This window comes from Asterias rubens, chromosome 2 (assembly GCF_902459465.1).
Source record: "Asterias rubens chromosome 2, eAstRub1.3, whole genome shotgun sequence".
NCBI classification, from domain to species: domain Eukaryota; kingdom Metazoa; phylum Echinodermata; class Asteroidea; order Forcipulatida; family Asteriidae; genus Asterias; species Asterias rubens.
In genome coordinates, this window is record NC_047063.1 from 19,137,612 (window position 1) to 19,268,300 (window position 130,689).

A 130,689-nucleotide genomic window follows, 5' to 3' on the forward strand; every position below is an offset into this window, starting at 1 on the left:
GTCACACAAAGTTGTGTGCATTTAGATGGTTGATTTTGAGTTGAAATCAAATTCATGGAAAACTACTTTTTTTTTCTCAAAAACTACATTACTTCAGAGGGAGCCGTTTCGCACAATGTTTTACACTATCAACCTCTCCCCATTACTCGTCACCCAGTAAGGTTTTATGCTAATAATTATTTTGAGTAATTACCAATAGTGTCCACTGCCTTTAACTTTAGGCTTTGCTTACAAAAGCGCCAGATTTGTTGCCAATATGAGGAGAGTGCAAATTCAAGAGAAACCACAAAGCAAGTAACTGACACTACAAGTGTTGATGTACAAGACTTAAATTGATAATCCCAAGAATTCATTTTCAGTGCATGGAGTACGTTTGTCGTCTCTAGCTAATTTAAAAAAGGCGTGATCCAGTATTTACTCAAGCAGCCTAAATTACAATTCATACTGCTTTTTGGGGGGGAGTTCTTTTGGGGTGTAGTAAACCATTAAAGACACTGGACACTATTAGTAATTGTCAAAGACCAGTCTTCTCGCTTGGTGTATCTCAACATATGCATAAAATAACAAACTCGAGCACAATTGGTCGTCGAAGTTGCGAGATAATAATGAAAGAAAGAAAAAACACCCTTGTCACACGAAGTTGTGTGCGCTTAGATGGTTGATTTCGAGACCTCTAATTCTAAAACTGAGGTCTCGAAATCAAATTCATGGAAAAAATACTTTCTTACTCGAAAACTACGTCACTTCAGAGGAAGCCGTTTCTCACAATGTGTTATACTATCAACCTCTCCCCCATAACTTGTCACCAAGTAAGGTTTTATGCTAATAATTATTTTGAGTAATTACCAATAGTGTTCACTGCCTTTAAGGGAATACTCCGAAAATTGTTCAGCAAGTATGTCTCAATTATTAATTCAGCTCTTGATTTTGTAATCAGATATTTTTCTTGGGGTTATGAGTGAATAATTAATCAACAATAAAAGCATTCTTAATGAATTATGGATTGTTCGGCGGACAAGAATTAATTCATTTGGACAGTAGGTGTTCAAAAATAAATCTCCAAGAACAACCAAAATCATGGTTTAAAATGCTAAAAACGAAAACGGACTACAGCTTTGGTCAAATAAATATTTAAGCTCTTTAACAATAAAAGACTTGAAGAAAAACATCAAGTTAAAGCACCTGCTTCAATGATGTCAGTCAGATCAAACCCACCCAAAAAATAAAGTAAAAATTATATTGGTAATTAATAATAGTTAATAAATTAACAAATAATAGTTAGCATAAAACCTTACTTGGTATCAAGCAATGAAGAGCTGTTGATAGTATAATTTTAACATTGTGAGAAATGGCTCCCTCTGAAGTAACATATTTTTTGAGAAAGAAGTAATTTTCCACAAATTTAATTTCGAGACCTCAGAATTCTATTTTGAGGTCCCGAAATCAAGCATCTGAAAGCACACAACTTTGTGTGACAAGGGTGTTGTTTCTTCCATTATTATCTCGCAACTTTGACGACCAATTGAGTTCATATTTTCCCAGGTTTGTTATTTTGTGCATATGTTGAGATACACCAAGTAAGAGCAGTGGTTTTTGACAATAACCAAAGGTGTCCAGTGTCTTTAAAAATAAAATGTGCAGTATAAAAAAGGACATATGCAAATATTTGATTAACAAATTGAAAAATTGCTATCAGAGCAAGGTTGCTTTGTTTGCGTGTACAAAACCAATGGGAATGTTTTCTATTCTTTAAAAAGTGTTGGGTAGCCGTGTTAGTCAGTTAATTGCAAAGAATAGATGGAAATATAATGTTGCACTTTAATGACTAACTACATGTAGTACATAAGTCTGCATAAGCATGCAGACGCTTTTGTTTAGCAACAACTAAATCAATAGATGTAATGAAGAAAAACAACAACAACAAATGGTTTCAGTCCAGCAGTCTAAACAAAGGATGGTATGGGTCAGTGCTGTAGAGTGTCAAAAAGCCACGATCCCTACTGAATTTTTTAGTACATGCATAAGAAATAATAAGGGAACACGTTGCCTTGGAACGGTCGAGTTGGTAACCGTTTGTTATAAAATGCATATGATTAGAAAGATATCTTAAAAGTAGAATAATGATCCACCGTGGTTTTCCTTTTACCTCGTCGACAAACACGGTCGGCCATTTATGGGAGTCAAATTGTTTACTCCCATAAATGGCCCACCGTGTTAGTTCGCAAAGTAAAAGAAAAACCACGCTATATATAGGCAAATGTGTGTGGATCGTTGTACATGTATTCTACTTTTAAAACATCTTTCTAACCATGCATTTTATAACAAATGGTTACAAACCCATCAAAGACCAACTCGACCAACCCAAGGCAACGTGTTCCTTTAACATCTATGTCAACAATCTGGTTTTCTTCAACAACCCTACCGCCCTCAGTTTTCCCTGCCACTTTGTGATAAGAAATCAGACCAAAAGTCTGGGAACGGAACTTGAGTGACTCTGCTTGATCAAAACCAAACCCACATAAAAATTAAAATGATGGAAATGTAATACAATCACACTTGACATCATCCTGGTTGATGTGTTGAAAAATAAAAATGTGACAATGTTGCTCGATGGACTGCCCTGGTGTCCAATGAAAACCTAATCCAACGACCTACATGAAGTCGCCAGCCATCCACAACAACACCGGACTTTGATTTGATTTATAAATACATTTATTGCTTAAAGTGCGTTTCAGAGAAAAACAATACCTAGGTAAATTCACATAAGAGTATATTTAATGTGTTTGTTTTTGTGCTTTCGTCTTCTTCTTCTTTACAAATGTCGAGCTGAAGGTAGTTTGAGCACATGATAACTTTTTTTTTTTTTTTTTTTTTTACAGCAAATACAAACACAACAGCCAGATTACAGTTATAATAATCTTCTTCACATTATGTGCAAAATGGAAACATCTCATTACACAAAGGGCCACAAAGTCCCTGCAGCCAAATATGTCTGTTTCGAGAAAACCGCATTTTAAGTTTAGCTAATTTTGAAACTACTAGTTGGTAGACTATTCAAAATTTAATCTTGGAATTTTGTACATGTCAGTGAAGAAGAGATCCTAAATCATACAAATCTGTTTCAATTTTGTCCCTAACGTATTTAATTAATGAGTAATTATTTAATTAACAAAATGTTCTCTTCGTGAAAACGTTACAAAACATGGTCTGCGTGCAGCGCGTCGTGAATAAACTTTTTGGCTGTTCATGAAAATGCAAAAGCCGAAGCACCCACTATTGGCGCCGTGTCAAGGGATAATTCCGGGGTAGAGCAATACACTTTTCTGCACTTCGTGAAAACGCAATTCTGGGTGGTGCCTATTTTTTGTCTTTTCAAGTTTTTGGCTCTTCGTGAAAACGCAAAAGCAGGCGCGCTCATGATTGGCACTGTGCCAGCTGTACAATAGACGTGGTAAGGTATACAACAAATTTACAAAATTGTTTTTGGCTCTTCGTGAAAACATAATTCCAGGTTCTTGAGGTTTTTGTCATTCATCAAATTAGTGTAATTAAGAAACTAGACAATTTTGAGACCTAAAACTTCGTAAATAGTTAGATCCCGATCACCTTAGTCAAATCCACCAAAAAAATCAAAATCAGTTATTTATCGATTTTTAAGCTTTTTGGCCCTTCGTGAAATTGGTGACCACTTCTCAGATACAGAAAATAGGAAGAAACAAAACTGTCGGAATCAACATTCGGCTCTCTGATTTCAATATGAAAAGATGTTTTTAGATTGGCTTATTTATTATTCACCATTAAAATTTTCAAACGTTACATAAAAATACAACATAGATTATAAGTGGTAATTGAAGCTTTGCATGGTGTGAAAAGTAACTATAACTTAGTAAAATTGAGGGTACAATTACGTGTAAATCTCTTTTTGGAGGAGTGTTGGCTCTGAAAATTGAGCCCGTGTGGTCTTATTGTTTCAAACTCGGCTCTTTCTTCTGAAGACGAGCAGATCGAAACTTCAAGACCACACTGGCTCTTTTAAGAGCCAACAACACTACTTCCAAAAGAGATTTTACACATAGTTGTTCCCATAAGTTTACTGTGTTTAATTACTTCTTCTAACATAGACTATCATTAAAAATATCAAAACATTTAAAATATCTTTACTAGTTTTTACTAAGGTGATCCCACTGCTGCCGCTTCCCAGGTTGTATCGTAATTTGGGTGTGATCCCTGGCTACACGGCAGTTAATGGTTGTATGGCTTCTGACTGGCACCCCCGAACAAAGATATTGACAAAATAGGGACACCGCCAATATAGGGCTAGATAGCTCAGTTGGTAGAGCGCCGGCACGTTAATCCGGAGGTCTTTGGTTCGAATCCCACTCTAGTCAATTCTTTGTTCATAAGGCCACTGCGTAAAACTTATGCAGATGTTAAGTTGTTTGTAGGCTAAAGCAGTGACAGTATGCAGCGTTCTTCCTTAGCATTGGCCGGATTGCCAAATGGCAGTTCAAACACATCACGACCAGTCAGAACTCTCTACAGGTTGTCCTGCTTGAGTGCAGAGTTGAAAAGCATCCCTGATTCATTTGAAAGATTGACAAAGCCAACGAACCAGACCAATGACAAGCTAACCAGTCACTAAAAAAGGCAAGGGCAAACCCTGGCATGTTTATGTACATATATTATATTATAGTACAGAAGTCCTCCTTATGTTCAGTGCAGAACATTGCAAAATAGACATGTGCAAGGTCGCTCTTTCAAAATTACACATTTCAAAGTCATACTGTACACTGTACATGTAGAATACAGTCTTGTTTAAGAGACCAACATGCTTACATGACACACAAGGTCACCTTGGGGACGACCTGTCAGTAGCAGGTCATAGGTCATCTTCAGGGCATGACCTCAGTTAGACCAGGTCACCGCGATTCAATGATTACAAAAACAGCGTACAAACCTGAACCTTTTTCCGAGCCCAGAATCTCTCATTTTTAGAGATGAGTATCCTCGACCTCGCAGTTCATCAGATCCACTTCGGTGAAGCTGTTGATCGGCACGATGTCCCCGTCGTCGTCTGTTCTCATGCTTAGCAACTGGGCGCCCTTCCCGTTCAAGTTGCCTTTGTCCGAATGGGTCATCGCTGGATTGTCAAACGCCATCTCTAGATCTGAGTTGATGGAGGTGGCGTTGGTGATGTACTCTCCACGGCGCGAGCGCTTCCGATCGCAGACGAGGTAGATAAAGCCGGTTATGATGACGACGATACTGAGGCAGCCAATGACAATGAGAACGATGAACAAAGCCTGGCTTCCAAAGAGACTAACTCCTGAAGAACGATCAGGTTTGGAAGGCAGTAAATCGTCAACACCAGCAACAATAATAAACTGTTTGTAAAGAGAGACATAAAAAAAAAAATTTTTAGTTTGTAAAAGCTACACTGGGTTCAAATTCCTACCGAATTACCTGTGGATTTGAGAGATGAGTTGTCAGTATTACCATAAAGTAATTTTTATTGTGACATCACACTTTACTGAGCACTACCATTCCTTTTAATTGGGACCTATAGCTTAAAGGCAGTGGACACTATTGGTAATTACTCAAAATAATTATTGGCATAAAACCTTTCTTGGTGACGAGTAATGGGGAGAGGTTGCTGGTATAAAACATTGTGAGAAACGGCTCCCTCTGAAGTGCCATAATTTTTGAGAAAGAAGTAATTTTCCACAAATTTGATTTCGAGACCTCAGATTTAGAACTTGAGGTCTCGAAATCAACCATCTAAACGCACACAACTTCATGTGACAAGGGTGTTTTTTCTTTCATTATTATCTCGCAACTTCGATGACCGATTGAGCTCAAATTTTCACAGGTTTGTTATTTTATGCATATGTTGAGATACATCAACTGTGAAGGCTAGTCTTTGACAATTCCCAATAGTGTCCACTGTCTTTAAAGTCCCATCCAAGGGACAAGGCAATTGTGGTGCCATTCTGACCAGGAGTCAAACCAACACTCTGCTGATTAGAAAGAGTCTTGTGCTTTTGACCCCTCCACCATGCCAAAAAATAGTTATGAACAAGAGTCAAATGACTTCAGCACTGAATCAATAAACAGATTTTTGTATTAAATGTACACAATAATTTTGGTCTCGTACAAAAAAAAAAACGCTGTGTAAACATTTTGTAAATTAAAAAAATCATAATGACAATATTAAGGTATGTACTCGCATTTTCATTGCAAAAAATATCACAATTGCCCCCACTAGATATCACAAATGCCCCCACCTACATGTTAAGTGCCCTCATATTATCACAAGCGCCCTCATATCACTAAAACAAAAACTAATGAGAAAACCTCATTCCACATGGAAGCCTTCTCAGCTAGTCTACCTATCTTTGCTATGATCTGCCACTGTAGTTAAATTTAGAAAACAAAACGTATGGTTATGAGTCAAAAAGCCACCACTGCCAAAACAATGCCACTGTGTTATACAAAATAAACATTTCAAGACTGTTTAAAAGTTGTATTGGGAAAGAAGTGGCAGTTGCTTGGGTCATGACACATCTTTTTCTCAAAATATTTTCAAATCTAGATGATAAGTTTTACAAACTGGGCCAAGCTTACAGGGGAAGAAAGCAGGGCAGGTTGCTATTAAAGATAATGGCAATAAAAACACATTGGTTAGAAGCCAGCAGCTTTTTGAAACTGATTGAATGTTTTAATCCTATTGTAGTTGTATAAAATAAAATTAGCCTGTGTGTGAAAATTTAATTTCAAATGGTGGTCGTGTTTTTTATTTTTATTTTTCGCCGAAAATCCGGAGCGAATATGTCAACGCAGGAAGAACAAGCTCTATTATAGGTACACATTCTCAGATTCAAATTTGGGGGCATAAAAACTTAAATCTTTTTACGTAAACCACATCACTTTTAAGTGAAATGTTTCTCAGAATTTGCTTGAAACTGTAGACTTCTTTGCTACTTTATTTCATGCTGTAGACTTCTGACCAAAAGTTTTTATTGCCATTAATTTTATAAGAGTAATTACCAAACATTTGAATTATTTTTATGTTTCAAAACTATGCACTATCCCTTAAAATATACTTTGACTGGACAAAAACGTGTTCAGAAACCTAAAGTTTTAGTTTAGATCATACATTTCTAGCTGTTTAAATAAAGATTGCATTTACATACTAGAATTCTAGATCAGACATTTTGGGATCAGATTCTCTCTCCAGACATTCCAGTGGCTTAGGGGGTCAGGTAGGGTTATCATCAAGACATCTCACCCCTAGCTGTTTGTCTTTTTGTCTGAGGTGATGCCTTCTTATCTCACCAACATTCAGAAAAGGTCCCACACATACACAAAGGGATTGAAACCACATTCAATTCCCATTCATCTTACTTTTCTGTCTGGGATAGGGGGTGGTGGCTGACAGCTGACCTCACCAGGGCCCGATTTAATAGAGCTGCTAAGCACAAAAATGTCCTTGATAAAAACAGGATTACAAACCAAATTTCCACGTGATTTTCAGGATAAGCAAACAACAGCTGAATACCAGTAACAAGAAATATGCAACAAATGGAAATTTTGTTGGTAATCCTGTTTTTATCAAGGAAGAAATTTCATGCTGAGCAAATTTTTGTGCTTAGCAGCTCTATACATGTAAGCAGCTGTTAAGTGTTTACGGAGTGTTTCTCTAAGCAGAATTTCTATTTCATACATCTGTTTACCATAAGCAAAGGTTAATGCTGGCTAACCAGCGGAACCACACGAGTGACATAACAACGCAAATGCATGCACGCCTAAAAACTTCCTGCTTACTTTAGAAATCATGGTGAATACGTTTATGCTTAAACACATTTTTCTGCTTCAGTAAGCACACAAATTTACTTACGGGTACACAGCTTTATGAAATTGGGCTTACTGCCGAATTCTGTGCTTTGATCATCACTCTTCAGTTATACAGGGCAAGCACCGAATTTCTGCGCTTTCCGTGTAATTAAGAACGCCTAGTAATATGGAGTCCGCACGCGCAAAAGCAATGCCCTGCTTACCTAGTGTGAAATCTATGCTTACTTCCCTGCTTATGTAAGTGCCAATTAAAAGATTTGTGCCATTCATTAAACTCAATCATTAAAGGTTTATTAAAAATCAAATTGCAACCAAAGACGAAATTGATTGATTAAAGGTGAACGTGCAAAATTCAAGGGGAAAACAAATCAAAATTAAAACCAAACAATTGTTATTAATCCTTATAAACAAACACTACAATATTTAAATCAACCATCCCATAGGTCAGCATATGGGCTTTACTGCAAATGACATCAAGTTGAAATGATAAAATGATGGTCTTCCATTGTTCAAATTCACTCAAAAATCATTTAACACTCAACAGAATTGAAATATAGCCTAGTTGCCAGACTCAAAGTCAACATTTCAACATTTTTAATTAAATTAAACAATGAGGTTTTATTTTCAGTTGAAAACCGCCAAACTTGTTTACTTGCCTGATGCTAAAATCACCAGCCTTGAGCCTGTGGTCAAGTGTTTATTTCAAGCCCTGTGGTGATAATGTTTCTAGTCCAAACAACTTTAAATAAAATATGTGACCCACTCTGTGAAAATGAGTCAGATGGCGCCCAATGCACAGTAATGGACAGTTTAATGTGGAAAATATCATTTTGTTAATTTTTGTATACATATTTGTTTAATAATTGTTAAGATTTATATTTGCATGGTAAACTTCCAAAACACTTATTTTTTAGGCAATAAATCATATCAAATTTCAAATTAAACCTCAAAGTTAACTTCTTGACTTTTGAAATAGAATCTCCAAGAGAAACCCTTCGTTTAAATGTTTGAAGTAGCTTTATATATTTAACAGAATTGAAACTTAGAGTTTGGGTGAAGAAAGAAATTGTATGGGCTAGTCTCCCCAACAAGACGACCACCATGCAAGAGCATGTCATGGCCCAACAGTTTACAGACATGCAATTTAGTTATTGCAAAAAAAAATTAAAAAATGGCTGATCACACTTAACATATGGCCCTTGTTTCAGATGAAAAAAGATGAAATCAGCTTATCAGCTAAAAAGTTGCATGCCTGAGTGAATTTAGTGCACTAAATTTGAGTTCTGCAGCCGATTTCATGAAACTTTACGCAACTACCTAAGTCCACTTGCGCAACGTTTATGGCGCAACTTACACCATAAACGTTGCGCAAGTGAACTTACGCAGTTGCGTACAATTTTGTGAAATTGGCTGCTGGTGATCAAGTGCATGTTCACAAGAGTAGCGTCACTGCTAAAGCGGGGTGGGGAGGAGTTCGGTTGAGAAAAACGACCAGTAGCCAGCACAGAGTGTTTTGGCTTCCGGTAGTTTTCTTTGCAAACTGTAGTAGTTTTGTTAATAAAGAATTCTAAGCATTGGCTCAAAAAATAAGTTCCTTGTTTTTGTCATCAGGGTGTGGGTTTAAGCATGGTTGGATTCACTATCCTTAAGCGGGAGGCTATACTAAATTAAATTGCTTTACTAAATTGGTTTGTATGGGTATTAGAGGCTCATGTTTGAAAAAGCCTTCAGACTGAGACAGAAGCCTGGGGCATTATACTCCCAAGGGAGCTTGAGAAAGATTACAGGAATGTTAAATATTGGCCCAATGACAAGGGCACTAATGTAAAAGCTCATTCATAATCATTGTAAATAAACTCAAAATGAACTAATATTACTAATTATTATTAATATTTGTGGATTAATAACTCGGGTGGTATAGTGCCATGCAGGCACATGAATCCGGGGGTCGCAAATTCATATCAACTTCTAGTAAATTTTCTTTGTTTATCCAAAACTGTAAACACTCCACACAGCACAATGCGCATGTACCAATTTCACCATTTCCCAAAATGGCTGACAAGAAAGGAACGTGTAAATAAGGGGGCAATAATAAAAAATGAACCCTATCCCCAGAGCTAAAAAAGTAAATCAAAGATCTTCATTTGCTTATGGCCAAAGAAAACAAAGGTTTAAGAGACGTTAAATTTGCATCGGGGATAAAGAATATTACTTTTGGTTTTTACCCATACACCGATGTGTGTTAGCACTGTATACTCAGTACTTTCCCCGAGTCCTGTGAAAAAATACCACAGGCATGTTACCTGGGTGGGATTCGAACCCACGACCATTGCGATTGGTAAGACACTGCTCTAGAATTGCAAGGGTCATGGGTTCTAATCCCACCCGAGTAACACGCCAGTTGTATGTAACACGCCGAGTTGTTGCCATTTCTTTTTCATTTACTGTGGGGGTTTTTCATGGGAAAAGTAACAAATAAATTAAAACAGACAGCAAGTTTTGCTTATAAGGATGGTTAAACATCAAGTATCATTTAGCAGACATTTAGCCCACCCACACTGTGAAGAAATAAATGAGTCTACAATCCATCATGTTTAGATTAGAGAAATTTACAAGGTATATGACAAGTACATGGATCTATATGATTGAGCTAGACAAAGAAAAATGTGTCAAGGTTGTCTTGAGGCCAGTATGATAAACACTGGCTGCCTCTTAGACAGGGCCCCAGAGGGTGTAGAAACCTAACCACCTGTTATCTCCTAGATTGTAAAGCATGTCTGAAAGAATGTCTGAAATTAAAATGAGTTTTGGGGCTAGAGCCCTGGTTGAACCGTGGAGGAAGAAAATTTGACAAGATTTGGCTCCGATTTGCCAGCGCTCTAAATCACTGGGCTGTTGGTAATTATAATAGATGTTAAATTTGCTTTGGGGATAAAGAATATTAAGTTTGGTTTTTACCCATACACTGATGTGTGTAATAGTTTTTTTTCTTTCATTATTCTCTTGCAACTTTACTCACCAATTGAGCCAGGATTTTCATAGACTTGTCATAATGATTTGTCAAATGAAACAAAGTTATTTTATACCTTGATGTTCCAATAATACATTCTCTCAGAGCCCATACACATGCCAACACTTCCATTCCTTTCTTCATAGAAAAGATTTTCAAAGTTACTATTTTGCATCAGTCTAATTTTCATGACATTCCAGAAAACTCAGTGTGCATGGTTTTACATAGCAAAAATATAATTATTTTGTCAGCTTTAGAAATTACATGGTCATTTGAAAAAGTATTACAATATATATGTAAACAAAGACAAACATATTTCCAGCTTAAAGGGAAAGTTGTTGTATTTTTAATTTAACAAAAAATTATGCCAGTAGCATTCCTAACAATAAAGGGAAGGTACACCTGTCAAAAACCAGTCTTCTCACTTGGTGTATCCCATCATAAGCATAAAATAACAAGCCTGTGAAAATTTGGGCTCAATTGGTCATCGAATTTGCGAGAAAATGATGAGAGAAAAAAAAACACCCTTGTTGGACGAAGTCTTTTATCATTTTAGTGAGAAATTACCTCTTTCTCAAAATCTATGCTACTTCAGAGGGAGCCGTTTCTCACAATGTTTTATACTATCAACAGCTCTCCAATGCTCCTTACCAAGTCAGTTTTGTTTTGAGTAATTACCAATCGTGTACCTTCCCTTTTAAAGACTTTAAGCAGTAAACTGAGATACTACTGTGTGTAGGCCTAATGATAATAATAATACTAATAAGACTGGAAGTACATGTAGGCATGTATCCACCCTGCTGGGTGTTCAAGGCCCATGGGAAATAACAATGAAAAAAAGGTCACATACATTGAACAGATGCATGACAAAATTCTGTCCAAGTTTGTAAATAATTGTTGTTTTTTACAAAATAGCAAGGGAAGATGGCTTTCTTAATTTTGGCTGTACACTTTCCCCAGGGGTCTGTAGAATTGGTTCATTGGCCAATGTCTAACTTCTACATTAAAATTTTTATGTCACTACATTTTTCTTAAAAGTAATTCTACTCAATCATAACTTTGTTTTAACCACAATCCTTATGTGCCTTTGAATTTACACAAACAAAAATACATGAAAACACATTTCATTTTGTTATACTATGGCCATGTTCCCAAAACAGACAGTTGCGCCAATTAGCGTAGAATTGCCCAATTAGGCCCCACCCACCCACAGGATAACTCGCATGTGAAGAATCCTTTATAAGAGCCGTTCCCTTTAATGGTAGCAATAGGTTCCAATTTCAACACTCCTGCGTCATCTGATTTCCCACAGGTATAAATAATGGAAACTTTCATTATTACTCCACTCTGTGAACTGATTCCGTGAGTACAATTTATGAGTGTCTGTTAAAAGTGACTCATATCTGAGGAGCGATCAACTAAAATGTCTACTTTTTACAGTGAATGTAACATGATGGCTGGGGTTAAAATGATCTGATTTGAGGAGATCCGCTCTGAACGTTCCTCAATATTCTTCACACATCAAAGTACATCAATGTGTTCAATTAAAATTAGTATCTTAAATAAATTATTGGTTTTTCTACTATGGCAGCCAGGCAGATGACTTCAATCCATTCAACAATGTATGTTTTAAGAATATTAATTTTGGTTTTTACCCATACACCGATGTGTGTTAGTACTTTCCCGAGTCCTGTGAAAAAATATCAGAGGCACGTTACTCCGGTGGGATTCGAACCCACGACCCTTGCAATTCTAGAGCAGTGTCTTACCAATTGCAATTACATCTATTAAAATTAAAATTAGTATGTTTTAAGAGATGTCAAATTTGCATCGGGGATGAAGAATATTAATTCTGGTTTTTACCCATACACCAACGTGGGTTAGCACTGTATACTCAATAATTAATAATGTATGTTTTGTTCAATATTAGAAGGTAAAATGTTCTGACACAATTTTTGTCAAGTGCTAAGTGAGAATTCCTTGTTTGGAATATGGTTGCATAATTGGAGAGACAGATTGGAGTCTGTGGGGAAAATAAATAATTTTAAACTGTTGATTTCATTTTGTAAACTGTGGGTGGGCAGTTCAAAGTAACTAACTGAAAACAAATGAAGTTTTCAATTAAGAAGTGGAGGGGGGGGTACGAAAGGGGAATAGGAGGGGGGTCATTTACAATATATTAAACCACAGTGTCAATCTTTCAGATCATTTGTGCTGTTCCATTGTCAGCGGTCAACAGTCCAAGTTTGACATAACTTAGAATGCTTGGCAATGTCCAGTTTATTTGTCAACTGATGACACAGTTGTCATTCTGCTCAGCACCACTACAGTACTAACGCACGAGATAAAAAAGCTGGTAAGCCCCCTCCCCCCAACATCTCTCTAGAATTGCATTCCAAACAAAATGAGGGGAATTGTTCTTAAACTTTGTTTATATTAAAAAGCAACAACCTTCCAGGACAAAAAAAAACCCATAACTGTAAGACTTGAAGTGACATTGAAACATCTGAGCTAGGAGAGCAGTGGTCTAAAATAGCTGCTTCAATTGAGGGAAACATTGACCAGTACGTGTAGGAGTTGTTAAACAGTCACGTCATTGTTCAAGAGTCAAAAGTAAGGTGGGTTGAAAACAATTTACAAAAAAAGGTAACAGCTCTTTTTTTTTTTTTTTTTACATTGGTGGTTATTTTGAAGTTATTACTTCTTTATAAACAAAAACTTGGCAGTGACTAATTCTGTGAAATCAACAAAATTGCCTCCAGAAAATGATTACAGATGAGTTTGAATCATGGTTGCGAATAAGCCATGCAGGTAGAAATCAGTCAGGCTAAATTCCATGGGTTGAACCACAAGTTAAAGCCATTGGACACTTTCGGTAATTAGTATTGTCCAAGGCCCACACTTAGTGTATCACAACTTATATATAAAATAACAAACCTGTGAAAATGTAGGCTCAATCGTCATCGGAGTCGGGAGAAAATAACTGGAAAACCCACTTTTGTTTCCGCACATTTCGCCGTGTCATGACGTGTGTTTAAAATAAATCCGTAATTCTTGCTAACGAGAATTGATATTGTTTTTTTAAATGTTTTCTCAAAAAGTAAAGCATTTCATGGAATAATGGTTCAAGAGAAGTTATTCACCATCACCTTCTGTAAACCCCGTAAATTATTTGTAAATCTGTGAACTTTTTTTTTGTTTCTGTACTGAACGTGTATAATGGCTTTAAACAATGTAGGAATGTTCAACCATTTATGCCAACTTCAATACATTTGTGTCTGTGTTCTGGAAAGTCCAGATTACTACACTTCCCATGAGTTTAGAGTGTTACATATCATCCGCACACCACATGAGGTCTACCAGCATCTGCTGTATCTTCCCTCTACCCTAGGGCACTCTAGACATGTCTACTCTGCATGTGGGGGATCCTATAGATAGCTAACACCACATTGGAACAAGTAGCTGACCAAAAAACAAACATACTTTATGCTAATACTCTCACAAATCATGATTCATATAGGTCTGAATAGTTTCAGGTTGTCAAAATTCCCAACTTTGAACCCAATTCCAATTTTTCTTCAAGATGTATTTTCTTCTTTTAATTCTATCTCTTTTTAAAGTAGATATCTGACCACAGAACTGGCATGATATTTGGGACTCGGGGAAAAAATATGAATGTTTTATTGAGTTCAAGGGCTGAATTACATCTAGGCTTTAATAGACATTTCAGGCTAATTGTATATAGGATTTGAGGCATTGCATGGTGAGGTATCAATGTGTATTTGGTTTGCGGTAACACCATGTGTGTATCTACTTGCCAGGTAGAGTTGTTCTTAGGGAACTGTCTTGCTTTATTCTACTGCCGTGGAGTAGATAATCAGAGGTTCGGGAGACTTCTCAGTTCTGAAAAGAACTGTCCTGCTTTTTAACTATTACCAGGGCGGATGGTATAGAAATTAGACTGGACTACTACTTTAGCTTATAGGATCGTAATTAAAGGCTAATTGTAGATACAATTTTTCAATAATTTTCCAGGTGCAAACAAAAATCAGATATTATTAGACAAAAGTAGGAAGATTATCATGCCCAACCGAAGGAGTTGTAATCTCCCGGGCAGCAACCATAACACCAATAGGCTGCAAGAACCCACTGTGTACAATGTCCCTAAAACTGAAAAGTGTTTATAAAGATTGAGAAAATGACAAATCAAGAAATCTAGAACATTTTTCATCCAGACCATTTATCATCATGAACATTTTTCATGAATTTATATTTGCGATACTTATTTTTTTGAAAGTAGGCCAAGGGACACCTCGTCCTAAGCAGTAAGTATTAGCACTTATTTTAACTTTGAAAAAAAAAAATGTTTTTATTTATTCATTTAGTTTGTGTATATTATGTTCATATACTTATTTCTTATTGATTTATTTATCATTATATTCATTTTATTTAGTGCTTATCTCTCTTGTTTTCTCTCTCTTTTTTTTTTTGAAGGGTTTTTACAACTTAAAAAAAGGACAGTGCATGACACAATCAGGTAGTTATCACCCTTTTTTCTTACAACATAATTCTTGGAAAGCATGTGCCGTTAAAGTCAACAAGTGACTCACAGTCTACATGTTCCAAGATAAGATTGCCTCATGAACATGATATACTTGTGGTGGGCGTTCACGTCGAACAAACCATGAAATCCTAAGATCCTGTTTGACTACAAAAGCGTGACATCCCAAACTTGAGGTTATATTTCAGTTTCCGGATATATATTATTATTGTTACCGGACACATAATATACTCATCACATTATTGTGTGTTACACTTCCCATAATGGTCGCGATAAACATATCAAGTTTAGGAAATCAGACTCTGAGAATTGTTAATTACAATTTCTCTCTGGGGAACACTTGGGGAAAAAAATCAGTGAAATAATTTAGTGTATTTTAAAATGCATTTGATATGGTTGTTATTAAATATACATTTCCCAAACTGTTCAAGATTACACTATTTTGTGAGAATGAATCGAGAGTATCCTTTTGAACAAAATAATATTTTGAGGGAACAAAATAATATTTTGAGGGAACAAAATGGTGACTGCTCTATATTCTGGCACCCCTATGTTCAGAACACAACCCCCACCCCCAACCCCCTGGATGATTTACACGCTACTTGCTAGGGATTTATGGTAGGGTTAGGGTAGAGTTAGGGCTAGGGTTTTCGAAACATATGGATGTCAGAAAATTAGGGTGTAACCATCAGAAAATGGTTTCTAGGGAATATTAACAAAATATTTCAAGGGAACAAAATAACATATAAATAAACACATTGCTCCTTCACTCTGTCTGTAATTTTTCATGTTTTAACTATACATTTTGTAAATTCAACGTAATTTTGCTTGTGGCAACCAAATTAAATATTTTAATAAACAATGAACACAATGTCTGCTTTGTACAGTGATTATTGAAAACTAGAAGATGAATCTCCTTTCCCTTTAAAGACAATGGACACTATTGGTAATTGTCAAAGACAAGTCTTCTCACTTGGTGTATCTCAGCATATGCATAAAATAACAAACATGTGAAAATTTGAGCCTAATTGGTCGTCGAAGTTGCAAGATAACAATGAAAGAAAAATAACCCTGGTTACACGAAGTTGTGTGCTTTCAGATGCTTGATTTCGAGACCTCAAATTCTTAATCTGAGGTCTCGAAATCTAATTCGCGGAAAAGTTCATCTTTCTCAAAAACTATGGCACTTCAGAAGGAGCCATTTTTCACAATGTTTTATAGCATCAACATCTCCCCATTACAAGTCACCAAGAAAGGTTTTATGATAATAATTATTTTGAGCAATTACCAATAGTGTCCACTGCCTTTAAAGACACTGTACACAGTGGTAATTGTCAAAGACCAGCGATCTCACTTAGTGTATCCCAACATGTATGCACAAAATAACAAACCTGTGAAAATTTTATCTCATAAGGTCACCGTTGTTGCGGGAGAAATAACGGGAAGAAAAAAAACACCCTTAGTTGCAAAAGTTGTGTGCTTTTAGATGCTCAAACTAAAAATCAAATATTTTGGTGAGCAATTACTTCTTACTCGAACACAAGGCTTCACAATGTTTTATGCTATCAACAACTCTCCATAGCTCTCGTTACCAAGAAGGTTTTTATGCTAACAATTATTTTGAGGAACTACCAATAGTGTCCACTGCCTTTAACCTAAATTGGTTGGTTGTGAACACCTACCCTAGACAATGCATTCTGATGTTCAGTCCCGTTTAACCTCACATTTAACAAAAAAATTAAAAATCAACATCTTTAAGGAACAAAACAAACTTGGGTTTTATCATCCCACACTGAACCGGCCTTGGGTAAAATATTTCTTCTACAGGTATGTGAAATAATACTAAATAGTCACAGGTATTTTTGGAATGTGAAATTTATCAGTAACCTATTGTGTAAATATTCTAACAAAAAGGTTGAAGCCCCTGGGCAAAATGTCAATGCACATATTTCAAATAAGACTCTTTTTGTTCTGCACAAAGTGTGGGATCACTTGGTATTTTGTCCTGAGGTGAAGATAGAAAGGGACAGGTTCTTCAATTAATATTTTTATATGACTGAAATCAATTGTATAAGTCACACTAGTTTCAATTTCAATGGTATATTGTAATGAAATCATGTGTAGTTAAACAAAATGGGGAAAATTTGTTATACAAGATGACTTTAAAAATGTTTTATTGTTTTCTTGAATTGTGTCTGGGGTGGTTAAACAAATTTACTGAACAATATAAATTCAGTTCCCAATTAAAACAATTCCTGTAAAAAATACCCCGCAGTCATGTTAATTTTTTTTGTTCAACCTCATTTGTGGGCAGATATGAAACATGCCACAGGTTAGTTTTATTTTTATATATTTTTTTCCTATTTTTAAGGCAGAATTGAACATTACTCACTGACGTACTACAGCTTTTACCCATAACCAATCGAACCACTTTTGTATTGAGAAGCGTGATGTACATGAGCACATTATGTGATGGGCTCTATAAATTAGTCACAAGAGGGACAATTGACGTTTTGGTTTCTTTTAGGGCCTACGTACAACAAGCTTCATTGTGAAATATCTTATGTGATGTTTGGTTCAAAAGCTATGACCTTTTAAAAAAAAGATTGAAAATAATAATAATAATAATAATAATAATAATAATAATAATAATAATAATAATAATAATAATAATGTATTTATATTAGTCTAGGCGATGGGTGCAAAATACTGTAAGAATTGCTCAGAAAGTGATAAAAGCATGAAACTTGGCACTAAGGAAAACTTAGTCGCTAAGGGTAATATGTTGCCTAGGAACCATGTTAAGCCTATTGTATTTGCCAATTTCTCCAGATTGATGTTAACATGATGGGTAAAGATAAACATGAATAAAAAATTTAAATTTGTATTTTCAAATTGCCTGTGGGCATGTTTAGTGTTAGTTGCTATGGGAAATATGTAACATAGCAACCGTTGCTATGCTGGATACAAGTTTCGGTGGCTCCACCCCTGAAAAGGTTGAGAATGTTGTTATGATCATTTGTGCCAAGTTTCATACTTTTATCACATTCTGAGCAATTTTTTCACCAATCGCCTAGACTATAGATATACCATATACATGTTCAGACTATGTCATAATCTTTAAAAAAAAAAAATTAAAATACTGGGGAAACAGCCCCTTTAATAAAAACATCAACTATTGATGTCTAAGGGATGTCCAAAAAGAAATGTTTTATTCACCTTTTCTGATCAAAAACAAAGTTTCTATTAAAGAAAATGTGACAAAATTGACCATATTAGAAGCAGAAAACCACAGAAAAAACAAAAAAGCGACTCATTTTTGTAGAGCATATGTATATCATCCTTTCTCCAGATGGAGAGTCTTCAGTTTCGATTAATTTATCTGACAAAAGGGTGGGCTGACTTTGATTTTTGAACAGTTGTCTCCTTCCTAGAAAAAAAGAGAGACTTGACTAATTGCTAGCATAGCTCGCTGATTAAAACACTCGCAGAAAAAGTGGAATTTATGAGTTTCGAGTCTGGTCAAGGCAGGGGTGTGACGTCGTCAATATGACGTCAATAGCTTGCGTAAAGCCTGGTGGTGTTGGCACTCAGGGGACCTGTTTGGTCCTGTGAAAACTACTCGGTAACAAGCAACAGAAACAAAATAATGCACTTTGCGGGGTCTGCAATGATGGAATGAGTGAGACCATTTAGAGCAAGGAATATCTATCTTTATGGTGAGACTTGCCAAGTCTTCAGGAGAGAATCCACACGATTGCAGGGTTTGTAGCTCAAAAAGTTTACTGGACTGAAAATGCTTTTAAAATACCCCTTTTTAACTTAAATTATTTTAAAAGAACTTCTATAAAGTTTAATAAATAAGCTGTTTTTATTTGCACAAGCAATATCATTTGTCTAATAGGTAACTATACTTCTATGTACTGAACAGAATGACAAATATTTAATCAGACATTAGCTCAAACTTTCTAAGAACACAAGACCATCGACCTTGTCTGGTCAAGAGTTAACTGGACTGTCACTAATATCACTTGCTCCGGTGTTAATTTTGAGCCCTAGTCTCCTTAAAGGCAGTGGACACTATTGGCAATTACTCAAAATAATTTTTAGCATAAAACCTTACTTGGTAACGAGTAATGGGGAGAGGTTGGTAAAAAACACTATGAGAAACAGGATTCTCTGAAGTAACGTAGTTTTCGAGAAAGAAGTAATTTTCCACGAATTTGATTTCGAGACCTCAAGTTTAGAATTTGAGGTCTCGAAATCAAGCATAAGACAGCACACAACTTCATGTGACAAGGGTGTTTTTTTCTTTCATAGTTATCTCGCAACTCCGACGACCAATCGAGTTCAAACTTTCACAGGTTTGTTATTTTATGCATATATCGAGATACACCAAGTGAGAAGACTGATCTTTGACAATTACCAATAGTGTACACTGTCTTTAAAGTTTTGTTCCTAATCATCCAGAGGAGGTTTTTTTTGGTTTTCTTTTGGCAACCTATTTTCATCAATTCCAATTTAAACATGGACAGATTTGATTTTCTTCTGCAAATAATGTCGAAAAGAGATTTCTTGCTGTTTTCAACAAGTAGACACTGTGTTCATCTGAAACATTCATATATGACTTTGATTATATATTTCTTTATAATGTTGCCTATAACAATCATTGCCATCTATGACCCTATACCTTATAAAACTACATGTTGGGTCTGTGTAGAGATCATAAGGGAGTTGAATACATTTACTTTGTCTGGGTGTTCACACAGGTACCAGTAGATATGGAATGAAGGTTCATAATGAAATTCTTGGGATACACAAGTGATTGATAAATAGCGAAAACTCCATGGGGCCAATTGTAAAAGGCTAAAAGTCACATTATATATTAATAAAACCCTTGGTTCAGCACACAAACAAGCTACATGAGTCGCCTGACCACATTGGCAATTCTTCATAAAGCTGGGGTTTTGTTCATGTTCACTCACCACTCCCAAGCTCTTTCTAATAAAACAGTGGTCATAAAAAATTGGTTTGCTACTGTGTGTACATGCTGATGCAATTTTAAATGTAGTTTTTAAATGAAGACAATTTTTTTCAAGCTGCTGTTTTGGAGACTGCAGACTTTTAAATGTTAAACCAAAATAAAACCGGCCATTTAAAGAAATAACATAACTTTTGATAAAATTGAAAAATTTTCGCAACTTATCTTTTAAAAGCTATTATTACCTATTCTTACTTGTCAATTCATTAAATTGAGATAAAAAAAGACCTGCGGGAACAGTGATGCGCTCAAAACAAACATTTAGGACTCGACAGTAAAGTCATGCTTGTTTGGCACAATGTGCTGTTTATTGTAATGGATTGTTAAGGCTAGTCAGAATTCTTCTCCTTCTGAAACAACAAAATCGGAAATCTAATGATTTCTCAGCTCATAGTGGAATTTTGAAACTATTTGATGAAAGGTCCAGTCATTTTGAGAGAATGTTTGAAAGTTTCATGATGTTGTGTCAGATTGGTCCTCTAGTTAAAACATTGACAGTATGCTTGTGTACAAAAAAGTAGGCGCCATTACTATTATTTTGTTTTCATTTATTTCTTATTCTGGTTGTGAAGCCAAGAATTCTACATAAAAAAAAGCGAACTTAATCGCTATATTAACATAGAACCCCATGGAGAGAAAGGAAGTTTCAGTTTTAGATGTGGGAGGAAAACCACAGAAATGATTCCAGGGAAAACCACGCTATCAGGAGGGACTTGAAACCCAATCCACATAACACCCCCTGGTGGGATTCGAAGCAGGCTCCTTGAGGTAGAGGGCTTGGAGTGAATACCATCAGCTAAAGCAAGGATAGGCTCCTTACCCCAGTATTGTCTGATAATAAAGGTGTTTTTTTTTTTAAGGCAGTGGACACTATTGGTAAGTACTCAAAATAATTATCATCATAAAACCTCATTTGGTAACGAGTAATGGGGAGAGGTTGATAGTATAAAACATTGAGAGAAACGGCTCCCTCTGAAGTGATGTAGTTTCCAAGAAAGAAGTAATTTTCCACGAATTTGATTTCGAGACCTCAAGTTTAGAATTTGAGGTCTTGCGAAATCCAGCATCTGAAAGCACACAATTTCGTGGGAAAAGGGTGTTTTTTTCTGCCATAGTTATCTCGCAATTCCGACGAAGCTTAAATTTTCACAGGTTTATTTTACACATATGTTGAGATACACCAAGTGAGAAGACTGGTCTTTGACAATTATCAATAGTGTCCATTGTCTTTAACCTATTTTTTCTAAAATTATCGCTTACATAATTTGTAAGAGTGGCCTCAGGAAACATGCAAGATGTTTGTTAAGTGTTTGGAGTGGTCAAACAAGCCAGTCAACCAGCAGGGTTTGCATGTTTCAAAATAATTTAGTAAAACAGACGCTCAAGTAAAATAATCGACCTACCTTATCTTTTATTACTTCCATCATGTCTTCAGACTCTATCGCTGACCTAACTCTCTTCTTGCTAATGATGATCCCATCTATAAAAAACACAATCACAATCCTGTCAGAATTGAAACCTCTATTTCTTTCTTCCTCTTTGTCGACTTTCATCATTTATTATATTCACATGATAAAAACAAAGATGAAGAAATATGCAATAAATAAAAAAACAAGAAACTGTACTAACTAAAGGGATGGTGCAAGTTCGGTAATTGTCAAAGACCAGTCTTCTGACTTGGTGTATCCTAACAATAGGCATAAAACAACAAGCCTTTGAAATTTGAGCTAAACTGGTCTTTGAAGTTGCGATAAAATGATGAGAGAAAAACACCCTTGTTGGACGAATTTGTGAACATTCAGATAGGAATAAAAGACTTCTGGCTAGAAGTCTTTCATTATTTTAGTGAAAAATTACCTCTTTCTCAAAATCTATGCTACTTCAGAGAGGGAGCCATTTCTCACAATGTTTTATACTATCAACAGCTCTCCAATGCTCGTTACCAAGTCATTTTTTAAGGTAATATTTGTTTTGAGTTATTACCAAACGTGTACCTCCCCTTTAAAGGCAATTCTATATAATGTAAAGGCAAGCAATATTATTTTGGTTGTGACGTCAGAAACAGTTTTTGGTCGGGGTCGCAAAACGCACTCCATATTTTCAGCCTGGCTACTTAATTTTCCAGTTTGAGCTAGTGGAAAAATAATGCAAAAATCAACATCACAATTACTAATGAACTATGCTGGAGGCATATTGTAAAATTAAATACTTTCGGTGACCAATTTGTGCAATGGTTCAAGATGAATGTGTTTTTCAGACGACCAAAATCTCATCAGGGCTACTAAAAAATCTGGGTTACTAGACCTACCGGCTACCATGAAAATACATTAATTTTCGACCCCTGATGATACATGTGGTATTTGGCTGGTAACCTTAATTTACTTTGCCATTTATGATGACTACAACACCCACCTGTACCAGTATGAGGGCCGCTGCTTCTAACGAAGACAGCAACAAGAAGTTCTCCGTCCTTCTTTATGGGTGAAGGAGCAACATAGACAACGTCTTCAGCAGTAAAACCCTCCTCATCATTTCGCTTCTTCCGCCTATTGCTTTTGTTTAGAACCATTGCAAGCTTTCTACGAAACGGGATGTCGAATCTGTCATTCCACTCCTTCACCTGAAAAAAACCCACAATTTCATATACAATTAAGAATAGAACCAATACTTTCTCACATTTTTTTGTTAAAGGCACCGGACACTATTGGTGGTTACTCAAAATGATAATAACTTCTTGGTAACAAGCAACAGAGAGCTACTAATAGTACAAAACATTGTGAGAGTCGGCTCCCTCTGTATTCATTAACAAAGTTTTTGGGCAATTTTTACTCAAATACTAAAAGACTTCCTCTTTAGGTACAACAATTTGTGCAACAAGGATGATTTTTCTAACGTATTCTCTTGCAACTTTAGTTACCGCGAATTGAGTCAACATTTCCACAGATTTTGTATCTTATACTTATTTAGGATACACCAAGTGAAAATACTGTGGTCTTTGACAATAACCAAGTAGTTTTAACCACGATTAGATAATTTCTCTCCCAGACTAAACTCTGCCATTACACAAGTTTTAAATAAATTACTTACTGATATTGATTCAAACTTCATTGTGACTGCTCCCTTTGTCTCATTCTCTGACAAAGATAAAACATCTTTTGCAGATGGCTGGGATGGCGGTGCTGTCATGATCTTCAGAACTGTTGTTTCTAGAGGTGCTAGCGTCGTTCTAATCATTGTTGTCCATTCATCAGCAGTAGTTGCTGCTTCATCAGTTACAGCTGCTACGGTTGTTTCCATTGACGTTGCTGCAATTGTGATTGCTGTAGTAGTGACATCATCAGTTACAGGTGCTGCTGTTGTGATTGCTGCAGTAGGGACACCATCAGTTACAGGTGCTGCTGTTGTGATTGCTGCAGTAGTGACATCATCGGTTACAGGTGCAGCTGTTGTGATTGCTGCAGTAGTGAAATCATCAGTTACAGGTGCTGCTGTTGTGATTAATGCAGAAGTGGCATTATCAGTTACAGCTGCAGTTGTTTCTGTTGAAGACGGTGCTGCTGTTGTGATTGCTGCAGTAGTGGCATCATCAGTTCCAGCTGCAGTTGTTTCCATTGAAGCTGCTGTTGTTGTGTTTGCTGCAGAAGTGGCATCATCAGTTACAGCTGCAGTTGTTTCCATTGAAGTTGCTGTTGTTGTGTTTGCTGCAGAAGTGGCATCATCGGTTACAGCTGCAGTTGTTTCCATTGAAGTTGCCGTTGCTGTGTTTGCAGCAGAAGTGGCATCATCGGTTACAGCTGCAGTTGTTTCCATTGAAGTTGCCGTTGCTGTGTTTGCAGCAGAAGTGGCATCATCAGTTACAGCTGCAGTTGTTTCCATTGAAGTTGCTGTTGTTGTGTTTGCTGCAGAAGTGTCATCATCGGTTACACCTGCAGTTGTTTCCATTGAAGTTGCTGTTGTTGTGTTTGCAGCAGAAGTGGCATCATCAGTTACAGCTGCAGTTGTTTCCATTGAAGTTGCTGTTGTTGTGTTTACTGTAGAAGTGGCATCATCAGTTACAGCTGTAGTTTCTTCCATTAAAGTTGCTGTTGTTGTGTTTGCTGCAGAAGTGGCATCATGGGTTACAGCTGCAGTTGTTTCCATTGAAGAAGCTGTTGTTGTGTTTGCTGCAGAAGTGGCATTATCAGTAACAGCTGCAGTTGTTTCTGTTGAAGAAGGTGCTGCTGTTGTGTTTGCTGCAGAAGTGGCATCATCAGTTACAGCTGCAGTTGTTTCCATTGAAGTTGCTGTTGTTGTGTTTGCTGCAGAAGTGGCATCATCAGTTACAGCTGCAGTTGTTTCCATTGAAGTTGCTGTTGTTTTGTTTGCTGCAGAAGTGTCATCATCGGTTACATCTGCAGTTGTTTCCATTGAAGTTGCTGTTGTTGTGTTTGCAGCAGAAGTGGCATCATCAGTTACAGCTGCAGTTGTTTCCATTGAAGTTGCTGTTGTTGTGTTTGCTGTGGAAGTGGCATCATCAGTTACAGCTGTAGTTTCTTCCATTAAAGTTGCTGTTGTTGTGTTTGCTGCAGAAGTGGCATTATCAGTAACAGCTGCAGTTGTTTCTGTTGAAGAAGGTGCTGCTGTTGTGTTTGCTGCAGAAGTGGCATCATCAGTTACAGCTGCAGTTGTTTCCATTGAAGCTGCTGTTGTTGTGTTTGCTGCAGAAGTGGCATCATCAGTTACAGCTGCAGTTGTTTCCATTAAAGGTGCTGCTGTTGTGTTTGCTGCAGAAGTGGCATTATCCAGTACAGCTTCAGTTGTTTCCATTGAAGTTGCTGTTGTTGTGTTTGCTGCAGAAGTGGCATCATCAGCTACAGCTGCAGTTGTTTCTATTGGAGTTGATGTGGTTGTGTTTGCTGCAGAAGTGGCATCATCGGTTTCAGCTGCAGTTGTTTCCATTGAAGCTGCTGTTGTTGTGTTTGCTGCAGAAGTGGCATCATCAGTTACAGCTGCAGTTGTTTCCATTGAAGCTGCTGTTGTTGTGTTTGCTGCAGAAGTGGCATCATCAGTTACAGCTGCAGTTGTTTCTGTTGAAGAAGGTGCTGCTGTTGTGTTTGCTGCAGAAGTGGCATCATCGGTTTCAGCTGCAGTTGTTTCCATTGAAGCTGCTGTTGTTGTGTTTGCTGCAGAAGTGGCATCATCAGTTACAGCTGCAGTTGTTTCCATTGAAGCTGCTGTTGTTGTGTTTGCTGCAGAAGTGGCATCATCAGTTACAGCTGCAGTTGTTTCTGTTGAAGAAGGTGCTGCTGTTGTGTTTGCTGCAGAAGTGGCATCATCAGTTACAGCTGCAGTTGTTTCCATTGAAGCTGCTGTTGTTGTGTTTGCTGCAGAAGTGGCATCATCAGTTACAGCTGCAGTTGTTTCCATTGAAGTTGCTGCTGTTGTGTTTGCTGCAGAAGTGGCATTATCAGTTACAGCTGCAGTTGTTTCCATTGAAGAAGGTAATGTTGTTGTGTTTGCTGCAGAAGTGGCATTATCCGTTCCAGCTTCAATTGTTTCCATTGAAGCTGATGTTGTTGTGTTTGCTGCAGAAGTGGCATCATCAGTTACAGCTGCAGTTGTTTCCATTGGAGGTGCTAGCGTCGTTCTAATCATTGTTGTCCAACCATCAGCAGTAGTTGCTGCTTCATCAGTTACAGCTGCTACGGTTGTTTCCATTGACGTTGCTGCAATTGTGATTGCTGTAGTAGTGACATCATCAGGTACAGGTGCTGCTGTTGTGATTGCTGCAGTAGTGACATCATCAGTTACAGGTGCTGCTGTTGTGATTGCTGCAGTAGTGACATCATCAGTTACAGGTGCTGCTATTGTGATTGCTGCAGTAGTTACATCATCAGTTACAGGTGCTGCTGGTGTGATTAATGCAGAAGTGGCATTATCAGTTACAGGTGCTGCTGTTGTGATTGCTGCAGTAGTGACATCATCAGTTACAGGTGCTGCTGTTGTGATTGCTGCAGTAGTGACATCATCAGTTACAGGTGCTGCTATTGTGATTGCTGTAGTAGTGACATCATCAGGTACAGGTGCTGCTGTTGTGATTGCTGCAGTAGTGACATCATCAGTTACAGGTGCTGCTGTTGTGATTGCTGCAGTAGTGACATCATCAGTTACAGGTGCTGCTATTGTGATTGCTGCAGTAGTGACATCATCAGTTACAGTTACTTCAGAAGTGGCATTATCCGTTCCAGCTGCAGTTGTTTCCATTGAAGAAGGTGCCGTTGTTGTGTTTGCTGCAGAAGTGGCATTATCCGTTCCAGCTGCAGTTGTTTCCATTGAAGAAGGTGCCGTTGTTGTGTTTGCTGCAGAAGTGGCATTATCCGTTACAGCTTCAGTTGTTTCCATTGAAGAAGTTGCTGCTGTTGTGTTTGCTGCAGAAGTGGCATTATCCGTTCCAGCTGCAGTTGTTTCCATTGAAGAAGTTGCTGCTGTTGTGTTTGCTGCAGAAGTGGCATTATCCGTTCCAGCTGCAGTTGTTTCCATTGAAGAAGTTGCTGCTGTTGTGTTTGCTGCAGAAGTGTCATCATCAGGTACAGCTGCAGTTATCCCATTTGAACATTCAGCCAGGTTTAGAATCATCAAGAGGCACAATGTGGTGGCTGAAATAAAAAATAAAAAAGATTTTCTGTTTGATAATTTGCAAAATGTTTCTCTCAAGATCTAGATGGAATATCAGATGATCGAGGCTAAGTTTCATGGCTCTGCTTATTGTGAAACTCTGTCATTACGGTGGCTGTTAAACACACAATTTTATAGGCATGTAGTGCAGAATTCCACGGTAAGCAGAACCATGAGTTTGGGTCCAGTTTGGTGATGACAAATAGGGGCTCTTTGAAACGATGCAATGAGTAGAGAACACCTATAAGTGAAAAGAAAAAATAGTGACGACAGATGTACTATATCAAAATGTCAAATGTTATAAAGATTTCTGTGAAACTTTAAATCCTAGCTCTATGTTTAAACCTACTCAAATTTTCTCACGCGACAAAATTAAATCCCAGTGAAGTTTGAAAAACCTTTGTCAATCAGGGTTTCATTGAGGCAAGCTTTCATTGTGATATTTCCAACGGAAAATCATCACTCCAGAGTATCAAAAAAGTTTTACAAATTATATCCCGGATGGGCAGGAATATGTTTTTAGTTTTCTTTCTGAAAGCCAACCCGAAATGGTTCAAGTCTTTGAAATTGCAAAACAAGGATTGGTACAGTGCTGGGAAATTTACAGTAGACCACTCAGTTTACTGTGCAATAAGCAGTGTTTCTAAATTTAATCCTAACCCTAAAAGATAAAAACTTGCGTTAAATAATCTGTCCTTGATTGGTGATGGTCTTTGGATACCCTGTTCTAATAGAACTCATTGCATTTTACGAAACCTTTTACATTTCACTGTAGAACTTACGCTACAAAACTACATTCCTCTTTTTTTTCTCCATCAAACGGGTAAGTTTTGTTATAATTTTTTTTAAATAGTATTCTCTACGTTGTCACAACAGAACTCTGTCAGTGTCCTAGATAAATGTATACATTGTTCTTTAGAATTCTGTCGTTTATAAATCTATACATTGTCTAATAGAAAGCTCAAGTTTTTAGAACTCTATTCATTGTCATAGAAATCTGTACAATTGTGCTATGCATATTGTTCTTTGAGAACTCTCTACATTGTCCTACAGAAATATTGTCCTAATAGAACTCTATACAATGTTCCTGTAGAAATTCTTTAAAAAAAGTGGCCCAATTTTCTAAAGAATTGCATAAAAGTTGTATAGAAGTTATACATAAACTGTATAGATTCTGTATAGAAATTGTATAGAAGGTGTATAGAAACCAATAGAAATTTTATATAGATGTTCTATATTTTTGTATAGAATTCTACAGAACTCTATACAAGGTTCTTATAGAAATTCTTCAGAAAAGTGGCCCAATTTTCAAAAGAATCATATAGAAATTATATAGAAATTCTACAGAAACTGTATAGATTCTGTATAGAACTTGTACATAATTTATATAGAAACTGTATAGAAACTATATATATTTTATATAGATTTTCTATATATTTTTCTATAAAACTTTTTGTAGAAACTCTACAGATTTCTTTTTTAAAGAATTCCATAGAACTTTCTTGTAAGGGTAGTCATAATCCTTTCCCTTACCCTAGCCCTAAACCTTACAGACTGGTCACAACCAACTTACATGTACATGTACCACCGGTCTAGGGCTGACAAAATGTTATGCCCACCCATTGTCTGAACATAAGGGTGATTGGAACCTATGTTGGAACATACATTGTAGAAGTGTCAGAACATTATGCCAGAGCATAGGGGTATCAGGGTTCAGCCAATGCACAAGCTAGCATGTCGGGCTGATACGTTAACAAAAACATTCTAAAATCTTTTAACAGTGTAACGTCAAACATCCACACATTTGGGACCAGAATGCCCCACAAAATCATGGGACGAACCCTGGGCGTTAGAACACCCTTTCAATATATCGTTCATGTAAAAATGCTTCCTACATTGTTTGTACTCAGCCCAACAAGTCTGTTGAGCTGTCATCTCTACCACTGAATACTTATTGATATATAATTGTTTATCCCAGAGCAATGATCCGAAACTAAATGGCTTGTTAAAAGCCAACCAGTTGTCAATTGGCTTTATCGTGGCTAATTACCCACTCAATAAACTGGTTCAGTTGACAACTGGCCATGTCCCAAGCCAATCAAACAGTTTAAACAATGTAAAATAATAAACATTATAGGTTAATCAGAATGCACTGTCATAACATTTTGTACCAATGCAAACAATTATGTTTTGGATAAATAAAGTCATATTCATAAATACCTCAGACAGTTTCGCTATTCCTATTGGTGGAGAGCGCGTCACGTGGGTGTGTATGACCAGTAAAAAGTGTTGAAACATGGGCGTGACACGCGAGTTTGCACATGTGCTTATAAGACAGTTTCTTCATTCCTATTGGTCGAGAGCAATGGCCGAGACAGTTGTGCCACATCACGCGATACGCGCAAAGTGCACAGCATTCCCTTATAAGGAATTGTTACCCGAGGGCCTTGACTGGGCATTACCATTTCATAGCTGAAGGGGTGTTGTGTTGAAAGAAATCATTGAAAAAATTATTTGTTTGCATTTATTTTACTTTTTGACCATAAGTGTTGATGGTTTTTGACCGAAAAGCTATTTATGAATGGAAAACAAATTGTGTTGAATCTGTTTTCAACTAGTGGTTTAAAACCGCTTCATCTCGGTAAAATAATCAAGAAACAAGGCCTCGTTGGGATTAAACCACTAGTTGAAAACTTCTTCACCACACATTGATTCCCTTATTTATTTCAGGATTTTTCTGTGAAAACATAAGAACTCAATTAAAATCCCCAAATGTTTCCTAGGAGCTGAGCACCTTTTAGCTAGAGAGATTTTAGCTTTTGGAGAATTTGCACTGCCAAATTCGCTTCATATTTGAATTCACATGGGAGTACGAGACAGGCTTAACTACTGTATCAAGCCAGAATCACGCTTACATACCTAACGAGATCCCAATCGTAAATATTCATGTTACAAAAAGGGGGACTGATGATGAATAATTTGAATGAAGGGAGGGGGAATAAAAAAGGAAAAGTTTACCTTTGCTTTTTGGACACATCGTTTGTTTTAATCGAATTTACAATGAAACTAACCTGTGAAAAGTTCAGTATGAAAGGCAGTAATGCTTTTGAGATATCACCAAATAACCAAGTGGTCAGGGTTGTAGCTAGACCAATTTTAGTGGTGGGCAATATGTCCAATTTTGTTGGAAGTCTACCAAGGGCAAGGGGATCAACAAAATTATTCATGTTTAATTATGGGGCCAATATTGCTGAAGTGGGGCCATGTTCTCAAACTGTTCGCGTTATGGGGCCACGCAATAAGTTGAATAGCCTTTTGAATGTGTTCTTTCTCTGTGACATTTGATTCTCCTCATCATTAGCTGTGTCTCAGATCAATGCAAAGTGGACAATATTTGAAATCTGTGCTGGGCAGCGTAATGTATTTTTGTCAGAGTGCTGGGCAAAAATTGTGAGTCCTGGGCAGGCCCGCCCAGCACTGCCCACCGTAGCTACAACACTGCAAGTGGTTACATGTATGTCCACGCTGGTAGAATAATCCGTAGTTGGAATACACAAGCACCTAAACGTTTCTCATTCTGAAATTTTTTTTTTGAATCCTTCTAGCTCTCTAAAACCATATTCCTTTGAAGAGAATCAGTTCTCAAAAATTTTGCTCAATATCAACAGCTCTGCAGTGCTGTTTACAAGGTAAGTTGTATGGTCATTACATTTTGGAATAATTATCAAAGTGTCCCTCCCTTTTCAAAAGACAACCACAGAGTTATGACACTTTAAAGGCAGTGGACACTATTGGTAATTGTCAAAGACTAGCCTTCACAGTTGGTGTATCTCAACATATGCATAAAATAACTAACCTGTGAAAATTTGAGCTCAATCGGTCATCAAAGTTGCGAGATAATAATGAAAGAAGAAAACACCCTAGTCACACGAAGTTGTAAGCATTTAGATGGTTGATTTCGAGACCTCAAGTTCTAAACTTGAGGTCTCGAAATCAAATTCGTGGAAAATTACTTCTATCTCGAAAACTACTCCACTTCAGAGGGAGCCGTTTCTCACAATGTTTTATACTGCCAACCTCTCCCCATTACTCTTTACCAAGTGAGGTTTAATGCTAATAATAATTTTGAGTAATTACCAATAGTGTCCACTGCCTTTTAGGTCTGTAGTACCGTAGAGCAGGAAACTTATTTTCAAGCTCAAAGGGTTGAAGGTCAGTCAAGGTTCATTTTGGGAGCACAAGGTTCATTTTTGGGAGCACTACACAATGCAAGAGAACCATAAATAAAATGGTAAACCCATGTGTTCCTGTAAATCAACGATTCAAAACCTTCAAAACTGAGGGTCAAAGCTTTTAAGGAGTGTTGATGAAATGGTCAAACTATTCCCTGAGGAGGTTGTTGACTTTCAACTTGGGGCATTTGAGGCATACTAAACTATGCCCCGAAAGATTTTCCACATTTTGCTAACATAGTTTGGGACCTTTCCCCCAAGATGGAGTCTAACTAAATAGCCTTTTAACTCATTCACATGTCTTTTCTTTTTGGGGGACATTTCTCCCACATTCAACAGCTTTACACGTACCTCAAAAAACTGAAAAAGAAGAGGAGTTTAGATGTCAGCAGATAATTTTGATTTGATTTCAAGAGGCTGAGAGACTGTTTAAACTATTTTTACCAAGTATGTACAGCTTTAATTTAAGCACTGGCTGATATGGGGACATTTAACCCTTTTCACACGTTCTGCCTTTGATCTGTGTTTGAGACCCGCAAAAAGTATTCTTTGTGGATTAAATCTGACCCAGAGATTCCATGTTCCACACTACATTTATCTAACCCAGAGAAAATCTAACCCAGTTCAATACTAACACCAAGATTGCTGGGTCAACCCTAGTCCTAGGCAGGGTTCAATTTTACCCGTATTAAAAGCCAGTTTAAAGTTTGTTAATTCAGAGAAACTTTAGCCCTTAAATGTTTAATGTCAACGCTCCACTCAATCTGGAGAATTTCTGTTACTGTGTTCATTATTCCCCCCAGAAACTCTCCTGATTAAAGTGTAGTGTTAAAAAGGGCCTTAACTTAGTGGGGTGCACCTAGACCACCAGGTTGACCTGATCCCTGTCTGCCAATCATGCTCCCTCATCTTGGTAAGAAGAAACAATACAGCGAGACATAAACAACTCTCAACAGAGTTGTTGAGGTCTTAGAACAAACACCAGCACTCTTCCTGTGTAGTATGCAAATAATACTCATTAAAATTCCTCATTGTTTTGAGATCACTAACTTGGTTACTTAGGTTACTCATGGATGACTGCTTATTAGATAATGTCACAGTTTGAGTACATTATAGTTTTCCTTGGCCTGATAAGCCAAACGAACCATTACTGCTTTTCTCTTTTTCTGTTTACTAGTCTGCCAGCTTTTTTATTGACAGTCCTATTATATTATAATCATTAGGATTATTTAGCTCAGCTCAACTGCTTGGAGAGGTTTCTTTTATTTTTATAAATCAGGCGTTTCAAAGGCAAAGTATACCTTCTTTTTTTGGAACTGTTTGATTGTTAATTAATCCTATATCAGCCTTTAACCTTAAATTACTTTTAACTTTGATGGGGGCACCCAGCTGAGTTAGTTAGGGGTAGACCAAATCCTGACTGAAACAAAATGTGGTTATAGCTGGTTGGGTCTATTACAGGAAACCAGCTCCTGCTCAAGGGATCTGGTCATGAATGAACCGAGGTCAATGACCTGAAGAAGAATTGAGTTAGTTTTTTGGTGTGCATTGTATGTGTGCGTTGTGATTTTTTTGTTCAAGGGTTGTTTTAGTTTTTTTTAAACAATGTACATCAGTTACAGACACCCCACATTGCCTTCAAATATCAGAGCTCTCAAAATATTGCGATTTGGAAATTTCTTTAAGTTGAAGCACACAAACGCCTACATGTAGTACAATGTGTCGTAACAAGTGAGTGGTGAAAGAAAATCTAGCTGCGTCTCGAAACAAAACCAGCTTTTTACCAGCAAACATAAAAGGTCTGCCATTTTGTGGAGTCAAACATTTCGCTCTACAAAATAGCAAACTGTGTTCTGTCAATTACACACACATAACTTTTTTTCATAGGAAATTAAAACCAACATTTTCCAACCTGATAAATTTCAGAATAAAACGGGCGAAGGGGCATCTGAGAGGCACAGACATCATAAATTGAGGGAGGGCGTAAGCCCCGCCTCCACTTATGCCAATCCCCTTTTAACCATATTTGGGTACAGCAAAGTAGATAACCACTCTTTTCAAATTCAAACACAACACAACTACATGCATGTTACATGCAACATGTACATGGCTGTTCACAGACCTCAAGGCACACACCTAAATCCCATCATCACAGGTACCACCAACCTTGACCCCTTATCAAATCCAATGCTGGGCAAACTATGCACTGTTCACCTCTCCCCTAGGACACACCTTAATCGTAGTACCCAAAATTTAATGGGCTTCATAAGAAAATTACTGCAGCAGACCTCACTCTTCGTATTTTATTTTCCCGCAGTTTCTACTTCTAGAAACTACCCTAAGGCTCCCCCCTTAGTTTCTAGAAGTAACCAGTCTCCAAATTTTGACACACCCCTTTGATTTTTTTGTGTGAGTTTGCCGAACTTGGCAAAAAAATGCCCATCCCATATTATTGCTTTACATTACAGTGCTAGCTAGGTCCGTTTGATGGCTGATATGAGCTGAAAAACAATAATTTTTATACTTTTTTATCGATTCAAGAGTTCAAATCCTGTACATCGTATGTTGCATGTGGAAGTTTTTGCCTATTTTTCATTTTGAAACACAGCATCATCTGTCCAACTTTATTGAACTTCAAAGAAAAAAAAAATCATTTCTTTCGACGAAACACAGACTTAAATGTGATGAAACTTTAAAGGAGTAGTTTTAAATTAACCTCAAGTCAAAAGTAAAGTGGGGTTGTACTGTACTCTACTACTGTACTACTACTAGAGAGTTGGAAATCCCTAGAAAACACATTTGGGGTTTTGGGTTTTATTTTTTTACACATGTTTTCTGATTCTCATTTTTGACACTCACATTTTATTGAATGATTTAGACTAATAGTAATACTATAGTTAAGAACTACCACAATTGCATTGCTATACAAAATACAGTCGGTTTCCTTTTAAAACAACCCAGAGATCTGCTAAAATGTGTTCTGTATCCTACATCGCATGCTTGTTTGCTCAGAATAGGAAGCCATTTATTGGTCCAAAGTTGTCTACAATTTCCGCCTGCACACAATCACACACATGAATGAAAACACTGAATGAACTGAGCCTCCCTGCACTGAAAAATCACTGAAGTGAATCGTGAAAGACCCAATACAACTCAAGCACGGACGGGCGGACGGTGCAACCAGCACTCTCCCCAGAGAGCAATCTACACTCGATAAATATAAAACCGTGTTATAAATATAACTCACAAGCGGGGACACAGCCAAAAATAAACATAACATTAACTACCATGTCTTTTCCATGATGATGATTAAAGCTGTCAAAAAAAAAAATGTTATGGAAGTGTCTGACTCTCTGAGATTATTAGAAGTTCTTGATTTGCCTAAATACGGAATACGAGAAAGGTCGATGCAAAAAGAACACCATGCTTATTGATGCAAGGACGCGGACAACTTTGCGATTTTGGACCAGTTTGACGACACTTCCACACAGTTATGAGAAACGAACTGATAACTCAAAAAGCAAAAATGAGAATGGGTGAAACATAATATAATTCCTTACCCAATAGTTCTCTTCCTCGATGACTGGAGAAACCTGTTAATCGGTGTTGATTACGTGACACAACTGCCATTTTGGGAGTGGGCCTGGCTGGTTCTAAGAAAAGTTCTCGACTATCGTCGCGACGTACGAAATCACGTTGTGATTGGCTCTTCCTTGGAGGCCTTGAAACTTTCAAATGGTAGCTTCACTATATCCTAAGCTTGTCCGTCCTTTGTGAGATTCTGTCCTCACCAACAAAAACTCACTGGCTGCTCAGATCTTCCCCCAAGATTCCCTTTCACAACATCATAATTCCTTCCTAGATTTCAGGAATATTCAGATTGTTGTGAAACTGTTTTGTTTCCAGCAGAGACACGTCTTTGATCCACACACAGCTACACACACAGGGCGATGATGATGATGATAAAGCGCGCGCACAGTATGACCGTGTGGGGCACACACACACCGGATGGGAAAAAAAACTTTCTGCACCGCACACCACAGTTACACGCATAGAGATTCAGAGCTTGTGGTGAAATGATGCAAGCGTATATTTTTTTCTCGTATCTCTGAGGCAATATCACATAGGTCGATTTGACACCAATGACATGTTTACGTAGGAAACCACTGCTGCGAATGGGCCATGCGAAAATTCCATCGCGACCGCCAAAAAGGCGAAGCCCGTCTCAAGTTTCACTAGCGCCCACTTGTCAATGACGAAATCATACCCAGCAGTCAAGACAAGAGCAAGGTGCTACCATGGTGCAATCATCATGGGTGCAACCCATGGAGCAAGGAGGTGCCAATTTTATAATCGATTGGGTCACTAGCAAGTTGGATACATCCCGGTACCTGAACCCGTGTTTTGGGTCATATAACTGCTGATTTAGAATAAAGTTATTAGTCTGCAATGTTGTCTTAATCACCCCCCCCCCCCCCTCCCAATAAAAGGGGGGAGGGCCTACACGGGGAGAAGGGGGAGCAGGTTTTTTTATGGGGTTTTTTTTCGCCCGCATAATGTATTTGGATGTTTGTTCTTTTTTTTGGGGGGGGGGGGCTTGTTTTCTTCCTGGGCGTTCAAATCAAAGGGCAAGCATGCATCACACAGTTATAGTGCCCAATACAAAAATTACAACCGATGATGGTGCAAGTGCTCAATTTGACTGGCATCCAACAGTACTTATTTCTCGTAATAATTTGTTTTTACATAATCGGCAGACCGCCTGCGGGGGAGAGCCTGAACATCTCTGGCTGGCAGGGGAGAGCGCTGGTTGTGTGTGTGTGACATACGGGAACGGTCCACGGTAGCCGGTCTGGATGGAGTTTCTGTCCCCCATACATTAATATCAAAAAGAGGGCGCTGTCTAAAGAAATGTGTTCCTAGTTTTCGCCGTGGCACCTGCTGGACAGAGAATCTCCTCCACACCGGCAGATTCAAGTCCCGCTCCCGTCAATTCTTCTATATTCAACCCTAAACTTTTTAAACAAAAATATCTTATCAGTTTTCCTTGTGGCTTATTACTTGAAGCGGTATGTTTTCGAGAGCCAAATAAAAATGGGGTACAGTAAAAGTTGTGTGAATGTGATCCAGGGTTGTTGACTTCCAACTAATTCTGGATGACCTATGTGCTGAAAAATGGTCCTATTTGCCATGAGGTGTTAAGAATGTTTTTTGAAATTCACGCAACCTGGGTGTTTTTATGTGGAGAGAAAATAATTCGACAGGCCTTAAGGGACAACCATTGTCAAATTGAGCAGCTATACAAGTTTAAAGGAGCAAGTAGACTTTTAGAAATATTTGAAGTATTTTTGTTGAACATTTAGTATTTTGCAATGTTTACTGTAGGAATTTATTTAGTTGGGTGTACCCTTTTACATATCATTTACATGCTCGTCCTCTAATCTACCTCCAACTGGTTATTACACATTACACCGAATCTGTGTCTTCACATGCCATTCCAAGGGCAGTGCAATTATTGCAGTTTCATGACTTTCAACATTAAGCAGCTTATGGGCGTTTAAAGGCAGTGGACACTATTGGTAATTACTCAAAATAATTATTAGCAGAAACCCTGACTTTGTAACGAGTAATGGGGAGAGGTTGGTCGTACAAAACATTGTGAGAAACAGCTCCCTCTGAAGTGGAGCAGTTTTCGAGAGAAGTAATTTTCTACGAATTTGATTTCGAGACCTCAAGTTTAGAATTTGAGGTCTTGAAATCAAGCATCAGAAAGCACACAACTTCGTGTGACAAGGGTGATTTTTTCTTTCTTTCATTTTTCTTTCCGACGACCAATCAAGCTCAAATTTTCACGGGTTTGTTATTTTATGCATATGTTGAGATACAGCAAGTAAGAAGACTGGACAAATTTATAGGCAAACAATTTTCATATAATTTATTTTATCATTAAACCAATGATGCACAATATTAAAAACCATAACAATATGTGGATCAAGGATGACTTTCTGGAACCAACACTGGAACTGTTCACCAATTATATTTCGACTGCTTGTATTTTTTGTCTTCAAAGAGGCAACTGCAGGTCGATTGCCTCCATGCCCCCTGGTCAATGCCTCAGTGCCCTTGAAATAGGGTGCCCCTTTCAAGATGAAAATGCCTTGGTGCCCTTGCCATTTCAAAAACGAAGCATACAGGCCTGGGAAGGTATTATTTCGGTTAAAAAAATTAAAATTAATAGCAATAAAACCATGGGCCTACAGCAGCTTTTGATAGTATAAAGCATTTTGAGAAACATTTCACTTCAAAGTGATGTGGTTATTAGTAAAAAGTAATAATAATAATCAGTTTTGATGCCCGAAAATCATAATGTGAAATAATTTTCCTGTATATGGCCATATGCACTCCGGATTTCCGGCAAAATCTCAACAACAAGCCCACCTTTTGTAATGAAATTTTCACAGGTTAGTTTTATTGTATACATCTACATTTATTAAGGATTTAAAACAATCGACCGGTTCCAAAAACCAAAGGTTTAATTTGCCTTCAAGACTTTAATTTTTACTTTGTAGTTTATTCCTTCGATAGGAATGTTTAAGTTCTATTAGACATCATGGTAGCTTTCAGAACTTTGTGAGCTTAAAGTTTCGGGAATTTTGTTGAGAAATTTTAGGGGAGTTCTTGTGCAAGAGGAATAGTTTAAAATAGCGTGTTAAAGTTTGGGAACATTAAGAAGGTGGTACCCTTTGCCCCCATATTTGGGCATACTTCCTCAAGTGCCTTGATTGGGACCCGAACCAACACTCTACAAAAACCAACATTTCAATATAATAGAGATCAGCCTGAAAGTACAGCACCCCCTTTTTTTTGAATTTTTTGGAGTTCCCCATGAAAAAAACAAGTATAATATCCCATTGGGATAGCCAAGTGCTAATTTCAACAGACCATCCCACGGGAAAAAAAAACAAGAAAAGAAAAAAGAAATAATGGTTATTGGACTATGCCTCACTCACTAGAAAGTGACGAGAGACATAAAGAGAGACAATAATTATTGAAGAGGTTTGGGTTGGACACAGTAACAAGACTTAAACCACATGGCCACAATCTTTTCCTAGTAACCAAGACTACAATAACCACCATTACCCAAACCAAAAGGGGTCCGACTATACTGCCAGCCTCATTTGGGTTACCGATATACACTAATTTGAATGATTGAAAAAAGAAAAGAAAAGAAAAGAAAAGAAAGATGGCTGCTCCATATTGACAGTCTACTCCACTTGGATCTCAACGGCCTCTTTGTTTGATATTCCGGCGTACTTTGATGGCTCCAGAGCCGATGATGACTGAGGAGAACTCACGAGAGACGTAAGGAACATCTGCTATACGTTGTCCCTATAAGAGAGAAAACAAATTGAGGGAAAAAATGAACCGCACATCCAAGAAAGGTAAACTTTTCACTTTCTTCTACTGAATCCTTGCATGCACATCATAGAGGGTGACTGTGCACAGCTCACCATTTCGTGAGTCAACAGGTAAGCGTGTGAACACGCAGGAACATCTAAAATGTGCACTACACTGTAAAAACACATAGGGACATTGACTCAAAAATGGCACAACAAAGATTATTGTGATGACTGTCAGCTGAATCTGGTAAACTGTAACGTTTTTACGTGTAACAGCTCTTAGTTTAACAGTAGCATCAAGTTTCTTTTGCGGGGAAATATTTGTTTTAATCCCCTGGTTTTTCATACCACAAACCCATGAGGAACTGCTTTAAATAAGGGAATCAATGTGTGGTGAAGAGGTTTTCAACTAGTGGTTGAAACCCAACGAGGCCTGGTTCTTAACAAGGCCTCGCTCGTTGGGTTTAAACCACTAGTTGAAAACCGATTCAACACACTTTGATTCCCATTCATAAATACCTTTTCGGTCAAAAAACATCAACACTTTTTGGTCAAAAAGTAAAATAAATGCAAAAATTGTAATATTTCAATAATTTCTTACAACACAACACCCCTCGCGCTATGAAATGGTAAGGCCCTCGGGTAAACAACTCCTTATAAGGGAATGCTGTGCGCGTCGCGCGTATCGCGTGATGTGGCACAACTGTTTCAGCTGTTGCTCTCGACCAATAGGAATGAAGAAACTGTTTTACAATCACAGGTGCAAGCTCGCGTGTCACGCCCATGTTTCAACACTTTTTACTGGTCATAAACAAAGGTTTATACACGCCCACGTGACGCGCTCTCCACCAACAGGAATAGCAAAACTGTCTGAGGTATGTTTAAACTAATTTCATGAAGGTGTGCTGCAAAGAACATTGCTTTAATATGCAAGAGGTCTACATCAAAATTCTTTTTGCAACAACAACTAGTGGGAACCACTCCAAGCTATGTTTATCACATAAAACTTTGGCTGGTAACTCATTTCTGTTTGGCAGCTGTAGCCGCTACTTTATACATGGCCAAACTTTCTGAATTTTCTTGACTCCTGGCAGCCCTTACCTGCGTCAGAAGCGGTTGAGGCAAAGACAGGGCTCCCCTGAAAAGGGCATTGACCTCTGGCAATGCATCCTTGGAAATTGCCGCTAGAATGTAGAAGACTTTCTGCACGGGGTCGATTCCTCGGATTATTCCTAACATTGACATGGTGGAAGAAAACAATTAAATAAGTGGGTTAAAATGAAAATAATACTAAAAGTAATGATTCATCATTTGTTTTAGAAGTTTGTTCAAGAGTCCCCTCCTGGTAATAACAACAGTAACTAATTATTACACTTCTAGTGTGCCCTCATTTTTCGAGGCGTAAATTACAACAAAAATTCCATCCAAATTAAAAAACAAAATACTTATCAAAATTACATACAAAAAAACATACAGTACAGCTTTAAAAGACAAAACTAAATCTAAAAGACAACTCTTAACAATAGCAGTATGAAATTACAAAAATAAAATTTTAAAAAGCAAACACCCTCAGTCAATCCTATACAAGGGGGAACAAAACACTGTAACAGTGTAAAGAATAAAAAGAGAGAAAAAAAAGTGGTTATGCACACAAAATAAATATAGACAAATGAAATTACAGACTACGCTCCTCCCTAGACAAGTTGTTTAGCTTGCCTCCCCCACCACACCATCTGGCCAACGGGAGGAAATCCACACGAACATGAAGCCCGGTTCATACTTCATGCAAAGCAAATATGAAGTGAAATTTGACTTCACAACTCTCCTTTGGCAGCGATATTCGCAAGTGAGTTGAGCAGAGCTGTATGATGCGAATTTGTGACTACAACATTCGCTTCGCATTCACATTCGCAGGAAGTCTGAACCGCGCTTAAGGCTTGTTGCTTAGAATTTTTACAGGACCAGATCCTCTTTTCCAATACCAGAAAATGAGAAAATACCACAAAACAAAGTTAGTTGGACGAGCACTAAAAGAGAAGACTTATCTATTTATGGTAAGTAAGTAAACTTTGATATTCAGCAGACTTGTAAGATATTAATCTCACTCAAACTCAACATTTGAATATCATTTATGTACAACAAAGATAATCAAATTGAAAAAAAAATAAGATCGCCACACATTGCAGTATTGATGGGTTCTTTATAATCTCCTAATCTTCATAGTGCAGAAATATAATAAAGTCAGACACACAGATGGGGGACAGTGATAGATGAGTTCTTACCCAGTCCATGACACTGGCACACTGGAGTGGACTTGAACACTTTTGGGTGATCTTTCAACACAACACACATCTGCAAAAGATGATTAACAAAGAATCAAAATACAAAAACAAATATGACTTGATTTGTCAGGAAGGCACTTATCACACATTTGTTAAGGGTAAAATAAATACTCTTTACTAAGTGCCTTCTACGGAAGTGAATATAGGACAAACTGAAACAAAAATCGGGCCCCACTATTCCTCACGGGCCGAGTAGTAATCCGCCCAGGCGAATTACTATTTTGCCGGGGCGGATAACCATTCCGCCCAGGCGGATCATACCAAAACTAGTATAAACACATACCAACAGACATCCTCATTTCACTGTGAATCCATGGGAGACAAACTTGTGACACCTGCAGGAGTACACAGGGCTCATGACAGGATTTTAAAGAAGATTTCTGAGACCATTTTGTTTTTACCTCTGAAGGATCTGCTTGGCATAAGCCAACAACGCTCCCATTCAAAGCATACATGATCTGCTTCAGTGGAACATGGCCATTGGTGACGTGAACAGCGACACATCTCCACGGCAACACCAACGGGATCAAGGCAGACAGCACGACAGGGGTTTGTGGCAGCGGCGAGGGCTGCAGTTTACTAAGACCAGCTAAGAGGGCCATGGTGCGATGGTCAGAGGCCTTGAACTTGGCACTGTTTGTGAAAGAAAAAAAAGGGAAAAAATGCAATCTTAAAAGAAAAATTAAAAGCTACATATACACCATGCAGTTTGGGTATTTATTATAAACATTATTAATAGAATGCAAAAAATCTGCCTAAAAAGACGCTCAAGGCGCTTTTCAGATATAAAGATATAAAACAAGAAGCCAATTAAACATGCCTTTTAATATAAACAGCTGTAAACAGTTACAGGAACTTCATGAACCGGCTTAAAGACAGTGGACACTATTGGTAATTGCTAAAGACTAGTCTGCACAGTTGGTGTATCTCAACATATGCATAAAATAACAAACCTGTGAAAATTTGAGCTCAATTGGTCATCGAATTTGCGAGATAATAATGAAAGAAAAAAACCCTTGTGTTACGAAGTTGTGTGCTTTCTGATGCTTGATTTCGAGACCTCAAACTCTAAACTTGAGGTCTCGAAATCAAATTCGTGCAAAATTACTTCTTTCTCGAAAACTACGCCACTTCAGAGGGAGCTGTTTCTCACAATGTTTTATACCATCAACCTCTCCCCATTACTCATAATCAAGAAAGGTTTTATGATGATAATTATTTTGAGTAATTACCAATAGTGTCCACTGCCTTTAAAACACTAGGTTAAACTACAAAAAACTCAAAAGAGTTCTAAGAAGGAGTCATAAACGAAGAATTAATAACAAAACAGTAAAAAAAAACTTCATGGATGCAAACAACGCAAATAAATTGAGTATCAAAAAATTCATGAAGATAGCGGATGAATCAAATAAAAGGAATAGGAAAAGTTAAATACAATAAGGACCTGGCTGTTCCAAACTACTCTTACAAATCAATACACAGAAAAACAATGAAATTATTGAAAATGTCAACAATTACAAAAGGAATTATGAAAGGTATTGTATAAATTTATCAGAATGTTTATCAGAAAGGTTTTGTGATTAACCAAGTTATATTTGAGAAAAAAAGAAAACAAATCCCTGCCAATAGCTTGCAAATAAAATGCATAGACTGGTAGTGGACTCAGATTTTGAATCTACTAGTCTTTCCCAGGGGGGCTAATTTAAGTGGATTCGTTCATGCTAAAATAATGTTTCAGTCTGAAAGGCTGCCACCTTCCAGAAAATGTTTCTGAATCTGATTTCTCAAGTCAAGAAAAAGAAAAGCTTATCCTTTGCAGGTTGTTTTTAAAACCTGTTTGCCAAGCAAAATTTAGCAGGCTTCCAGTCATGTGCCATTACAGTGTATTTTTGAATGGTAACTCATTTTTGCCATGCAAAACATTTCTGTGCTTAGCCAATTTTGTGTGTGCTTAGCAGCTTTACAATATTGTCTCCAGAATATAAACCTACCATCCTTTGTCAGCAATGCTTGGAACGTCAATCTCCAGTACTTCAGGAAACTGCGTCATCATAGTGCCATTCCCTTCTTCTGATTGGTGCAGCCAGCCTGACGTATGTTCAAGAAATGTCTGCGTGATACGTTGGATGACACGGGGTTGAGCAGGAGACCACAGCTGGACAATATGAGTAGGTTGAGTCATGTGAATGATATCTACTAACAGCTGAAGACCGAGTCCTAGAAAAAAGGTGTGAGGTTAAAGGTCACAAGGTCATTAATTTGTTTCATTTTCAATGGCAGCATTCGATATAAGCTCTGATTCACAAACGTAGAACTCAATATGGTTAGGACCAACTTGGTTTAGGAAGATGTGTGCAACACTTACACTGTCTGTAATATTTTTTGCTTTCAGATTGAAACTTATCATTTTCTTTTAAAATGTCAAGTAATAAACCAAAAGGGAAACTGACTTGGTAAGTTTTATATACAGTTTTGAGTTTGAACAAAGAACAATTTAGTGGAGCGAGACTTGAACCAACGACCTCTGGATTAAAGGGAAGGTACACGTTTGGTAATTACTAAAAACAAATATTAACTTAAAAACTGACTTGGTAACGGGCATTGGAGAGCCGTTGATAGTATAAAACATTGTGAGAATGGCTCCCTCTGAAATAGCACAGATTTTGAGAAAGAGGTAATTTCTCACTAAAATAATAAAAGACTTCTAGCTCGAAGTCTTTTATTCCTATCTGACAGCACACAAATTCTTCCAACAAGGGTGTTTTTTCTCTCATAATTTTCTCGCAACTTTGATAACCAATTTAGCTCAAATTTTCACAGGCTTGTTATTTTATGCTTATGTTGGGATACACCAAGTGAGAAGACTGGTCTTTGACAATTACCAAACATGAACCTTCCCTTTAACGAACTGGCGCTCTACCAACTGAGATATCCGGCCCTATGTTGGTGGTCTCCCCACAGTCAATATATTTGTTCAGGGGGCGCCAATCAGAAGCCATACAACCCTTAGCTACCTAGTCTTGGTGCAAGACGTTTCTCGTTTCCTTTTCACGCACACCGCGGCCAATTCACCGACAGCGCGCGCACCGACTCATCCACTCACCGCCCCGGAGAAACGTCTTGGTCCGTTTACTGATCGCTCGGATAATTCCGAGCACATTCCAACCATGCCATGCTGCGCTAGGCCTGCATAACTCTGACGTAGCAGTATCAGCATAATTTCCCACAGTCTGGTATCTGTACGTCTTCGGTGCAACGCAACCAGAAACAGCCAGGCTTCCTCGTATGTTAGTTGGTGTGTAGGGCTTGTATAATTACGTTCATCTATATTTAATTTTTGTAAACATGATTGTTGCTGAACGTCGGAGAATTTTAGTTTGCCCTAAAAATACTTTTTGGGGGAAGATTTTGAGAATTTTTGTAAGTGCAATTAATTGAGGGGAATGTTATGAACGAGGATGTTTAGCAACAGAGCTAACAAAAATAGATCGATGTACACGAACATGGGATTTTCTAGCATCTTTAGTCTTAGTCCAAAGGGTAACTTTGTAGGTAAAAATAATTGTAGGGTCAAAGTGCCTGAAAGTACTTATTATGCAGAAAAAAATAACACAATGTACATATGAAACTTCCGTATCATACTACAGCTTGGTCAAAATCAACCGGTGGTCGACCACCATTAACTATCTAAGCCTATGAGTAATTTGACACTTCTTCGCGAAGATAAGAAGCCCAGCCACAACACCACGTTGTCATTCGGTTGTGTACTGTGTGCATGTGTACAAGAAGGTACATGTACATGTCAGACATCCTTTGCCCACGCACTTGGCCACAAGTAGACATGACATTTAATGGAGGACAATTTTGGCGAACGATTGTGATCTCTTCGCCCAAAACTGTGCTTTATAGTTAAGTCCCGATAGCCATGCAGGATATCTTTCTTTGTTTTTGAAATAATGTGCAAATATACCCAGGCAAGTTACAAGTTTTCTCATCTGCAAATAAAACACTTGACTCCTCGAGTCTTGCTGATGCGGTCAGCAATATTGTTATAGTATTTTTTCATTGACTGACAATTTCTTCCCTCTAACAATAGATCGCAACCGCTGATCTCTAATTAATAATAACATAAAGATCAGTGATCACCTTTGCATGCGCAACAAAACGCACATGGTGTGTATTTCCCCGGGTTCCCGCCGTAGCATGATGCAGCGAGGCTTTTACTCGACATGGGTGCATGCAAGTTACCAGGCTGGCCCGCTTGTCTGTTTCCAGTTGTGCGCGTGCGTAGTATTTTGTTGACCCACACGTTGAATATGTATGTGAGGTCACATAACTCAAACATGCAAATGGACCAAGACGTTTTTCCGGGGCGGTGAGTGGACTATAAGTCAGGTGAGTCGTTGCGCGCGCTGTCGGTGAATTGGCCGCGGTGTGCGTGAAAAGGAAACGAGAAACGTCTTGCACCAAGACTATTAGCTACCATGTAGCAAGAATCTTGCCCAAATTTAAGAAACAAACTTGGCATCAGCAGCCAGGGGATGCGATTTTAAGACACTTTTTCGTTAGTTTTGGGACTCTTATGCAATAAGAATACTTATCAATGCTGAACCACCCTTGATTTTTTTTTTTTGTATTAGACAATGGTCTTGTACCTTGCATCCATCCCATTGTATTGATGATGAGAGGCTGGTGTCTGTGATTAGTCTGGTACTCCTGCATCAGATACTTGCATATCTTGAGATAGGAGTCCGGATTCGCATGAACATGAACATCGCCGTAGAAACACATCCTTCAAACAGGGAAAAAAACAAAAACAAGTTTCTAAGACTATAACAGAGATTACAAACAAAATCTTTGTATGTTCAAATTGGGCTGTTATCTTAGTGGTTTCATTCCTTGCTATACGTGTCTGTGGGAACTGATTGGAATTCTGTCTCTTGATAGTGTAGAGTTGCCCTCAGGTCCATCTTGCAATGACACAACAATCATCGGTGACTGACTTTTAAGGATGGTGTTGTGCCTGATCTAAGACCCTCGAGAACATATCGTTCGCTGATTGTTTACGACCTTAAAACAATTGGCATCAGTTGCCGTCAGAAAAAAAATCTACAGTCAAAAGAGTAGAAAATGCCCACTTCTGCGACATGTTCCCGACAGGCACGAATCAATCTGTAGATGTTACGGTGAGTATTGTATGCATCTATTGTGTTGTGCATTTTTAGCACCCGCATTCCGTGCCAACACGCCTACCCATACCGCAATTGACACACGAGAGTGAAAAGGAAAGACTCTCAGTAGCGTCTTTTCATCATATCCAGGATTAAGCAGTCTGGCCAAGTTTAAAACCAAAACATCCTAATACTAATAAATCCTAAAGCTCTTCACAGCAGACCTGGAAGAAGTTTTCAAGAACATCGACTTGTTGTGATGAGTGATATAGGGGTCGTGAAGAGGGCAACAAAAACAGCAGATGGAGGGTTAACTAAGTACATACATGGGCATTGCTTGGCAACAGACAGCGCAGGATAGAGTGAGATGGAGAATTGGCGAAGGGGCTTTCCTCCTGCAGAGGAGTGAAACAGGCTAGAAGACGACCTATACCTTTACAATTAATGTTAAGTATTACTTGTTGCAAAGTCAACTCACCTCTCAGCTGCCCTTGAGTGAGTGAAAGGTGGCCCTGTTTGGAGAAGAAAAAACACCAACAATGTATTTTAGAGCCATGATGATATTTTCTTAAATTTGTTTTTTTGAAATATCACGACACATACAAATCTGTGACCTGTAGCTCCATAATATTTGATTTTTTTTGTAAAAAGTATTTCAGTACTTTCAGTATTTCACAAAGAGTTAAGACTAGTCAGATCTCGAGACAGGACAAGTTACTCGTCCTAAATTCGCACTAGCCTTACGTTTTTAATATAGTCCTAAGTTAGGACTAGTCCTAACTCTTTGTGAAACCGATCTGTGGTCCAGTGGAGATTTGGTGAACTTCAAGCACCATCACTTGCCCGATGTTAATCAGAAAAAAAGATGGTGCCCCAGATGGTGACAAGGGTGTTTATTTCTTCCATTATCATCTCGCAACTTCGACGACCGATTGAGTTCAAATTTTAACAGGTTTGATATTTTGTGCATATGTTGAGGCGCACCAAGTGAGAAGACTGGTCTTTGACAATCACCAAAGGTGTCCGGTGCTCTTTAACCCTGACTCCAAACCTACCTAAGACAGGCTCAGTAATACGCTGCAAAGACAACATCCCGGGAGGTGTAAATTCTGTCTGGCCCACGTCAAATTCCAGGTAACAAACACTTTCCAACCTGCAATGATCAAAAGAAATAATTATAACAAAAACATATTTTTTTTAAACAAGATGTTCACATTGATTTTGATTTTAAAAAGGATCAAATTTCCAGTTTAAACCCAAAAAACACCATGTCAATCATTTTCCCATGATACAATGCAAAAATGGCCACTCCTAGGAAATCTGTACAGAGCGCTCTGCAATGCATATTGCCCGTGTTGAAACAAGGTTCACCAGGTCGAGACAAAAGCCTTGCTTTTTGTTCGAGTCTACAGTGCAAAAAATGGTCTCTCCTAGGAAATCCGTGAATGGCACTCTGCAATGCAAAATGCCTGTATTGAAACAAGATTCACCAGGTAGAGACAAAAAGGCTTGTTTGCTTTCTGTTCTGAGTTAACAGGGGATCAGGTTGACTTAGTGGTTTCTTTCCCTGCCATTCACCTCTGTGGACCCCTCGTTTTGAATCCCACCTCACACCCCAGTTCGAATCCCAAATGAAATCAGACCAGAGCCTTGCATGTGGATTGGGTTTTCCGTCTCTACCCGACTGAAAGGGTTTCCCCTTTTGAGGTTTTCCTGCCACTTCTAAAACCAAGTGTTTCTTGATTCTTGTTTCATCATAATTGTGCTGTTGGATGTGTAATAAAATAAATGAATAAACAAGATTCAACAACATCAGTGGGAGTACCTGGCTATTAGAGAGTTGGAGAGGTAACGGCAGAGAGTCGACTTTCCTGAATTCTTCCAGCCGCAGATTAAAACGACCGGTGGGACATCTGGTGCATGACTCTGCCATCGTTGGATTGCCTGGATGACAGTCTGGTAGCCAGGAAGGGGGCTGAAAGTAGAGTGAGGAGTCCCTGGGGTTAGAGGCTGAAAACCAACAGCTCTGGCTGCTTCAAGGCTTGATGCTTGGTCGACATCTTCTTGAAAACACTGCGGAGAAACAGGAAAGGAAAGAGAGACTGTTAAAAGGTACTGTACTTAAACTAATTATTGGCATAAAACCTTACTTGGTAACAAGTAATGAAGAAAGGTTGATAGTATAGAACTACATGTAGCTCCCTCTAAAGTGATGCAGTTTTCCATGAATTTGATTTTGAGACCTCAGAATTAAATTTTGAGGTCTCAAAGCTGGTCTTTGACAATTACCAATAGTGTCCAGTGTCTTTAATTCGTAAACTTTCAATAAAATTTTGCAGTAAGATGACTAACTCCTAAACTAGCAAGGAACGGTGAAACAGTATTAACATCTTTGTGATTGGTTTCAAGCCAGTCACTACCTGAAGCAAACAATTTCCTATGCTCGTATTTTTTAATATACCCATAGCAACCAATGTCCTGTACTGTACCAACACATGTCCTATACCCATCTTTTTCTGTTCGACTTTTGGGTATACACCAGAATTTTAGGCCAATCTGCAGCAATGGCTATGGCTAGAACAACAAAAAGTCCCATTCTTCAACATTGTTGTTGGAGCCAACAGAAATATCCGTAGCCGAAGTTGCTCAATTTGAAATGGGGTTTGACAATCAAAGTAAAAACCACACCTCTCTATTTTCAGGTGAACTGAAAATATTCTTGAAACCTGGAAAGCGCTCAACGTAATCGACAGAAGTGTCCTCTGGCATCGTCTTGAGAATTAGAGCAACAACAAAACCTTCCTGTCCCTGGAGCGTCTGTTCTATTGCAGGCTCATCCTCTTCCCTAAGAAATGCTTCCACGTCCTGGAGGAGCGTAGTGGGGCTACCGAGCTGGTAGGTCCTGCCTCCTGATGCAGTCTCTAGGCACAGTGCACAGGAGCTGCTTGGAGAGTAAAGAGGGTAGTACTCCCGACTTGCTGATATGGGAAATCCCAACACGGTGACTGAACCGTGAATGGAACGAACGAGCACCCTACCATGGAACGCAAGCTGACTTGAACAAGAGAGCAAGGCGAGGCACTGGTCGCTGTTTCTAAGCTTAATGATTCTGAAAAATAAGTTGATTAAAGAATTAGTCAAGAATTTATAAACATACATTTTCTTCGTCTTCTTCTAGTAGGCCTAACTCCCCGAGTATCGAAATTAATTAATAAATAATCTCAGTGCAAACCTCAACAGACCTCAAGTGATGTATTTTGAGAGAAGAGTTTGAAATCAAGAGGGTTTTCAAGCTAGAGTTTGGTCATTTAATTGGTGAACCATTTAACCGTAAAAAGTTTAAATCTATTTCAAAATTTCCCGAAAACGCACAACCCTATTCCAAATACATGTTATCGTTCAAACTCAATAGATTGACACCGGTGACAGTTAAGCGATTGACAGAGTCTCTTAAAAAGATGTAATAATCACCTGTAGGAACTATTGTCTCTTTCGACACTTGGACTGACATCCTGAAGTTCTTCCCCATCCAAGGGAGTCTCAGATGAGACGATATTGTCTGAAGATTCTCCGCTATTTTCCATAGTCAGATCTAAATCCGTTTCAGATGGCGTTTCGTCATCATCTTGCAAAGGACTGTCTGTTTCTTCAGGAGCTCCTTCATCCACCTCAATCGGGTCGAGTACCTCTTCCTCCAGATGGATTTCTTTGCCGAGGCTACCTTCTTTAGTAGTTTCTTCCTGGGGTGTTTTGTCCAATGTTTCATCTTTGACAGAACTTGCTTCATGTGACTTTTTTCTCCTTTTGGTCTTCCTTTTCCCTGCTTCATCACTTGGGGCAGCAGACTCAAGATCTTCAATGTTGATTTCATCTTCATTTCTCTGAAGGCCAGACCCTTCAGGTTTGCTACAGTTCTCTTTCGGCTCATCTGGGAGTCCACGAGATGACTTTTTGGACTTTTTGTCACTTGTTGTTACTCCTGCAATATATTGATTAGCTTTCTCTTTAACTGCATCTTCACTTCTTGGAGAGTCTACGCTACCACAATCTTCTCCCTTTCCCCTTTTCCCAGCGGAAGATTTTCTTTTTTTACGTTTTCTTGACTTCTCTGTGGGAATCACAACTTCTGACTCTCCTCCATCAGGCGAAGTTTCCTCTCTTTGGAATTCATTCTGAATCTGCCTCAAAGATGAAAACTCTCCTTTACCGTGACACAACTCTTTGATAGATTTCATTTGGACATTTGTTACAACTGACTGTGCAACTTTGGTGGTACTAGTACGATCAGAAGTACCGAGTTCTACAACAAACACACTGTCCATTGGCCTAAGCTGTGAATGGAATTTCCCATCTGACATTCCATTTTCAAATTTGTTGTCATCGTCACTTCCATCGTTGAGATTACTTTGTCTTTTACCAGCTGGGTTCTTAAGAACTGCTATGTCAGTACTACTCTTACCAGAAGCTTTCTGTTTTTTACCCTTAGCGACATGGCCCACTGTCAAGGGTAGACTAACCGCTTGGTGAGTGCCAAATCTAAAGCCTGGGGCGAGATCAACGATGGTAATGCAAGGCGAATCATGAACCGATGCACCACCAAATTTTGATACAGCCTCCGAGGTAGGGTTCCTTCTCCCGCATTTTGTGGCAGTCTTAACACCATTGTCACTTGAGGAGGATGGGTCTACTTCCCAAATACACTCCTTGGATGGATCTGTAGTGTTTGAAGATGTCACTATCTCAGGCTGAGAGGAGAGAAGTCTCGACTTTTTCTTCTTCTTCTTACTGGAACCCTTTCGTAACAAGCCGTCTTTAACTTTTCCAGAAGACTTTGTTTCTGTCTTTGAAGAAGCCAGCCTGCGACGTTCCCATTTCACCATGATTCCTTGCAATTCTCGTTTGGATTTCCTCCCTTCAGTTGGATCCGCAACAGGGAAGGATTTCCCCCCAACCTTTTTAGACCTTTCTGGCTTAAGGCAAGCTTTAAGCTTTTTGGGAACTTGATCTTCCAGATGTCCCACTCGAGTTGCTTTCCTGGTTGTCTTCCCCATTGCTGGTCAATTGATGTGTCAGGGTCAGACCTGCACTGAATACAATCAAATAAAAAATAGCATAAATTAATATAATACTTGTAGGCTAACTGCATTTGCACCCAGAAAGATAGATTGAGACTGTTATTTTTATCATTCATTGACATTCAATCATTCATTCATTCATTCACTATTGGTTTATTCTTTAAAAACAAAATTCCCATGGTGACCAGATGTCAAATTACAGGAAAATCTACAGAGAATACAAATTTGAAAAAATTACTACGGATCAAAATCTGATGTCGCATAACATCAGTACTTGAAAGGAGAGCATTGTCCCAGCATTCTACCTCCATGGTCCCATCAGTAACCAGTTACTGACTCTACATTTTAACCTTATTCATTTAATCATAAAAACTTTAAAGACCCCTCCCAAAAAGGAGGAAATGGTATATCGTTTGTTTAGATGATATTCCAATCAAGGGAACTCAGCAAACACCCAAAAGGAAAATAAGCGCCAAACTGGCAGCAGCTAATCTCTCACATACAAGTAATTATCGTCGATAGATGATTATGAATTGCACAAATCAAGAAATTGTGATTTGAACTTTCAACCTTGTGATTGCAAGTGATACAGTCTAATTCTAACTATTTGAATCAAATAGTTAGAATTAGAATGTATCACTTTTGATCACAGTGATGATTCGGATTACTTGTGGTGCAAGGGGGGTCTTTAGTCTCCCAGGTCAAGTTCCAGTTGAACCCTTGTTGGGGTGTTATAAAACAAATTTTGACTGCTTAACTCGTGCTACATGTTTTATGTATTATATGGTTAAAAGTAAACTACAACTCCCCCACCCGCGGTGATCCCTGGACCATTCCATTTTCCCTCGGCTGCGCCTTGGGAAAATAGAAGGATAACTTTCCGTATGGCGCCACCACTTTTTCACTCATTTTTACAAAAAGGGATACATCAATCAGGTAAATTAGATACTATATTATTTTATTTCGAATGAAAAAGTGGTGGCGCCATACGGAAACTTTTCCAAATAGAACGCTCCGGGGATCACCTCGAGAGTGGTAGTTTGAACCATAGCACTCAAGTCAAAGCAGTCAATATTTGTATAAAATGACACATGGCCATGGGTACTTCCTTCCTCCATGGACCTACCAATAAAAATACCCCCATATTAATTATTTAGAGTTGGGCCATGGTTGGGCAATAACCTTTATATTAATTATGAATACAGAATAGGCAGAATAGTCATAGTGCAGGTTGAATCAGACAGATATATTTTTTCAATGACGAAAAATAGAGTGCCAAAATAGATAGTAGTTCTAACAATTAATTAATAACACTTGTGTAACAGGAACAACCACTTGTCGTATCGTAAAGCAGGACGAGACGAGGCAACTTACCCTTCCTTTTTACGCAATACCACCCAGCCCACGTGCAGAAACGTCAAGCATTTCTCGGAAGTATATCTATGTGGAGAGCTAGTTAGATCCTGTTTGCATCATCAAAACGAGTTTGCGCTGCGCATTCACGTAATGGGATACTTTGAAAAACTCGGCATTCCCGTATTGCGCTTTGTAGTATGATTTGCGCAGTGTGTCTGCGCGTTCGTTTTCAGTTGGTGGTAGAGGGGGTGAGTAATTCTGAATATTTAGCTTCCTATTGTATTGTATTTACCTTTTTGCAATACTGCGCTCATTTCATGACAATGACAATATGCCGTTGCTATATTCATATTCAGTGAACAAATTAATGGCTCCAGTTAACTAATCTTTTGGTTTATGGACACTTCAGTTCAGTGGCAGGCAACTGATGATGGTGTAAACTCAAACTGTGTAAGTATTTTTTTTTGTTAGTTACCAGGGGTGGATTTCACAAAGGTAGTCCTAACTTCAGGACTAGTCCTACTCTATAGGACTGGTCCTAAGTTAGGACCAGTAACTCATCCTAACTTAGGACTGGTCCTATCTCTTACTTAGCATTGCATAGGACTTTGTCGTAAGTTAGGACTACCTTTGTGAAATCCACCCCAGGTTACCCCCGTGTCTTTATTATTTAAATGCTTGGTTATAATATTATAAAAAATATAGTTAGTTGATTGGGAGTGTGGAGACTTCCTCTCTAGAGTCTAGGGCCCTTAGCTAGGCTCTTGCCTTGAGGTATCATTAGGCCTAAAAATAATTAATAATGGTATAATACTAATAGTAAAGTAGCCCACTGCAATAGTTTTAGTTTTTACTGCTTACAGACAGTTAATTTCGCTATTCCTATTTGGATTTTGGTGGAGAGCGCGTCACGTGTGGGTGTGCATAAATCTTTGTTTATGACTGGTAAAAAGTGTTAATTCATGCACCTTGCACCTGTTCTTATAATACAGTTTCTTCATTCCTATTGGTCGAGAGCAACAGCTGAAACAGTGGTGCCACATCACGCGATATGCGCGACGCGCATAGCATTCCCTTATTAGGAGTTGTTTACCCGATCGAGGGCGGCGGAGGGTTTTACACTTTCATAGCTGGGGGGGGGGGGGTGTTTTGTTGAAAGAAATCATTTAACAGTTGTAATTTTTGCATTTATTTTACTTTTTGACCAAAAAGTTATGATGTTTTTGACCGAAAAGGTGTTTATGAATGGGAATCAAAGTGTGTTGAATCGGTTTTCAACTAGTGGTTTAAACCAGAGGCCTGGTTCTTGATAATTGACCACGACTTCGTCTCGGTAAAATTATCAAGAACCAGGCCTCGTTGGGATTAAACCAAGTCCCTAGTCGAAAACCTCTTCACCACACATTGATTCCCTTATTTAATTTATGATAGTAATTTGCAACCATATTGGCATTGCATTGGATTGGGTTAGGATTTTTATGAGTGTCTGTTACTTATCGCTTAAACTTGACCCATTGGACTGGGGCGCTGTAGTGGAAATTTTGACAAAAAGGAATGTTGACTTAATGTCAAAACTTCAAAAAAAGGGAATACAGTGCTCCAGCTAAGCCACTGGGTCTAGACCCAGCGGCGCTGTACTCCTTTTTATTTATAATTTGTCATTATTGATCGTACTTGTCATTATCAGTCAAACTAATCTGTACCTAGCTAGTACAGGAGTACAAACGATAATGATTATAATGACAAATTTCGGTACCATCGCCCCAGTTACTGGGGTCTAGTTTTGAACCTACTTTTTGTGATGGTGGTGGCCAAGCTCTCTACTCTGGGCCCAATCAACTTTCATTCATTGGCCTTAATAAAATGGATCAGCTAAGGGAAAATGTGAAAAACTAATAAATACTGTTAATAATTCCAGAGAGGCAAGTGATCTGTCTCCAACTCTTATTGTGAATTTCAAAGTTTGTTTGGGAAAACCCTCAAATGGGGTTAATCCATGCAATCAGGGACTGAAAACTAGAAAGCCTAATCTACATGCAAGGCTCGACCCGGTATTCGAACCAGGGTTCAGTGAGAGGCAGGGAAGAGCTTTAACCAAACAGTTTCACCATTTAAAGCTTATTTTTTCAATTTCTGTTTTTCAGGACTTTGTGAGAATATTAGAAAATGGCATCTGCCTCCAATCAGATACGGAGTACCAAGACGTACCTGTGGTACATTTGTGATGTACTTGGCACTGGGGCAACGAGTACAGTGTACAAGGGCCGTCACAAGGTAAGGAATTCCGCTTTGTATCACGCTGTCACCATCTTGGTCATGTTACCTATCATTCGTTGCGCAAACATGGCACCAGCAGACTATTATCTCGTCCAGCCTCAGTTAGGTTACAATGAGTTGGAATGGAGTCAAATCAAGATGGCCACACCGTGATAAAGATCTTTAAGCTTTAAGAAGCTGGCCCCTGCATGAATGGATCTTTGATTATGCCTTGCTTCTCTTCAAGAGTGTAGACGTGATCAAGTGATGAGACGTTCAGCTGAGGGCATGATTAAAAGCGAGAGCAAAGACTCTGGGCTCATTTTTATATGCTAACCATTTATAAGCAAAGACTTGGTTCTCACGGAAACAGAGATTTTCACACTTTAGTCTTGAAAGCAAATTTCATTGAGCATTCCTGCTGATTTAAAAAATCAACCTTACCATCATGGCCCACTTGCCCAATGGTGACCTCAATCCTCCACACTTTTGTTGCTTTACACCAACTTGGTTTGACTTTAAGAAAGATTGAAATGCATAGCCCGATGATATAATATTTATAACAACCTTTGGCTACCAGACAACATCTTGTAGAGGATTTGGGACTTCACAGGAGTGGGTGAAATGCAAGATTTATAGGGCTACTATGGCTGATGAGCTCCCGATTTCCTCGGTTTCAAGGTTTTTTGGGGGGAGGGGGTGAATGTATGTCATGTAGAAAACTGAACAAACACTGAAAAACATTTAGTGGGCCTGGCCATTTTCATTATTTTTTTGCAATGATAAATGGCCAATGGTGTTTGAAGCTTTTGCATGGTGTGGAAAATTCGATAAGATGTTACATGTAACTGGTAACTTGCAGGGAGGCCTACGGTACTCAACTGTGTGTTAAAAAAGTCCCTTGTGTCTTTTACAAACACAGTTGTGGTAACTTGGCATTGTCTCTCTTTTATTCCCTTTTTTAAAGAACACCCCATGGGGGAGCAAAGTTGTATAAAAGCTTCCTTGTTGGGACCATTGGTACGTTGTGTAAAAGTCCCAGGGGTTCAGCTGGGCCAACAACTATTTCACAGGATCCAAGCACACACACAAGATATTGACTATTTTAAACGCAAGATTTGTGTGTATTAGTGAAATTCTCTGAAAAAAGGACTCCGATACTTGAAGTATTATCTAGTATCCACTGTAGTGCCGGGTTCAGTTTACCCATTTATTCCCACATTATACAAGTTTGTGTTCTTGACACTTTGTAGTGTTGTTTTTTACATTGTGATGTGTGTTGTTTGAACAACCTGCATGGTCCTACAAATGTTGTACAGTCTATTAAAGACAGAGAAATTCCTCCAGAAATATATTTTGAACATGAGTACGCGGTTTTGGTTTCAGGTTATGTTTTCTATTAAGGAATACACACGTTATGTTTGGAAACCCAATCTTTCTGTTTCGTAGTCCATTTTTCCTCTTCAGTTGTTAATGCAAAAATCAAACTGCCTGAAGAGTTGATTTGCATAATACAGAACGTTCACACAATAGGCCCTATGATGCCTTGTGTAGGAGTCGTTTTTCAAACTGTAGGCCTACAATGTTTAACACAATAGACCATGTAACAACCCAAGGTGACATCACCATGTTTACGAAAGAGCCAGCCTGCAAGCATGATGCGTACCCAACCCAATGGACGAAAACATTCCAATCTAAACTTTTTAATCCCATGTAACAGCAGTGTTTAATGAAGATTTGTCAAAAGCACATGCGCACATGCAGATCATACAGTCAGTCAGAAGGGTCATTAAAATTACACAATTGTGTCATATTTTCATGTATGACTGCTCTTCATTTATTAATCATATTTATTGCATCGGGAAACAAGATGTACAGAGCCTACTTCCTGCAGGCATGATATGTTCGCAGCAGGGAAAAACAAAAAACATTTATAATCCAAAAATTTTATGGATTACACATTTTGATGAATAAAGGGGTTGTACAATCTAAAAACTTGTGCAGAGTTTTTATAACTCTTTCAACTTTATGTCAAACTTAAGACACAGCTTGGAAAAATGTCCATATAGTTGAATTTGTATGTGGCAAAAAGGATCTGTAGTAGTGCACAAGGTCACTCTTTTAACAAATAGTTGAAGTGAACCCTTGTACTGTGTATTGCAGAATCCTGTTCTATAAATAGGGGATTCCCCTTTTGTTTACTTCTCGCCCTGCATGAGCAAGCCTAGACGAGAGACGTCTTTTTATTTACAGTTATTTTACTCCCTTTTTTTATGTGAAGTTAGAGACTTGGTATCTTGTTCCCCAACTTTTTTTGCTGGTGACGATACTTTTTAGTTTATTTACAGTTATTTTACTCTGTTGTTTTATGTGAAGTTAGAGTTTTGGTATTTTGTTCCCCAACTTATTTGAGTATTCTAGGCTATCTATTGGATTGAGTACATAGCACAAAATGAATTAGACCTTGGACACCCTGTTTAAAGGCAGTGGACACTATTGGTAATTGTCAAAGACTAGTCTTCTTGAGGTCTTGAAATCAAATTCGTGGAAAATTACTTCTTTCTCGAAAACTATGGCACTTCAGAGGGAGCCGTTTCTCACAATGTTTTATACCATCAACCTCTCCCCATTACTCGTCACCAAGAAAGGTTTTATGCTAATAATTATTTTGAGTAATTACCAATAGTGTCCACTGCCTTTAACAGGTCACAGTACCTGCATGTAATTGTGACTGGCCCCATGTGCACTGTGTTTCAGTTCCATATCACTGTGTTCCAGTGCCATATCAATAATCAGTGAGACCATTTCAGTGTTTTTCATAACAGGTTTTGTATTGCGCAATAGTATGTGGTTTCTCAGGATTTATAACAAAGCTAGTATGTGTGTGTACGTGTAAAGCCTGAGGCTATATGTAGGCAGAGCTTTAATGATAGCTCCATGATGTACATAATGTAGGATCTGCTATTAATGTACCGTACATTGAGCAATTATGGACATTTCCATAATCAGTCACCGGGGCCAGATTGCATAAAGCCTGTAGCACAAAAACATGCATTCAACACAAATTCAGCAGAATCAGGTTACTGGATACCAGCCCAAATGACAATAAGTTTGCATTGTGTGTGGCTGGTGCTCAACTTGTTTTTTTGTTGCCTAGCAAAGAAATTTGTCTTGAAAGCAATTTTTTCTGCTTTTCAAACTTTATAAAATGGGGCCCTGTTCATCTGCTTTCAAGCCGAGTGAAATTTTCCATGAGACAAACAGTGAAGATAATACAAATAGAACTATAATGTAAAACACATCACGCACACAGTTTCAGATTTGAGCTGGTTTTAGAACAAGTCCTACTTTTAAAAAGAACATTTCTCATTTGGGTTCAATACTCAACAGATTTAAAGACACTGGACACTAATGGTAATTGTCAAAGACCAGTCTTCCCACTTGGTGTATCTCAACATATGCATAAAATAACAAACCTGTGAAAATTTGAGCTCAAGTGGTCGTCGAAGTTGCGAGATATGAATGAAAAAAAAAAAAACCTTGTCACACGAAGTTATGTGCTTTTAGATGCTTGATTTCGAGACCGCAAAATCTTATTCTAAGGTCTTGAAATCAAATTCGTGGAAAATAATTCTTTCTCAATAACTAGGGAGCCGTTTCTCAAAATGTTCCGACTATCGACAGCTCTCTATTACTCATTACCAAGTAAGTTTTTATGCTAAAAACTATTTTTAGTAATTACCAATAGTGTCCATCCAAGTGCAACACTTCATGAGATGTTAATAATCAAAAAGGCTGCTAGACTTAGATGGTCGTAAGTTTCTGGCTTGATGTGAAACTCAGTGGCCTTTGGCCTGTGATCCAGTGTAAATTTCAAGCTCAGAGTATGTTGATTGTCACAGACTTTAATCACAAGGTGAAATCTGGACTACAAGCTTCATCAAATGATATAATCCTTGCTCTATGTATAAACATACTTTGCAACAATAAACAAACAAAATACATTCAATAGGCCTATTTGATTAATTTTAAAATGTGTAATTCACAAATCCTTCATTTTTAATTTTCCTCACAAACACAAAATACATCCAGAATAAAGTATTGTTATTATTGTTCTCGGTTTTTCTCATTCTCTTTTAGAAAACTGGAGAATTGGTGGCGGCCAAGGCGTTCAACAGCCTGAGCTTCATGCGACCACAGAGTGTTCAACAGAGAGAATTTGACGTCTTGCTCAAACTCAACCATCCCAACATTGTCAAGCTTTATGATATCGAACAAGATGTACGTAAAATTTCATTCCTCTATGGTTTAAAGAGCTGTTAAAAAGCAAGTAAAACTAGTTATTCAAAAAGCATGAAATAAATACATTATAAGAAAAAGACTCTGCTAAGGGTCAAAATGTTGGGCCATTCACTTCTTTTTGTATTGACAATAAGAGGGATTCTATAGCTTTTCGTAACAAGAAATTTGGCTGGTTATTTTATAAACCTCTCGCACAATGTGAAGTGCACTTTTTATACACATGCCTATCCTGTCATATGCATTCATGATATTCTTGAACAACTTTAGTCAGTTTTTGATTTGTTCATAATTCCTCTTGATAAAAGCTCAGATACACTGTGATTGATTAGCCTGAAGAGTCTAGTAAAGCCTGTATTGTGTGTACATGGAATTCAGCCCTTGGACTTGGTAAAATGTTACTCTTTGCAAAATATCTCGCCTGTGACAAAATGTACACAAAGATATTGACCTCTCAAATGGTGAAAATGATTGTAGTTGCTCACGTTTCAGAGGTGCCTTCTCTGTCTGCAAGGCGTCAATATTAACCCTACTTTTGTTTTTCTTTTGTGCAAATGATGACAAGTGCCATGTGGCTTTTAAAGTAAACGTTCTGATAAGAAAAATGAATTGATAAGAAAAATGCTGAACTTAGGTAGATGGGTGGTACAAAGAATTCCTATGAACTCCATCTTTACCAAGACTATCCGTTGTATAGGATAGTACATTGGTTGCTACGGGTATAGTAAACTGTTTGCTGTGTGTATAGCACCCCTCGTTCATCGTTCACATGGCTTTCTAGTCAAAATAAGACCTATCATGTGATGCACTTTGAAAAAAATCAAAAAGCAGAACTAAGTATAAAGTTGTATTATAATTGATAATAATAATTATTATTATGACTTTTTGCAGCAAATCAGCAAGAATCCAGTGATAATAATGGAGCTGTGTTCCGGAGGAAGTCTGTACAACATTCTTGACGATCCGAGAAACTCCCACGGCATCGAGGAAGAGGAACTGAAGCGAGTCTTGGGAGATGTCTGTAAGATGACTTCTAGGTTTTATGAAAAAACAAAGAAGAAACCAAACTGCGTACCAATAAAAATTACCTCTTGTTTCCCGAAAATATTAATAACCACCTCTTGTTACTGTGCCTCTGCGCGGTATTTTTTTTCTCAGACTTTTTGGAACTTAAAATATAGTAATAATGCAAACATGCCTGTGACTTGCAAAAATGACTTGTGGTTGTATTTTCACACAGAAAATTTTACACAAAACTGCACAAATATAGCCCTTTAAAATATAAAAGTGTAAATCAGACATTAAATAAACAAACTTTTATCTGCCAAAAGGCTAATATAGATGTCAACTTGGCAATATTTGGCAAGGCTCGGCAAATTATTTGTATAATAGAAAGAATTATGTTTTCTCTGTGTGTTTTTTAAGGTGCCGGTATGAAACATCTGAGGGACTTGGACATTGTCCATCGAGATATCAAACCGGGGAACATCATGAAAGTGACGTCCGATGACGGTACTGCCATCTACAAACTCGCAGATTTCGGAGCGGCCCGGGAACTGCAGGACGATGAGAATTTTGTGTCTCTGTACGGGACTGAGGAGTACTTGGTAAGGAAGAATCAGAAAAGGAATACATGGGAAGAGTACGGAGGGAAACTGACTTGATATTTTCTTTTGCTTGTAATATCACACTTTGTGGTTAATACTGGGTGGGGGAGAGTCTCCACATGATTTTTTCAAAAGAGTGGGAAAAAATTGGTGAAATGTTTGTCATTTTTTGCCAACTTAAATTTGTGCTGTGCAATCTTGAGTATTTTAAATGGTCTCAATTTATTGCTACATTTATCTTTAGTATCTTAATTTATAACTCATCAAAAATGTTGCTTGTTGTTTTTGTTTGTTTGTTTTTGTTTTGGGACGGATAAGGTCGGGGTGTTGTAGGTTTATGTCTAGCTGTCGAGCAAAGTGACCAAAGCATTGCTTTTTTTACAGCACCCTGATTTGTATGAGCGTGCCGTATTAAGACAACCATCACACAAAGCTTTCTCTGCAAGAATTGATCTCTGGAGTCTTGGTGTTACATTCTACCACGTTGCTACAGGAGCACTGCCTTTCAGACCGTTTGGAGGAAGGAAGAACAGAGAGACAATGTAAAGACATTTTCAATATTTTTTTTCAATTCAGTATTTATCAAGTAAAAAATGACAATGGTAAACTTGGGTGATCCCCCTTCTGCCGCTTCACAGGTTGTATCCTAAATTCTGGCGTGGTTCCTAGCTACATGCCAGTTACAGGTTCAATGGCTTTTGACTGGCACCCCCAAACAAAGATCTTGAAAAAATAGGGGGACCGCCACCATAGGGCGAGATAGCTCACTTGGTAGAGGTTCAAATCCTGCTCTAGTAAATTTTGTCTTTGTTCAATCCCAAATTGTTTCAGTATTTAAGTAAACTATTAATAGTGAGATTGATAATGAGTTGCTGTATGCTTTGGATTAGGGAAGGTCCAGAGCAGTAAGGATCCTACATTCACATTTTGGGGCTGTTTTTTTTTTTTGGGGGGGGGGTGCTTGCTCCCAAAACTCAGCATGCTATGACAATTAATACACAATGTCTCAAACATATTGAGAATTGTGTGCGTTAGTTTATGAAAACTTGTGTAAGCTCACTCTCCTTGGATTTCTTACAATCTCATCCTTAAATTTTGAAAATTTCGGAATGAACATCTTTAAAAGCCAATGATTTTTTTGAACCCTTGGTTTTCTTTCTTTGGTTTGATTATGTATAGGTTTCAGATTACTACGAAGAAGGCTTCTGGTGTGATATCAGCAGTGCAGAGAGAATCTGTTAGTGGCCCCATAGAGTATAGTCGTGACCTACCCCAAACCTGCAGACTCTCAAGGTATTGGAAAGAGAGAGAGGGAGTCTCTGAAAGATTGATGCACACTGTATCTCATTTCAGCAATTTTTGACGGCAAATTGTAATGCCGCAGGAGCACTCATCACAAATTGAAGTCCTAGGATTAAGGGAAATCACTTGGTGTTAGGACAAGGAGAAATCACATGGAGTTGAGATTAAGGGAAATAACATCGAGCTGAATTTGCTAGAGATCACTTTCCACTTGAAGCTGAGATTAGGCGAAATCTCTTGGAGCTGAGATTAAGGGAAATTAGTTGGAATAAAGATTAAGGGAATTAGGGCAATGAGGCTGATAACATTGGTTTGTTTTCGAAACTACTTGGAATATATTTTAAGTTATTTTAGTCACTCAATAATTTTATAAATTTGTTTAGCTTTGCATTGCTTTAAAAAAATTCGGAATGACATATTGATGCAGTTAAAAAATGCCATTGTCATATTTCGTTCCAACAGTGGGTTGAAAAAGCCGTTGGTCAAAATCCTGCGGGGCCTCCTGGAGTCCAAGCCAGACAGAATGTGGACCTTCAATCGGTTCTTCGACGAGGTACAGTCGCTCCTGACGATGAAAGTCATTGACGTTTTCCACGTCTCCAAGTCGCATATCCTCAAGGTTTACGTGGAACCGAAGGGAACCCTGGCGGAGTTCCAGGAGCACATTGCTGAGCAGACGGGGGTGCAGGCGATGACGCAGGTCCTCCTGTGGGAGAGAGACAGCTTTTATCCGGACGCGTCGCAAAATTGCAAATCGTACCCGGTGACGTCGGTGGAGAATCCTATCATCTTAATGGAGAAGGGGAAGCAAGACTTCCCAATGGCTGTGCCTCCAGTTCAGCGTAAGTACTTCTTTTGTAGATGTTGAATTTGCATCGGGGATAAGGAATATTCATTTTTGTTTTTACCCTAAACACTGATGTGTGTTAGCACTGTATACTCGGTACTGAACCTAGTTCTGTGAAAAAAAAAGTCACAGGCATATTACTCGGGTAGGATTCGAACCCACGACCTTTGCAATTCTAGAGCAGTGCCATATCAATTACATTAGACCACCGAGATTGCCCAGTGGCTAGAGGCAGTTTGAATCCTATGTTCTTTTGTGTCGAGTGGTGTCCTCGGTCAGTGATGTCAACGTCCCCAGATGTCCCTCAGCTTCATGCTCGTAGATATTTCATCTGTTGTCTCAAGGCCATTGTCCCTGTGGGTACGTCCGCATAGGTCAGGTGAGCTCTACCTGTAGGGTGTCATGGCCGAGTGGTTTAGAGCATCAAATTCAAGTTCTGGTGGTTTAGTCATCAGAGTGTGGGTTCGAATCCCGGTCATGACACCTGTGTTCTTGAGCAAGATGCTTTGCTATAATTGCTTCTCGTCTCTCAAGGGTATAGATGAGTACCTGGAAGGGTAGAGGTTTTTACATTGTGTATAAAAAGCTCCACAGGGAGCTGAGAAAGATCAAAGAAACATTAACGTCCCCGTGTGACCAGGATACTAATGTAAAGCACATTGATAGGCTTATTGTAAAAGGCGCTATATAAGAACTAGTTGTTATTATTATTGTTATTATTCTGTGTCGAGTGGTGTCCTAGGCATACTCTGCACAAGAGAAGTGTCCCCAGATCTCCATGTCCTTCATACATGTATATATTTCATGTGTAGCAAGAAAGCCAGTTTCCCTGCATGGATGGTCCATATAGATCAGTTGACCTCTTTCTCTTTGGGCTTTACCTTGCTTGGGCTCCCAAAGCACAAGCTCGCTCTCTGTGCGCAGTCTTGCTTAGGCTCCCAACACCAAAAGCACAAGCTTGCTAACTGGAAGCTCGGGGTGACGCTAGCAGCGCCCTTCAAACTCAACTCTTCTTGCGCTATTTGTGCACTGAGTTTAGGGAACTCGAGACAGTTTTGAAGATGAGAGGTAATTTTTAAGGTTCTATTTATTTACTTGCAGCCAAGTTGCCAAAAATGAGTGCATCGTATGACATAGACAAGGACGCTTCAATGGCCAAGGTAATACTAAGACTTCACCAGTGAGAAAAGTACTTTTCCACAAAAATACTTTCTTTCTCTTGTGAAAATATTGGTGTATGGGTTTGTGTGTAAAGGCTGATTCATACTTGCTGCTACTGTGTGTACATACCCAATGATTGGAATTTGGATTCAACATTCATACTTCATTAGAATAAAAAGTAGATACGCATTTAAGTTGCGTTAACTTGCGGAAACGCAACTTGTAATCATACATTCATGTAGTGCAAGGATCTGTTCATAAATTGATTGACTTATCCTTGCATTCCTTCCAATCTTTACCACAGACAATCGTCGCATGAATATTCGTATGTAATGCAGCTTTAATTTGTATGTTTCTCCCTTTTTTTAGATTGTCGTTGCTGTTTTGTACTACACATTGTCGTGGTTACAGAATATTGTATACATGGAGAAACTCATGACAACCGTTGCCAAGGCAGTCGTGTAAGTATTTTATCAAAAAGAAAATGAAAGAAATGACTTTCAGAACAGAACTAAACAGGAATCCAGGAAATAGCTGAACAAACAAACAAGGTGTGTCAATTACATGCTTGGATGCATTGATTCACCATTAGGATACAAGAAGTACATCCTGATGTTTGAATATTGTTTTTCATGGAAAGTATAAACCATTGCGCACAGCTCTCAGTAAACATCAGAGGCCTTATGTGCATATTGATCATAGAGTTACATTTAAGAACTAGAGGGCGCACTGGTGATGAAACGCAATGGGACCTCAAGGAGTTGCGCGCCATTTTGTAAGATGAACTGTGTACGCGCGTTGAATGTGAAATCAATGCTGTTTTGTCAACTTACAAAATGGCTTCATGCGCGCATGCCTGGCCGCGCATATAGGCCAGTGCGCCCTCTAGTTCTTATATATAACTATGATATTGATCAAGTGCCCATGTTGCAGGGCACACTGGTAGAAGAAAAATGGTGTCGTGTAAATAAGCCAAGTTTTCAAACTGGTAGTAGCCAGAATTTTACCAAGCTTATCATAACTCGAAATGGATCTAGCCAGATAAACTATGACTGGTTCTCATAAACATCCAAGGCCTTATTTGCATATCGATCAAGTGCCCATGTTGCACGGCACACAGGTAAAAACAAAATGGTATCGTGTAAAATGAGCTAAGTTTTCAAACTGGTAGTAGCCAGAAAAGAAGCTTATCATAACTTGACACTGATAGCCAGACGGACTATGACAGTTCAGATGTTTTTAGAGTCACTTGGCCAGCAGACCACTGTTAAGTGAGAACACTGACATTATACACATTTACCTGTAGAAGGGGGCCTAGTGAGTAGACGGCCACCCAAGTCTTACAAGTGGCTAGGTACATGTAGAGGTTGATATTGTATTTGAAAGAGCCTTTTAGAGCTCCATGGCAGCACGAGGCTGCATACTCCCCAGGGAGTTGAGAAAGATTACCGGAATATTATTGGCCAAATGACCAGCCGTTGATTTCACCAGACTCTTCCTAACTTAGGATTAATCTTAGGACTTATTAGGACAGGGTCATTTCCGTATCCATAGACGTTAGGACGCATCGGACCCATCCTAAGTTAGGACGGGATAGGATTAATCCTAGCGTTTCGTGAAATTGGCTGCAGGGCACTTATATAAAGCGCATGCACATGTACAGTACTGTATATAAGAACTTGTTTTTGTTATTGTTATTATTATTCTTAAACCTTGTAGTCAACTCTTGTTCCTGCAGTTCCGTTTTGAAAGCTGAGATCGGACAGCTAGATTACCACTGTGTCAAACTGAAGGCTAGCGTAGTAGAGGTGTCGACGAGACTCTACAGCATCCAGCAGTCTCTACCGTCTCCTCTAGTGTGTTCAGGCATCTTGCAACGCAAACCGGAAAAGGTTAACAATTATTCACGGATACTTGGAGCGAAGGATGAGGTTGAAAGAACGTTGCTGAAAGCTACACAGGTATGTTCTTAACATAATATCAAAGTCTTATATAGCGCATGTATCTACCAAACAAGGTACTCAAGGCGCTGAGTATATACAAACTTTGAGAAAGATAGGTTATTGCATTGATGAATTCTGAGACCCAATTATTTAGCACCTTATAATGGTTTACAAGGTGATATGGCACATACAGCAGCCACTTCCAGGAACACCGGGGCGAACCCCTTCTCTTTTCGATAAGTGCACTGGGTTCTTTTACATAAAATACACAACAAACAAATACACAACACAGCTTTACGTCCCATCCGAAGGACGAAGCAATGGTTAAGTGTCTTGCTTGAGGACACAAGTGTCAAGGCTGGGGATTCGAACCTACACTCTGCTGATCAGAAACACCAGAGTTTGAATCGGTGCTCTTAACCGCTCGGCCATGACACTTCCACATGACACCCCAGCAACAATTAGCTTGCGATGGGTTTGTGAGTTCTTTGCAGCGGTTTTCTCTGCCTTGATTATGATTCAAGGCCCAAAATTAACACTGGACTACAGGACTGAGGTCGGAGATATTGGTCCCGGGCCAGTAAACTTACATCTGGACAAACCAATTGGTCTTTTGGTCATAATTACAGCACCAATATCTGCAAATTGTTATGGTTGTGTGTGAGTTTATATTCCCCCCCTTTATTTGCTGTGATAGCAGTTTGTGTGTGAGAGTGGTTTGTTTGTGATAGCGGATTTCATTGTCACTATATACCTTATTGAGACCAAAACATTTAAGAAGTGTATCAAACATTATCTATACCCAACCTAATGCGTTGCGTTATTGACGTAGTGGCGCTTTACCAATGCCTTGTACGTGTATGTAAGAACAACACAGGAAAGGGTAAAATAAGGGTCTTCATAGGGGAATCCTAAAGACTGGGTTGCTCCACAACGATTTTTTGTGTACAAAGTCTATGGGAGGTTCTTACTACAGAGACAAAGGAAAGAACATAAGATGTCTCTACAGGGATGCAAAAAATAGTGAATGTGTGTTTGTGTGTGAGTGTGTGATACGCCCTCTGTTGGCAATGCATTGTAACTAACGCAGGAATGTGGTGAGCGACTGAAACGAAGTTTGATAGGCTTTGCTGACATCATTTTCTTGTTTTTCACACTTTTTACAGATGGCCGCTTTTTACAATGAAGTTGAAAACTTATTGATGAATTGTAAAAAGGAGGTGGTAGAAGAAGATCGCCTGAGTAAAGAATGGGCCGCTACAGAGGAGAAGAAAAAAACCTGCACAAAATGGTACGAGTTCTAGAGCATTCTTGGAACATCAAACGTAATTTTGTTTCTCTCCCAGGGGACTTTTTTTGTCCGTAAAAAAGTGAGACACTTCATAAAAAAACATATTCCTTGACATGTTTAAAGAAACTGTGTGGCAGAAATATATATACTGCTTAACAGTTTTTTTGGCTTAGCAATAATTCAGTAGGCTACTAGTCACAACAGAGTAAACTTGTTGTAATTTTGTCTGGTAACCTTTAAAGCAATTCTTTTCTGTAATTAGCAAATTATTTGAGATTTTGTGTCATCTTATTAGAGTATGCACCTACAGGGGTTTTTGACAGAAAACTTGTTGATAGGAGGAAGTGTTGAACTTTGACATTGTTTTTTTCTTCTCCATGCAGTATGCAGAAGTTCGCCGTCTTCACGGAAGAAGCAGAAAAAATTTATGGTCAGTTTAAAAAGCACAAACAGTTGAAGCAGCTTTCTTACAATGAGGAGCAGATTCATAAGATGGACAAGTGAGTAATTTCTATTGCAATGGAAGGGTTGGGTTGATGGGTGGTAGTGGTCGGGGGGCGGGGGCGGGTGGGGGTGTTCGAAGATTACAAAAAATCCATCCATTAATGCCTGAGAAGAGCGAGAGCTTTGGGGAAACCCTCTATAGACAGTATTGAATAACCTCTTTTTTGCTAGGAAAGTCACCATCTTGTAGGTCAAACCGTATGCGCGTCCAAAAGCGTACGCCAATGAAGCACGCAGCATGCAGCATTCCCGGTTTGATTTCTACCGCACATGCACGCACACACTCCACTCATGCGCATAGACGCCATCTTGTAGGACAGATATTGTAACGGTGACGTCATATTCAATACGGTCTATACTGAAGTGTTTCATAATTATGAATCTACACATTCCTTGGACATCATCATCACAATAATCTTGGTTGCACCATTTTTGGAGTCAATGTCCACGAGTGTTATACAGTGTAGTGCGAAATTTTGGTCTTGTGGCATTTACACGCTAATCTAGTGACTCGCAAAATGGTGAGCGCAGCCACAGTGACTGCTTGTATGATATGCATCAAAGAAGTCAAATTTTGAAAATTGTTGATTATTTCCTTTTTCTATTACCTGATTCGATTGCCCTCAAAATTCAATCACATACAAATTATTGAATGGCTGATTTCCACTGTTGCTTCTGTGAATGAAACAACCTATTGCGGAATCATGTTACCGTTTACAGCTACTGTGGTCTCTGATAGGGTTTATTATAATTTCCATGGGTTCATTATTTTTGTCAATTCCCAGAGAGAAACTAAATATTAAGAGCACTCAAGCGATGTCGATTTGTCACAGTCACTGTGAGAAGAACTGGACAGAGAGCCATGGGGAACTCAGTACGTGGCATGGGTGAGTATTCTTACTAAATTCACTTTTAGCTTAAAGACACTGGACACCTTTGGTAATTGTCAAAGACCAGTCTTCTCACTTGGTGTATCTCAACATATATGCACAAAATAACAAACCTGTGAAAATTTGAACTCATTGGTGGTCGAAGTAGTGAGATAATAATGGACGAAAAAACAGTCTCCATTATGAGGTAGCAAATACTAGAACATAGATTTAGGGCCTAAACCACTAACTTTGATTCAGTTTGAAGTTTCAAACTAAATAATTGTCATCTCTGTTTTTATATTTTACTGTTTCTTTTGTTTTCATTTTTTTTCATCCAGGAATGTTTACCGCTATCGCTTAAAGATCAATCTAGTGGACCGGAAACTAACGCAACTCATTAAGGAATACCAAACCTTCTTACAAGAAGTTCATATGGTAAGTCACCGATTAGGTCATTCTAAGACGTGTGGCGGCCAAATTCACAAAGAGCTAGTATATCAATCTTTATTTGCTTATCCAAAGCGTAATGTTAATTTGGAGTTGACAAAGAAAAATTGACCAGAGCAAGATTTGAACCAACGACCTTCGGATTAACGTGCCTGCCCTCTACCAACTGAGCTGACTATATTAGCCCTATATTGGTGGTCTTCCTGTTTGGTCAATATCTTTGTTTTGGGTGCCAGTCAGAAGCCATTCAACCTATAAATGCCATATAACATCCGTATCTCAAAGAGCGAAAGGCTATAGCAAAATTGCCAACTCGTTTACTGAAATTTGCAAAGTCAAGCCAAGCAGTTGATTTTCACCCAACTCATCATGGCGTAACACACCTACCTAACTCCTTCACAACGTCATGCAGTATGACTCTTCCTTGATCGTTTTCATTCTCCTGAAGATGATCAGGGCATACTGATCAAAACGTTGAGACGTTAACCCCTGGTTCGTTTTAGAACCAACACTCATAAGTGTTACCACAAAACCTCTCTAAGTTATACTTCCACCATGCAGAGTTTCAAATCCTCCTTTTCCTATGAATCACATTCTCTTTTCCCCTTTTAGTTGGATCAAGATATACAACCTCATCTTGATGACTTCTCGGAGACGCTGGTGAGCAGTTTGACGATGGATCCCGCTGGCCGGAGACCAACACAAGAGAAAAGAGACTCTGCCACTAACACAGATTCAGTAAGTATCCAAATCACTGTCAGCTGAAATATTCTCCCTGACTAGACTGATGAAAAAAGGTAAACCAATACAGGATTGCTTATTAGCCAGTTGGCTTTTTTCCAGTACCCATGAAGGATTGTTTTAAGTCAAACCAAAACATTTTCCCCAGTCATTAAAGATTTGTTTTTTTCAATGAAAGATAAATAAAAGCAGATTAAAATGTGTGTTCTCTTAACATCTATCAGATTTAAATTGCCCTTAATTTTCTGTTATGATTGTGTTTCTTAAAGGCAGTGGACACTATTGGTAGTTACTCAAAATAATTATTAGCATAGGTTGATGGTACTGCCTGTAGCTTCCGGGCTACCTCGGTGGTCTAGTGGTTAGACTTCTGCTCTAGAAATGCAAAGCTAATGGGATTAAACCCCACCCAAGTGATTTGCCTCGGGAAAGTACTGAGTACACAGTGCTTAATGCACATCGGTGTATGGGTACAACCAAATTATGTGATGTAGTTTCTCAGGGGACTAGTCTTAAAAGGACTGGTCCTGACTCTTTGCGAGATCGACCCCTGATATGATTTAATTGTAAATGTCTTTTCTGATGGACATCTTTTTGAAGTATTGTAAGTTTAACTAATGTTTTTATAGTAGTGCTTTTCCATAAAATTTGCGGTTTGTGGTTTCAATTATTGGCTGGTCCTTTTTTGTGGTTTATATTTTTAGAAAGCTTTTATGCTCTTTGGTTATTTTTGCCTCTTGTCTGTAGCTATTTTTAATGTGTCCAGCTCCTTGGGGTCCAGTCATGGATGTAAGGCGCTTTATAAGTGTTGTTTATTATTATTATTATTACTAGAGATTCACAATGTTGTGACTGGTTCCACCCTCTCCACAGATTCTTACTCAATCCCCCGTGTCTACCGCTAAAGTCCTGAAGGAGGAAGGAGAGGACCTGGCAGGGGACTCGTCACTGAATGAACTTCTGAAACATATGTCTGTGGATGAGAATGGATGTGTCCTCATACCAAGGTCCATCAAAGCTGTGTAAGAAAATGCTTCCGTTTATTTCTCATGTAGTTCCCCTTAGAAACTGTGGTCCAGTGGTTTGAGTGCAGGACTTGCAATCACAATGTTGTAGGTTTAAATCCTATCAAGTTAACTGCTGTTTCACAATGATTAGGAAAAGTATTGTTGCTTGTTACTGAATCACAATTTCTTGATTGTACGACAAAGATTAGCTGTTGTTACAAGCCTGATGTTTATATCCCCTTGTGGGAGTTTGCCAAGATCGTGCATGATCTTATTTTGTGTTCTGACTGGCACCTCTAAAATCTGCCAACATAGAGCTAGATAGCTCAGTTGGTAGAGCGCTGGCACAGTATTCCAGCAGGTCGCAGGTCGCTCATAATTTGTTTTCTTCATTCAGCCCAAGTTATCTATAAATTTACCCATTCAGTTTCTCTGATTGTATTGCGTGTCGTGGCTGAGCGGTTAAGAGCATTGGATGTTTCAGATCAGCAGAGTTTTGGTTTGAGTCCTGGTCATTGCAATTGTGACCTTGAGCAAGATACTTTACCAGATGGAACATTATAGCTGTAGGTCCCTTTCTGGTTGGTAGTGCATGTCAAAGAATAGACCGATTATTTGGGCTTTGCCCATGGCACACGTGTGAGCAAAAACACGTGAGCCTCTCCAATGCCATTCTGCACAACTCTGCCGCGCACTGCAAGCATATGCGCATGCATGTCGGACTTTTGGTTGCGCAATGGGTTGTGATTGGTTGATACGCAATGGGGCGGAGCTTAATGGATCGTTCTATTCATAAACACTTATTGTGGAAAAGTAGCGGTTAACCCCTGGTGTTTCTGGTTCTAAGAGCAACACCCTTGTTAAAGCCAGTGGACACTATTGGTAATTGTCAAAGACCAGCCTTCTTACTTGCTGTATCTCAACATAGGCATAAAATAACAAACCTGTGAAAATTTGAGCTCGATTGGTCGTCGAATTTGCGAGATAATAATGAAAGAAAAAAACACCCTTGGCACACGAAGTGGTGTGCTTTCAGATGCTTGATTTCGAGACCTCAAATTTTAAACTTGAGGTCTTGAAATCAAATTCGTAGAAAAATACTTCTTTCTTGAAAACTACTCCACTTCAGAGGGAGCTGTTTCTCACAATGTTTTGTACCACCAACCTCTCCCCATTACTCGTTACAAAGTAAGGTTTTCTGCTAATAATTATTTTGAGTAATTCCTCAGGCTTGCGAGCTACAGTGACTAAGTTCAACTCATGAAGGCATTGTAGGTTTCATTACCAGAAGTTTAATAATAATAATTGTTAATTTCACTTGCATAGATTTGAAACGTGGGAGACAGAAATCGACAGCGCGACACGACAGATGGAGCAAGGACAGGAACAGCTCTACAAGATGCAGCAAATGTCACTCTCGATGCTGTCTGATAACAGCCTTCAGTCTGGCACCCAATTCCATCAAGGACTTTATGGGCAAAGCCAAATGCCTCATGGGGCATATGGGTATAATAGTCAGGTCCCTGGGGCGTATGGGTATAATAGTCAGGTCCGTGGGGCGTATGGGCACCAGTGAAGGCGGTTTCAGTCAACACCAGTCATTCTTCTATCGAACCAAACTGTACTTTGCAGACCGAGCAGCAGACCTTAAACTTCGCCATTGAAGGGACACAGCACTTCTATGAGGAAAATTTGCATTGGAAATTTCCAAAGGGCACCACAGCAAAAGCACAGTGCACCACAGCATTGCTGTAGGTGTAGTTGGTTAATTCGAGGCACGAAGCAGTGGGCGATTAAACTGATAAATTTTACGGACTGTTTATTGATATGGCTTTTTAAAGCAGACCTATTCAAAATACCAACCACCCACATGACCTTTCAAATGACCTTTGTGAAAGTTCAAAATTCGTTAAATTTGTGAACGCTTGTGAACGCTCGGCTTCAGTTTTTATTGGCAATTTCAACGGAGTCCTGGATAGCATGAGATTTCGCATGTTGTAGTTTTTGTACATGTATCTGAAATACATGTACATGTAGATATGTTAATTTGCACTATTGAAATGTTTTATACTTTCAGACATTTCTATATAATTTAGGGGTTGAGATTTTCATCAAATTTACCCAGTTGGTTTATTAGTACTTTGTATTTATAAAAATGTTGTGTAAATATATATAGAAATATATTAATTTGTATGAAATTGTTTATTTTGTAATATACTGGAGCTGCGTTAAATTTTTTGTTGATGCACATGATGTCTTATTAAATTAGAAATGTAAAATATACAAGCTCAGACAGGCCAAAAATGCTGTTCTCAAAACACCCTTGCGCGTACCTCATAAATGGCAACTGTACCAAGCTCACTATTTTGGAAAGCGTGTAAATGCTGCTTCGCCTAAACATTTGCAATAAACCATGTAAACACACACAGGAACACAAGCTGGCTCCCAAAATGGTGCAAATGAGATTATTCAGAGGTGTGATTTATCAGGATATTTCTTGATTTCAGGATTGTTCACTGATCTCTCTGCACTTTCAGATTTTCTTGAAAAGGCAAAGATTGCCATTGAAGAGATGAAAGACTTGGCTCTTGTTGTAACCAGGGCCCAATATCTGCTTACTGTAAGCAAGGAATCGTCGCTTCTGAAAGCAGGAATTCTGTGCTTACGACAAGTCTATTTAACGGGTTAGCGGGGAATTTGTCTTGTGCGCGTGCACTAGGCATTCTACGCTTACACAGCTAGCGCAGAAATTCGGCACTTGCACGTAAGCGGAGAATGGTTATCGAATGCGCAGAATTTGGCGGTAATCAGAGCCATGAAATTGGGCCCAGACCCTGATATCTAATTGAAATGATGTAGTTAGTCTTTAAACTCTACAATTTCACACTTTACAACTCTATTGGCTTTATATCCACACAAAGAGTAGTCTTGGTTCCAAGTCTGTGATCATGGCTTTTAGTCTACCTGATAGCCATTACATTATTGTCCTAAATTGCGCCCTCTTGTTTATTAACTTCAGTCATTTACATCAATCACTATACGAGTTACGATGTGTGATAGCTAATCTGTGGATGTATCTCAGACTTGAAATCAAGTCTACACTGAGGAGGCTTGACCCCATACTGGTTCAGGTTTTTTAATGGTCATACGATCTCACCTCTGATTAATCAGTATGATGCTGACTTTGGGTGAATTGGGTTAAAGCCATTGGACACTTTCTGTAAACAGTATTGTCCAAGGCCCACACTTCGTGTATCACAACTTATATATAAAATAACAAACCTGTGAAAATTTAGGCTCAATCGGTCATCGGAGTCGGGAGAAAATTACAGGAAAACCCTTGTTTCCGCACGTTTCGCCGTGTCATGACATGTGTTTACTATAAATCCGTAATTCTCGTTGTCAAGAATTGTTAATTGTTTCAATGTTTTCTCATAAAGTAAAGTATTTCATGGAATAATATTTCAAGAGAAGTCTTTTATCTTTACCTTCTGTAAATCCTGTTAGTTATTTGTAAATTTGTGATTTTTTTCTTTTCTTTTTCTGTTCTGAAAGTGTATAATGGCTTTAATGGACCAGTCTAATGCTGGGTGCCAAAGGTGACTAAGCTGAACATTGAACATTAAAAAACACAACACAAAGTCTTGCTGTGAATTTTCCTCTTTTTCAACAAGTTGCAATTGCATGCCAGGGCCCAATTGCATAGAGCTGCTTAAGCAAAAAATTCTGCTTAAGCAAAATAATCCATGCTTAGTCAAATCAGAATATCGGCAAAGACTCCACTCAATTGTTATGCTAAGTAAACAATAGCTCAATACCAGTCACAAGCAATGTATATGGCACGACATTTTGGCCAGTAACCTGTGTAAAATTAGCAAGCCATTTTCGTGCTTAACCAAATTGTTTGCTTAAGCAGCTCTATGAAATTGGCCCCTGGTCTAACCAGGTGTATGGTGTATAGATCAGATGTTCAACACTGTATATTTTACTTTGTCATCTGGTCCATTAAAATTATAACATTTTCCCTTGTGGTTTCTTGAAATTTGTCCAACTGGTTTTAATTAATTCAATTACTCTTTGATATATCCCAGAAAAGGTATAACATGTCAGTCAAAATGTTATTTAATAATCCTTTTTTATGTGACCATATTTTAGTCAAGAAATTGTTATTTTCATAATTCTCTCTAGAAGTTGTACACGAACCTCTTTCTTTTTGTTAAAAAAAAAAAGGGTTTGAAAAACTTAACAAATTCAGGGTTTGTTCTTGTTTTTCTTAAAAATTCCTGGAAGAAAACACGTCTGAAAAAGATGTCTTAGATTGAGGAGTTTGTGAGTCGTAGGTAGGTTTCTGACCTATCATCTCAGAGAGCCTTTTACCGGTCTCACAGATGTGCGCATACTCGGAACTACATACATTAATGTATGAAAAATAACCTGATTTGTCTGTCACCCAGCTGGCTAGGTGTTTGAAATCACCCCCCCCCCCCCCCTCTGTAAAGATTGAACATCTTCATGGTGGATTTCACAAAGAGTTAAGACTATTCTTTTCTCAAGTTAGGACTGGCCTTAGGTTTTTAAGAACTCTTAAAGGAACCTTAGGACTATCTGTGTGAAAATCGACCCTAAGATTGTCTACATGTATGGCTGCTGCCAGCTGGTATGGGTTTGTTAAAGTTTAAATTGTGAGTAGATGGGATCTACTATATCTTGGCATAGTTGTGCATAATTGGATATAAATGGTAATGGTAGGCGCCGTACTTGAACATGTTGATAATAGTGTTAATCAAATATCACAATGCAGATTATATGTGTATTAAATACATCATAACACAGATTGAATTGAAACATATACATATTATAAAAACATATATACATTCATGTACACACAAAAACAGGAATAGCTTGTATAAGTTTTGTGGCTTGCTTCAATGGGCGGACCTCATTACAGCCCGAAGTCAGCCAAATTATTTTACCACTGTACATGCTGTAAGGATATATTTAGAACCATCTTTCATAAAGCTGGTAATCACATAAAATTGCTTAGCAATTTGATGGGTTTAGGACGTGTAGTTCATGTACAGGCTTTGTATTTGTAAAGCCAAAGAATAACCCTGTTCAAAACAAAATATGTTGTAAAATTATAAAGAATAAAAAATCCAACAAATTTGATGAGCTTGTGATATTACATTTCAAATTACATTTTTAAGCCCAATATAGTTCTGCTTGTCATAGCCCAATCAAGACATGAATTCAGTTTCATCAAACTGTTTACCAGAAAGGAATTGTGTACTTGCAGAAAAATGTGTGTCAGTAAAGTTCAAAGTTCACCCCCAAACAAAGATATTGACAAAATAGGGACACTGCCAATATAGGGCTAGATAGCTCAGTTGGTAGAGCGCCGGCACGTTAATCCGGAGGTCGTTGGTTCGAATCCCACTCTAGTCAATTCTTTGTTCAACCCCAAAAATCATTTACAAATTTACCCAGTCAGTTTCCCTTGTGGTTTATATTGATATCTGAAACAAAAAGTCGCATCCCCTTAAGGTGATCCCCTGGCTGCCACTTCCCAGGTTGTATCGTAATTTGGGTGTGATCCTTGGCTACACGGCAGTTAACGGTTGTATGGCTTCTGACTGGCACCCCCGAACAAAGATATTGACAAAATAGGGACACCGCCAATATAGGGCTAGATAGCTCAGTTGGTAGAGCGCCAGCACTTTAATCCGGAGGTCGTTGGTTCGAATCCCACTCTAGTCAATTCTTTGTTCAACCCCAAAAATCATTTACAAATTTACCCAGTCAGTTTCCCTTGTAGTTTATATGGATAAAGTTCATTTCATAAACATTTGAGAAGTTGAGGCTGTGATTGTGCATGTTCTTTTTGTTGTTGGATCACATACAGGCTTCCCAGGACCACCAGCAAGTTAGTGTGCCTTTTGCTTTGTAACCCTTAAGTGCAGTAGTCGGGAAATACATAAATGCAGGAAGATTCCTGATGATAACTAGAGCAAGCTAGTCCAAATGTTGAGACCAATTCAAGAACTGATTTTGTGGTAGTGCAATTAATTACGACCCTATAAGCTAAAGTAGCAGTCCAAGCCAATTTTTCTATACCTTCCGCCCGGGTAGTAGTTAAAAAGAAGCAGTACAGTTCTTTTCAGAACTGAGAAGTCTCCCGAAGGTTCGATAAATCTACTCCGCGGTAGTATAATAAAGAAAGACAGTTCTCTAAGAACAAACTCTACCTGGCAAGTATAGATACCACATGGTGTTACCGCAAACCAAATATATAAGATTCCATTAGTTGGCTTTCCAATAAGTCAAAAAGTTTGATTGGCAGGGGGGGGGTGTTGTTGGAAACCACAGAACCCAGCACAGGTTGACACTAAAGGCCGGTTTATAGACGGTCGCGCGATGGTCGCACGATGGAAATCTTGACGCGCAATCTTTAAAAGACACAGTTTTTAGTCCTCAGTCTTAGAATCGCACGCAATATTTCCATCGCACGACCATCGCGCCACCGACTATAAACCGGCCTTAAGACACCTGGAAATCTGCTACAGATGGGTCCACTTTCTCCAGAGTGTTAGATTTGGGTAGGTCTGTATACAATGTTGTGCCCCTAATATGAATAAACATATTTTGTCAGTCCCTCAAAACAAAACCTACACAGCTCGTGGGTGCGTAGGGGAAAATTAAGCCAACATACTATATTGCACAACTACAAAGAACAGCTGTGGAGTTGGGCTGGGGGGAAATTTGACACTAACTGAGACGGTATAAATGTGTAAGGGTTCAAAACCACAGTAGGTTTGGCACACACAAAACGCAACAACAAAATACACAAATTGTACACAGTTTAATGATATAATCAACTGTAATTAATTTTTGAATCAACTATAATCAAATCATGGTAAAATTCATTGGTGTAATTAAATAATCAATTAATTAATTAATTAACAAGTGCACAACTGCCTCAATAATAAAACCCCGTAATAAATCCCATATATGTGTACTCTCTATTTTATTTAAGGAATAACTGTTAAAATTATATATTTCTTCTTCTTCTTCAACCAGTAAATACAACTGCTTTCCTGTCGGACAAGCTTTCGCAAATCAACTCAAGTCAATTCATTCGTAGTCTTTCCCTTTACGGGGTGATAGACAAAACATGTTTCAGGAAAGCCTAAAAGATTAGTCATTATTAATCAAATCTATTTAACAATTATTAATATTCAGACACCTCTGCCAAAGTTGCAAACTAATCTCTTATAAGCCCTGGAAAATTTTGCTTAGCAGCAACATGCAACCAGCATTTTATTAAGTATCACAAGCCACTGGTGCTCTGTAAATCCAAGAAAAGTCTAACCACATGAAAATGGTAATTCATGCAGCAAAAAAACTGGACATGTTCGATTCCGTTTCACCTCTAAAACTGCAAACGTTACGTTGTACTTTCCGAGATCAAAATCAAACCTTGCTCAAGCGTTTTTTTTGTTTTTGTTTTTTAGTACCAAAGGTTCCAATCTTCTCAACTTTATATATCTTCCGCAAACGTAGTGGCATCATAAATCCTTGGGATTATTTCAGAGGCTTACCACAAATCTTTAGTTTAAAGATTTAATTTCAAAAGATTTTCTCGCCAACCAAAATATTTTTCTTCTCAAAAGATCTATTGTGTGATTTGTACCATCCACATCTACACAACTATGGACATGGTAACATTTGCTCTCTCTTCAATCAGTTAGATATGTCAGAAAAATTCTTCATGGGCTATTTGTAAGTCAGAGTTGGATAATCTCCGATACATACAATGACTTGTTTAACCCTAAATAACCGCTTAAATTTGACCTCCTCAGACTTTAGAAACAATGGAAGACTTTTAGGACGCTTGGTGGCAGACTTACCAGGTAAAATCCATTGTTCTCGGCCATGTGCACACGCTCAGAACTACGTAAACAATGGGAATTTACATGGTATAAGTCTGCTGCCACCTAGCGTTCAAAAGTCTCCCATTGCTGTCACATTGTTCATATGAAGCTTAAGTATAGACATTTCTTTTGCTGATAACCAAAAGTGTTTGCAAAACACTCAATAATACAAACAGATGTTTTAACCAAATTCACGATTTCTGCAAACTTTCAATAAAATAAAATAACTTAGTTGTTTTGTTTTCAACAAAATCAACACAATGTTAGAATATTTGTGACGCATTGTTCGAACAGTAGCAATCTGATTTTGCTTTGCATTCATAGCCTTCCATAGTTTTCCAACCAGGGTTGGCAAAAACTTGGGCTGTGAGTTTGCAAAAGCAAGGTCTATATGATAAAAGAGATGGCAAACACCCATACACCATAAGGCTGTTTGGCAGAATGGTACCAGGGTTTGCTCATCTGGAGGTTGCTTTACAAAAACTTACTTTGAGCAATTTGTCATTCCCAACTGTCTCTTTGGTCTGAGGAATGGAAATTTAAGCGGTCACTTGTGATTAAGTAAGTCATTGAACCATACATCAAAATATAACTCACAATTGGCTTATCCTATTAAGCGGAAACCCTTCAATATCAAATGCAGAAATTTGCCTATTAGCTTTCTGAAAGGTTATTGCACAGTCAAACTTAAAGATTTAGTAACAGTCCGCATATTTGTTGGGATAATGAAGAAGATCCATACAGAGTGATAAATGAACCCCCACCCACCATATCAACTGTCTGACAAGAGGTAGAAAGTACATCAGGTTTGTCTTGCTTTGCACATCAGGGGTGCGTTTTGCCAGTCGTATAACTGTTTTGTTGAATTGGCCATTGGTTTATCACTAATGGCCAATGATCGAAACAGTCATTGGTTACGACTACCAAAATGCACTCCTGCACTACCCACAAAAGACAGGACGCTGCAAACTAAACTAGTATTTTATTGGGAAACAAGTGTGACGACGCAGTCTGCACAGTGTTGTAAAGACTTGGTTGGTGTTACACATTGGTCAGCCGAATGCCTACAGCTTTGCCCAGGAACAGTGGCCACCAACTAACTAAGTTTGTTACCACACACTGAAGCCCTCACACTGTTATTCCCATTCCCATTAATAATACCTCGCTGTTATTCCCGTTAGTAAATACCCTTAATGCATGTTAGTCAACATAACTCAGAGCCAGGCTTTAAACCATATAGGGAGTGTTTTGGCTATTGTGATCAACCAACGGCAAGTTTGACTGAAATAGTTGATGTTTCTGACCTCGAAAACGCACCCATGGTAAGACATTCCCAAGGTGACCAGTCTTTGACAAATCAGAGCGCATACAGACTCCGAGGTATTTTTAAAGCATTTTGTAATGTTTAAATTTTTTCATGAAGTAATGGGTTTTTTTACATTTCAGACTTTGGTGGATTGGTCAGATACATTATTGGCCTTTTGTGCCCGAGTATCGCGGGGAAAATTCCCTCACAATGTAATGGTATTTCCCAAGTCAACCTTTATATCGAAATGATCATAAAATTAAGCTTTCAGACTCAAAACATATTTCCAATCAACAATCAAAGATAGGCCTAACCAAATAGAATTCAGAACTTCCATAAAGCATTTAGTCCATGGCTTGAGAACTGAAATTTCCTTTGAAGAAACCCGACCATGAAAAGGTGCAGCACGCTTCTCCCTAAAGCAAAGCTTAAATGTCATGCCCCTTTTTTCTCATTTCTTTTTCACATCAACATTCTGCTTGACTCTTGTTTCCTACTTACAAATAATCAAAGGTGATCAACCGCGAGTGCTGATGATTAATCTACTAAGAGAAAATCACCGAAATGGGGTCGGAGAATTTTGATAGGCCAACTCAACTTCCTATAGATCCTAACAACACATAGCTCAACACATGGCTTCTTGTCTCATTATTATAGTAGACATGACATTTTTGTTTACAGTTAGCAAAATCTATGTCTTTTTCACAATACTTTTTAGTCACCATTTACATCACTGAGAAGACTCTAATTGAGAACTTTTCCACATTTGTTATCAATTATCAATATTGATAAACCAGTATCGGTTATTAATGAGGACGCCATTACGGATGATCAATATTAATCAATAGAAACACCAATTGTATTGATCACTCTTGATTACCAACATCTCTATATGCACTCTAAATACTGACAATCATTATCATTACAGAGAAAGTTGGTACATGTATGCGTGTAAAGATTTCATGTACACGTATGCATACAAAAAGCTTTAAGGACGGTTTTAAAGGGGTGAGGTATCCAATCAGCAGACAGGACAGGTATCCAATCAGCAGACAGGACAAGTATCCAATCAGCAGACAGGACAGGTATCCCAACAACAGCAGACAGGACAGGTATCCAATCAGCAGACAGTGGAGGTATCCAATCAGCAGACAGGACAGGTATCCAATCAGCAGACAGGACAGGTGTCCAATCAGCAGACAGCGGAGGTATCCAATCAGCAGACAGCGGAGGCATCCAATCAGCAGACAGGACAGGTATCCAATCAGCAGAAAGGACATTTATCCAATCAGCAGACAGCGGAGGTATCCAATCAGCAGACAGGACAGGTATCCAATCAGCAGACAGGACAGGTATCCGAACAACAGCAGACAGGGTTGGGTTTCCAGACAGAATGGGTACCATCCAATTAGTGAATGAACCAGGTATCAAATCAGCCGATAAATTCTACTACAACCTCATCACCATTTTACCATACACCATTATATTTGTACTTTCTAAGTAGACGTATATATTAAACCCCGTTCTGCAGCACTTAATATTAACTGGTACTTTATAAATCTCCAAACCAACTGCATGCTACGTAGAGGTGACTCCATTTAACGCATAACTCGTGATTTAGCATCTAGTCTGGTGCACGACTGAAAACAAAAGTGTTCCATCTAGCATATAACAGCAGGCACCACAGAGCAAAGAGAGAGATTGTGTACATGCATGCCAGGGTAATAAGTATATAAAATGTGTTCACTAAGAAATACACATTAGGTCTACTCCGGTTAACATCAAACAACCGTGCATTAACGCAATTCATCGAATCAGTAACCCATTTCATCTTCAGAAAACCCCCCACTCATTGTACCTAACAGAATCATACGCAACTACAAATCCTATAGGGTAAATGTTTCATCTGAGCACTTACACGAGATTTGCTGTATACATTTGATATAAGTTAATCTCGTCTTGCACCCAACCTTCAACGGTGCCAACAGAACTAACATTACCTGGTCACCGTCTATAAACAAACTGCTTTTTTTTATGAAGTCCATTTCCGCACAGATCTGGTTTCTTCCTTTGTTCATCTCACTACAAACTGCAGCTTGATTTTGGCTTCTTTTTTTTATAGATATACGCAATCTTTGCTTGGGCGACCGTGTGCACCACCTGGGTTCAGCAATCTTGCATGATCTGTGGACAGTCAAATTAAAAAGAGGATAAAAAAAGTTAAAGAATGCATCTTGAAATGAATGTTTTGAAAATCCTCATGCCCACCCATAGCAATGCCATGCTGCCCTGTGGTTTTGTTGTGGTGCCCGTTGCAAATTTTTAAATTCAAATTTGCAGTTTCTTCATAGAATAATATAAAAAAAAGGTAGACCGACAACATAGGGCTACATGTAGATAGCTCACTTGGTAGAGTGCCGGCAACAGCAACAGCAACAACAACAACAGCAACAACAGCAGCAGCAGCAGCAGCAGCAGCAGCAGCAGCAGCAGCAGCAGCAGCAGCAGCAGCAGCAGCAGCAGCAGCAGCAGCAGCAACAGCAGCAGCAGCAGCAACAGCAACAGCAACAGCAACAGCAACAGCAACAGCAACAGCAACAGCAACAGCAACAGCAACAGCAACAGCAACAACAACAACAACAACAACAACAACAACAACAACAACAACAACAACAACAACAACAATAACAATAATAATAATAATAATAATAATAATAATAATAATAATAATAATAATAATAATAATAATAATAATAGAAACTTATAAAGCGCACTTTCTCATAAAATTTTACTCGAATTTTACTCTTTTACTAAAGAAAAGAAACTAGGAAGTATCAAGCTTCCTGGGAAAAAAATTATACCAAAACAGGAAGTGTTAATTGTTTGCAGTGAACAGAAGTTTCTTAATATGAGTTTGAGATGGGTTGAGAGAGTGACTTTGTCCTATGTCGCTGAGTAGCTTGTTGCATAAAGGCTGGTGCAATATGAAAAGAAGCTCGATCGCCATAGCGGTTGACACCAGATTCAGTTACGAGGCAAGTTGAGGCAGTAAAACGGGGAGAGCACAATGAAAAGTGCCTTATTTGAAGAAGATCTCAGAAGTGCCCCCTTACCAGAGAAAATTTGCAGTACCCCTCCGAGAGCGAAGTTCAGGGCCTGATATCACCTAGAAATAAACAATACTTTATGTTTCGACGGCTGCAATTTATTGTAGGAAGAATTCATTATTCATATCAGTAGGTCACAAGCTTTCTTTTTTTTTCTTCAAGGGAATGTCAGCATAATTCTTGGTCGACTGACGTGACCGACCCAACCCAAAGAGGAAGTTCTGAAACTGTTCCAAAACATAAAAACCTCTTATCAGGCATGATATTTGGTCGTAGGACTGACCAACATGAACACACAGTAGTCTTTGATAGACCTAAAAAGTTTTTAAAATTTTTGTGAGGATAAACAAATAGGAAAATAGATTTAAGAAGGAAAACTATCATGTCTGCGTTTTTTTTAACGTATTTCAAATCCATGGGTAACAAGACGCCATCAGGCATCAAGTGGTTAAGCAATGCTATGCACAAGGGAATTTCAGGCAAGGATGAAAGAGCACATTGGTGCAAAATCATTGGAATCACTGGAATCATCTTTATCAGCCCTACTGACACAATATTTGTGTTTCAGCTAACATGCTGGAAAGAAAAACAAGGATTGGTAGGTAGGAAAAACAGAATTAATTTAGGACTTTTTTTTACATGATGTGCACACCAGGGAGAAACTGATCTACCATCAATTGTTTTGCAACAGGCTGCTATTAAAAGGAAAATAATAATATTTGATCCCAGACTTGTATTGCACATCTGAGAACAAATGGCGACTAAAGATTTGATAACAAATTTCAGTCTTAATCTCTGGTGGTAAAGTAGTGAAACACACAAAAATATTCTATCCTTACAACTCTAGTGATAGAAATTTTTACAATATGGAGGTTTTGAATTTTTTGGGGGTTACAGGAAACATCCCTTACAAAAAAAGTCTTATCTATAGGTGAAATACCAATAGAATCCTATAGGATACCTATAGAATTCCTATAGATTTTTCATCACTTCTTTGATTCCTATAAGAATTCTATAAGATTCTTATAATTTTTTTATGTAAGGGATTTTTTTTTTTCCTTCAAATTCTCATCTATACCTGATTCATTGTCATCTTCCTCTGTATCTGTCGATGCCGTAGAGCGCACAGCCGCTGTCGCTCCCTGCGTCACTCCAGTTGCTCTACTAATGCTCGGCGGGGGCGCAGTGCGACCACTCTCCCCGACAACAACATCTTCCTCGTCGCTGTAGTCCGAACTCTCGCTCGACCCAAAGAACTCAAAATAGTCACTCCACAGTCCATGATCCTCGATATCGCTAAAGTCAAAATCTTCTGACCAATCATAGTACAGGAACCAATCGTCGTCGTCGTCGCTGTCCCAGTCCATGAACCGATTCTCACGCTCCTCAAAAAAGTCCCACAACGACAGGGCTCTGTAGGCTTTGATCTTGCCGTCCCCGTTGCCATAGTGACGTGCTTTGGAGCGATCCTCCTTGCTACCGTCCGGGTAGGCGTGGAGATAGAAGCACTCGGCACCAAACGGACAACTTCCCGAACCCTGTCTGAAATACTTACATTCTTTTTTACTGTGAGTGGAGAAAGTGGTTGAAAACTTGATCAGTGATATAATATTTTAATTACTCCCTCCATGGCGAGGCATGAAACTTAATTTGAATAACTGTTAGACAAACTCAATATACAGAAACAATGCATGACGGAAAAAACTGGCATGCACCAATATTTGAAAGTCACATGCTAAGCAGATAGGTAAGCAAATAATATACTAATAATAAAATAATAATAGCAAAGACAGTTTATATAGTACTTAATAAGCCTAAATGATGCTCAAATTACTTTTATACAAAAGCAAGATTGAAATTATGATACTTTATTTACTTTTTTGCTTGTAAACTTGTTTATCTACTTTGCTTATATGTTTTTACGGGTGTACTTTTTAAACTGTTCACTTATTGTATGTCATTTTCTTAATCTTTTGCAATTTTTACTGTCATGCGCCCTCGAACAGGATGGTCCTGGAGAGAGCACAATATAAGATCAATAAATTATTATTATTATTATTATTATTATTACTATGTACAAAGTTAAATTAGCATATTTATATGGATATTTAAGACAATTAAATCAGCAAAGAAATACACTGGAAAATTAAAGCAAATTCAGATACAAAACATAATAAAATTCACAGAGTGATGATTGCAAAAATAACGCAGATGGTGTTGTCATTCTATTTACACAACATCACAGCCGAAGATGCAAGGTACACATAAAATAATGCAAATCAATCAATCAACTATTACGCACTATTATGGGCTTCTCCTGCCAATTCTAGCAAAAAATACAAATTGAGTTTTATTAACAGGCATTTAAATTCAATTATGTTTCCCTAAATCATCCAAACTAGGGCTCCCATTTAGCTACCATTGCGCTCTGTTTACCATGCACAAATGATTTCATTCTTCTATTCCAATTATAGACATTTAATGACCAATGGATTTCAACTTTTCACAGGTTTGTAATTTTTACTCATATGTTGGAATACACCAAGTGAGGATACTGGACCTTAACAATTACCATACACATGTAAACCCTGCCTTTAAGACACCTCGAAACTGCCCAGGTCAAAATTCCAGTTGAACCTAGTTAACTGGGGTCAACTGGTTCAACTGGAAAGTGACCAAACTCATCCATTTTCCATATTAACCAACTGGTTTGGACTAGGTTTAACTGTGTTCAACTAGGTTGAAATTATAAACTAGTTGGTTTCTGTCCATTTTCCATATTAAACCAACTGGTTTTAACTGTGTTTAACTAGTTTATCAACTGGTTTTAACTAGTTCCAGTTAAACCCAGTTCAACTAGGTTCAACTGGAATTTTGACCTGGCTGAATGAGAACAAACGAAATTCTTTATAGAAAGGTTTGCGGTAACACCATGTTATAACTATCACTTATGAGTTGGGGTGGTTCTGAAAGGAACTGTTGGTTCAGAGTTGAAACCAACGGTTCTTTTCAGAACCCCCCCCCCCCAACTCATTAGAGATAGTCATTACATGGTGTTACCTCAAACCTTTATATATCGTATTTCCACCATGCAAACTTTCAAATCCTACTTAATAAATTCTTCCCAGTTCCCCCCGAAAAAGAAAAGAAAAACCAAATCCTCTTACCTTAAGGCGTGTTTGTACCTCTCCAATACCTTCTTCTTTTCCTCCGGTTCATCAACCCAGAAATCACTGGGAGTGACAAACGGCGAAGGGACTCGGCAAGTTGGGCATGCTCTGTTGGTGAGAAGAAAAATCACACTGTAAGTCAAACAAGCACAGTAGTTCCTTGGCACAGTCTTCACTATGGGTAACGACTGGGTCGGTGGCAGGCCACTGTTAACTTAAAAAACAAAGCCAAAATCAAAATCAAACCACTGTTATTGCCTAAATGAAAATAATGATTTGCAAAGTAGTCTATGGTGACTTACCTGACAACTTTCTTCTCGTACTGTTTGGCGCTGCGCCATTTGCGTATACAGGACAAACAGTATGCATGGTTACAGTTGGAAAGGAGGCCAAACTTTCTGTCTTTGGCTGGCATCTTCTCCAGGATGAGCTCGAAACATATACAGCACTTGACCTCTTTACTGTTTTGGAAGGCAAAGGCTTCTTTCATGCTCTTTTCGTGCTCCGCTAGGCAAAACTAAAACAGGAGACATAACAAAACTCATTAGCCTACCTGTATGAAGCAGGCCATGTACTTTGCTTTCTGTAAAAGGGGCATCAAGGCAATAACCAGGGCCATGAAGGTGATTACCTCAATGAACTATCCGGCCTGACCTAGCCACCTTCTTTGGAGTACCAGAACTTGAACTGACACTGGACCGCCAGACCGATCCAGTAGGCTCCGCCCACGACGCACGTGTGAGCAAGAACACGTGAGCAGAACTCTGACGTGCGCGCCAGGCAGAAGTGCACCCATGTCGGACCTTAGTGTCGGACCTACGTTGCATTGTGATTGGTCAATACGCAATGGGGTGGAGCTTAATGGATCAGTCTATTGAATAATAGTCACCATATAATATCTTGAGCACAAAGAAATTGTATTAAAATGTTGAACTTGAGTCTGGTATTTATACAATTAATTCCGTTGAGTATCAAAACATACTAACCCATAAGACAAATGAGACAAATCTTCTCTTACTGCTTGTACAAATGTTAAACTGTACAGAAAGCTCTCTCTCATGAAGATTCTAGTCTTGTGAAATACATTCTGCTCCGGTCAACTTTTTATAACAACAAGCCCTACGCGACAAGCCTTGTGGAATTTTACCCTAAATTCAAGCCCTGAAGACGGACATGAAGTGCTTAATCAAACATAACTTTAAACGGATCTAACGTGGTCTTTCTATAGCTAGGAGGCAGCTGCCCCTGTTGGCCCTCTTGAGTCTCTTCCTACATACCTCACGATGATGTTTATTTTGAACAGGATCATCCATGATAAGGCAAGCAGATCCACACATGTCACACACGTCCCCGTGCATGTACTTGCAGTTCTCACCGAAGCGGCACGTCCCTTTTAAGGCAAACGGGCACAGCAGCTCCTTGGTGCCGCCGTTGCAAGGCGTGGCGGACTCGTCGCTGTTTGGACTGTTTTGGCAAGGCGTGCAGCAGGTGTCGTCTACATCGGTTGGCTCCAGACCAGAGGTTGCAGCGGCTGAGTACGTCGGTGGAACTGTTGGTAGAGAGTTAATTATAATAATAACATCAACAGTACAGGGCACAGATATGGTGCTCTACAAAGAACACAGCGCCTCACAATCAACAACAGAATTAAATACTATAAATTAAAGAAATTGGCGAGAAAAACATCACATGATTTCTTTTCTTTAAAAATTGCTTAGTCGCGAAAGTATACATTTTTGGTACGTACAACTTACATGAAATTCAAAAATAATATTGAAATGTTAAGGGGGCTGTCTTGTCATGATCAAAACAGGTCTGTGGCTGTTCATGGAGTTTTGAACTCTCAACTGGTTACTCCACAAGTGTGCCCTCTCTCCGTATCAAATCTATGGAGAGCGCGTGCATAAAGTAGCTATTCTCAGCCAATTTTACAAAGCTTATAAGCAAAAAAGTTGACAACAACAAAATCATTTTCTAGAAAACGGTGAGGCCTACGAGTGAAAATTACCAAAGTTTCCGTTTGTTGCAACTGGTGCTCACAATTTTTTTTTTTTTTTGCTAAGCACAATAACATGAGCAGGGCTTTCTGCACAACAGCCTTGGGAAATAGGGCCCAAATGAAGAGGTTCACCTACCAGAGCCTATATAGAGTTGACCGGGTACAAATTCCGCTGCTCCAATGACATCTTCCATCCGAACTTTCCCAGGTGGACTTAGTGACCCTGACGACCTCTGGGTTAACCCGTTGACCTTTCCCTTCTTCAGGGTCACCATCTTGCTGGAGACACTGGGCTCTAGCGAAGGCGTGGCTTTTGTTTTGCTTGAGGTGGTTTTGTTTTGTTGAGTTGATTGCTTTTGCTTCGGCTTCACGTGGTCAAATCTGCGTAGAGTGAAGACACGAAAATAGTTTGGATTTTTCCTGCCTAAATGTCCTAAATGTACTTTAGACTGAAACTTACTAAAACATTTACCCTTTGTCGTTTATTTCAGAGTTGTTGTGGACATTCGACCCTGAAATGTTAAAGGGATTGTCAAAGTTCATCGGAAGCAAGTGCAAATTCATTGTTTTGCTCATTTGAAACCTAAATTCTTAGAAATGATTGGATTGTGCATTTTGATGATACACGCAAGGAATTTTGCACAAAGTCAAGAGAAAAAGTTATCAAAGTTATGAGAAACGTACTTGGCTGCAGCAGAGCCATCTCAGATTTTTAAGCAATAGCAGCCAGTTTGAAAGTTTTGATATTTTTGCTTGTTATTTTACCTACATCTTTTTGAAAAAAATCTGTGATGGCAAAAGCAAAGTATCTTCCTCATTTCATACTCTGTCTGTGTGCCAAATTCCATGTGTGTATCATCAAAGCCACAATTCCCCAAAACATTTCCCCCATTCGTCCCACTATAATAAGCATCATTATTCGTGGGTAGGACCGTCAATGTTCTTACTTCTTAAAAATGTTTTAGTAAAAATAACCATAACATTTTACTATAAAGGAACATTAAATATTGTACCTGCATGTTGTTCCAAAGCGGCAGTTGCCACCCAGATAAAATTTGCAAATGTTGGACGGTTTTCCTGATTGGTCGTGAGCATATCGGCAATTGTCTCCTGCCCGACAGACCCCGTGGATATAATACCTGAGATACAACATAATTGCAGTTCAAAAGGTATGGTACACAACTTGATTTTGTTTAAAGACAAGTAATCTAAATTACAAGGGTCTGTGGCGTAAACTGAATCTAGTTAACTATGCCAGAAACAAAAAGGGCGAAACCCTTCTTACGGCTATGTGTACTGAGTTATTGTAGTCTGCATCAGAGATCAATTTTTAACCCAGGACTGCAGGCCTGAGGCCAGTAAAACCACGACCAGAAGGGTCTGAGTTATTGTGTTTTTTTCAATATTGACAAATAACAGTAAAACCTCATTGGGTAATATCTTCTTTGAGAAAAAAGGTTGATAATAAACATGAATCTGAATTTTTTTTTCTGTCCAGCATTGAATTAGGATGACAAATAAGATTAGATCTTCTCTTTTAAGTGTTTGTTCAACTCATTTTGAATCTGGTCATGTAAAATAAATTTTGGTGCAGTCAAATGTTGAGCTACATACTGTACAAGGATGGACTCTTCTCCCGAGTTTGAGCCCTCTCCCAAATTCGAGCCCTGTGCATTTTATAACACACAAGACATATGGCTTTATGTCTTATATATCCGAGTCCCATCTCCAAAGCAGTAACGGTTAAAAATATCTTGCTGTAAAGAACACATCATTGATGCCTTGACTGGGAGTCGAACCCACACTCTGCTGATCAGAAACACCAGAGTTTGAGTCTGGAGCGCTTGATTGCTCGCCAAAGAGTTGAGTAGTCACACCATTGTTCAAGGAACGGAGTGGTTAGGTTGTATAAGGGCAAACTATACTTTCTTTTTACAGGAAGTTTGTAAACTTGAAGAGTATTTTTTTCTGTTTAATACCAACGGATGCTTAAAGGCCTAATTTTTTTTTTTTTTCAAAGTTGAATCTTAATTACTAGCCTCTTGATTTTTCAGGTCAATAAATGTTAACTTTTTCCTGTTTTTCCTGTCAGTATTTGACTGTTGTCCTGTAGAAACAATATTTTACCTACCTACCAGCTTACTTTTTTTAAAACCTTAGTATTTCAGTCACAAATATTTCAACAAGGGAACATGACCATCTTTATACCAACATGGAAGTTAGGAGTAAATATGTGAATACATTATTTTTTTCAATCTTAATGGATGTTTGCGGATGCACAAAATCTCTAAAACATGACTTACTCAACTTCTAGTTTGATGACAATTAAAAATAACACTTAACATACATTAAACGTTTGTTCCCCCATGTTTCATACTAGGCCTACTATTTGACCTATTAGTCAGTCTAGTGTCTGTATTGTAACTAACTGTAAGTGAATTCTGCCTTCTTTTTTTTCATGGAAAGCACAGAACTGGTGTTAATCCAAACTTCTTTCTATTCATGAATGATAAATCACACATTAATTAAAATAAAATAACAGCTGTTGCAAGTACCGCAAAACGTCATCAACAGTCAGAGGATGATCAAGGTAACTTTCCGTATGGCGCCACCACCTTTCACTCATTTGTACAAAAAGGGATATCTCATTGAGGTAAATTAGATACTATATTATTCCATATGGAATGAAAAAGTGGTGGCGCCATACGGAAGCTTTTCCTGGGTTTATTCAACATGGTTTGTTTCAATAACTAACTAAAAAGTTAGCAAGTATTTAACATGTTTAAACCTCAGTAAGTAGCACTGATTTTTACCAATAGTTCTTAGTTAGTTGGTTATTTAGGAACGCCCATACATGTACATATTGTACCATGGAGGTAGGCATGTAAATCAGCTAGCAACAGGGAAAACGACTGGATCCAAAATTGCTCTTTGCTTTTACTTAACAACCAGCATGGCACTGGCCCCACCAAGTTTCGGCGTAAACTCATCATGTACTCATAAAATCGACTCATCCGTATACTAGGGTAGGAATAGGAGTTCCTCCTTCCAACCCTAACCTCATTGAGATGTGTTCCTAGTAAGGAGCCGATCAATCATTATATCAAGATCAAGATCAAGTTGCGTACAACATTTTTACTGCAATATTGCACAGTGTGGATAACTTTCCGTATGGCGCCACCACTTTTTCACTCATTTTTACAAAAAGGGATATATCAATCGGGTAAATTAGATACTATATTAATTCATATCGGATGAAAAAGTGGTGGCGCCATACGGAAACTTTTCCCACAATGTATCAATGTTTATCAAACCGTGGAGGTAGAAATGATCAAACAAACAACAGTACTGTGTACAGTGTTGTGGGTGGTTGGAAATATTTACTTACTGATCAACTTGATTCTATTTGTTAGTCAACCAGCATCAAACTTTGCAACAATCCATTGCACAATTAAAATACAATACACGAAAGATCATTGATAATTCTATCAAAAAGCGGTAAAAATAATGCAATCGCAAGAGAAACAAACCTGCAAGTGATGTTTTTATGCCAGTCGGTGTTCGGACCTGGCGATTCAGCGGTGGCCATCTTAACCTCTCTCGATGGTGTGTGTGTGTGTTACGTGTGTGGTGGGTAGTACATCAACAAAAAGCTCAGTGTAATCTTTTCATTGACCGGATGAAAGCGCGCCATCTACCAACAGAGACGTAGCACATTTTAGCAGACGATCGCGATGCAGTGCGTTATCCAGTGGTTTTTAAAAGGAAAAGTTATTGACTCTTGCACTTTAAAAAGGGCACGGCCTTTGCACTTTTGAAAGGGCAAGGCCTGTGTTGCACGTGAAAAATGGGCTAAGCTACTCACTTGATCGTTTGGACTATACTATTCAACAACATCGTAGCCCTAAATGTTTGTTATGCGAGTAGGAAACTAAAATACGGTATTGTAATAATCTGTTTAAACTGGGGCATACGATACGCAACCCCAACATAATTATTATTCGAAATAAAACACACTGTTTAAGGTAATCGTATTGAGAAGACCTTAATTCTCATGAAGAATGTATTTAAAAGGCAGGTTTATTAAATTTAATCCGCATAACATAAATCATCAAAGGCAAGTAATCCATAATCTGTGTGGGGCCGCGCCGCTCGCTGGCCTATTTCTCTTGTTGGGCGTGGCAAACTTTAAGAGCACAATTCAAGGGCGCACCCCGGCGCCCAGCCAGCGAACAACTAAGAAAGAATGCCTAGATCCCCCTTCCTAACTTGCCTTTGTCCCTAACGACGGCTTCCTTCGGCTTTGGTGTAGGGGTTACATAAGAAAGCATATGCCCGCCCTTTTTGTAGTTGAGATTCATGTTTAGACCTGACCATTCTAGGCTACATCCCTATTTTCTCTTTCTGCTGAAATAGTCTGCGGGGGAAAACAATTGTTTTGTTTTGACCTTTATCTACCTACTTGACTTTCAAATGAAATTGATAAAACAATTTTTTTTTAGCTCAGTCTTTTCAGAAAAGTTATGCAAAATATCATCAACTATGGTACACTACATTGGGAGTGGATGAGTTGTTCAGGGAATATACTCGTAAAACTTTGAGAGAAGTCTGATTGATCTAAATCTAAAAAGGTAGATCTGTGACTGACACCCTGCTCCTTTTTTATAACAAAAAAATAATCAAGTAATAAAAACTAACATAATATCCCTTGCTACTTCAGCAGCTCTTAATTCGGTCAAGATGTAAGGCCTAAGCTCCCATCATTATCAACAGCTTTTTTTTTTTGGGGGGGGGGTGATGTTAAGTGACAAATCACCTTCGGATTGGGCACTTTCCGCTATAAAAAAAAGTGTTTAGAAAGATAATTTAAAAGTAAAATATTATAAATCATACAAATATCCCTTGAATTTCTTTTTTGGGTTTTCCTTTTACCCAAATATTTGACTCAAAACAAAATTAAAGACCTTCAGGTTCAAGTAAATGTTAAAGGAAAAACCACATGATTTTGAGGAATATTTGTTGAAATCACTGTATATTGAACTTTAAAAGCATCTTTCCAAACAAATGTATATTCATTTCCTAACAAACGATTTTATAGCCTAAAGCGCCCGATCCGAGGGTGTTGGGCATCTTTAAGAGAATCTGATCAATAGAAATCAACGAACAAAAATTCCTGAAATCAGGAGATGCAAAAACATGAAAATCGAAGAAGAAAAACCCCGAATCCCAACGAGTCACTTAGTAGACATTAACCTTGTGTGCAGACTTGAAATTACGACCCTCTCTAAGGGCCAGTCTGGCCCTCAAAGAACAACTGATGGATAACCACTGAACAGTGACAGACACAACTAAATAAAAATGAAGCCATTCACACAATAGGTCAGAGTAGATGGACACAACAATATGCATTTCCTTTTACTCGTTCCAAAACACCATGGCAACTATTATTACACTGGTACACTGAATGTTTTTGTAGGGGGATATGAAAACAATCAATAAGTTTATACTACTTTTTAAAGGGAAAGAAGACAAAAGGAGGAATTTATATAAAACTAACAGGCAGTTTCAGAGAATATTTCTCCTGATAAGGTTACATATTAATCAGAGTCAATGTCTTATACATCATTAAACAATGGCTAGTTGAACATGATCAGTTGCTTAAAGATGCTATGTCAGATTTTTGTCCACAACATTAAAAAATAGATTTTTTTGAGTGAACGGTATTTCAAAGAGTATCACCCGCTCTAACGAAAAAAAGTTTAACTTTTACTTTTAATGGTCAGGAACCATGACAAAAATTTAAAACGTTTCTTATAAAACACATAAGAATTGATCACGTGATATATTATTGTCGGGATCCCGACAAAAACTAATTTTGAGCACTTTAATTCACTGCTACTAATAATTGGCGGACTTTTTTGAGCAATGGCTCAAATGAAAGCTTGTAACTTTCTCGACCCCCATCAAAATACCTATTGAATTTTAAATCAAAATTTTTGGGTCAAATCGGCCAAAAATCTGACATAGCATCTTTAATTAATTTGGACACTACATGGATAACAATTGTTCGTTTTTTTTTTTAAACAACAAGTAGCAAATCTATACAGGCATGATATTTGGTCATTGGAAAACATTTGTTATCAAGTTCAATGGCTGACCTACATACACATAGTGCAGGCTTAAACAGAGTTTTCAGGCTATTGAATCAATTAATTTTTCACCAAGGGCCCAAAAATTGGAAACCAGACTAAGTAGGGAAAATATCATGCATGTCAACCATTACTTGATGAAACAGGTTCAGATTTTTAAAATGCCAAAATTATCACAGAACAAGGTTTTAATATTATTGCCCGATTTGAAGCAAGTGTTCAACCACAACTACATAAGGTGTATCATGTACTTCATCGTTTTGCAGCGAGTCCACAAGAAGACAGAAACGAAAAAAAGAAGAGAGACACACAGCACAAAGACGGCACAACCAAACCAAATCACATCAACTCAAAGCAACAAAATCATTATTAAAATAAAATAAAAAACTTATTTACAGAGATTGCCTCGAGGGCAGATGGACAAACGGCAATACCAAACAAATACACATTTTCATATTGTCCTTGTTCAAAGGTTTAAAAAAAACATTGCATTGATCCCTGCAAACGACAAACAAAACAGTTTACTTTCAATTCACATTTCCATGATCAAATAGGATTTTCCAAACAAATTAAAGACCCATCCACAATAAGAAATGAGGCCAAACAACCCCCCCACCCCCAAAAAAGACCCCGCCAAACTCAAGTTTACAAACCCATCTATACAAACAAATCAACACCCCAACAAGACAAACAAATACCGAAAACAAACAATGAAATCATACAAGATTAATGTTTCATAAAAGAGTGTGAATTCCATTGGTTGAAAAACAATCAAATGAACCAACATTTAAGCAATTCCAAAAAGAAAAAAAAAGAAACAAATGTTTTCAGTTATAATTAACAAGTCAAAATAAACTTGTTGACCCTTTATAAAACGCTGTGAATGGTTCCTGTATCTAAGCACTGTTTTACAAGAAGTTTTGGTTACTGCAATATCCATATTGGTTACTGCAATATCCATATTGGTTACTGCAATATCCGTATTGGTTACTGCAATGTCCATATCAACCTGAACCACTGAGCTTCATTATGTAAATATTAATCAATCAAAAACACATTTGCAAGAACAGCTAATCATTTGCATTATACGAATCTTTGACAAAATATTGAAATGTCGTAAATCAATGATGAAGTACAATTTCTAGAATTAAACACCAGCACTTTGCACTAATGATAAAAATAGTTCATAGTACCTGGATCTTAGACGCGTGTCAAAATTAACTTAAGCTGCGCGCGAGTCAAAGCTTCATGTCTACTTTCACATGTACCGACTGTACTACTGCTGTTTGGCACATTGACGCTGTGATTGAGCAAGAGCTAGTGGTGGAATGTTTGTCTGACATACCGGTATTCTGAGCAAAAGTGACATCATTCATGCGGAGTGCTATTTTGCACTGAAATAACCATAATGCCTATTTGCCCAAAATATGAGAGAATTATTTTCCATTGACCCACTGCATGACACAGTAAGCATCTCCTTACAATGCGCACATAACAGCCATTTTGGGTGTCAATTTATTTGTGTAAGTTTTTTTTAAGTCTAAAAACAGCGGACAAGCTATGTGCGTATGTGCGTGTTGTGAAATGGGTCAGTAATGACATATAAATGATCAGTGGAAAATTATTCATATCAATGCTAATTCATATAATATTTATGAATATTGAAAATTATTGTCAATGCAGTCATTTTGAAATACATGCCAAGCTGGTTCACAGGATTGAATGACATAGCACAAGTTAGATGGTGACTGCACAAATCATACTGCCACAAAACACGTCAGAAGATCAGATTTTACAATGGTGTAAATTAATAGCGACGCAATTGGATAAACGATAATCAGAAAGTTGACATCTCATCCAATTTAAGAGAAGGGATATCAAAAGGAATTGACAACAAAAAGTACGCAAAAAGACGGACAGTTTCTGCAGAATTTGCACAATTTCTTGACGATAACATCATTACCTGATAACAGCCATAATAAAATCAGACAAAAACAATGATCTTTCTCCAATCACTGTCTCAACTAAATATTATCTTAAAGCATCTAACTCATCATTAAATTACAATGGAAACTTAAAGAGCCTTAACTTGCTTTGACAACATTTTTAGGGAGAAAACTTGACAGTGGACACTGGACAGCCAGACATGTCCGCCATAACTTAACACTTCAAAGTCGGCACTATATCCTAACAAGTACACCTTTCTGTTATTTTTTTCATGCTAGATTTGTTTAATGTCCTCAAGAGTACATGAGAAGAAAAAAGTTAAGCTCAGTGGGTTTGAAATCCTCCTGTCCCTTTTGCATTATTCTCTTGCTTGACTTGGATGCATTGTTACATCAGTGATTAAGCACGCTAGCAAACTTATTGTCAATATTCCCTACCCAAGAATTTCAGCGTTTACATTTTAAAGTTTTGCAATTAAGAAAATATCCGGATACAGGTTCAGTCCATCAATCTTCCTTCCCAATTAAGACAACAAAAATTCTCTTTTTAAACTATAAGTGAGGAAAGAGAGAAAAAGCGAGAAAATAGCAAATCATATAGATCCTCATTTTGTTTTAAAGAACTATATACATCCATTAAGTGCTCACTTACGTGAAATAACAACCGTCTGCATATAAGTATTATGAACTAAAAGTACGCTCACTTAAATCTCTAAAATGTATCTATCTTATGTAGTGGACAAAATCCATAACTTCGCTACAACAGGTTGTCCTCATGGAGTGTCTAAAAAATTTCAATGGTAGGAATTAATATTCCAGTGTATGCTCATGGATTGCCCTCGGACCGCTGGAAAGTGCTACTGGAACCATACTAATGTGCGTTTTCACTCGTGTAGAATTGCTCTGGTGAACCAATGGATTGCGGTCATGTGCCCACAGGAGCGTTCTTTTGCATCTACAACATGCTCAGCTTTTGAGCGTGGACGCTCCCTTTATTTGTGCGAGTCCTCACACTACAGACAAAGTGTCACAATGTGATGATTACAGATCAGTTTTGAGTGAGTATTTACAACATCAATTTTGCTGCTGCGCATCAATGCTAGATTCAAAGTTTTGCAGTTCATTTCCAAACTATAAGTCTGCTTAAGACTTAAGTTCAAGACTGCTGTGCTGAAGGCCTCCAAATCCATGCGTCTGTTAAGTGTACATAGTGACCAATTAGAAAACTAGAACTGTGCCTGAATTGCATTAATGACCTTCCAGTTTAAATGTTTTTCAAACATGGCCCTTGATTCGTATGGGGGAAAAAGGCCAAATTTCATAGAGCTGCCTCAGCGTAAGCAGTAGCACAGCAAACCGTTTTGTTAACACTACTTAATTATGCATAGTCCTTGATTCTGATGGAGAAAAGGGCAATACTTCATAGAGCTGCTTTAGCACAAAAAGTAGCACAGCAAACAATTATGCAAACACTACTATTAGAATGAGGTTACCAGCCAACATACCAAGTTGCATGTACCGTCTGTGACCGGTAGCCAACTCATTTATTTTAAGTAGGAAGTTGTTAAGCAACATTTTCTGGTGGAGCAGGTCCATGAAATCGGGCCCAGATATTACATACACTTGAGCAATAGTACACCTTTTGTAAAGCATGTTGACCATCAAATAATTCTTTCTCTTAAGGGGTCCACCCAAAATTTGCTCTTGTTAGTTAGTTACTCCGTAGTTACAAGACACCAACGCATAATGGACTTTCATAACTTAACTACTGAATATGAACAGCGCCCTCTGAGGAATATGCACAGTATGCATGGATCTAATACTAACAAAATAAGGTACACATTGTGTTTAAAACTTTACATAATAATACAATTAGGTCACTTACTCAAGTCACAGGAAAGAAAAACAAAAATCACTGGTCGACATAAACTCACAAAATATAAATTAACAATATTCTTGATGCATATTCATGAGAGAAAGCTGCTAATTGATATGTATATATTCATATTAATCTAATTAAACTAATGTGCATAATTATAGTTCAATAATCCTCAACTAGTTAAAATATGACAATGATGAAAACTCAAACGAAACTATTAAACACAAAACAGGTGTGAAGGAATCTCTCATTTAAAACTGAAATATTTGCCGGTCCCCACTTCAGATCTCCGGCATAAACACTTTTATAGAATCCTCCCACACAACAAGACAAGGATTTTATGGAATCTCTAAATTGTTACAAACATATATCATCTTTACAGTCGGAAGAACCTGGCTGCCAATAAAAATAACACTAAAGATCTCTATTCTACTGTCACTACAAGTCACCAATCTACACACAAGAGGTACAAAATACTTGGTTAGACTAAACACTGTACACTGCAACTTACTTTACCCCTAGGAAAAAAAATCAAACCCTCCGACTTGTTTTCACCCCTCGATGGAAAGCTACCACTAGAAATAACCGCAGATGTTCCCCCCATTGGTCAATATTGACCTTTGACACTGAACCAGGACATCACCATTTGGGAAATTAATAACACAAAGACATCAGTAGGAAAAAATAAAATAATTCTCTTTTCTTTCTTTCTTTTTTTAATAAACTTTAGAACAACTGTAACCTGAAGCACTCATACCTTAGTAAATTTCCACATAAGACATAACAAGCAAGACTCAAGAAGTGTTAGTGATAAAAAAAAAAAAGGTAGACAATTTTTCTTCCAGATTACCACAATCTTGAATACACCATTTTTCTTAACAACCGAAAAAAAAGAACGACAATCGAGTAATAAATTATTACAAATAAAATAAAATATTCTTTGGATCAAACCAACAATAACATCAGCTGAAACTTTTTCTTATCTTCCAATAACAAATATTTCCTGATGACCAGCAAAATAAACCTAGTTTCCTAATTTTAATTTCAAACAATTTATCCAATCCATTCTAGAAAAAAAGTGGTAAAGTTTAACACTTGTACAAGATCATCATCTACCCCCAAAAATGTTCAGGAAAATCAGACCATTAGCTTGCAGTGAATTATTACTCTTTTATGCCACAAACCAAGCTCATGAGTTTTTTTCCCCCAAATCTCACTGTTACTTGTAAACTAGATATCCATTAGTGGATCTTTGGTGTGGATATTTGCAAAGCAACTCATTTCAATATCGAATGAAAAGAGAGAAAGTCATCGCAAAAAGAGGACAAAATCTTGAGAGTCTTTGGTAAATCCTGCACCCTTCCCCCTACTAATTTGGAACATGAATAGCCTACTCTAACCACCTTGCATCCAAAAACATTACAGGTACATGTTTATAAATAGTTAAGGCAAGGAAGAGTATCTTCTAAAAGTCAACTTTTTAAGTTGCTTTGAAGGGAATTGTAGATTTGTGTGTGTCCCTCTGCTCCGAAAAAAAATAATAATACATTTTTTCTCAAGTTTGATCGTCTTGTGTAAAGTTGAATCTATCTGATCAGGTAAAAAGATTAGTGCAGACAGATCGAACTTGAGCTTTCAAAGTACACATTACAAAAACATAAAAACACATCGTTATCACTCTGCCCCCTTATTTGTTTAAAACAAAACTCCACACAAGAAAGTTTGGTATTTAAACGCAAAACACATTCATGACATGATGTCCCAATGAGCCATGAAAAACTCCTTGGGGGGAAAAAACACCTTAAAAAATCTCTTCCAATACAACCATTGGTTGTTTTGCTAAACTAATAAGATGGAAACATCATTTTAAAAAACAAAATCAATACAAGTTATTATGACAACAGAAGATCGCATTGTCTATCACATAACGCATGGAGGGCTGGCCTGTTATTTGTAACCCTCAGATGTTGTGGACAGACGCCTTGCAGCTCTCCGCGATTGGGGAGGCTCTTCTATGCTGATCACAGAATCGGCGCATCGACAGCGTCCAGACATCTCTTGATCAGAAGTGCGCACGCTTTCATGCATGTATCAAGAACAGGACAGAAAACAGAATCAGGAACTCCCATGAAACATGAATATCAAGGTTTGGTGGTTACTCTTTCGTTTATTTGACATAAACGTTGCCTAAACTGATATAACATTCAAGGGATAAAATAACACAGTATTTCTTGTATCTTTGCAAAAATACCTTGGTCGCCTTTTACTGATATGATTTCATGTTTCATAGCAGTCGCTGAGTCTCCGAGTATAAAATTATTTTAAAAGGGTCGCTGTCTAAAAGCTAGAATAGATAATATGACACGGTACGTGAATCCACACAGATATAAAAAGGAGACAGATTCCATTTGTAATCATTAGTCTAACAAGAGAATGACCAGCTAACACAAGTGTGGGGGGTTTGACAATATTAAGGATAGACTCCCAGCATTTGTAGACATGGGCGCCTTCAGTCCTGCTCTATGGTACATGGGTGTGCATCAAACAATCTGAAATGAGAACACAAAAACCATCAAAGGTAAAAAAAAAATCACAAAGTTAATTGGTGTTTGAAAAGGGACTCCAAGGTCAAATTCACATTTGAATGACGCACTCATTTTCAAACAGGTAGAGTCTTGATGAAACTGGGGAAAAATTCACAAGAGCACAGATCTTGGATCTCAAATCAATAATGGACCACAAATATTATTAAAGAAGTAATCCCAGCCGATTTTTTACCTTACACCCAGATAGTAGCTAAAAAGCAGGACAGTTCTTTTCAGAACTGAGAAATCTCCCGAAAAATCTTAATACTCTACTCTGCGGTGGTAGAATACATAGTAAGATAGAAAGACAGTTCACTAAAGTACACACTCTACATGGCAAGTAGATATACACATGGTGTTACCGCAAACCAATCATAAATATTGAGAAAAAACTTCCAATCACAGGTTAACACACACATGACTGTATTTATTTGAACAAGCTTGACGACATGTAAGAGAAGATTTATCTCATTGTCTTTATGGGTATTAAGTATCTGTCATTACTCAATAGAGTTGAAAAAGTGAGACTTAAAGGCAATGGACACTATTGGTAATTGTCAAAGACTAGCCTTCACAGTTAGTGTATCTCAACATATGCATAAAACAACAAACCTGTGAAAATTTGAGCTCAATTGGTCGTCGAACTTGCGAGATAATAATGAAAGAAAAAACACCCTTGTCACACGAAGTTGTGTGCGTTTAGATGGTTGATTTCGAGACCTCAAGTTCTAAACTTGAGGTCTTGAAATCAAATGCGTGGAAAATTACTTCTTTCTCGAAAAACTATGGCACTTCAGAGAGAGCCGTTTCTCACAATGTTTTATACCATCAACCTCTCCCCATTACTCGTTACCAAGGAAGGTTTTGTGCTAATAATTATTTTGAGTAATTACCAATAGTGTCCACTGCCTTTAAGGCACGGGACACCTTTGGCAATAGACCGATCCATTAAGCTCCGCCCCATTGCGTATTGACCAATCACAACGCAACGAAGGTCCGACATGCAAGCGCGTATCTTGGCGCACGCGGCAGAGTTGTGCAGAAAGGCATTGGAGAGCCCCACGTGTTCTTGCTTACACGGGCGGAGCCTACTGGATCGGTCTATTGGCAAAGACCTGTATTATAACTTGGTGTATCCCAATAAAAAAAACTGTGAAAATGTGGACTCAATTTGTCATCAAAGTTGCAACAGAATAATGAAACAACATTTTTGCACAAATGTGTTAGCTTTCAGATAGCTAAAAAAAACCTTCGCTGATGTCTTTTAATATTTGATATTTGATATTTTCCTTAAAAACTATGTTACTTCAGAGAGAGTTGTTTCGCACAATGATTTGTACTATCAACAGCTCTCCATTGCTCGTCACAAAGCAAGTTTTTTAACAATTGTTTTGAGTAATTACCAATAGTGTACAGTGCCTTTAAATAATAATAAATTATTCTAAAATAGAAACTCACCTGTTGTAAGAAACCATTCCTACATCCCCAAGAGGGCAGGGTCAGTAACCTCTCCTCTCCTCGGTGACTTGTGACCCGTCAGGCATCATGGTCATATCTGACCTCTGTGCAATCTGCATCATGTGTGGCTGGGCGTAGTACGGGGACGTCATGACCTGGGGGTACATCGGGTGCATCTGCGCCTGGCCCCAGGAGATGTTCTGGGCCATGGGGATCATGGGAGGAGGTGCAATACTCATGGGCTGGGGAGGGGCACCCGGAACATCATGGTCAAACCTGAAGGAGAAATAAAGTTTAATCAGACACACCTAGACATGCCAAAATGTGTTCCGACACCCATATGTGCTGACAATGGCACCCCTAATGTGCCAACATCCCTATCTTTCAACACCCACACCCTATGTTCCAACACGTTCCACTACCCCTTTGTTCCGACACCCATTTTCTGACACCCCTAATGCATCTTCATAATCCTAACTGTTCCCTAGCCCAACCCTAACCCTAACCCTAGCCCCAAACCCAAAAATGCAAATAACAAGGGGTTATCAGATACATGTAGGCCTAGAAGGGATGTTGGAACATACATGTAAGGCAGTCTTCTTTGACACATATCTGTGTGGATAAAACTTCCACAAACAATTTGTTGTTGTTACCACTCAAATGGTCCCATATCAACTCCAGCAAGATAGGCAGCCATTGGTTGAATAATATACAGGATGTGGACTAGCTTTGGAAATTTGTACACCCTTCAGTTCACGTGGGAAGATTGTTTCTTTGTTGATGTGCCTGGGTGTCAAGGGACAATGACTAAGTGTGCCCATACTCATGTAGGTCAAATTTTGTTTTGCTCTCAGATATGGCAAACTGGATATGGGGATTCATATACTTTCTTCAACCCAAAATTAATTAAAATTACTCCAGTCAGTTTCCCCCAAGGTTTATTACACCCACAGGTTTATTACACCCTATTTTTACTTAGTTTTACCTTAGTTTTACTGTGCATCAGAACGTTTACTTCAGAAACCACATGGCTTATTCAGTGTTAAATATTGTCATCATTTGCACAAATGAGACTATAGTGGGGTTAGTGTAAAAAGTATATCCAGCCAAGTGTCAATTAACAAAAAATACTAAAATTATTTTTATTTTTTTTTTTGGGGGGGGGGGGTAAAGAGTAAATTAGGAACATCCATAGTAGCTCGCTAACACAAGCAGTTATCGATCTCTATAATATTCCACTGTCGAGAAGGGCTCTCCAAACAAAACATGTATCAATTGTTATACCTCGGTAACAAACTGTGAAGGGGGAAAAAAAAATAGAGGAACAGAGGACATACTCCAGCAATGCATCCATTTATGGATGCAGCCCTGATACTTCGGCTTTTAAGGGGCACGGCAGTTTTGCCTTGACTTTTTGTAAAAATTTAGGGCACCAAGGCAATTTTCAAAAATTTGGAAGGGCATCACGGCAATCATAAAAAGTTGCGAAGGGCATGACGGCAGTTTGAAAAAAAAACTCCGAGTTGCCTGTAAAAAATAGTTCTTCCAATTTTTCCACTTTCTAACTGTTACCATGGGACTGTTACCCAATGAAAAAAGAAAGCTTTCATCTAATTCAACAAAATAAAGAAAAACTACTTACAATACACAATAAATAATTTTTGTTCATACGTAATCCTACTATTGGTCATGCACGTTGTGTAGTTTTTCGTAGAGACGCTAAAATTCCCACGTAACTGCTCCATTTTGACACGATGTTGACAGAATAAATGCATGCGGTGCGCGACGACTATGCTGTACATGATGGTACATCACATGTACCAAGCATGGGGAAAACCACTATCCCAGCATGCACAGACACGTCGAGTCTTTGTCTCAAGGCGTTTAGCGTTGGTTCGCGTAATTTTACAACTAGAGGGCGTTTAATCTCACGCTATCGCTTTGTTCCGAAACGCCCTCTAGCGTTCGATGTTTCGAGTATTATTTTGTCGCACGCAAAGAACAACGACTAACGGGCCTGAAATCTGCTGTTGTGCCTTACGTGCGTGAAATTGGGGTCTATTTTGTTGCGTGAAATTTACACAGACATCGGGACTTTTTGGCTTATTTTCGAACTTTGACAACGTTGAATATAATTTGTTTTCGGGAGGAAGGGCACGGCGGCAATGATGAGAAAAGAGCACGGCAATCATTGCCGTAAAAAATTGGGTTTTTGAAGGGCATTGCGGCAATCGGTAGGGGCAACGTTGGCAATTGCCGTCGTTGCCGTCGTGAAGTATCAGGGCTGTGGATGTACGGCAATGATTGCACACAAAAGCACTGTCTATAATGGGCCTAGTCTATAATGGGCCAGTGAGCGGCAGGTGAGTACTATAACCTTGTCAATCTACAGTGTGGAATCCTAAACAATTGTTCAGGGTCATTTAACTTGCATTCCACGGATTCATGAACAATGTCTCCAAAGAGACATTTTGAGATTGGTGCTCATTCGACATGCTCCCTAACAAATTTTACATGTGTTTTTTTCACAGGTTGTAATTGATTTGTTTATAGGTTGGGTCATAAATTATTTTTGTCAACAGAATGAAGATTTATAAGTTCTAGTTCTGACGTCATACATGTATGCCCGAGTTCTGAAAATTTACAGCCCCATTAAACGATAAAAATATTTAAGTGATACTAAGGTCATCCCAAATGTAGAGAAAGTTGAGCAACCCTTTACAACAAAAAATAAAAACACTTGAAATTGAATACTTACTTGCATTGGTTGCCATAACGGCAGGTCCCCAACAAGAAGAACTTGCAGCGTGTGGAGGGTTTTCCCGCCCTGTCATGGGCATATCTGCAATTATCCCCTGCTCTGCAGAGTCCATGTATGAAGTATCTAGAAAATACATAAGAAATGTTGAATGTGCGTCAAAAGAATCCAAACCATGCTCATAACAGACTTGTGGACAAGTCGCAATGTTTAATCATGTTGATAGAGTAACGGCTCTCACGTGTCTATATGCCTCTCTTAATATTTATGCATGAATACGTCGCAATTCTAACTCAAATTGAGGCCATAGGCGCAGCAACTGAAAGTGGTGGATAGCCTCATTTTGGGTACGAATTGTGCGGTGTTTTGGCGGCTGTAACCAATAACTGTTTCGATCATTGGCCAAAGAATAACCAATGGCCTACTCAACCGAACAGTTATTTGTTATAACTGCAAAAATGCACTCTGTTCTCATGATACTGCTTCTGTTCTCACAATCAGACCTTTATCATGGGGCGGCCATCTCAAGTTTTCTTCCATTCAAATCAATGTAACCAAACTAAGCTTGGGCGATATCGATTTATTTTATTTACGATATATCGCCGACAATATATCGCGATATTCGATATAATCGCGATTAATGAAATTTGACATCATCAGTCTTAAAACTCCAATTTCTAGCCTTAGAATGGGTATTATTTTACCAAAAGGGCGTACCTTTTCAGATCTAAATCTCACTGGTTAGGGTAAATTTTCCCCCCCATTTTCTTCCTTGAGGCCCTTGGGGGGGGGGGCTGACCTACATGTACATTTACGGACCTTTTAAAAAGTCTGACTGTTTAAAATGAACACAAATTCTGAGGGCAAAATATCCGAGTCAGATAAAAAAGTGGGATTCCAATCAAAGAACTTTTCAAGATGGTGTACTTTTTAGTACTGTGTATGATTTTTCCCCACTGTTTTTACTGATAAAAAATAAACTATTTTTAAAAGTAAACGACATGCAATTTTGCTTTCTGTTTTTTAAACCGACACATCCTGAATCAAGAGAAAAACCTAAGAAATTACATGCCAGATAATTTGACTTATATAATTTAACAAACAATTTTGACAGACTAGTATCGAGCAAAATTTGATCAGACTCTGATGACCAAAAACAAGATGTGTCATTTTCACACTTGATTTTGCCTGAAACAGGAAATGGAATTTGGCCGATCAACAATAAATCACTGAGCAATGAGCCATAAAATTTGCTGACACGCCTACATTTTTGTATTATAGCTTTACAACAACAGTATGCATCATATAAATAAATTCCTACACTAAAACGTATGGGCTTAACCTCAACTCTTGAATGGGTTTACTGGAATATTAACCTAATTGAACCCCCTAACAGAAACCAACACCATACAGTGACTCATCATTCAAACTGTTGTACTCCAAGTCTAAGAAGGCTGTCAGTCGTTTATTTAAATTAAGCTTGGGCGATATCGATTTATTTTATTCACGATATATTGCCGACAATATATCGCGATATTCGATATAATCTCGATTCATGAAATTTGACATCATCAGTCTTAAAACTCCAAGTGAAAGTTGTAGAAGAAACAGTCCTAGCATAAGAGAGGTGTTCTAATGACCTATTCTTCTGGTTTTACTCCAAACCTATGGGGTGCAAGAAGTCTCAGCTAGCAAAAACATAGCAATATATCGCGATATATCGATATTTCGATTAAAACCAAATCCATCCGATATCAAAATCGTGTCCAAATTAATATCGCGATATTCGATAATATCGTGATATCGCCCAAGCTTAATTTACAGCAAATAAAACACCCAACAAAACATGCAGTTGGATTTGTCTGGTCAGGGTGGTTAGGCTTGAAGCACATGGTGTTACAGTGTATACATGCCTAGAATAGTAAGCAGGCCATGGCGGCCATTGCATCTATTGCCCCTGGTCTTAGTGCCCCTTCAAAATGTTTTCATTGACTTTAAAATTTTAAATGGAAGTGCCCTTTGCCAGGCGAACTTGGCCTTGCCCTTTCAAATATGAAATTCCACACCTGTTTATATCACAACAATTTGTGTCAATTAAGTTGGGCCAGGGAACTGAATATTGTGTCTAAATGTTGATTGACAGATAAGATCTACATGTATGTCAAATGTACTTCAGGTGGCAATCGAAGGACAGTAATTAGTAACTTTGACCGTGGCTCTGTACTGATTGGCCATTGGACTGTCATGCAATGAAAAGGCTGCCCTTGCCACCGCCCTAGCAATACAGCCACCAATTTTGTCAAGGCCTAACTTAGACAGCAAGAATTGAGACTTGATTTTAAAGTTACACTGAATTGGAAACAAACCTTTAATATGGAAAATGTATGTTTTTCAAACTTACCATTTGTCAATGTCAAATAATTTATTTTATGTTTTTAAAATGATAAACATACTAGCACTCAACACTATCACTTTGCTCTTGAGAAAAAAAACATGTATCAGGGCCCAATTTCATGGCTCTGCTTACCGTAAGCACAGAATCGGTGCTTATGGAAGCAGGGAATTCTATGCTTACGGCAAGCCTATTTCACGGGTTAGTGGCGAATTTTGGCGTCTGCGCATGCGTACTCCACGTTACTAGTCATTCTACGCTTACAAGGCTAACAGAGAAATTCGGCGCTTGCATATAAGCGGTGAAACGTGATCGTAAGCGCAGATGAGTGAGGCTGTCAGACAAATATTCTTCCAGTTAAGCGATCACCACTTCATAGATGTGCCAACCTAAACTGCCTCAGTAAAGTAGTATATATATACACAGGCCTGATACTTCACGGAGGCAATGGAGGCGATTGCCTCCGTTGACCCTTGCCATTGCCTTGGAGCCCATGAAATGCTCCTGTAGAAATTTACAATTTCCTCATAGGGTACCCTTTGCCAAAGAGAAAATGCCTTGGTGCCCTTGCCCTTTCAAAAACGAAGCATACAGGCCTGTATACATGTACATGTAATTATTTAGTCGGTAAATGGGAGTAAACAAAAAACTTGGGTACACGCTCGAATGTGAGTCAAGTGTGGTAAAATTTTACTCTGAGATCTGGGTACATGTTTGTGAATAATAAATTTAACTGTGACTATTATGTAAATCATTTCATCATACACTATGCACATGTAGCTATCTCATTTAAATAATATAGAATACCCTAAATAGTAATAATCTTGTAGGAATTATTTTAAGAAAAAATTATTTAGACTGAACATGTAGGCCTAATACACGTATTTTCGCCAGAAAAAAAATATGCTTCGATTGTGTTGTGCTATTTTGAATCAAGGGAAATTGCTTGGTTCAACACCAAATTTAATGACCCATGTCACGTGCAACTGCACACATTCTTGGACTTGATATTTGACAAGTTTAAGCACTATATTCAAAATCTCTGCATGAATTAATTGTTAAGATTTTAAAAACCACTGCACAAAAAATACCACTTCCCTCCCTGACCTGACTTGACTGGTACAGGCTTCAAAGATTCTCAACAATATTTTAGCTAAGTCATCTCCAAAGAAAAGCAGAAGAGAGAAATACAAATTTCATAAATGAAACTTGAATTTGGAAGTAACGGTCTAAAACTCTAACAAATTTTAACATTAATATTTGTTTTATTCGCCAAAATACATGTTTTAACAACCAACAGACATTTTTTTTCATGATTTAATCTTTACAAGCTAGACGAATCAGGAAATGATCAAATTGTGCAAACATGTGATGTATCATGGTGCATGCATATTATGTATCCACAAAGCATCAATGATCAAGTGAAGATCTAGAACAGATGGGCAGTGCCAGATCAGATTCAGTGAAAGTACAACTTAAAATTTAAATTAAAACCTATCAAGAAATTGGAAATCTTATTTAAAAATGGCTCTAATTTGTAGTCACAGATGTTTAGTATTATTCTGTCAGTTTATGTTAAAATTTCTAGAGAACTAATGCAAGAAAGGTGTAAAGAAAAAAAAATGGTTAGACATGACAAAATATATTTATCACATGATTTTAGGGGATGACTTGGGCTCTTCGCATTGCGAATGAATACCGGCATGTTGTGCGGCAGGGCACACTCCGCTGCCATTGGCAATGTGTGGAACTCAGTCATGCGGTGTACTCGCCCTCCAGACTATGCAATACACAACCGGCCAACCATTCACTGCACATGCAATGCGGTATATGCACATGGACACGTTACACGTATCTGGAATGCAATACCGGCCGGCGACCGGCCCAATACTTCGATGGGAAACAACCCCCAAAACACAAAATATGTAATATTTTTTAAACAGACCGTGTTGGCTTACCTGCAGGCGATGTTTTTTCGCCAGTCTGCGCCATTGTTAGGTCCGCGCCCTTGGCCTGGCATGCCTTGCACGCTAGATGGCCCGGGCCCAGACGGCGCATTACTGGCAGCAGCCATCTTGTACTCGATGGCCTGCTGACTGATAAGTGGTACCCTGCCTACACACACACACATGCCATTGGCAATTCACTGCATTGCCAAACACGGTGGATTATTGTACCAGTGAAGTTATGGCAAATCGATAATCGATCGATGTCATAGCAATGGAAATGTCCCTGTCATCTCCTCTTGTTGTGCATGCTGTAGCCTATATAAATATACTATCTTATATAATTGCGTTTGCGCTATCATTAGGGACTTTCTGTTATAGGTTCCAGAGTGATGAAGGGGCCGGCTGCATGATCAGTTGGACACTTCACTTGTTTTTTCGGAGGAGATTTGGGGTGTGGGTAAACAATCATAAACAATGAAGACGCACCAGCAGAGTATGGGTTCAAAACGTCGGGACCACACCGGCTCGGCTCTTTTCAAAGCCAACACCCCACAAAGGAGATTTACACATGGTTGTACCCGCAAGTTTACTACTTATTTATTCCTAAACATAAACAAAATGTGCATTCAGTTTAGTTGAATACAATCAAATTATGATGATCTCCACGCAATAAGAATATTCCCTCAAATTAAATACACAATCCGAGAAGCGTTTCTACTTCTTGTTCAGTCTACTTCTATACTCGGCAAGGGGGATGTTGGGATAGGCGCCGTTTACTGGTTTCTTATTCAAATGTGTTGTGTTAAAGGAGATGTCTCTCTCTGTCCATAGCCATTACTACTCCGAAGTTTCTCAAAATGCATTATACTACCCAAACTGATGTATAGCCATGCATCTAGCTTACCGACGAAGTAAAGTTTTTGTATTGCCGTTCATTTTAGAGTCATTACCAAACGTACGTATGTCAGTCAAACCATTTGCAATACGGGGACCTGAGGGGATAAATTCCGCATCGATTGCGGATTATAAAGGTCAAAAAGTGATTTTATTATTAATTATTTATTATTAGACAGTACTAATCGATACACATATTTTTTCCCGATCTTATCTTCGATATGGAGGTTAAGGGATCGAACACGGAAGGATTAGGGGGGATTGCCCCCATCCCAATCTCAATGGGCAAGCCACTTTTAGTGAGTATTATTATTTACACAAAAAATAGTAGAATTTGTTCACCCAATTGTTTTTTTTATATAATAAATGGTTGGGTTATCTCTTTCGTAAAACTAAACTTCTGTTCTCGTAAATTGATGATGCTCCCGCAAAATTTGAAGCCCCCCCCCCCCCCCCCCCCGCCGTACACCCGCACCCCCCACAATGAGTTGTGTATGCGTGACTCTACTTCTGCCATTCTGCAAAATGAGATTTGTCCCTCCCAGAAACGTGTCCAACCGTCATGCACTGCTAAAACTAATGAAATGAAGAATGGGTGTTTTGTCAGATGTTTTTTCAATTTCCCGACGACATCTTACATTGCTGGCTGATCATGTAGGCGTAACGCCTACGTACCTTATGCAGGACACAATCAAAAAATCGAAAAAAAAAAAAGCATAAATCAATGATTATCAATCTGCTATGTTGACGTACAATGATGCTGTTACAATTCAAAACGAAAAAAAAAAAAAACAGAGACTCGTTTTTACGATCGAACGCCAAAGACGGCAAGTGCAGGCCCGTAATAACACAAGTGATTATCTCATTTCTTGCATTGTCTGTCCGGCGGCCGGGTGGCGAATCCCCCCCCCCCCCCCAACGACAATGCAATATTTTTTCCCCTTACTATCAAAATTGGCTCTCTCTCCGTGAATGAAATTGGCCTGCTCTTTTACCAAATTATTGCAATGTCGTTTGGGGGGGGGGGGATAGCGATCGGGCAATAACTTCACCACTTTTGGCCTATCAAGATCATGGGAATTTTTCTTAAGAATAGCCAACTTTTTGTCGAGGGAAAAATAATAATATAACCGGCCGAACGGGTCAAATCAGCAACATTACAATTTTCTCTGCAAATATTAAATGTCCGAATATAAAATAATTATCGGGAAAATTGTCATTTTTTGTTTAGTGACGTCCGCTCGATGTGCGTAAATAAAATCTTGCCCGGCGAGTTTTGATGCGGTTTGTAAAAACAGATGCTCATCAGCACCTTCAACACTCTTTCCCTGCCGTCGGCACACTGTACTTTTGGCATTTACGGTTAAAACAAAACTCATATTCGCTCGGAAACGACCCAAACAAACTTGTCAAACCTATAATTTTAGTTAAGTTTAAATGAGAACCACCAACGGTAGAGCTCCATGCTTTCATTAGTGTGTACGCTCTCCCCGATTTTTCTACGACAGTCACAGTCCCACATCACAGTCGCCGCGCCCTGAATAAAAGTTACTTCATCCCGTTGAAGTGGTCTCCGTGCGTAACCGCGTGCCACTCAACTGCTTGTATAGCGGGTACCAGTCAATGTATTGAAAGAAAGAACTGTCCAAAATGGTGGCCATGGTAGCGTTCAAAGCCGCACGGTAATTGGTTCTCAGACATAAAACTGATACACCTCGTTTGTGCTTTAAAATTGTATATTTTAGCCAAATAAATCACAATTATCTCTGCGGAATAAATTGTGTCTAAATAAGACCATGATATTGTATTTTAATTCAAACAATTAGGAGTATTAAGCAAATGTTAAATTACGGCTTGATCTCTCAACCAATCAGATGACTCGATGTATTGATCAATTTGTACGCTTTATATTTTTCTTCTAAATTTGTACATAAATCCACCAAGCAAAATGTTGTATTTGGAGGATTATTTGGAGAGTAAGTATGCAATTGTTTATTTCCATAGCTTGCATTTATGGTCATGTACAATTTTGTCGAAACAGTTTCCAATATAAGAATTTAAAAATGATTGTTTTCGTTATTTTTTGACAGTGATCGAGCAGCTGCCGATGGACTTGCGGGAAAGGTTCACGGAAATACGTGAAATGGATCTGCAAGTGCAAAGTATGTAAATTTTAAAATTGAGTTTTTTATATCAAAAATAAAAGTGAGAGTTGTGCAACCTCCACCATACGATTGATTGTTCTTTCATTTTTGTATTAGATGCTATGGATAATCTTGATGATCGGGTAAAGAAGTTTTTTGAGGCTGCAAAGAAGACAAAACCGGAGGCAAAAATCTATGAAGCTATTCGAAAGGTAACGATTGAGGGCGCCCTGTAGCTCAGGCGGTGGGCTTTTTCTTGACTTTGTTGCAGCATGGAGGTAGTTTAATTCTACCTCCATGGTTGCAGTGTCAATGAGTTCATAAAAAAGTGTTATGTAATGTTCTGCAAAGTTTGCTAAAATGGGTAAAAGCATTACAGCTCCATGGTAAAAGTAAAGAACTTTGAAAACTACTGGTTTTAACCAGACGGGCTGAATTCTATCGAACTCAAATAAAACTTTTTATTGAACTTTACTTTGCAAGACTGCCAAGAGTTCATTAAATAAGTTCTGCAAATATTGCTGGGGTATCTGGTTGGCAAAAAAGTCAAGAACTTTGCAAACAACTTTTCAATGGCAAATGTGCACAGTAAAGAGCTGAATGCAGCATATTTTCCCAAGTTCTTTTCAGTTTCCCAAGTTCTTTTCAGTTTCCCAAGTTCTTTTCAGTTTCAAAGGATAATAAACAACATAAACTAAAACAAATATACACAAAAACATAAAAATATATATTATAATTTATGTAATATTAACAAATATTTCTTTTTCATTTTAATTAATGTATTTTTGATAAACAAAATTATTATATTTTTTATGAAACGTTGGAAAAGTTTCATTTGAAAGATCTTTTTTCGAAAATAAAACTGTTCCTTGCCACAACATTCAAGTGTGGGCTATTGTGGAGTTTAGGTTACATCAGGGAAACTTAGGCCGTGTCCGAATCGGCGACTTCGGCTACAGCTACGGCTAGATCGCGCGCGTCTGCCTATTCTTCAACAATGGTAGACGCGCTGATCTAGACGTAGCTGTAGCCGAAGTCGTCGTTTCGGACACGGCCTTAGTCTTGAATTGCAACTTTCATATTTTTCACAATTTGGGATTTCACATGAACTTTGTATTGTATTGACACCAACCCATCAAATCAACAAACTTACAATAAGGGAATCAATGTGTGGTGAAGAGGTTTTCAACTAGTGGTTTAAACCCATGCCGAGGCCTGGATTTGATAATTTTACCGAGACGAAGTCAAGGTAAATTATCAAGAACCAGGCCTCGGCGGGTTTAAACCACTAGTTGAAAACCGATTCAACACACTTTGATTCCCATTCATAAATACCTTTTCGGTCAAAACACATCAGCACATTTTGGTCTTAAGGTAAAATAAATGCAAAAACTTTAATTGTTCAATAATTTCTTTCAACACAACACCCCTCCAGCTTGAAATGGTAAGGCCCTCGGGTAAACAACTCCTTATAAGGAGATGCTGTGTTCGCGTCGCGCGTATCGCGTGTGTTTCAGCCGTTGCTCTCGACCAATAGGATTGAAGAAAATGTCTTATACGCACAGAGTGTCACGCCCATGCTTCAACACTTTTTACTGTTGTTATATCATCCGTTCAAACAACCCCTCGTGATGCCCTCTCGACCAATCAGAATGGATAAACTGTCTTAAGTATTTATGAATATGATATACAACTTGCTTTTGAACAATATTTATTTTGTTAACAAACTTCACAAGCTTTACTGTTAAAACACCATAACAATCTTTTTCTTGTTTATATATTTTTCTTGCAGGATTATTACAAAGTACTAGAGGACTGCGATGAAAAAGTGCAACTGGCCAACCAAGTTTATGATCTGGTATGAAAACATTAAACACACTGGTTGTGTTTTACAAAGTTGAGATGTAAATCCATCATTGTCTCCAGGGGGAAATATCCACAAGATTGCAGGGCTCTTAGCTCAAAGTTTTAACTGGACCATGTTTTATTTTATAGGACCTGCCAACGATTTCACCAAACTCTTCCTAACTTAAGATTAGTCTTAGGACTTAGCACGAGTCCCAACCCTGCACTGCTAGCATGCAGACTTTAAGATTAATCCTAAGTTAGGACGAGTTACTCGTCCTAACTCGAGATAGGATTAATCCTAGTGTTTTGTGAAATGGGCTGCAGAATCAAAATGAGTTGAACAAGCACTAAGAGAAAATCTATCTCATCATATGTATAGTACTTCAATACTGAAAATAACTGAAAGAATCATTAAAAACATAGTAAACTATCTTTTCACAAAAAAATTACACAATGTGGTAGCCTTTTATTATTCAATTGAAAAATACAAGACCATTTTGTGGCGTGTGTCGTGGCCGAGCGGTTAAGAGCACTGGATTCAAGCTTAGGTGTTTGATCAGCAGAGTGTGGGTTTGAGTCCCGGTCGTGACACTTGCTACGTAAAATTGGGGAGGTAGTGCTTTCTGCTCTACCAGCCAGACTTCGGATTGATGAGACCTAAGCCTACATCTATATGGACTGTAAAGGGGGTAACCCTGTTTCACTCTAAGGAGGAGGTGGCAATGACCTCTGGAATAAAATAATTGTTGCCCACACCTTGAAGTGGCTTTTAGGCCTGGTGTGTCTGGCGACTTGAATAAAAAATAAAAATAAATTGGGCTTGTCCGATAATGAGTTTACTGGCCTGATGCTAAAATCACTGGCCTCAGGCCGGTGGTCCAGTGTTAATTTGAATTTCTGAGCTCTGCAATGGCTCATTCATTGATATGTATCATAGTTCCAGGAAGTCCTTTCTGCATTACTTCAAGACCTTGAAAATAAGTACATTTCTTCTAATCTGTCTTGAATTGATTCCCTCAATATCTGTATCTAGGTCGACCGCTATCTTCGTAAACTGGACCAGGAGTTGAATAAATTCAAAATGGAATTGGAAGCCGACAATGCTGGTATCACCGAGGTTCTTGAAAGACGTACGTATCAAATTTGGGGTTTTTTTTAAGACAAGAACTGAATACAATTCTAGTCGCTATTCTACTCGCTATTCTACTTTTGCAGAGAGATCATTCTCTGTATGTGGCCCTAAAATGTGGAATAAGCTTCCTACACAGATCAGAAATGCCAGCTCACTCACCTCATTCAAGACACTCCTTAAAGCTCACCTGTTCCAGCAGGCTTACTAACCGTTCAACTGTGCCTCAGCGCCTTAGAACAAACTCTTGATTTTGGCGCTCTACAAATGACCTTTGATTGATTGATTTGTTTGTTTGTTTGTTTATTAATTTTTTTAATTTTTTTTTTCACCCTGGGGAAATCTTTTAGGAAGTACACTGAATCAAAGTCGCCCAGAAGTTAAAGGCTAAATACAAATCTTAATTTTAAGATATTTTTTTGCAGGGTCCTTGGAGCTGGACATCCCACAAAAACAGATGCAGGCACCAACGAGAGGAGAAAGTAAGTTTATTGTTTTATTTTTAAAACTATTTTTACAGTAAATTAGACCTGCTCCTACTTTAAATCTTTAGCACGTGCGCAATATTAAACACAGTGCCATACACTCCTCACTGCGCCTTGAAAATTCAATCGATTTTTGTCCGAATGCAGAAATCATTTGATATTGTTGTGTGATTATATTTTGAATGGTTTTCACAGTTGTTTTGTTTGAATCGCCAAATTCAAGCTTTCAGGTTGGAAACATAAGAGAGATTAAAAAAAAATTGAAAATATTGTTTGCGTATGGAGTGAAGATTTGATTACAGGCACAGTTTTCTCAACTTTACTTATCTGACAGGAAAACAAAGCTACAAAAAGTGGTTGAAAATAATCCTGGCGTTTCGTTCATGAGCTAACGTTCATGAGCTAAAACAGACTATTTAAGGCCTTCCATGAAGATATTAGTGAATGTCACCTGAGAATCAATAGTTTTTCTCTCTCGTCATACACAGAAAGGAAGAATCACTTTGACAATCATGTCGATAAGAAGTCTCAGTCGGAAAAGAAACACTTGTCCAACCTCAACGCTGATATGAACCAGGACATGCTCAGCTTCCGTTCATCCAGCCTGACAATGAAGGGAGGTTCCTCGCTACTGGAAGGCAGAGACTCTGCGTCGGCCCAACCCGCCCTGTCCTACAGTCTCGGCCATGTTGGTGCAGGGAGCAATGCCATTGCTCTAGCCGCAGCTCAAGCTGTGTCTAACACATTACAGGTGAGGCACAAAGCATACCCATCAACTGTTTTGAGTTTTAAAATCCTAAATAATCAGTCAGATTTCAGAAGACATGGATTAACGAAGAAGGAAAAAGGGTAGAACATTGTCAACACCAAACTCTGAAAAATCTAAAAATACTTCTAAAAACCGTGGAACACTCAATGTAGACACAACCTGGTCGGCTGTGACATGACTGTGGTACAACCTTGTTCGCTTAAGTGCGCTGGAACGATTACATTTGGACAATGCTGTAAAGCGTCTATTAATTATCCACATTGAACTCCAATATTAGATTGGGAAGTGTCGCAATAGGAATACTTGACAGTAAAATGGATGACACAAGACGTGTGTTCCACCAATTGAATGACAAGGATATGCGTGTGTGGTATATATAACTAATAGTGAACAGTTAATAGTAAACAGTTTGTTGTTGTTTTATGCTAGATGCAACAAGGAAGGCGCACAGCCAGCCTGAAAGCAAGTTACGAGGCACTGAAGTCTGGAGGGTTCAGCGGACTGGGTGGAGTCGGGAGAGATACCAGTCAAGCGTCATCAAGTACTGCAGCCACTACATCCTCCACACCAACAACGACAGAGAGTGGCAGGCATAGGGGTCGAAGGTCAGTAACCTTTAACTCTGTTTGGGAAGTTGTGTGTAGTTCATGTAGTTCCCCTAATGTCTCCTACCCTTGTCGTTAAAACTGGATACTGGTTTATAGAATTAGAAATAACAGCATCATTTGCATTATTTGACTGGTTCCTTTATAACTACAATGCGCCAACGTCCCCTACTTTATTTAATGGATATTTTGTCCATATAGAAGTAGAAATAACAACACCCCAGATATAAACTGAAATTTTGTGATGAAGTGCAGGTGATTGATTGCTTTTATTTTAAGTCGTCCCATTAACTGTAACTCTGACATCACTTGATTGATTACAGCAGGAACAATTCGCGAGCGTCCACCCCCAGCGTGACCAGCGCCCAGCTGCAGCCCCAGTCAGCGGTGTCGTTACAGCCTCTAGCAGACCTCCTGACTGATAGTATCCTAGAGGACACCAATCCACCTGCCCCTGATTGGTCGTATGATCCCAATGAACCACGGTACTGCCTCTGCAATCAGGTATCCTACGGTGAAATGGTTGGCTGCGACAACAACAATGTGAGTACTCTTTATTTTTTTTTTCAAATGCTGGACAATGACGTCCCTACTGTAGCTTTCAGCACAAAATTGAATTATTATTTCAGAATAGTCAATGTCGAAAAATGTTGATTTTTTGTCTTTCTTTGAAATTGTCTTTGGGTTGGTCAAAAGAAATAATTGAAAGTGGAAATTCAGTTTTTCTTAAAAAGATTTATATTAACAAATGGAAAAGACAAAGAAAAAAACACACAAAGGGTGCTCATTTTCATGTTGCCTGTTTAAGGGGATGTTCATTGTTGGAAAGCTTTTGGGCTGACTTATGACCCCTTGCACCGACATCATACATGGGTACAGTCTGCTAAGCTCCCCATAGTTTCATGGTAAAGTTAAAGAAAGCAGTTAAAAGCCACATCGAAAGCTTTACAAAAAGAGAAACTCCAATCACTGCGTAATACACTCTTAGACGAAAATTAACAACTTGCCGCTAATTTGTATTTCTCTGTATTCCCCACACAGTGTCCGATCGAATGGTTCCACTACGGCTGTGTGGGCATCACAAACCCTCCTAAAGGAAAGTGGTTTTGTCCGCAGTGCACCGTAGCCATGAAACGAAGAGAGAAGAAGGATTCAAGCAACAAGAAATGAAGTGCAATAGTTTTTCTTTGGACAATAATGCTAGTAAAGACTCTTTTCAGAAGAGAGGACGAGGGCTTCACAGGCGCCAAATCTTTACAGAAGACCTCCATTGTTTTGTTGCTGTGCCAGTGAAGTTAAAAGGAAGAGCAGACGATCTTGTGGATGATCAGATGATGAAGGCAATGATGTCATTCTTGGACACTAGTCAATGTACCATAGACACACTGGTTGACTGAGTGGTACTTTGGGATGTCATGGCTGAGTGGTTTAGAGCATCGAATTCAAGTTCTGGTGGTTCAGATCATTGGAGTGTAGGTTCAAATCCCAGTCATGACACTTGTGCCCTTGAGCAAGACGCTTTACTACAACTGCTTCTCTTCATCCAGGGGTATAAATGGGTACCTGCGAGGGTAGAGGTTGATACTGTGTTTGAAAAAGCCTTTGGAACGCCACAGCAGCTCAGGCTGTATGCTCCCAAGGAACTGAGAAAGATTAAAGGGAAGTTATTGGCCCAATGACCAGGGCACTAATGTGAAGCGCACAGATACGTCATTGTAAAATTTACAGTATCAGAGCTAGTTATTATTATATTATTATTAGCACTTACTGTTCCTTGTTACCTCTGGGAATCTATGTTCAAATCCTACCTTGGACCAGGCGGTGCGTTTACGCAGTTGTAACCAATAACTGTTTTGGTGATTAACCAATAGGCAATTCAACTAGGGTTGTGCATCTACGTTTTTTATCATAATTGGTTAAATGGTATTTGTGACTTCTGGTTTCTGGTTTCTGCCGATTCCAGTCTGAAATTTGAGCCAATCTGCAAAAGAAGCAAATGGAAGAAAGAGGGAAGTCCATCTACATGTAAGGTTCGTTTTCCTCCTTACTAAATGAATGACATTCTAGGCCTTTCAAGTCTTTCAACAACGTAAAATGATGTATCATGGCAGGAAAAGTATGAAATGTAGCTAATAATAAAATAATGTCCAATGAGAATCATTGGTGTATGTATTGGTTTATAGTCTTGTCTAACTCTTTCTTAGTAGACCCGCCCCATGAAATGTGTGTGTTTCACATTGCTTGTGCGCACTAACACTACTTGTTGGAAAAATGAGGGAACATTGGGCCTTTTTTGTATGGGGCTAGCCGCTGATGGTGGTGTGAGGCATGCCTGTTTGTGTTTCTGCCAAGTGCCCAACTCTAAGGCATTTTCCAACCAATGTTGTCTGTATGCATGCATGAATGTATTTCATGAGAAGGATTTATTTTATTAACTTTGTACCCGAATGCCCTTTAGGAATGTGGATAAGATCTGTACTACAAAAAAGGTGGACCAGTCACATGTGCAATAATCATGACATAGTTCAACGGCTAGTAACTTGTTTCAGCTAAGCACAGTTTTCTTGGGCTTGGCAAATATATCCGACCTGCTGGCTTCGATTTCACAAAGCACTAAGACGCATGAGTTCAGTTGCCAATATTGCCACAGTGATTTGTACATGTACTGTGACATCACACTGCTAAGCAATCTTGATACACAATAAGACAAATCTTATCCCTTTGTGAAATGGGCCCAGCTCCAACCATAAATGAGCATGAAGTCACTACCTTGTAAGTGGACAGGGTCTTACAAAACCATTTAACACATGAACTATATCTCGGCATCTTAATGCTCATTTTGTTTGCACTTGGCCCAATTTCATAGAGCTGCTTACTTATAGCTTAGTTGAGCAAAACAAAACTATGCTAACCAGAATATAATTCATGTGTTACATGGTTACTTTGTAAGACCACGGAGGTAATTAAAATAGCCGAAATATCATATTATTTTATACTGATGTGCATGATGTTCTTTTTTACTCGAGGATAATTTCTGATATTTTTGCCCTTGGGGGGAAAAAAACCCGCAACTGAATAGCCTGGAGAAGTCGACACTGTGTACATGTAGGTCAGCCCTTGTACTGAATAAAATATTTCTCCTTTTCTAAACACATGCCTGATTAGTTCAAATACTTTCAATAGTGTGAGAGGTAGTCAGTCTTTTAAGCCCTTAATTGATGGACATACGGTAGTTTGGGGCTAACTTTTGTCAAGCTGGTATTAATTTCTTGGAGTTATATGAAGCAACCCTTTGTAAGTACTTTTTATAAAGTATGCGTTCTTGTTTGTACAGCAAAATAAAAGGCTACCGAGTGATAGTAATGACTTGCTTTTCTGTCTTGTTTTCTGTGTCATGAGAGTTTAGCATTTGGGATATTATTTTGAGAATAAAGTTTACTGTAAGGAGACAAGCATGGTGACAGCAGTTTTAATGTAAAACTCGATTATTATTTGTAGTAAGATTTAAAGCTTTGCATGAGAATGAAATCGTATAAGTTTGGAGAAAAACCCTTTTAGAAACTAATAAGAATCTCTAATATTCTGAAAAGAACCAGCAGTGGATTGAAAGAACCAATTTTCAGGAATAATTGTCAAATTCTTATGGTGTCAGCAACATGATACATCTAAGTTTGTGACAACAGAACTTCCAAAGTTTTAGTTCATTAATAAAACATGATAAAAATCAGCAATTTTATTTATGACAAACTTCACTCCACCCATCTGATGGAATGCATGGCAACAATTTACCAAGTGAGGGCGCCCTATATGTATGACGCACACAGAAGATCGACGGACTTTTCCAAATCTAACGGATTGCTGCATGCATGCAAAAACCGCATGCATAAAATCTCTGTGTTGAGGTCATCAATCCAGCGAGGTGTCAAGAACTTTCACCGGTTTTCTTCATCATGAGCTCACGCAAAGGTACACAAATTTTCATAAATATTTCAAATAGTGAGCATTGTTTGTAGACTTATATCACGGTGTAATTTTTGGTACATTTTTCTTTGGTGTTTACCCAGTGATGGCCATTCAAGCGAGGAAGAAGCGTAAACCGGCAAAGAATCGTCACAAGAATGACGGCAAAAAGAATGGCCCGCCATCCCTGTCAAAGTACGTACACTTGTGTTTTCTGTCGTGTTATCTCGTCATAGTCATGTATATTGTGAGAATGTATGTTTTTTGTGGAGTCTGACAATCTTTTAAAACAGAGAGTTTCTAACTTGCTTAACAAATAATATTGACCAACAAACCTGACCATGCTGAATGTACACGCAATGCATTAATGGAAAAGTTTCCGTATGGCGCCACCACCTTTTCATAGATATGAAATAATACAGTATCTAGTTTACCTCAATAAGATATCCCTTTTTGTAAAAAATTGTGAAAAAGTGGTGGCGCCATACGGAAAGTTATCCAAAATAACAATCCTGTAGAAATTTAGGCTCAATCGGACATCATAGTCGGGAGAAAATAACGGGAAAACCCACTCCTGTTTTCGAGCGACGGTTTCGCCGTGTCATGACATGTGTTTATAACAAATCCGTAATTCTCGCTATCGAGAATTTATATTGTTTTACCGTTTTCTCAAAAAGTAAAGCATTTCATGGACTAATATTTCAAGAGAAGTCTTTCACCATTACCTTCTGTAAACCCTGTAAATTATTTGTAAATCTGTGAACTTTTTGTTTGTTTCTGTACCGAAAGGGTCCAATGGCTTTAATAGCAAAATTATTATAAATTTTATATTTTTATAAAACAAAATTGTGCACAAAAAACTAGGCCTGGCCTGGGCGACTAGTGCGCTAGTCGCGGCTTTGCTTAGCCGAATTGTGACTAACATTAACATTACAACTAGCCTGCTCAGTTTAGTGTGCCACCACGATAGTTGCGATATGATATTAACATAAAACCCTCGATCCTCTCGACAGCGAAGCCTGCAATAACGTAACCCTCCTCCGTCGTGAGGAGGGTCACGTTTACGACTGACTACTACAAAATAAAGGTTGCGATTACCTGTTTGGTGGGTGAATCAATTGTGTTGCTCATGACTATCATAACAACATTTACATACTCGGGGACACAATCCTTCAATCCTTTCATGCGAATTCAAAACTAGTTGCGACTTGTGTAGAAGTTGCAACCGTTTTTATTGAGGTGCGACTAGTTGGGTAGTAAATTACACAAGTCGCCCAGGCCTACAAAAGAGAGACAGGGCTCAGCATAAAGTCTATCGCGATTCAGAACCGCAATGCGTTGTGGGAAGGAATATGGGGCGGTTTCTATGCACTTTCTACGACTCGCGCACGCAACGCCTATACCTTGATATTTTGCTATTCGCGATAAACCTTGTGGACTTAGTCATCATGGTCGTCACACCACCAAACTGCAAGCCTCAGATCTATCTCATGGAAATATAAGATGTAACTTTATTGTTCATTTATTAAAAAACATTATTTTTATATTCGATCACAAGTGAAAAAGTGGTAGTTTCGAAACAGCTTTTTAAACTTTGATATGAGTTATAAATGTTGAGTGAGCATTTACAAATGTATTTGCACGGTCGGCGTCTTCAATATAACACTTGTCTCTGTCATATTTGTTGTAGCTCTACACTTATTGAATTGTATGTGATCATTGATAAACACTCGAAAATTGTTAACCTCTAGTTAATTATCAATTATTAGTTGACAAAAATAGCACACCATCCTGAACCAGACGTTTTACATGTTCGTTCCATCGTCCCATCATTGGTTGCGATTTGGAAGTAAAAACCAGAGAAATGTTTCTGACTGCCATTGCTGAAAATAATTTTGTTGTTGTCAATGAAAAACAAAGGACTAGGCAACGTCGTCATTGTATGATTACGGACTTGATGTAATGTAATCTTGAGTGTCACATTATTTATTATCTTGACATTAACACAGTTTAATACCTGAATGTAATATGACGAGTAGTACATGTAGAAGTACATGTAGCAAGTGCAGGAGCTCTGGTTTTATCTTAGGTCATCATACTTCTAGAAACTAAACATTTGTAAGGCTCTCCTAGGGGAGCCTCTTAGTAACATTACATACCCCCACATTAATTGTTGATGTTGGCTTTTTACACTAGACTGTACTTTGTTGGATACTAGATCATGTCAGGTCTCTTTGTCAACACATGTTTTCACTTGAGGTAAAGCAGTGTACGTACGTAGTGTACAATGTCAGAACTCCAATTCCAAATTCCTTTATCCAGACCTCGGCCTGTCCAAGGAATACAGCTCTCGGAAAGCAAAAAGCTGGAAACACTCTACGATACATTTTTTAAAAACCCATTCCAAGTGCATGTTTGTATTGGATTTATCCCATTCCCAGTGCATGTTTGTATTTGATTGGTCAATTAAAGAAACGTTACAGAATTGGTAAGAAACAAAAATTGTGAAGATCACAGATTTACATAAAACCTAGACAGTCTAATGATGATGATGGTACCAAAAAATCCCTTGAAATATTTCTGTCTGAAATGTCTTAGGCCCTATTTGATGAGAAATGAATAATCTAATTTTGCATATTGGGGTTTATCGCTCAGTGAGCGTTTTATTCAGTTTTGGTTTCGCATTGATGCAATGCAAAATGTGTAATTGGATTTTACACTGTGTAGTGGCAATAATAATAGAGAACAGAAATTTTCCTATTGTTCATAATCCATACTCGAAGAACCATTTAATTAATTAATGAGCACGTAATAAGTTAGTTGTTTCTGAAACAAGATTGTTCTATTCTATTCTTGGAAACTGAACGGAGCTGGTGTGCGTAGCGCCGGCCTTAGATTGTGTACAGACCAAAGCGTAATGGCAGATCGTTGAAGTTCAGGCTTATGACATTGGCTTGTGGTTGTACAGAACAGGATAATGTATGAACAAGGTCATAACAGTCAGACAGCAAATTTACGTGTTCGTATTGCACGTGAGCTGAGCTACTTTTCACTGGCTCAGGTTTGTTTTGGAGGGAGTAGTTTTTTGTTTGGATATGATAATATAATAATAATAATCTAAGCATTTATATAGCGTTCTTACTTACACAAGAAAAGGCAAAATAACAAGCAATCAAAAATTAACAATACATGTACAAAGCAATTGGGGTGCATCCGTGTAATTAAAGTTTCAGTCCAAGAATTAGTTTCTGTGATTATAAGCTATTATAAAGGCTATTCTTTTAAACACTTTCAATTATATTGTACTTTTCATTTCATTATTTTTTAGGGGAAACAGGGAAAGATTTCATCCAGCACTTATGCATAGCAAAATGATTAAATACTTGGTTGAACAAAATGAAAAGAGCCAAAACACAAATATTCAATCTGCTGTCTCTAGTTTAACGTGGCGGTGCTCAAACTTGAAGCCCTTTAGGAAGAAACTATTAAGTAAATTGTAAACTTGTGGGTACAACCATGTGTAAATCTAATTTGTGGAAGTGTCCTGGCTCTGAAAAGAGCCGGTGTGGTGTCAACGTTTTAAACAGTATTCTCTGTTTATCTTCAGGAGAAGTAATAGGCCTACTGTTCGAAATGTCGAGACCACCACCCAGCTTTTAAACAATAATTTGAAGCCATGTGTTTAATTACCAAATTTGTGTAGCCATATGGCTGGTACATCATCACATTCATAATGAGCAATTCACATAAAGTTGTTGATCACAAGTTTGTTGTTTATGACTGTAGTGTATGTTGCAATGAACACATTATGCTGTATGTGTCATGAAGGTTTGTCATGGTGGCAAGATGGGGGGGGGGGATTGGGATGTTGTATTGGAGGGGGTCCGGTTGGGGCCTTTGCACTTTCATTCTCATTCATAAGACATGTTAAAAAGGGGTCACATAGTGCAATCCTGTGTCACAACACTCAAATCAAGTATGATTTGTTATGTGAAGTTATTTAGTCTTGCAAGCCATTTGTGTTGGGGTTTGGAAAGTTTTAGCTTGTATTTTCAAGTTGTGTGTCGATTTTACAGTTACAATAAAGTAGTGTTGATCATGACAGTTATTGGGTAAGTTTTTAGGCCACTCAAGTAGCAATGGCTGATCCAGCTGTGATCACTCGTTCACATGTTACGCTGTTAAGTGTAACTGCACTTTTCAATAGCGACTGTGAGGGTTCAGTACACGCTGAGACCTGTAAAACATTGATTGTGAGTATGGTTGTGCATGCTGTATTTTTTCCCTGAATGTTTAAACGGAAAATGTGACAACCTTTTAACCAATTCTACCAATTCCAATCAGAGCCGACCAGTAAAAGGAGCAGATGCCAATGCACTTTTTCAAGATCGATCAGGATTTAAAATAGAATGTCCACAATATTATGTCTTCACAACCACAAACCCCAATCCCAAGTGCAGTGTGGCGGCTGCAAAATCAAATAATACGATAACAAGTTGTAGAGGATCAGAAATATTGTGTAGAGGATTAAGATATAAACATGATTTTCAGCCCAATAAATATTGTAAACTCATCGACCTGTATTAATATGTTTTATAAGTCAGAAATATCTTCATTGTGGCTGACCAACAGAACCAGTTTGCTTGTCATTTTACTAGTCCATTAGCTCTTTCACTAATCTATATTTCAAATGGAATGGGGATTCTTTCCAACAATCAATCAATCAATCAATCAATCAATCAATCAATCAATCAATCAATCAATCAATCAATCAGTCAATCAATCAATCAATCAATCAATCAATCAATCAATCAATCAGTCATTTGGCCAGCGGACGAAGGCTGCATGTATTGACACAATTAGTGTCTGTTCATTCCTCAAATTTTATTCAATTGTTTTCACTACAGTTTGTAAAACCTTTTACCCTACAGTCCATATTCAAGATGGCGCATCGAGACCTGCTCCCTCTCCAGTCTGTTCATTATTCCAAACAGTCTGGGCTATTTACTTTGCTTCTAGAATTAATTGCTGCGCTGTGGGAATCCAGCCGCTGTCATGAATGTTTGTAATGGTTTTATACCGCGTGAGGTGGATGCATGTGAGCCACTTGACAAGTTGTGATGGTGGATGTTTTACGAAGATGCAGCGATGAGCTTACAATACTAACTGCATCAGATCGGAGCCATCTCAATGATTTTCCCCACTGAACACAATTTTTCCAAAACGAGGTTCAAGGAAGGAATGAATGTAATGACCCAACAGGCCATTTTGTTTGAATAATTAATGTCTGGTACATTGTCATGCAAGCTCAATCAAAATTTACTGGTAAAATATTAATTTTTCTGACTGAAGAGACATTTCTATCAAATGGTTGGGGAAAGCTTTTCTATATCAACCTCCAGATGAGTCGTTGTCGTCGTCGTCTAGGTCAGTGGACTCAAGCTCTGTAATTAACAGAATGTGGGTTCGAATCCTGGCCTGGTCAGTTGCGACACTTGTGTCCGTGAGCAAGGCACTTGATCATCATTGCTTCTCCCCACCCAGGAGTACTAATGGGAACCAGTGAGAGCTGGGGAGTAACCTGCGATGGATTGGCATCCTGTCCAGGGGGAATAGAAATATTCTCAGTCGAATAGTGCCAAGGACACCGGATATAAACACCGGCCTGCCTGATGAGCAACATTGGCTCAGGACAGACTTTACTTTTACCTCCAGATGAGCAAACCCTGGTACCATTGTGGCATACACAATCATTCAGTGTATGGGTGTTCACTGTCTCTTTTTCTTCTATAGTACGCAAAAGCATAAATCATTATGTTATAAAAAGTCTGAGGAATTAAAATTTAAGCGGGGACTTGTGACTAAGCAAGTTATTTTACCTTTATACCAGACATTCAAATCTAACTTCAATAATCTTGGTTCGTCATTTTGGGACCAAAGGCCCGGTCCCACTGCAGCGATACTGATAACGATAACGACGCAAAGAGAACGCATTCCATTGCTTGAATGCGTATTCTGCGTGGAGCAATTCGAACAATAGAATGCGTTTCTTTGCGTCGTGATCGTTTTCGTTTTCGTTATCGCTGCAGTGGAACCGGGCCTTAATATTCCTTTAGTTAGAACTGTGCAGCCGTTTAGGCAAAAGCATGGTTAGATGTGCATTACATTGACTTGTACATCTTAAAGACACTGGACACTATTGGTATCTGTCAAAGACCAGTCTTCTCACTTGGTGTATCTCCATGCATAAAATAACAAACTTGTGAACATTTGAACTCAATCGGTCGTCGAAGTTGCGAAATAATAATGAAAGAAAAAATACACCCTTATCACATGAAGTTGTGTGCTTTCAGATGCTTGATTTCGAGACTTCAAATTCTTAATCTGAGGTCTCGAAATCAAATTTGTGGAAAATTACTTCTTTCTCGAAACTTTGTTACTTCAGAGGGAGCCGTTTCTCACAATGTTTTACACTATCAACCTCTCCCTATTACTCGTTACCAAGTAAGGTTTTATGTTAATAATTATTTCGAGTAATTACCAATAATGTCCACTGCCTTTAACATGCAATTTGACTCCCAAAATATTAGGTAGTAACCGCACAGTAGCCACACAGTAGCCGCTTGTGACCTCAGTGCAAGGAGTCATTACCTCTAGTCATTTGTTTGTGTGCATTAAACATTTGCATGCACGTTTCTAATATTAATTACCTGCCAATTGGTGTTTAAAACTATTGTATGCAGTTTCTAAAATAAATCAATTATCCGATCTCTTTCTCAACAATGAATTAGATGTAATTGATTTTAAAGGCAGTGGACACTATTGGTAATTACTCAAAATAATTATTAGCATAAAACCTTACTTGGTAACGAGTAATGGGGAGCTGTTCATATTATAAAACATTGGAGAAACAGCTCCCTCTGAAGTAACATGTTTATGAGAAAGAAGTAATTTTCCCTGAATTTGAATTTGAGACCTCGAATATATAGATTTTGAGGTCTCCAAATCAAGCATCTGAAACTTTGAGTGAAAAGGGTGTTCTTTCTTTCATTATTATCTTGCAACCTCGACGAATTGAGCTCAAATTTTCACAGTTTGTTATTTCCTGCATATGTTGAGATACATCAAGTGAGAAGACTGGTCTTTGACATTTACCAATAGTGTACAGTGTCTTTATAGTTGCGATGGGGATGAAGAATGATATTTTGGTTCAGTGGATGAAGCACTGAAATCCACAGACTACTTATTGGTTGGGATTCAAACTTGCATCCAATCACATTCTACTAGTACTCTAGAGTTACACTTTGTACAATGTGTATGTTAAAGGCAGTGGACACTTTTGGTAATTGTCAAAGACTAGCCTTTGTAGCTGGTGTATCTCAACATATGCATAAAATAACAAACCTGTGAAAATTTGAGCTCAATTGGTCATCGAAGTTGCGAGATAATAATGAAAGAAAAATAACCCTTGTAACACAAAGTTGTGTGCGTTTAGATGGTTGATTTCGAGACCTCAAGTTCTAAATCTGAGGTCTTGAAATCAAATTCGTGGAAAATTACTTCTTTCTCGAAAACTATGGCACTTCAGAGGGAGCCGTTTCTCACAATGTTTTATACCATCAACCTCTCCCCATTACTCGTCACCAAGAAAGGTTTTATGCCAAGAAATATTTTGAGTAATTACCAATAGTGTCCACTGCCTTTAAGAGTACTGCAAAACATTGCCCTGATTGGTGTACAAAATATCCCTGTTTGTCTAAATGCTGGCAGCTCTGCACACATGTACTTGTACAGTGTATCACCACACTATTAGAAGAAGATCCAAGTACATTGCATTTGATGACATCCATAAGTGGACTCTGTAGAAAACCAATTCACAAGAGAAATTTACATGCAAATTAGTTCACCATGGCTCAATATCATTGACATTGGTTTTTGACAAGTATGATGTGTAACTCCCTTTATGCATCACAGTGAGATTGCACAGTGTTTTAGCCTTTTCTATCTGCATTGATTATGCATAATAATTCATCTCTGCGTTCAGTCAAGGAGTGCCTGTGGAGAGGTCTGGAACAGTAAGGCAGCCAGTCTCCAGAGTGTAGAATTATGTGTTTTTCTTATGTGCCATGTAAAGTCACTACTGACAGTTTGTTCTGGTAAGGGGCAAGGCAGATTTTCATGTTGTAAGGGTATCTCCGTATAGGGAATTATACACATTGTGACATTTCCATGGGCATCAAGGCAATAGGGTAATTGCCCCCATTGCCTCCTCAGGCCTGCCTGATTTGAAATATAATTCCTTCATTGTACTTGTACTGATGTTTTTGGTACAATGTTTTTGGGGTGGTGTTTGAGGTTGGGAACGAGGAGGAAGAGTACCAGAGGGCATCAAGAATCTTGAAGGGTCCGGGTGGGGTTTAGAACTTGTACACAGCCTACGTTAAAACAATTGTTAAATAAATTAGTCTGCATCTGGCTATTGCCATTTTGCTCTGTCCATTGATTCACATATTTGTGTTTCTCACAATTATTAACCTTTGCTTTTTAAAGTACATTACTATTTAAGCAAGGGCTTAACCCGCACATCGTGTACATTGTACAATGTATTTCATGTAACCGAGTCCAAATAGCAATGTACATTGTGCATAAATGTACCATGTGTAAAGATTTAACCTAAAGACAGAGAGGGTTGGGTTGGGATGCTGAGGCAACATTACAATCTTGAGTTGCCAGACCTACTGAAGATCAATGCTCCATGATCTCGGCGAGCCACACTTTACCGTGATATTGATTAAATCATACAGCTCATTACATATTCATATCATAATACATGTAGCCTACATCTGAGGTACTGTATAGCAATAGCATGGCTTTTATACTCCATGTGGGCAACAACGGCAAAAGCCTCCATGCACCTGCTCATTGCCTTGATGCCCTTTGGAATGGTCAAAGTACAAATTCAATCTTTCTCATCGAGGTGCTCGCTACTATTCATGCTATTTGAAGAAAACTGCCTCAATACATTAAAGTATCAAGTCTGATATAGCGTCAAGGGTGTAGGCCTACAGCTTGTTTGCTACACCTTTAAGTTTAAAATGGAATTCTTCTTCTCTTTATTATAGCCTTGGTCCGACATGCCAGTGGCTGTCACTGATTGAAACTGTTAATGCACCATTGCTAAATCCGTGCCTGAGCTTGATTGATATGTGCGCTTGCCTTTCCAACACTATAACAAACCTTTATGTGAAACATT

The 130,689-nt window shown here is 38.4% G+C and overlaps 6 protein-coding genes across 10 annotated transcripts; 2 read left to right on the forward strand and 4 right to left on the reverse strand.

Annotated features, from left to right (window-relative positions):
• Nucleotides 1-4,325: 4,325 nt before the first annotated feature.
• On the reverse strand, nucleotides 4,326-35,444 carry LOC117305274 (mucin-19-like). Its single transcript, XM_033790117.1, has 5 exons — nucleotides 34,913-35,444; nucleotides 23,554-27,101; nucleotides 22,879-23,086; nucleotides 21,870-21,946; nucleotides 4,326-5,384 (listed from the first exon to the last, which is right to left on the reverse strand). The coding sequence occupies exons 1-5, from the start codon at nucleotides 34,980-34,982 to the stop codon at nucleotides 4,992-4,994; spliced, it is 4,296 nt and encodes a 1,431-aa protein (XP_033646008.1). The 5' UTR covers nucleotides 34,983-35,444; the 3' UTR covers nucleotides 4,326-4,991.
• A 2,191-nt stretch (nucleotides 35,445-37,635) lies between these two features.
• On the reverse strand, nucleotides 37,636-52,797 carry LOC117306954 (polynucleotide 5'-hydroxyl-kinase NOL9-like). 2 transcript variants are annotated; one of them, XM_033791554.1, is made up of 12 exons: nucleotides 52,715-52,797; nucleotides 49,737-51,351; nucleotides 48,954-49,374; nucleotides 48,091-48,338; nucleotides 47,321-47,418; nucleotides 46,744-46,777; nucleotides 45,750-45,886; nucleotides 43,086-43,311; nucleotides 41,496-41,727; nucleotides 41,035-41,104; nucleotides 39,854-39,984; nucleotides 37,636-38,741 (listed from the first exon to the last, which is right to left on the reverse strand). In XM_033791554.1, the coding sequence occupies exons 2-12, from the start codon at nucleotides 51,314-51,316 to the stop codon at nucleotides 38,634-38,636; spliced, it is 3,285 nt and encodes a 1,094-aa protein (XP_033647445.1). In that variant the 5' UTR covers nucleotides 51,317-51,351; nucleotides 52,715-52,797; the 3' UTR covers nucleotides 37,636-38,633. The 2 variants fall into 2 exon arrangements, with proteins under 2 accessions (XP_033647445.1, XP_033647446.1); XM_033791555.1 differs by having other exon boundaries at nucleotides 49,737-51,346; nucleotides 52,715-52,785.
• Nucleotides 52,798-52,946: 149 nt separating this feature from the next.
• LOC117307003 (serine/threonine-protein kinase TBK1-like) lies at nucleotides 52,947-73,693 on the forward strand. Its single transcript, XM_033791621.1, has 18 exons — nucleotides 52,947-53,146; nucleotides 54,841-54,970; nucleotides 59,093-59,233; nucleotides 60,143-60,272; nucleotides 60,677-60,858; nucleotides 61,243-61,400; nucleotides 62,038-62,151; nucleotides 62,623-63,002; nucleotides 64,109-64,167; nucleotides 64,538-64,629; nucleotides 65,907-66,129; nucleotides 67,278-67,402; nucleotides 67,786-67,902; nucleotides 68,692-68,793; nucleotides 69,117-69,213; nucleotides 69,838-69,963; nucleotides 70,840-70,988; nucleotides 72,300-73,693. The coding sequence occupies exons 2-18, from the start codon at nucleotides 54,863-54,865 to the stop codon at nucleotides 72,547-72,549; spliced, it is 2,553 nt and encodes an 850-aa protein (XP_033647512.1). The 5' UTR covers nucleotides 52,947-53,146; nucleotides 54,841-54,862; the 3' UTR covers nucleotides 72,550-73,693.
• Nucleotides 73,694-79,898: 6,205 nt separating this feature from the next.
• On the reverse strand, nucleotides 79,899-92,099 carry LOC117306806 (probable E3 ubiquitin-protein ligase makorin-1). 3 transcript variants are annotated; one of them, XM_033791328.1, is made up of 9 exons: nucleotides 92,017-92,099; nucleotides 89,500-89,625; nucleotides 88,623-88,867; nucleotides 87,765-88,036; nucleotides 86,790-87,004; nucleotides 86,485-86,595; nucleotides 84,396-84,883; nucleotides 83,324-83,376; nucleotides 82,308-82,394 (listed from the first exon to the last, which is right to left on the reverse strand). In XM_033791328.1, the coding sequence occupies exons 1-8, from the start codon at nucleotides 92,073-92,075 to the stop codon at nucleotides 83,360-83,362; spliced, it is 1,533 nt and encodes a 510-aa protein (XP_033647219.1). In that variant the 5' UTR covers nucleotides 92,076-92,099; the 3' UTR covers nucleotides 82,308-82,394; nucleotides 83,324-83,359. The 3 variants fall into 3 exon arrangements, with proteins under 3 accessions (XP_033647218.1, XP_033647220.1, XP_033647219.1); XM_033791327.1 differs by lacking the exon at nucleotides 83,324-83,376 and having other exon boundaries at nucleotides 79,899-82,394; XM_033791329.1 differs by lacking the exons at nucleotides 83,324-83,376; nucleotides 89,500-89,625 and having other exon boundaries at nucleotides 79,899-82,394.
• Nucleotides 92,100-96,952: 4,853 nt separating this feature from the next.
• Nucleotides 96,953-109,742, reverse strand: LOC117306807 (E3 ubiquitin-protein ligase makorin-1-like). The gene is made up of 4 exons (XM_033791330.1): nucleotides 109,612-109,742; nucleotides 105,262-105,387; nucleotides 102,504-102,779; nucleotides 96,953-101,009 (listed from the first exon to the last, which is right to left on the reverse strand). The coding sequence occupies exons 1-3, from the start codon at nucleotides 109,725-109,727 to the stop codon at nucleotides 102,545-102,547; spliced, it is 477 nt and encodes a 158-aa protein (XP_033647221.1). The 5' UTR covers nucleotides 109,728-109,742; the 3' UTR covers nucleotides 96,953-101,009; nucleotides 102,504-102,544.
• Nucleotides 109,743-112,392: 2,650 nt separating this feature from the next.
• LOC117306931 (inhibitor of growth protein 3-like) lies at nucleotides 112,393-118,957 on the forward strand. 2 transcript variants are annotated; one of them, XM_033791510.1, is made up of 10 exons: nucleotides 112,393-112,472; nucleotides 112,587-112,658; nucleotides 112,758-112,852; nucleotides 114,433-114,498; nucleotides 115,522-115,618; nucleotides 116,043-116,099; nucleotides 116,591-116,853; nucleotides 117,301-117,476; nucleotides 117,800-118,019; nucleotides 118,518-118,957. In XM_033791510.1, exons 1-10 carry the CDS (start codon nucleotides 112,445-112,447, stop codon nucleotides 118,644-118,646), a joined length of 1,203 nt encoding a protein of 400 aa, XP_033647401.1. In that variant the 5' UTR covers nucleotides 112,393-112,444; the 3' UTR covers nucleotides 118,647-118,957. The 2 variants fall into 2 exon arrangements, with proteins under 2 accessions (XP_033647401.1, XP_033647402.1); XM_033791511.1 differs by having other exon boundaries at nucleotides 117,803-118,019.
• Nucleotides 118,958-130,689: the final 11,732 nt, after the last annotated feature.

Excerpts from the sequence above, each read along its gene's own strand:
- LOC117305274 (XM_033790117.1), bottom strand. The coding sequence starts at position 34,982 with ATGGCAGTTGTGTCACGTAATCAACACCGATTAACAGGTTTCTCCAGT. Across the intron at positions 27,102-34,912 it reads TCGAGGAAGAGAACTATTGG|CCACCACATTGTGCCTCTTG; the intron begins GTAAGGAATTAT and ends TTTTTATTTCAG. Across the intron at positions 5,385-21,869 it reads TGGAAGTAATAAAAGATAAG|TTTATTATTGTTGCTGGTGT; the intron begins GTAGGTCGATTA and ends CTTTACAAACAG.
- LOC117306954 (XM_033791554.1), bottom strand. The coding sequence starts at position 51,316 with ATGGGGAAGACAACCAGGAAAGCAACTCGAGTGGGACATCTGGAAGAT. Across the intron at positions 45,887-46,743 it reads CACTCAAGGGCAGCTGAGAG|GATGTGTTTCTACGGCGATG; the intron begins GTGAGTTGACTT and ends CCCTGTTTGAAG. Across the intron at positions 39,985-41,034 it reads GTGCCAGTGTCATGGACTGG|GAATAATCCGAGGAATCGAC; the intron begins GTAAGAACTCAT and ends TGTCAATGTTAG.
- LOC117307003 (XM_033791621.1), top strand. The coding sequence starts at position 54,863 with ATGGCATCTGCCTCCAATCAGATACGGAGTACCAAGACGTACCTGTGG. Across the intron at positions 67,403-67,785 it reads AAAAAAACCTGCACAAAATG|TATGCAGAAGTTCGCCGTCT; the intron begins GTACGAGTTCTA and ends TTCTCCATGCAG. Across the intron at positions 70,989-72,299 it reads CCAAGGTCCATCAAAGCTGT|ATTTGAAACGTGGGAGACAG; the intron begins GTAAGAAAATGC and ends TCACTTGCATAG.
- LOC117306806 (XM_033791327.1), bottom strand. The coding sequence starts at position 92,075 with ATGGCCACCGCTGAATCGCCAGGTCCGAACACCGACTGGCATAAAAAC. Across the intron at positions 88,868-89,499 it reads CGCTTTGGAACAACATGCAG|ATTTGACCACGTGAAGCCGA; the intron begins GTACAATATTTA and ends CACTCTACGCAG. Across the intron at positions 82,395-84,395 it reads GGAAGATGACAATGAATCAG|ATCATGCAAGATTGCTGAAC; the intron begins GTATAGATGAGA and ends GACTGTCCACAG.
- LOC117306807 (XM_033791330.1), bottom strand. The coding sequence starts at position 109,727 with ATGGCTGCTGCCAGTAATGCGCCGTCTGGGCCCGGGCCATCTAGCGTG. Across the intron at positions 105,388-109,611 it reads CGAAAAAACATCGCCTGCAG|ATACTTCATACATGGACTCT; the intron begins GTAAGCCAACAC and ends TGTATTTTCTAG. Across the intron at positions 102,780-105,261 it reads CGTTATGGCAACCAATGCAA|GTTTGACCATGATGTTCCGG; the intron begins GTAAGTATTCAA and ends TTTCTCCTTCAG.
- LOC117306931 (XM_033791510.1), top strand. The coding sequence starts at position 112,445 with ATGTTGTATTTGGAGGATTATTTGGAGA. Across the intron at positions 116,100-116,590 it reads GGCACCAACGAGAGGAGAAA|AAAGGAAGAATCACTTTGAC; the intron begins GTAAGTTTATTG and ends CGTCATACACAG. Across the intron at positions 118,020-118,517 it reads TTGGCTGCGACAACAACAAT|TGTCCGATCGAATGGTTCCA; the intron begins GTGAGTACTCTT and ends TTCCCCACACAG.